Source organism: Podarcis gaigeae, assembly GCF_964106915.1.
Source record: "Podarcis gaigeae genome assembly, chromosome: 8".
Lineage (NCBI taxonomy): Eukaryota > Metazoa > Chordata > Lepidosauria > Squamata > Lacertidae > Podarcis > Podarcis gaigeae.
Genome location: NC_139684.1, coordinates 33,102,344 through 33,246,522, shown reverse-complemented (window position 1 = coordinate 33,246,522; position 144,179 = coordinate 33,102,344).

The window sequence follows — 144,179 nt, the reverse complement described above, 5'->3', positions numbered from 1 at the left end:
CATCATCCCTGACCACTGGTCATGTTAGCTAGGGATGGTGGGAGTTGTAGTCCCAAAATAGCTGGAGGGCCGAGTTTGCCTATGCCTGATCTAAACCTAAGTGGTGTACAAAACAACAAAAAAGTACAAAAATGCTTAACAAAAGACAAGAGGTACCCAATAATTATAATTATGCACAATAGGCTGGACTTTAAGTGCACACTGAATTCAATGTCTCTTCCATCCTTAGTCCTGGCTTATCTCAGACTGCTACTTAGGGCTCAGTCCTGACACTAGGCCGCATCCCAGCTTTGGGCAACATGGCTCCTCGTTCTCCCTCTGGAGCAACTAACAGGGAATAAGATCATCTGGGATGACAATACTGCAACTCAGTGTTCTAACAATTTTTATGGCTGCGAATGTCACTTCCACTTGGTTCCACTGAAACCCCACCTAGTGGCATCACCTGACATATTTATGGAAACAGATTGCTTATTATTGCATAATAGCCCTACAAATCATGCACAGGCTCCATTAGCGAAATGTGAAAGAGCAGCGGACGTTGTTGGTGTCAATGCGACCACGCTGGGAAGATTTCACCGCATGAAAGATGGTCTAATTAGCAAGGTGGTGGGCGATTTTAAGATAGGCTCAAGAGGGTAAGGGACGTTTTGGATGTTTTGCACAAGTCTGATGACCAACCTCAGTGGGGGTGTGAGTGTGTGGAAATGATCAAGCAGCCACATGTCCTCAGATATCTGGCCATGAAGTCACAGTGCAAAATTATAAGAATGTAAGCATGCGTGGTGTGGTGGTTAAGAGCAGTAGTCTCATAATCTGGTGAACCGGGTTCGATTCCCTGCTCCTCCACATGCAGCTGCTGGGTGACCTTGGGCTAGTCACACTTCTCTGAAGTGTTCAGCCTCACTCACCTCACAGAGTGTTTGTTGTGTGGAAGGAAGGGAAAGCCACTTTGAGACTCCTTAAAGGGAGTGAAAGGTGGGATATCAAGTCCAAACTCCTCTTCTTCTTCTTCTTCTTCTTCTTCTTCTTCTTCTTCTTCTTCTTCTTCTTCTTAGCAGAGCCCTGCTGGATCAGGCCAATGACCCATCCCACCCAGCATCCTGTTCTCACAGTGGCCAGCCACATTTGGATTCTGGGCCAGGGATTCCCCATCCCTTGGACAGCAGAATGATTACTCACTTTGCAAGAGCATCCCAAAGCCTTTTGGATTTGTATTAACCAAGACCATCTGGTGCACGGGTTCCAAGAGGAAGACGCATTTCCATTATTATCAGCATCAACATTCTCTCTTCAGAAGTCAGGCCTGAGTAATTATTCTGCTCATTTCAACTTCCACTTTGATTTTCTCTGTCACTTAACCGATTCCGTTTTGTCATTTCGCAGCTGCTACAGCCCATCTAATCTCAATCAATTAAGCTCCCCTTTAGAAGCGCCCGATTCCTCCAGCACAGGCAAAGCGAGGCAAATTGATAATATTATTGTTCAGATAATGCAGACAAATGGGCCTCGCCACACACAAAAATGAGGCATGTCGTTATCAGAGTGGCTTGTATTAATAATCATAATCCCAGTCATTTGTTGCTTATCGAAACAGAAGGCGTGGATCACTTAAAGGCTTGCGTAGGGAGAAAGCTCTGGGTCTTAAGGAGACACAAGCAATTGTTCTGCTCAATATGAAAGTGAGAAGTGTCACCAAATGCTTCCAGCTTGAGTGAGACATCAGAGGAATGCAAGGAAAGCACACACGCATGCACAAGGAGAGCTTTGAGAAAGCCATTCCTGATCTAAGAACATACAAAGAGCCCACTGACTTAGGCCAATGGCCCATCTAGTCCAGCATCCTGTTCCCACAGTGGCTGACCAGATTCCTGTGGGAAACCTGCAAGCAGGATTCGAGCACAATAGCTCTCTCCTTTCCTGTGGCTTCCAGCTACTGGGTGTCAGAAGCATTGCTGCCTCCAAGCATGAAGGCAGAGCATAGCCGTAGTCACAAATTTGCACAATTCTCTTTTTAAAGCCTTCATATCCATGCTTTCCCCTGATCTGCCTTGGCGCACCCCAGTTTCTCCCATACCAATGTCAGAGGAGCTCCAATGTCTGTTGGGCAAAAGTCAGAGAGATTTCTGTGGCAGCAAGAAAGGGGCGAGCAAATATTGGATCTCCCTCTCTGAGGTCAGACTTCCTATGGGCCTTTGGGACATCAGCTCAAGGACCATAGGATTGCAGAGTTAACATTCTAAGAATGTAAGAAGAGCCCATTTAGTCCAGCATCCTGTTCTCACAGTTGGCCAACCAGACGCCTGTGGGGATGTTGCAAGGGGGACACTGCTCTTTCCTTCTTCAAAGGACTTGCTCAAAGTGGCTTAGAAATATGAAAGCAAGCAATAACCCCCACCCCACTGAGAGATCCCACTATACAGTGGTACCTCAGGTTACAGACGCTTCAGGTTACAGACTCCGCTAACCCAGAAATAGTACCTCGGGTTAAGAACTTTGCTTCAGGATGAGAACAGAAATTGCACAGCAGAAGCGCAGCGGCAGTGGGAGGCCCCATTAGCTAAAGTGGTGCTTCAGGTTAAGAACAGTTTCAGTTTAAGAATGGACCTCCAGAGCAAATTAAGTTCTTAACCCAAGGTACCACTGTAATAAAAACTAAAATACCTGTTATCAAATGAAAATAAATGGCACCAAGTAAAGGAAGAACAGCATTAATCAATACATGATTGTATCATAGCCTCATAGTGCTTTAATATGATATAACATATTCATAGTGTGAATATTATATATAAACACACACACACACACAGGGTATGCATTTCTGAGCAGAATTGCTAGGGAGATTTTTGGTTCCTGGTGGAGCATCTCAAGAGGCCTAAAAAAGTAAGAGTAATAAGGTCTTGCAAGTCCAACACCCACCCACACAGGGAGAGAGAGAGAGAGAGAGAGAGAGAGAGAGAGAGAGTGAGTCAAGGAGTTTGGTAGGTGCAGAGCCTAGCTCTGTGTACTTTAATAATAGTGGCACTCTTACCCGAGGGTCTGTATTTATTAGTTCTTTAATACAACACAGCTCTGTCAATCCATAACCCAGTGTCAGATAGCACTTTCTCAAACTGCAGGCACAGGAGGAAATCTACCCCTAATAAAGAAAACTCTTTCACCCCCCCACCCACACCACTTGTGTCTTCTTTTCTCTATCTTGTCTCCAAGGTATTGCAATGCCACCTGCGATCAAAGATCAACAAGGAACTTTTCTTTTTACCAGTGTCATTTTCTAGATGAGTAGTCAAAACCAACCTGGTTCCTTCAGGAAAGCCTTCTTCGTATCACCCTTAGCTTTGACTTCATCACCACCGTTGGTCCTGCCCCACCACCCATGAAGAAGTTGTGCAGCATCGGGGGGCTTTTTAAGTTGAGAGAAAAGGAAAGTCAGGGGTGACATGATAGAAGTCTATAAAATTTTGCATGGTGTGGAGAAAGTAGGTAGAGAAACCGTTGTTTTCCTCTTTCTCACAGCACTAGAACTCATGGACATCAAGTGAAGTATAGAGTTAAACTATGGAATTTGCTCACCCCAGCTTCAAAGTAGTGATGGCCACCAACTTGGGTGGCTTTAAAGGAGGATTATGCTATCCTAGCCACAGTGGCTATCTTCTATCTCAACTGTTGGAGGCAGTATGCCTATCAATCCCATTTGCTGAGAATCCCAAATAGGGAGAGCTGTTGTTGCACTCACATCCTGCTTTTGAGCTTCCCCTAGGCATCTGATGGGCAATCATGAGAACAAGATGCTGGACTAGATGGGTCATTGGCCTGATCCAGCAGGCTCTTCTTGTGTTCTTCCACCAGTCTTAGAACTGCCAAGATTTATTTCCAACCTAGTGAGTGCAATGGAAGAGGATTTTTTTAAAAGACAACCAGCCACAAAAAGCTATATAAAAATGCAGAAAGCTACACACACACACACACACACACACACACACACACAGCTGGACTGGAAGGGCCATTGGTCTGATCCAGCAGGGCTCTTCTCATATGCTTATGTTATTATTGGCCACACTGGCTGAGACTGATAGGAGTTGTAGTCCATCAATATCTGGAGATCCACAGGTTCCCCAACCCTGATGTGGTTCCTTGCTTGCCCTCTGGAAATTAAAACTCCCAAATTCTAGATGCACTGAGCTATCTTAGCAGCAGAATCAATCGCCACTTTCTTCAGCAGAGATAACCACACCCAGACACCACTTCCACGCATCTCTGCTTGCAGAAAACAGCAAGGGAATCCAATGCCTTCAAGCTTGAACAAATAGCTTTGCTATGCTGCAAAAGCTTGAATCCCTTGCCACTTAATGCAAAGCCACAAGGTATGTGAAACCCAAATAATAAGGGCATGAAGACATGAGATGTTGCTGCTGTAGTCAGATTTTACTCACTTGATACACTGTGCAGAAGCAAAAGCAGGTCATGGGGTACCATGCTAAGGCCATTACACGTAATGTTATGTGCACCAGCAGTGGTTGTCGTTTTTCATGCACATATATGGTATTTTGCATTGAATACATAAGAGCCCTGCTGGGTTACGTCCCCAAATCCATCAAGCCCTGCATCCAGGTTCCAACTGTGGCAAGCCAGATGCAACCAGCAAGTTTGGAAGCAGAGTGTGGCGGCAATAGCTCTTCCCTGCTGTTGTTTCATAACAATTGGAATTCCTGCCCATACATTAAGATCTTCTACTGAGGCCTCTCTCCAACAACCATCACTTGCCGAAGTGCATTTTGCTTGCATGAAGAAAAGGGCATTTTCTGTGGTGGTACACAAACATTCGCATATCCTTCGTAGCATGTCAGACTAGGATATGGGAAACTAGGGTTCAAATCTCCACGAAAGCATGAAACTCACAGGGTGATCTTGGCCCAGTCAATAATTCTTCACCTAACCTACCTCACAGGGTTGTTGTGGAGATAATATTTATTCATTCATGTATTTATTCATTCATTCATTCATTCATTCATTTCATGAAAATTATACATGGTTGTGTGTGTTTTTTTAAAAAAACCCTCAAAATCTTTTACAAAAAGATAAAAACAAATAAACAAGAAAAAAATACAATATTTACAAGTAGTTAAAATACTAAAACAGATTAAAACTCACACCAGCATTTCTAAGCATATGAGTATGCTTGTCTAAACAAGAACTTATAGCAATAAGCAGGGAGTTCCAAAGGCTAGGTGCTGCCACACTAAATGATTGAGTTCTTATCAATGTGGAACCAATATGAGAGCCATCTAAACCAACTTGAGCTTCTTGGGAGAAAGGTGAGACATAAATGAATAAGGCCTTGGTCAGTCCCATACTGTCCTGGCTTTTCTCCAAATCATCCCTGCTTCCCCCTTCTAAAGCAGCTAAAGATCAGGTGGAAGGAGGACATCCCCATTCTCCAACCCAGATTTCCACAGTTCAGCCCCCCCTTTATTCTTCCCCTCCTCCCCCTCTTCCATCTGAGCATGCCAATCCAAGTGTGATCCCAACATTGCTGCATGCTCATGATACTCACTTTAGACTATGCAAGTTGCTTGTTTGGAGCTCTCCAAGGTGCTGAAATCCCAGTCTGACTTGCCTGGTCACCACACTGTGTGTCATGAGCTTCTGCCTGAGCTTGGCACTCACCAGAGACACTGTTCCTGCCTCAACTGGGACCAAGCTGCTGTTGAAATCTTGATGCCCCCTTCCACTAGCACGTAGAACGTAGACTCAGATAATTAGAGCACATCTGTCAGGGTGCAACCCCTGCCCATACCTTGATCGTGAAGTCTCCTCTGATAAAGAACAAGGGGAGGAAAACCTCCAACAGATAGTGGTTCTGATCCAGAGGACCCATCAGATCAAATCATCTCTGCCTCAGGACTGGTCATCCCCACATTTACATTTCAGATCCCTTCCCCCCATTACCTCCCCCAGGGCAACTGAAACAGAGGATACAATGAACATAAGACCATAAGAAGAGCTCTACTGGATTGGGCTGATGGCCCATCTAGTCCTGCATCCTCTTCTCACAGTGGCCAACCACATGCCTGAGGGAAACCTGCAAATAGGATTTGAGCACAAGAGCCCTCTCCCCACCTGTGGTTTCCAGCAGCTGGTATTCAGAAGCATTGCTGTCTTCAACTGTGTAGGCAGAGCATAGCCATCAGGACTAGTAGCCATCAATAGGCTACTATTGTCTAATTCTAATTTGTCTAATTCTCTTTTAAAAGCCAGCTAAGTTGGTGGCCATCACTGCCTCCTGTGGGTGTGAGGTCTGTGGTTTAACTCTGTGAAGGATTTTTTTATCTGAATTGAGTCTTCAACCATTTCATGTCATTGGGTGTCCATGAAGATTAAGAGAACTGGAGAAAAGCTTTTCTCTAAACCACTTTTTCCATGTGGTTCATAATTTTATTTTATTTTTAATTGTGCCAAAGTTTACTCACCTTTTTGTCTGAACTAAAAAGGTAAAGGGACCCCTGACCATTAGGTCCAGTCGTGGCCGACTCTGGGGTTGCGACGCTCATCTCACTTTATTGGCCGAGGGAGCCGGCGTACAGCTTCTGGGTCATGTGGCCAGCATGACTAAGCCGCTTCTGGTGAACCAGAGCAGCGCATGGAAATGCCGTTTACCTTCCCGTTGTAGCGGTACCTATTTATCTACTTGCACTTTGACGTGCTTTTGAACTGCTAGGTTGGCAGGAGCAGGGACTGAGCAACGGGAGCTCACCCTGACACGGGGATTCGAACCACCGACCTTCTGATCGGCAAGTCCTAGGCTCTGTGGTTTAACCCACAGCGCCACCAGCGTCCCTTTGTCTGAACTAGAAAGTCCCAAACTTTGCAACTTTTCCTATAAGGAAGATGCTCCACTCCCTTGATCATTCTGTATGCCTTTTTTTGGAGCATGAGGGAACTTTAGCACCACCACTGAAGTGCCATGCTAGCTTCCCAAGAAGCTAGCATGTGGGAGGGGAGGGAGATGTATAGAAACACCTGCTTGTATCCAGTATGTTGTGGAGAGCCAGAAAGCACTTGTGTCCCAACCTCCTATATAATTTCCCAGCCTCAGCTGCTTCATCAAGGTCACCTTTTTTATATATATCATCTCATTTAGCTGCTAGAGTCATACCTGAAAGTTCTTCTTGTTGCTGTTGTTGTTTAAAAAAAAGAATCCTAAGAGATGAGAAGAGTATTTTCAACCTCCCTCCCTAAAATTATATTCAGAAGGAGAAAAATGGTGAGCCTTTTTTTAAAAAAAAAAAAAAGAAAAATTATTGGCAATTTTTGGTGTTGACCTGAAATCTGTAGATGAAGAGAAGATCAAAGTCTTTGAAAGATCAAACATTTTGAACACGGCATTTGTGATAATTTTGCAAAAAATAAAATAAATCTCTCCACCTTTTAAAAATTATGCCTTTGTTTCTGTTCAGGAGGTATTACAGAACGGGGAGCATCAGACAGTTTAGAAGAAGGCATATCAAAGGGATTTATATAGAAACAAGCAGATTTAATGTAGACACAAAGGGGAGCTTACAAAGCAAAGGGGGGGTGGGGAAACCATGGGTGATCTATGATATACGTAACTCATCGCTTCCTCTGTGCCACTGAAATTATCCTTAGATTTCTGTGCAGCGGTAGCTTCCTATATGCTATCAAAGCTGTTGCCTAGCTATTTATACAGTGGTACCTCAGGTTAAGAACTTAATTCGTTCTGGAGGTCTGTTCTTAACCTGAAACTGTTCTTAACCTGAAGCACCACTTTAGCTAATGGGGCCTCCTGCTGCCGCCGCGCTGCTGGAGCACGACTTCTGTTCTCATCCTGAAGCAAAGTTCTTAACCCGAGGTACTAATTCTGGGTTAGCAGAGTCTGTAACCTGAAGCGTATGTAACCCGAGGTACCACTGTACATTACTGTGGGAAACACTCGTGGTCCAGAAGGGGAAAGGGATGTTAGACTCGATAGGCCTCTGGGCTGATCCAATAGGGCTCTTATGTTCTCCCACCCACTTGGAGTGCTGTGGTTGGTTGGTACTAGTGCTAGGGTTACAGGAGGGCAGCCCCCTAACCTTTGTGATGCTGCTCCTGAGCTTATGTTTTCAGAAGTCTATGGGAGGTCATGGTTCAGCTTAAATAGAGGGAGGGAGAATCAGGAACAGGGTCAAAATTTGATTCCCCCCCCCCCCCGTCCTCATGCTACCTTCCCATAGTTAGCTAAATGAGGCACTGGACTTTGGGGGGGGCACTAGGGCCCTGGCAGAGTCCTACAGCCCTCCTGTCTCCTTCCCAAAGCTGGGCAGGTGGTAACTAGACTCTAGGACCCTGTCAGAGAAGAAGAAGAAGGAGGAGGAGGAGGAGGAAGAGGAGGAGGAGGAGGAGAAGGAGGAGGAGGAGGAGGAGTTTGGATTTGATATCCCGCTTTATCACTACCCGAAAGAGTCTCAAAGCGGCTAACATTCTCCTTTCCCTCCCCCCCCCAACAAACACTCTGTGAGGTGAGTGGGGCTGAGAGACTCCAGAGAAGTGTGACTAGCCCAAGGTCACCCAGCAGCTGCATGCAGAGGAGCGGGGAATCGAACCCGGTTCACCAAATTACGAGTCTACCACTCTTAACCACTACACCACACTGGCTCTCATGCCTCCTTTCCAAAGCCCAGCACTTACTAGGTTTTGGGAAGGAGACAGGAAGGCGCCTCTTGACTCGGCACCCTGTGTGGGGGAACCGGTCACACCACCCTAAATCTACCTTTGTCAGGAGATAAGTAGGATGTAGGATTAAGAAGTGAAGATTCTGAATTTAGGAATGAGGGCTCCTTACACCACCATTGCAATCTGAGCACTGATTGATAACCATTGCCAGGTTGATCACAAACCAAATGTTACTCATGCTAGGCTTTTTTGTTTTCTGGTATGTTTATTACATCTAGGTCAGCTCTACCAGACAAACAGCAGCCTGTTCTTCACTAGGATAGACCAAGGATGTCTGTGGGAAATGATTCCACCTGTGCTGTGTTGCTGAGCCTCTGGCTCACGAGCCTAAACAGGCCCTCCAGGCTTCCCATTGGGCCTGTGTCAGGATTTCGCCTAGAACACAGCCAGATGTTCATCACCTGACATCATATGTTGCCTCCTGCAGCTCCGCAGCTTCTCCTTTCACCCCCTGCCCCCAATGTGCCTCATTTTTTTGTCATCTCTGACAGAGCTGGCATAAGTCACTTTGGTGCCTGAGGCAGAGAACAAGAAGGCTCCTATAGAGAAGCCGATTGGTTTGTTAGATTTGCTATTCCTAAAAGCAGAACAAAAGGCCCAAAGAGCTTGAGGCCCAGTCTTTAAATATTCAAAATGGCACCAATGCCAATATTGATCCGTTTGGTCTAATTATATGTTTGCTTGTCTATTTACTCCCTTGTTTTTGCTGATAGCATTTCAGTGGACTATGGCTGACCCAGTTATAAATGCATCATCTCTTATTAGGTTTGGCTCAGTCCTGCTGAAATCAATAGGGCTTAAACACATTGAATGCTTGTTGGATCGTGCCCACGACGGAAAGGCAATTTATCAGAGTCTGGTACCTGAAAATTGGGGCAGTACCTAGCAAGGCCAGGGCTGATGTCAAGGGCTGGCTTTATTGGGTACCTGGCAAGGCCCATATCCAACTAGGGGGCTCACTGCCAACCCTTTGAACCCCTTGGTTCTTGCTGTTTCTCCACCTCCTTGCAGCTGCAGATGCCTTCTCAGAGTGAGTAAACAGTGAGGGTGAATGGGATACTGCTCTACCAACCCCAGTCGGCTCCTACTAGGCTGAGGGTGGCAGCACTACCTGCCACCTTCCACCTTCTTAGTCTCACGGTTGCCCTGGTAGAACTCAGCAGGAAGCGAGTGGGGTGAAACTCAAATGACTCTGGCTCTGCCTGTCATTGGCTCTGGCTCCACCTACTGTTTGGGCAACCTGCCTTCTGACATACCAGTCCAAATGGGCACCAGTCATCACTGGTGAAAAAGAGTAGCTGTTTTTGTACGCCTTGCCCTCTTTCTCTAAGAGATTGTGCTAATTGGGTCCAGAAGCAGTAGCAAACAGATGGGCGTCAGCCGCCACAGTGTGAGCAGGAGCAAGTGTCTCTGAAGGTATCTGGCCAAAAGCTTTCCAAAGCCTGGAACCAGCACTGGATGTCAGAAATGCAACAGCAGATGTCATGCAGTGTGCCATTTAAGGGTTAATTCTGTTGGTGTTAAAGTCAACCATCCAGGAGGGGGACAGGTAGAAGTGTTGCTTAGCAACCAGGCAGAGTTGCATGATGTTTGCTGAGGTAACATGTGCCCTGATTGACTGCGTAGTTCTGAAGGAAGTTTTCCTCCATACGTTTTGGTTGAACGTCTCTGCTATGTATAAGGCCTGAAGTAAGAAAAACAAAATGGGAAACTTATCCCTCAATGCAAGAGGGCTTGGGTCCCCACCTCCATCCTCTCTGTTTGCCTGTGAAGCCCCTTTGTCTCTCCCCACACAACAATAAAAATATTAGGGACTGATTTGCTCTCTTGGATTGCAGGGCAGGATGCTGAAGGCAGACGGACAAGGGAAGGTACCCCCATCCTCACCCCCAGAACATCCTGGGCCATCTCCAATTTAATTTAAAAAGTGAGTTTCCTACAGCTCTCCCATCTCTAATTTCAGCTGGTGCTCTCTTTCAAAAAGAATTTGGTTTTTAAACAGGATACAAAGGCCATGTCCGAAGAACCCCAGCTGTTTCACAATGGAATAGATTTATAACTTCCCAGCAATAAGCTGGGAAGCTGGTGTAGCGGACCGACTGCTGAAATAAAACATCTTTCATTTTCATATGGCAGAAGAAGGAGAACAGATCAATAGCCCAAAAGGAATTTACTTTGGGTTGGTTTAATAAGGAAAATCATTTCGTGGATGTTCAGATATTATCTGCCGTTTTATTTTTAACTGGGGGGTGTGTGTGTGTGTGTGTGTGTGTGTGTGTGTGTGTGTATCTGTGTGTGTGTGCAGTTCAATCACATAAGAAGGAAAGTGCCTGGGTGTTTGATTTGATACAAATCAATATTTAAAGTTCTAGTTATTCTGTGGAAAAGTAAACTTATTGGCTTAAGATGTACACTTCTCTATGTACTGCAGAGCTGGTCCATCTACCTCTGTATTGTCAACAGCAGCTGTGGGCCCCTTTGGCTCTAACCTCAACACCCATCAGCTCCAGTAAACTTGGCCAATGGCCAGGGATGGTGGGAACATAACATAAGAACTTAAGAAGAGCCTGCTGGATCAGGCCAATGGTCCATCTAATCCAGCATCCCATTCTTACAGTGGCCAATCAGATGCCTGTGGGAAACCCACAAGCAGGACTTGAATACAATAGCTCTCCCCGCCCTCTTGTGATTTCCAGCAACTAGTATTCACACACATTACTGCTTCTGATGATGGAGGCAAGAGTATAGCCATCATGGCTAGTAACTATTGATAACCTTGTCCACCATGGATTTGCCCAATCCTCTTTTAAAGCCATCCAAGTTTGTGACCATCACTGCCTCCTCAGAGAGTGAGTACTATATTTAACTGTGTTCTGCATGAAGAAGTCTTTCTTTTATCTATCCTGAAAAAGTTGTAGGGAGTTGTAGTTCCCCAGATGTGGTAATAGTGTCTAAGGTTGCTCACACATGGTCTCCACTGAGTGGCAATTCCCAGAGAAACAGAAGCAGTCTGAGCAGAAGAACATTGGTGTCTTTTTAATGTCCGTGAAAGTCCCTTTTGGTTCAAAAGCGTACACTCTGAGCCTTCACCGTTTCCCAGTTTAGTTGCAGATGGTGGCCCACTTCAAGGCAGCATAAACTGGCTTGGAAGTACACAACAGGACTTTTTACTGAGTTTACCAAACTAAGCCACACATATGAATGTGCAAACATGCGCTGTCATGGCATGCAGCACCAGAAGTTTGTGCTGTTGCTGTCATCTTAGAAAAGTTTTAACATCCCCTTTTGACCTTGCTTGGGAATTTCAGCTCAGGAAACAGAATAAAAATCCCAGACATGTGGTGTCCAATTCTCTATCTCTATCTCTATCTCTATCTCTATCTCTATCTCTATCTCTATCTCTGTGTCTGTCTCTATCTCTATCTCTGTAGTCCATCTAGTTCTGCACTCTGTGATTTCACAGCAGCCAGTCAGATGCCTATGGAGAGCCTGCAAACGGCAGAGCTCTCTCCGTTTGCAGTTCCCAGCAATTTGTGTTCAGAGACATATTGACTTTTCATACTGTTCAGATACATACTGCCTCCAACAGTGGAAACAAAACTTAGCCATCATGGTGGCCTCCAAGCAAGATGCTAACATTGTCCTATGACACTGTAGAAAGAAACTCAGTTTTGTGTGCTCCTGCCCCATGTGGTGAAGCACAAGAACTACAGTTTGTGTCTTCCATCCTAGCTACCGAAGGATCCTTGGGCTCTGAACTGGACCTGCTCATCCAGGCAACCTACTTGGACCTTCTTAGACAGAGCTATAAAGGGTTTCCTGTGTGGGCTGGGATTCTGCCTAGAGGACACTGGCCTCCCTGGCTCTGACATGTTTTGCTTTGCCCCTTGATACTGGCTCCTGGCTTTGTCCCCTCGGCTGTCTCTTGGCTTGACCTTGTAGCTTGGCTCTCCAGCTCTGGCCCCCCAAGGCAGAACTCCTGGCTCCCTTCTGACAGCTCTCTATAGCTCAGCCCTGATGAAAAAGACAGGAAGAGAGCCTTCCTTTAGTTAGTCCCCATGATACAAAGTGGCTTAAGAGTCTAAGGATTGCAGGGCTTAAGGATAGCAATTGGATGTGACACGCTGGGACTGAACATCCGATCTTCCTCAGATTTGCCTTCAGTAACTCTGTGGCTCTTGCCAGCCCTCCCTGGATTTATAAACACTGTGAGCAAAAACCTGCTTCTCCATTGACAATTGCATCACTCAGGTGTAATGCGTATTTTAATTCTAGCTAATCTTCTGTACTTCTGACTGAAGAGGAGGTAGTGCAATAAATCAAAACATGACAAAAGCAGCCGGTAGCAACCAAGGCTTGTCACAGTAATCAGCTTTATTAACAGTGACTCATATTGTAAAACCTCTACTCGTTTGATGGAGTCCCTGGATTTCTGCTTTTCTCCCTTGAAATTGCTACGCTCAGGGACAGAGAACTTGAGGATCCTTATTTCTAAATGATGTCATGATGGTGCTTTTATTTAAATTAATTGTTTCAGTGTGGCCTATTTCCAGGTTTACATTATCATTATTATTATCAGGGTTTCTTTTCGGCCAGAACTCACCGGAACTCAGTTCCGGTAGCTCTCAGATGGGTGTCATTGCCATTATAAGAGAACAAGGGTGAGATTATGGTGAGTTCCAGCACCTCTCCTTTTTTAGAAAAAGAGTGTTGTTGTTGTTGTTGTTGTTGCTGCTCTTCTTCTTCTTCTTCTTCTTCTTTTTCTATTATTATATAGGTAAAGGTAAAGGGACCCCTGACCATTAGGTCCAGTTGTGACTGACTCTGGTTGCAGCGCTCATCTCGCTTTATTGGCCGAGGGAGCCAGCATACAGCTTCCAGGTCATGTGGCCAGCATGACTAAGCCACTTCTGGTGAACCAGAGAAGCACAGAAAAGCCATTTACCTTCCTGCCGGAGCAGTACCTATTTATCTACTTGTACTTTCACATGCTTTCGAATTGCTAGGTTGGCAGGAGCAGGGACTGAGCAACGGGAGCTCACCCCATCGTGGGGATTCGAACCGCCGAGCTTCTGATCAGCAAGCCCTAGGCTCTGTGGTTTAACCCACAGGGCCACCCGCGTCCCCTTCTATTATATACCACCCATCAACTGAGGATCACAGGGTGGTTTACAATATAAAAACACAGAAATGCAAAACATAATAACTTGCAAAGCAATACTTCCCAACCCCACCCCATTTAAAGGGCCATAGATTGTTTAATAGGCCAAAGGCCTGGAAGAAGATAAATGTTTTCACCTGGCACCTAAAGATATGTAATTAAGGCATAAATAAAACCAACACTATGTATTGAGGCAGCAGTCTTCGTTGATGTTGAGATACCATGTGGCATTTTGAATCAAGGTGGTATACCAAAATATGACTTTCACATGACTTCATCCAGTTCTTGGCATGATGGTCCAAACTCACACATTACAGTAGCCATTTTTTTAAAAATCACATTTTGAGAGGGGCGGTTTCTAAAAGTTCCTGGGCAGTGCCAGGCACTGTCAACTAGCAATTGTATATTTCATTGTGACTTGCCCTGATGCCTTTTGATGAAGGGTGAGTAAGAAATCTTATAGGATAAAAATAAAACCACCCCCACTGTTGTCATCATCATCTATGTATACTGCCCTGATTTCCGTGAAGGAAGGAGAGGATAAAAATGTAATACATAAATATTTCTGTCACCCTCTACAAGACAACCAACAGAACTCCCAGTATTTCCCTTCAGTTATCTATTGATCATTTGCCTGATGCTTCATTTATTTTTTAATGTTGAGGAGAACAACCCCTACTAGTGCTGAGGGTTTGAGGTTTACAACGATTTTAAAAGACATGGAATCAAATGTTATTAGCTTTCCACATCTCCACAGCTACAGATTCAGAAACATATTCCAGTTGCTGGAGGGAATAATTCACAATGAATAATTTATCTGCACCACCTCGCCTGTGATTATTATTATTATTATTTCCTTCTTTGAGAAATCTGTAAATAAAGCAAGGTCTCTGTAAATTTTATCCCTTGTTTTATGTTCATTAATTTCTTTGCTGTTTTTGTTTTATAAACCATTGGTGAGATTTTTAAATCGCTTTCTTTTGCATAGACAGACCCAAAGCAGGATGCAGTATAAAGCCACCAAAAGGGATTCAGAAAATCAACAAGAAAAGGAAAGAAAAATAAATAAATAAAAGCCAATAAATAAATGAAACAACGGATCGGAAACAAGCACGTTGGCAGAATTGGCTTTAGAAAACACACACGAGACACAAAATGAATGTCTTCTAACGTACTTCCTATTTAATGTGTTTTCTATGTTTATATGGGTATGTGTCAAGTGCTGGGGCTTGTGTTGCATTCCTCAAGACTCATTGTCCAAGCCATGCTGGCTAAGTGGGATGCCTTGAATGAATAACATTTCACTGTCCCTGCAGTTTCACCCAAAGCTTTTCAAAAGCTGCCCACCCTTCAAAAAGTATGCCTTATACAACTGATAACTGGCCCTGAAAATGCAGCAAGGTGAACAGCTCATTACCGTATTACGATGCTGTTTTCTGATTGCTCCCATCTCGGTGCAAGCTGCCTTATACTGAGTTGGACCACTGGTCCATCTAGTTCAGAAATGCCAATCAGTGGAGGACTTTGGGCTCTCAGATTTCAATGGTGTCCTGTGCGACACTAAAATTCAGGGGACCACCCCACACCATTATACAGCATTGCTTTGGTGCCCCCTGCAGGACAGTGCCCTGTGCAAGCACACTGGTTGTGCTACCCTAAAACCGCCTCTGTGCCAACTCTGACTGGCAGCAGCACCTGAGGCTTTCAGGTTATTGTAGTTAAGCCGTATATAAATGCTTTGTTTCAGTTAAAATGGTAAATAAACATAGTGCAGGGTGCCCACACTTAGGAAGCTGTCTTGTATCGAGTCAGACCGCCAGTCCATTTAGCTCAATACTGTCTGCACTGACTGGCAGCCGTTTCAGACAGAGGACATTCCCAGCCCTAACTAGTGGAGTCCTTGTCGCCAAAAACAGGGAGAGAAATCATTTTAAGCCAACAGAAGCATGTGATGAAGCACTTTATTTTTCCAATAATTGACTAGATTATTAAGCCACAGAGATGGTTATCATTATGTGAAGCACTGTTACTTATTCAAGGGATCGTGACCTGCTTCCTTCTTGGTAGATGTGAGGTAAGAACTCCTGCAAATGACTGTAATACCACCTGAAATGTCACCAGTGTGGTGAGGGCAATTAAGCATTCCACCCCCTTCTCCCCCCCCCCCCACTGTTCATCTGAAGTCTGACAGCTCAGCCAACAGGGCAGCTGGGTGCGGAGAATTCGCTCTGCACTCTCTGACAGTTTTCCCTCCGTGGCGTTCTCTTTCCCTGGCTCCCTTCGTCAGGTAAGAGCCTTTGAATCCAATGTCAGATAACACTTTTGAGAATGAGGAGGAGCTGGCCCTTGGTACAAGCAGCTTATGAAGTCTCATTAAAGGAGGAGGGAGAAAAGTGTCTTTTGCGTGCTGTTCTGTTTGGCCGGCACTATAGTGATGCTTTTGCCACAAAGTGCAGAGAAATGTTATTCTAATGAACGCCAGGGAGCCACTTGGCACTCGCCGGTGGGATTAATGAGGCGAAGGTGTTCGTGAAGGCATCGGGACACATTGCGTGGTTCTGGGTGACCTTTGTGTTTGAAGGTTTCTACTGTATGAGAGGCTTAATGGGGAGGGGGAATCACACGGCTTATGCTCACACAGACTTGCACACATATAGAGTTTAACATAAGGAGCTCATCCTGTTGGTTTAGCTTCTGTGATGTCACAGATCTACCAGATATCCTGGGTGTGATTTCTTCCCAGATGGATCTCATCTATGTAGCATGAAAATGACATTGTTACACACACACACACACGTACGTTTGTGTGTGTGTGTGTGTGTGTGTGTGTGTGTGTGTGACACTTTTTCTCCAGACATCCCTTCCAGTTCAAATCCTTCATCAATTTTATTGAAGAAAATCTCCAGTTAAATTGGATTAAAAACTAGCTGGGAATTCTGGCCTGAATTTTCAGTTACCACTTGCCGGTCCTTGCAGGTCTACTGGTCTCAGGCCAGGACATGGCTTTTGAACTGGCTAAAAATGATACAGAGCTGTCATGTCATCACCTCTGCTGCATAGGTCAGCAGCTCATTATCCCTGACTGCCATTGGTTTGGCTTCTCTGATGTCACAGAGAACAAATCTTTGTTTTCCCCATAATGTGGCATATAAAAATAGCAAGAGCCTTTCCCCCTTGGGGCCAAAGTGGATAAAAATCATAGGCACAGGAGGCTTTCCAGAATGGATTAAGCCTGCCAATTTGCAGACAAATAGATCTAGGGTTTTGCAGGGGGATGAAGTCAAAGGAATTCACTTTACTCCATGATCATTGATGAGGAGGACAGTGGTGGTTTGCCTCCTGAACTTTCTTACTTTAAAGTAATTAAGAGGTAACCAAGTGGTGTGCAATATTGGTTTGTTTTTTGAAAGCTTCTCATTGGCATTTCTTTGTGTCCCCTGATAGGACTTATAATACGAGGCTGTCTAGAATGCTGCCTGTGGAATTCGGAAGAGCTCTGAGATGGTGGTTGCTGTTGTTGTTTTGCTGTTGTTAAAGAATTGCAATGTCTTTAAAAATAACTTAAAGCTTCTAATATTTGTTTATAAACCTCCATTGTTGTGCTGTAAGGGAAAAAAACCCAATGCAGAGCTTTGACATACTCTGCAGGCAACATTTTGGACAGCCTCACTTCTTGCAGCGCCCATGGACCTAGGGAATTATAGAGGTAAAGGGAAACAAAGAGCTGTAATGTATAGAAAAGAGCAGAAGCAACAGAATGATAGAAGACTTTGTGGTTGGGATCCTATCTGACATGGGAGAATATTGTTACTGCACTTTGACTGAGGAAGGAGGGAAAGCCCCCCAAATTATTGTGATTTGCCTCATTATTCAGTCCCCAAAAATACACCCCTTTCAGATAGCTCTCGACTGCATGGCATGTCACTGTCTTCTCTCCTTCCAAGATGAATGTCCACCCACTATATATATCAGAGTGTTTAATATTATGTGTTAAGATTTTAAGACCAAAAGGGAAGGGAAGAAGAGTGAGTGAAAGGAGAGCAGAAACCTCTGCATAGGGTCCCAGGCAATGTTTGAAAGACAAAATGAGAGAGGATTGATTAGTTACTTTCTTCACACTAGGTAGTGATCAAAATGATGAACGATCAAAGGAGCTAACTGCAGCGGGGCAGGATGCTGTAAAGGCAAGACTTCATAGACACACAGCTGTTTTTTCTATGAGCTAAGCGGGTGGGAGGGGGGGGTTAACACCTCAACACATTAGTCTGGCATCTGAGAACGAGCGGAATGGGACAGATGTTAAGAAAAGCACTGATTCCGTCCTGTAACTCCGAAATGCCACCCAAAATTTCAAGCTGAGAAAGACAGAACTGTACTTTTCTCCTGAATGATTCTGGGACCTATGGCACGCAAAGTGGATGCTCTGCCATTGAGCTATGGTCCCTACCCTGAAAATAAAACAAGAGTCCATCCCTCACATTTCTGAGCAAAAGTCTGCTTCAAATACGGGCATAGGAAGTTGCCCATCGGACCTATTGGTTCATCTGCCTCAGGCTTGCCTGCACTGGCTGGCAGTGGCTCTCCAGAATCTCAGGCAGGCTTATCTCCCAGCCCTACTAAGGGTTGGACCTGAGTCCTTCTGCATGCAAAGCATGTGTTCTCCCACAGAGCCATGGCCCTTCCCCATGGGGACATTGGGTGCGAGTTCAATACTATTTTCATTTTAAAGAGCAACTGTAAACCAGTCCTGGGAGCTGAGTGTTTAAGTTGACCTCAATCACAATTCCTTAACAAGTGTTTCTAACCAGTCTAACTGGTTTCTTGGACTAGATGTAATTTCACAATGCAATCCACAACCATTTGGTTCCTCTCCTTTTTTATTATTATTTTTGGACTAAAAGGAGAATCTTAATGGTGATGACGCTTTCCAGAAAATCATTGCTACTTTCTACTGTTGTTGCTGGTGTGGTGTTTTTTTTTTTAAAAGGATGACAACTGTCCCTGTTTTCCAGTGAGAACAATCTCACCTTGAACTCCTGGATTTGTTTGGACCTGAAGCACATAAGGAAACCTTGAAAGAAGGCGAATTACAGAAACACTGAGACTCGATAAAAGGTGACCTCCACTCTTTGAGCTCTACGCAATTCTTCCAAGGGTACAGCAAGAGAGAAACAGAGAGGTTTGTCTCCTTCAATAAGGCTCCAAAGAAAGATCACTAATTCATTGGTGGAGAGAGAGAGAAAGCTACAGACAGCAGAATATGTAAAGACAGAATAAATGTGTAGGACCAGCGAAAACATCCTTCCATTAAAGAAATGGTTCCTAAACTTTTTCAGGCCACCCCCCTCTTGGTTGCATAAACTCATCCCCAGTGCCCCCCACCCTATGAAAAGGATTATTGAGAATAGTGGTCTAAATGACCCAATAGGGAAGATAATAACACAATAAAATTCAGAACAATTAATTGCACATTTATTCAAAATCCAATTAAAACTATTTTGTTTCATGAGCTCCACAAAGTTGATGAATTTGATCCAGTGATGCCAGCTTTTCAAAGTCTGATAGTTATTTACACTATCCAGCGCCCCTCCCCCCACCAACATATATATTCTGCCTTTAAGGAGCTGAACATAACATACACAGATTTGCTGTACTTGACGCTGGCTTCATTTATGCCGGATAACCTTCCTTATTGATTTATTCCATAAAATTTATACACCAGTTGATTGTTAAAAAACAAAACAAAACCTGACAGCGGTTCATAAAAAGATAAAACAATAGAATTATCAGTAAGAAAAATCAGCAAGAATAATTCAAGACTTTCAAAAAGTTAAGATAGCAATAGACTAAAACCAGATTACAACTCGCATCAGCTTGTCAAAAGAAAAATGTTTTTTAGTAGGCGCTGAAAAGAGTACAAGGAAGGCAACTGCCTCATGTCAACAGGCAGGAAGTTCCAAAGTGTAGGCTCTGCCACACTAAAAGATCAATTTCTTGCAAATGCAGAATGGGCATTGTGTGGCATCTGTAGCAGCACTAGTTCCTCTGATCAAAGTAATCAAGTGGTTGTACATGGGCTAAGGTAACCTCACCATCTAATTGTGTATAGCATTGTTTTGCATTGCTGCTATTATATTATTATTATTATTATTATTATTATTATTATTATTATTATTATTTCAATGTTTCTTGTAAGCCACCTTTGCCTCCTGGCAGATGGTATATAAATCATGGCGATACATAAATTTTATTTTATTTTTATCCTGCTGTTCGGTTAAAAAGTTGCTCACAGACATTAAAATTCAACGCACAGCACTGCTGGCAGTCATCCGCTGCACATAAATAAAACGAAGACACGAGCCCTGCCCTGAGGCGTACAGATTTCCTCTAAAACAAAAACAAAAACAACTCCCAAACAAGACACACTGGAGTAGTAGAGTAAAAAGGTAAAGGGAGGGATTTGGTTTGATAGGGCAGAACAAAGAGATGAGTTACTAACAGCATTAGCAGCCCCCGCTTCCATAGGTACATAGGATTTTAGTACTTGTGTACAAATCAGGTATGAATGAATGCACACGGACAGAAGCCCTATCAAGGCTTTGGGTAAAGCAGGAAGGGCCAGGAGTGCACGCATCCTGACTGAAGGGAGGCTTCTGAACACATTAAAGACGAATGCACTTTGAACCTCCCTTTACACCTCTGTGTTCACAGCATGGGGGAGGGTGTGGCGTGTTTTGAACCCCATCTGCACTCTACATTTAAACCAGTATCAGACCCCTTTAAGCTACCATGGCTTCCTGTAAAGACTCCTGGAAATTGTTTGTTAAAGGTGCTGGGAGTTGTTAGGAGATGGCTGTTGCCCTAACACAGTTGCAGTTCCTAGAGTTATGTGGGGAAGGAGGGCTGTTTGTCCAAAAACCACTTTGGGAATGGTAGCTCTGGGAGGGAAAGTTGTTGTTTAGTCATTTAGTCGTGTCCAACTCTTCATGACCCCATGGACCAGAGCATGCCAGGCACTGCTGTCTTCCACTGCCTCCCGCAGTTTGGTCAGACTCATGCTGGTAGCTTCGTGAACACTGTCCAACCATCTCGTCCTCTGCCATCCCCTTCTCCTTGTGCCCTCCATCTTTCCCAACATCAGGGTCTTTTCCAGGGAGTCTTCTCTTCTCATGAGGTGGCCAAAGTATTGGAGCTTCAGCTTCATGATCTGTCCTTCCAGTGAGCACTCAGGGCTGATTTCCTTCAGAATGGATTGGTTTGATCTTCTTGCAGTCCATGGGACTCTCAAGAGTCTCCTCCAGCACCATAATTCAAAAGCATCAATTCTTCGGCAATCAGCCTTCTTGATGGTCCAGCTCTCACTTCCATACATCACTACTGGGAAAACCATAGCTTTAACTATACGGACCTTTGTTGGCAAGGTGATGTCTCTGCTTTTTAAGATGCTGTCTAGGTTTGTCATTGCATTCCTCCCAAGAAGCAGGCATCTTTTAATTTCGCAGCTGCTGTCACCATCTGCAGTGATCATGGAGCCCAAGAAAGTAAAATCTCTCACTGCCTCCATTTCTTCCCCTTCTATTTGCCAGGAGGTGATGGGACGAGTGGCCATGATCATGATCATGGGAGGGAAATAGGGGTCTCCTAACAACTCCCAGCACCCTTAACAAGTTACAGTTCCCAGGATTCTTTAGGGGAAGCCATGATTGTTTAGAATGGTATGAGAGCACTTTCAGCATATGGTGTAAGGAATTCTGTTTCCCCAGCATTTCCTTCCCTGACTCAATAGAAGGCAAATTCCTATGCCCTTATTTAAAGCAGCACTTTGTTCAGAATCATGAGGACTAGAATATTATTTTATTTTTAGGAGAAGGACCGTAGCTCAGTGGCAGAGTATCTGCTTTGCATGCATGGTGAATTACTCAGTTAGAGAGATGAGTGAAGGTCCCTGTGCTTAGATGGGACTTCATCATTCATTCCACACTGAGAGATGACGTGCAAATACAAAGCCTTGGGCTTTTTAACATTCTGATGTTAAACACACACGCGCATGCACCTTGCACCAGCATTACGGGGTGCGAGTGCTTGCACCATCTTGGCTTGCAAGTTTACAGCCCTCACAAGCATCCATCTGCCATCCTCACTCTTTCCCCCTCGCACGATATCCCTCTTATTTTTGTTCAAAGGCTGCCGATGAATTTTCACAGAACTGCACAATAATTAACAGGGTGTCTCTGAGTTGCTCTGTGAAGCATAGGACCTCCAGGGAAGGGAAGAAAATTACAGTAAGGAAATTAAAATAACTTTGCAGCGCTGAGTTGGTGGGAGCTTAAGGGAAGCCTGCTGTGGCATTTGCTCCCCTCTTGCCTCTGGAGATCCTGAGGGGCTAAGTGACCAAGGGGCAAATGCGGGAGAGGAAAGCTGGAGAAAAGGGTAAAGGGGGGGGGGAAGCCACCATAAAATAAAATCACATAGCTGAATGCTTTACTAGAAGCTGGCATTTCAGCTCTAAATATATACAAGGGGTGGGGGGAAGGATTTAGGAACTCAGGGCAATTCAAAGACAGAATGTGATGCATGTTTGAGGCTTCTTTTCACGCAGTTTCCACGTTACAAGGAAGTGCTTCTTCACACAGTGCACAGTTAAAATTTGGAACTCCCTGCCTCAGTGATGGCCACCAAATTGGATAGCTTCAAAAGGTGATTGGGCAAATTCATGGAGGAGAAGGCTATCAATGGTTGGTAGCCAGAGGCACCAGCTTCTCCAGAGAGTGGGGGGACGACATGATGTTGCGCGGAACCAGGGGGCAGAGCTGAATGCCTTCTGAAATTTGAGGAGCCAATTAAAATTGGGATGTGCGTCTTTCAGTGCTGCATTCCTGTGTGAGCCAGCTGGGGCTTCCCCCTCCCCAGCTCCTTGTCTCTGTTACCAGCAGCAGTTCCCTCCGCGAGTGCCAGACCAGCACCAGCAGCTCCCTCCCTTCCCCTCCATGTTCTCTGGCACCCTTTTTTCACACGATATACACATCTTTGGTACCGAGCTCTCACAGGAGCAAGCTGACATGTGAGAGAGCTCAGCACCTAATAATAATAATAATAATAATAATAATAATAATAATAATAATAATTTATTATTTATACCCCACTCATCTGGCTGGGTTTCCCCAGCCACTCTGGGCGGCTTCCAACAGAACACTAAAATACAATAACCTATTAAACGTTGAAAGCTTCCCTAAACAGGGCTGCCTTCAGATGTCTTCTAAAAGTTTGATAGTTATTTTTCTCTTTGACGTCTGGTGGGAGGACGTTCCACAGGGCGGGCGCCATTACTGAGAAGGCCCTCTGCCTGGTTCCCTGTAACTTGGCTTCTCACAGTGAGGGAACCGCCAGAAGGCCCTCGGCGCTGGACCTCAGTGTCTGGGCAGAACGATGGGGGTGGAGACACTCCTTCAGGTATACTGGACCAAGGCCGTTTAGGGCTTTAAAGGTCAGCACCAACACTTTGAATTGTGCTCGGAAACATACTGAGAGCCAATGCAGATCTCTCTGGACTGGTGTTATGTGGTCCCAGTGGCCACTCCAAGTCACCAGTCTAGCTGCCGCATTCTGGATTAGTTGTAGTTTCCAGGTCACCTTCAAAGGTAGCCCCACATAGAGCGCATTGCAGTAGTCCAAGTGAGAGTTAACAGGAGATCTAATCAGAAGCCAGTACAGCTTCTGCAGTTCTGGGATATCCCAGTCAGATTGGAACCGTTAACAGGTATGATCTTGTTGGCCGTTGTGATAACAGGATGCTGAACAAAATGGACCTGATCCAGCAGGCTTTTTTTCAATCAGACCAACTGAGTTCAGCAGGCTTACTTCTGAGAAAACATTCTTAGGATTGCTACTAGAAGCCTTGTTAAAAAAAAGTTATGGAAGGGTATATTGCGGCAATCTGTGTCCTGCCAGGAAAATAAAGAATGAAGAGACAGCAATAACACATCTTATTCATAGTGAAGACAGAGCTCTGTCTCCTGTTCTCACCCTGCCCAAGACCCATCTAAGAACCCAAGAACGTTAGGAGAATCTCCTGGATCAGGCTGATTGCCCATCTAGTCCAGCATCCTGTTCTCACAGTGGCCATGCAGATGCCTGAGCTTTCCAGACTGCCTTGGACTGTGGAGGGCAGAGCAGAGCTGTCATGGCTGGAAGCCGTCAAGAACCCTCTCCTCCATGAATTTGTCTAATCCTCTTTTAAAGCCATGCAAGTATGTGGACAGCATCTTAAAAAGTAGAGACATCACCTTGCCAACAAAGGTCGTATAGTAAAAGGTATGATTTTCCCAGTACTGATGTATGGAAGTGAGAGCTGGACCATAAAGAAGGCTGATCGCCAAAGAATTGATGCTTTTGAATTATGGTGCTGGAGGAGACTCTTGAGAGTCCCATGGACTGCAAGAAGATCAAACCAATCCATTCTGAAGGAAATCAGCCCTGAGTGCTCACTGGAAGGACAGATCGTGAAGCTGAGGCTCCAATACTTTGGGCCACCTCATGAGAAGAGAAGACTCCCTGGAAAAGACCCTGATGTTGGGAAACATGGAGGGCACAAAGAGAAGGGGACGACAGAGGACGAGATGGTTGGATAGTGTTCTCGAAGCTACCAGCATGAGTCTGACCAAACTGCGGGAGGCAGTGGAAGACAGGAGTGCCTGGCATGCTCTGGTCCATGGGGTCATGAAGAGTCGGACACGACTAAACGACTAAACAACAACAACAAGTATGTGGCCATTTTTATGACAGTGAGTTCCACAGTTTAACAATGTGCTGCGTGAAGAATTGCCTTCTGTTATCTGTCCTGAATCCTCTGGCATTCACCTTCATCGGACATCCATGAGTACTAGTGTGGACTCTCGACTTCAGACCTAAATGGAGAGAGCTTAACTCTCCATCAGAAAACTTATGAGGAAATTGACAGAAATCCACACCGTGGAAGGGGCTTCAGCGCAGCAGTGCAATAAAAGGGAATCGCCAGATACAGAAGCTTTGGAACAAAAACACCTCGTAGCTATTATTTTCATCACTCTCTGGCTTATTCCCCCCCCCCCACTTCTCACCCACACTTCAGAGAAATGTCTCCCGTCTCTGGGATATGAGGAATGGGTTAATCAAAATCAATTAACGAAATCCTATTTCTCAAACCTTTCCCTGTGTGGTTTCAAGGTTCTGTGTTTATTGGAGATTTTCTGGCTTTCTTTTCTTCCTTGGTACAGACGCAAACTGAAGTAAGGACTTAAAGGACAAGACAGGGAGAGCACACAAGAAGGGAGGGGGAATTAACTATCTCAGTAGAAGAGGGGAGGACAGAGAGGAGATGGAGCAATCCCTTCTTCAGGCAATTTATGTATGTAAATAAGGCATTTTAATACTGTGTTTCAGGCAAAAAAAGAAAAAAATCTCACAAAGCCGTTTACAGAAAATCAGTAAAACGATGATAATGCTCACTGGTCCAAGATTCCTCCAAACAATTCTTCCATCCCAGGGATAGCAAAAGTGGTACCCTCCAGATATCACTGGAGTACAATTCTCATCAGCCTCAACCAGCATGACCAATGGTTAGAGATGAGAGGAACTGAAGTCCAGCAGCTTCTGGATGGCACGACATGGACTACTTCTCCTCACAGAGCTACAGCTGCAGGGTTCTTTAACAGCCAATCCATCTGGGAAGGGGAATAGGAGTCTCCTAACAACTCTCAGCCTCCTTAATAAACTAATAAACTTAATAAACTACAGCTCCCAGAATTCTTTAGGGGAAGCCATGACTGTTTAAAGTAGTACCAAAGTGCTCTATATGTATAAATTAGGCCTAGGAATGTTGAGAATGGCGGAATCTTCACACATATAAAAACCGTTTTGAAAATGCTGGTTGTTTTTTTAAAATCATTTTTAAAAATACATTGAATTTTCCATAAGGCTCACCATCAGCATCTAGTGTCACATTGTATAATTGCACTTAAAACAAGCTGGATGCAGCTGTAAAGCTGAGACCAAAGTCCTGTAGAGATCAGTCACAAAATGGTTGCCACATCTGAAATACTACAGAGAGGAACAGGACCAAGAAACAGAAGAAAATGTTTAGGGGTACTCTCATTTTCCGACTCATATTGAAATACTGCCCCTCAATGAGGCCAAGCTTAGATTCACAAAATGTTTAGGGGTATGCGTACCCCTGCGTACCCCCAGAAAAAAGTGCACGCTCTCTCTCTCTCTCTCTCTATATATATATATATAAAACATGGCTGGGGGGGGGGACCAAACATGCTGCAGGACCCTCATCTTTCAAGAAAAACCATCCTGCTATTATCAAGTCTGTGTTGGCACAGAACAATACCACACACACCTCACCTTGCCTCAAGGAAGACTGGCATCGCTTTTTCTCCCCTTGTTTATGTGGTATCCTCAGTGCATGGGGAGGCCACCAATCTAGATGAATTTAAAAGAGGGTTAGACACATTCACAGAGGGGGATAAGGCTACCAGAGGCCACTGCCTACAATGGCTGTATTCTACCTTCATGGCCAGAAATCACAGGATTCACAAGACAGAGAAACCAGTAGGAGAACACTTCAATCTCCCAGGACATTCTATACAAGATCTCAAAGTAGTTGTCTCATTACGAAAGAATTTCAGAATTAGACTGGAAAGAGAAGTTGCTGAATTGCAACTTATTACCAAACTTAAAACCGTGGAGAGACCTGGTCTGAATAGAGACATTGGATTCTTATCTCATTATACATGACAAAGCTATTTTTAGCCATCTCACCCCTTGCTTTTTCCTGTAAGACCAATTGTAGTCGTTAACAGTCGTTAACAGGTTTACCACACCTATCAGCCAATCACCCATTCCTACCACCCTTCTGAGAAATACCCCTCCCCACCTGAAATATACTCGGAGTCGAGTGTGGATTTCATGCTCTTTATTCAGCTCATAGTGGCGAGGAATGTAAGTTCCCCCACAATATCTGCTTTATATACATTGTTTACAAAATGGGCCGCACGTGATTGACTAATTCTGGGATTCTCCTGTAGGCCAATCAGGTTGCAGATTCACTTCCACCTGGAGCTGGATTGGGTGGCTCCTGTGGACCAATCAGACTGCTGCATTGTTTTAGGACCAATCAGACTGCTGCATGCTGAATCCTATTGTTCTAGGACCAATCAGACTGCTGCATTTTGGATCCTATTCAACTCAGTACATAACACCACCCTCTCACTATATATCAGGGTCTGGTGACTTCTGTTTCAGTGTATCTGAAGAAGTGTGCATGCACACAAAAGCTCATACCAATAACAAACTTAGCTGGTCTCTAAGCTGCTACTGGAAGGATTTTTTTTGTTTTACTGCCAGAGGCACTATGCCTCTGAACAACAATTGCTGGAAATCACAGGTGAGGGAGAGGGCTCAGGGCCTGATTGTGGGCTTCCTATCATAGGCATCTGGTTGGCCAATATGAGAACAGAATGCTGGACTAGATGCACCTTTAGTTTGATGTAATAGGACTTGCAGGGCTTCTTACATTCTTTTCCAATATCTTTGTCACCAACCCAGAACTGAGCAACTGTTTAGCCTAGATGCCTAGTCAGAATCAGCATGGAATTTTCCATGGAGCTTGTGGACTCTCCTTCACTGGAGGTTTTTAAGCAGAGATCGGATGGCCATCTGTGATGGAGTCTTCATTTGCATTGCAGGGCATTGGACTAGAAGGTCTCTTCCAACTCTACAATTCTATGATTCTATGAAAGCCTCTGTATAAAGGTACATAGTACTGGAGACTTAGCATGGGTAGAAAAACAGGTATTTGTGGGCACACTGGAACCCACAGACAGAACTCTGGCAAGAACAGTACAGTGTGATGCAGTGGTTAGAGTGTCAGACTAGGACCTAGGAGACCCAGATTCACATCTCCATTTGGCCATGAGGCTTGCTGGGAGACCTTGGAGTCAGTTTTTGCCTCTCAGCCTAACCTAGCTGAGAAAAAGACAGGATACAAATACGATAAATAAAACAAAATTAATGCTGGAACAAGCTGGGAGTTGGGAGGCAGCATGTTGGAGAGCTGACCAGCATCACAGGGTCCTGAACTGAAGAAGGCTTGATGAAATAATTGTACTATTCACTTTGTAGATAAGATTAGGAAAACAGAACTTATTCTGAATTTTAAACATTTAAATATCAGATAAAACAACTCAGGCTTAAGCAATGAAGATATAGCCAGCTCTGTCATTGTGGGGGTCTCTGCAGCATTTGAAATTGGAAATCCTAATACCGCTTTGTAGAAAATGTCAAGTGCTAAAGTGGAGGCCAACCACAGACAGAGGTTTGGACCCTTTGTGACACAGAGGGAATACTAATAGTTTACATGCCTGCAGAATGTGCTCTTTGAAATGGCAGCCCCTCTCCCTTTTCAATCACAAATATTGTGTGTGTCAATATTGTGTGTGTGTTTGTGTGTGTGTGCACTCTCTCTCTCTCTCTCTCTCTCTCTCTCTCTCACACACACACACACACACACACACACACACACATCCTAGGACATTCCCAGCCAAATAGAAGGACAAACTTCCTAAGAAGCAAATGTGTTGTTGTTTAGTCGTGTCCGACTCTCTGTGACCCCATGAACCAGAGCACACCGGGCACTCCTGTCTTTCACTAGCTTGCATAAATATAAAGTAGGACTAAACTGAACTGCAGAAGGGGAGCTGGTTGTAATTGTACTTTGAATGCTTTGAAATGCCATGTGTGCATTTGATATATTAGGCAGACTGAGCCCATGCCCTTCAAAATTCCATATGTGAAAACAGGGTCTGCATTCACACCAAACATTTTCATACAGACCTCGGGTAGCCTTTGTAATGTTCTCCGAATGTTATTGGACTTGCATCAGTCCCAGTCAGCATGGTCAATGGTTGAGAATAATAGGAGGTGGAGTCCAGCAGCACTTTTAAGGTACCACATCGGCTACCCTGATACGTTACCCAAAATCTAATGGCACAGGCAGAATGGGAAGTTGACTCCCTTCCTCAGATGAGTCTGAACCTGCTACTAGACTGATATACACAGTTTGTACTTCTCCCTAATTTTACAAGTGATGGATTAAAAGCCTACTTAATCTGGCTTCTAAATGCTTGCATGTTAGAACACCTGCCTTTTCTCCATCCCGCAAATTGCTTTCTTTTGGTAATGAATCCTAATGATCGGTTTGCATCCCGCTTGTAATACAAAGCCATCCCGATCTATCTTTATTCTCCCTGCTTTGATATATTAGAACTGCTTCCTCCCAGAAGCAATCAAGGTTGATAAAACGCCGCCGCTCAATTCACAAACATAAAGCACACTTGCGTGCAAGCCAGAGAGGTCCCGTTTTCCTATCGTATCAGCAAACCCGAATCAATTGCTGCAACATCACCATGAATTGACATTGTCAGGAAATCCATGTTGGCATTCAAGGGTTTTTTTAGAATGAACTCCCTGATTTAACAGCATTCAGAGCCAAATGGAGACATCCGTACCGTCAGTAGCTGTGGAGTTCAAAACAGGAGTGATGGAGGCCATGGGCTGGAGTACTCATTGTCCTGGCCCTCACTGCTGGATGAAAAACTCAAACTCTCAGTTCTGTTAATTCCTATAAGGCTATGGTGCATAAATCAGATTGGCACATAGGCAAGACATGGGTTACAAGGGCAGCAGGTACATAAGAGCTAAGTGCAAGCTAAGACATTGATCCAACAAGTGACATGCCCCCTGGACACTCAGTTTGCTTGGTCCCTCCGCTGAATCCAGTTATCCATTCCCCAGACAACTGGTCTTCTTCCCTGGTCTCAGACACTCCTTGGAAACCCAATTTTACCTAGGACACTCCCTTGAGTCATCCAGCTCCAATTCCCCAAGCTCCCCCCATTCCTTCTTGGGAGAATGACCATCCCCTCCATGTGACATCTCTATGGGACTTATGACCCTAGTGGCCCTTTAGATATTTCTGGACCACATCGCCCACAAACCCTGACTCTCTGCCATGCTGGCAGGGCCAGGTGTGAGTTAATCATTTATTGTTTATTTATTGCCTAAGGTCCCAGGGAGGACTACAACATTAAAGCACAAAGTAAAGAACATTTGAACACAACTTACAATCATAAAAGTAAGGTGGGTCCTCAAAACATGCACCTCAAGTGTCAAAAGTCAAAGAAGATCATCTTCAGCATCCTCCAGCAGCTCTATAATGAATGTGCCAGACACACCACTGTGGGGAAGGAGTTCCACAGCTTAGGTGATCCTGCATCCTTGACAGATGCAACTTGCCAAGTGGGGCAGAACCACGACACTAGCTTCCCAGCAGGTGGATTGCTGCTGGTTACCATCAGGGAAAGGGGCAAGGTGGTGTAAAGGCTAATGTGGTGCAAGTGCACTGGCAGGAACACAGGGTTAGCCATGCTCGTGTGTTTGCACTGCAACAACCTCCCTGTCATCTCTCCCTCCCAAGAAGCAACTGCAACCCATCTGCTGGGAAGGTGGCATAGCAACTCTGCTCCACCCAGCGAGCCATTCTGATCCCTGGTTGTTCTTTGTTTGTGACCTCTGGCTTGTTCTTTAGCTAGGATTTATTCTTCAGTGCTGCTTACCAGTTTGCTCCCAAGTCCTGCTTCCTGGTTCATCCTATGATTCTCACAAGGGATGTCTAAAATCTGTCCATTTCAGTTTCTCATCCTCCTCACCACCCCTTTTAGGTTCAGTTCTCTACATTTCCATGTCGGTGTGCAATTTTTTTAAAAGAAGTCCTCATGAAAACTCAGCAACCTTTTAGTGTTAATTTATCCTTATGTTCACATCTTTCTGCACAATTTTACCTAATATACACATTTTTGCAAAGTTATTTCCCCTTATACAATGCATTTCCCTATGCCATTTCCACTAAGGGGTGTGTGGGTGTGGGTGTGTGGGTGTGTTTATGCATGCCACATTACTTGGCTGGAGAGGTACATTGCAAAATTCAGGAAAATGTGAATTTCAAAGGATGACTTTTTTTTTGTCCGCGTATTGTTTCAGAAAGTGTGAATAAGTTCACCTGTCAATGTGACCTGGATCATACTTCTGACTTATTCTCTCATCCTGACCACTAGCTTGTTTTAGTGGCTCCTGCTTTTACTTGCTTGTTTGTTTATTATTCCATTGTATCCTGCCTTTTTGCCAAAGTAGTGTAAATGCTTCTCCTCCTCCCCATTTTATCCTCACAACCTGTGAGATAGGTCAGGCTGAGAAACTGTGACTGGCCCAAGGTGACCCAACCAGCTTAGTGGCTTGGGGATTTGAACCCTGGTCTCCCCGGTCCTAATCCAACACTCTGACCACAGCACCTTAGACCACAGCCTACAACCCATCCCTGGCACTAGATCATTGCTACTGCCTGTCCTAAAAACTCCTGAATGCTCTATTCTGGTCAATTTGCTGCTGAGGGAGGCCACCAGGCTTATTCTCTGCATTGCCAGGCTATCATTTTCTGCAGCCAATGGGCCCTTGCCATTCATCGATCCATTATTAATTTGCTTACACAAAGAGCAGTGAATTTTTTTTTTATTTTTTGGGCAAAAAGAACAGGCTATCACATTACCCTCGCACAGCGATATGCTATATAAGTGCATCTCAGTGGGGATTTGAACCAGAGAAACACAAAATGTAAAATCAATGGCTTCTAGCAAAGAATTACCATCATACGCTGGAGCTAAATTGCCACATTTTAAGAACACTATAGTAGATGAACTGCACAGATGAGTATAGCCACGAGGCATTGGAGGTTTTCCCCTTCTCCTAGTTTCCCTTCTCCTTCAAAGGCTGATGAGCCCTATGTGCCTCTCACTTCCCTCTACAGCACGTGCAGAAACAGCCTTCTTGATAATTGTACCCACTATTGCTCTCGTCTGCTCAATCCACCAGAGTGTCTTCACATGCAGGGGAAGTCCCTAACTCACTGAGGGTTTTAGGCCCATTGGCTACTCTTACCTGGTTTAGCTGGCCAGCGAAAGCCATTTCCCAGGGTGTAGCTGCTGCTGTGTACTGGCCACTTCTCGGAGCCACAGGTGAGAACTGAGTGCGGGGTGAAAACCAAAGGTGGACAAACTATCCCAGAACAACATGCCCCCCCCCCCGAGGTACTACAAAGGGAAGATATGAAGTTGAACAGAGGGTGATTGATGGGTTGAGATGAGACATTTTGTGTGTGTGTGTGTGTGTGTGTGTGTGTGTGTGTGTGTGCTACTGTGATTGTGTTTCTAACTGTTTCTAACATTGCATTTTAATTGCTGTAATCCATCTTTGGAATTTAGGATGAAGGGAAAGTGAAGAAGAAGGAGGAGGAGGAGGAGGAGGAGGAGGAGACCCAAATCACCACTGAGAACAGAGCTTGGGTTGGGTTTTGAGCTGAGAGTTATTACAATCTTCCAGAAGGCAGAATCAATTTTATCTTTACAGAGGTACTATTGAAAACTATTTTGGAGATGCATGCCATGTATGTATGTAAGGATCATGGAACCATCCAAGGCCTACATTGATTTTGTTCCAGAGCCTTAAAACACGCACACAGCCATGAAAGAAGTGTGTGACTTTCAAGGGAATTTGCTAATGATATGCATCCTAAACCTTGGGGAATCAGGATGAAGGTCAGCACAGCATAACTGTCTGATTGACATTTTCAGTAGGTACCGGCAAACTGGAGGATGAATTAAATTACATATTATGCAAGTGTAGCAAAACACCTTCATTGCCAGCCTTTTGATTGAATTGTAGAAGACCGTCCTTTCAGCCTTAAGGAGAGCCATTGTGTTCAGAGCCTCCATGAAATGTTCGTCATGGAGGAGGTGTCAAAATGTTCGGGTTGGTCATTCCACCAGAGGCATGAAAAACAGGGATGCCAATAAATTAAATCAATAAATATTGGTGGATCAGGATCTAGTCCACCATCATCTTCTCACAGAGGCCAACCTGATGGCTTTGGGAAGCCCACAAGACGGACTCATTTGACTCTGGTTCCTTATGTGTCTCTAATTTCATATCCTTTTGTTGATATTATTCATTTTATCTGGAATTTTATTTTTGTGTGTTGCGAAAGAAGGGCAGGATGTGCAAATGATCACAATCCAGAAGGAAATGAAAACTAATAAGGGCTGCATCCAATGCAGCACTAAGTTAATACGTCCCATCAGTTGAAGGATTTTCATCTGCGCTGTGTCACTTCCTTCCTCTCTCCTCCCTGCTTTGTGCCTCTTAAACTAGTTCTAGTGGTCCCCCCTATTGTTTCAGAGGTTTCCCAACCTGTAGTAGATTTTGGGAGGATGCAGTGCAAACATGGAGAGAAGAAAGGAAGGGTGAGCCATTGCACAAGTGTAAATTCTTGTGCTGACAGGATGCGTGAGTTGAATACCACCCTAAAGCTTTTATTTTTAGAGTAAACGAAAAAGAGAGTATCTGATGTTCAATCACAATAACTATTTTGGTGTTGCCAACACAGGACATTTTTGATGTAAAGATAGATAATTTTGCATGCATATAATATAGCAACTCATTTCATTGTTTAAAGAAGGTGTGGCCAAAATGGTGCACCCTGGATGTTGTTGGGCTCCCATTAGTCTTAACTAGTATGGTCAATGGGAAGGAAATATGGGATATGGAGTCCGACAATTTCTGAATGCCACCAGGTTGGGTATCCCTGGTTTATAGCATTAGTCGCCCACTGTATCTACTCACTGAGCTGAACAGAAATGTAGATTTAAAATATGAAGTAGGGCAGATGCCCCGTGTGTTGCCATCAATCACCTTTTATGATGGCTTTTCTCCTGTGCAAAGCAAGCAACTTAAAGGAAGCAAGGCATTTCTTTATAAGCTGTTCCTTTGAACAACAACCAGAATAATCACGAGGAACATGAGGACATGGATGGCTGGGTGAGCCAACTATAAATCTAGCAGTGAAATGTTGCAAAACGATGCATTAACTGATGTCTTCATCGTTAAAGTGCTTAAAATTCTGCTGCAATAGGTAGTGAAAATCATCTGCTCTTCACCATCTGGCACTTGCTCTAGGATCTAAAAAATGCATCCTAACAGGAAGTGATATACAGTTGCTAGACAATGGCAGTGATCCCTGTTTGAGGGTGAGATATTTGGTAGCGTAACTGTTATGGCTTTGGTGGAAATTAGAGAGGGAGGAGAAATTCAATTCAGTTCTTATTTAAAGGCAAACTTATCTAGAGTGGTGTTCAGCTAAGCTTTACTCAAAGAGGACCCATTGAAATGAACAAACCTGACTGAGATACAGCCACTCATTTCAGCTGGCAAACTAAGTCAGGGGCATCCAATGAAATTTGCACTTCTCTGAGTTTTGTGGTGCAGTTCTCTGGCCAAGTAATGTGTACAAAAACGGTGGATCAATGTTTCTCTGCTTGTATGTATTGCTTCCCTTCCACTGGGACTACTGATCATGTAGAGTTCACAATTTTGTGAAAGCCTACTGTTGTGTAGGCTTCTTCGTGTGCAGGTACCCCTACTAACATGCAGATATGTGTGGGCAGGGCCAATGGCATGCCTGACAACAGGCCGACAGCATACCCAACCCCACCCCTGGGTAATTGTGTGAATAATTCACATCTTAAAGCTACCTAAGAAGGACACCGGTGGTGCTGTGGGTTAAACCACAGAGCCTAGGACTTGCCAATCAAAAGGTTGGCAGTTCGAATCCCCGCGATGGGGTGAGCTCCCATTGCTCGGTCCCGGCTCCTGCCAACCTAGCAGTTCAGAAAAGCACGTCAAAGTGCAAGTAGATAAATAGGTACCGCTCCAGCGGGAAGGTAAACCAGTGCACTGCTCTGGTTCGCCAGATGCGGCTTAGTCATGCTGGCCACATGACCCGGAAGCTGTACGCCGGCTCCCTCGGCCACTAAAGCGAGATGAGCGCCGCAACCCCAGAGTCGCCCACAACTAGACCTAATGGTCAGGGGTCCTCTTTACCCTTTACCTTTAATGCTACCTAAAGGACCAGTGAAGTCCATTCAGAAACAATAAAAGAGGGCAATGCAAACAAATAAAGAAACCACCCTTGCCCTCAGTGGCAAAAAGGAAGTTTTTGATGCTGCTGAAAATGTTCCCAAGAAACAGGGTCCACTTTGAGCACCATCTCCCAAAATTTTGAGGGGGTCTCAGATAGGCCCCATGAACTATGAAATCTAGTCTTCCTTTAGTCTTCTCCTAAGCACCATACAGTGCTGAGAAGGCAAGTGAGCCCATTCTTCAGCTCAGAGGCCCAGCAACCTTCTGACCTTGCCACACTATAATCCCAAATCTAAATCAATCTCATTCCACCTGCAAAAGGAACCTTTTATTTACTTTTCTTCCTCCTTCTTTATCATTATCATACCACGTGTGCCCAACTCCAGTGTTTTATCTCCAGTGGTTTCCCAAAAGCAACTCTACATTTCTTTCTTGCTGATTAGATTTGTTGCACTTCTCTCCCAATCCTTTTTTCTTTTAACTACTTTAGTTCTCTGCAGTGAAATAAAATCTATAAATTCCATCTTCCAGGCAGGGGGGGGAGGTAGGGAATCCATTCCCAACTGCTATCCTCCAGCGTTATTCTCACATTTTGTATTCTTGCAAAAAAAGGAAGAAAAGAAAGAAAGAAACCACGCTCTGCTCTGACCTCCTTCCCTCTCTCTGGATGCCAGCACGAGTTATGTGTGGCGTGCCTTTCTCTTTAAAGAAGATATATCAAACTCCCAGCTTCCCCAGTGTCCCTTCCTTGGCCACTGGTAACCAAGGAAACCAGATACTATGGTAACTAAGGGATGAAAAACAAGACATTCAATATTCCTTAATCTCCACCCTGGGTTGAAAGTCCTCATCTCTTACTTTCCCCAGGTGCTAAAGCATCAACAATAAAATTTGTAGCTTCGAGGGCCTCATCTTGATTCATGCAGGGTACTTAACTAGGTAAATGTTGGGCTTCTATTTTTCTAAATCTCCAAGGGATCCGCTCTCTGCCTGGCCATTTGGGGCTTAAGATGTGCAGACTTTCAGAACAAAAGAGAAAGAAGGGAGTGGACCGGGAGTTGCTTATAGCTTGCAGTAGGGCACTGGAGTTGAGTTTAGATGCTCAGGAGGGCAATATGGTCTATGAATCTCTTCATGGGGGTGGTTTGATGGGGATAGCATGGAGGAAACTGATAAACTTTTCTCCTTTAACACAAGAACTCCTGGACCTCCAATGAAGCTGGATGTTGGAAAATTCAGGACAAATGAAGCCTATGTGCTTCTTCACATAGAACATAATTAAACTATAGAACTCATTCCCACAGGAGGCAGTGATGGCCACCAACTTGGATGGCTTTCAGAGATTATTGGAAAAGGTCTTGGAGGAAAAAGCTAGCCACAATGGGGCTACTGGCCACAATGACTATGCTCTGCTTCCACAGCTGGAGGCAGTATGCTTCTGAATACAGCAGTACTGAAGGCCTATCTCAAGAGTGGGGAACATGTGGCCCTTCAGATGTGGTTAGACTGGAACTCCCATCAGTCCCAGCCAACTGTCAGGGGCTGGACTGAGGAGGAATGGTGGGAACCACACACACCCTCGCCTCCCAAGGGCAGGAGGACAGTATTGATTTAGAACAGTGGTTTGCAGAGGGGCATAATCCAGAGGGGAGAAGCTAGGAAATACTGGGCGAGGAACAGCTAGAAGAGGACACAGGAGGGTACAGGAGAGAGAGACGGCTGGCAGATTCAGTGTCCTTGGACAGCACTCCTGACCCCACCCCCTCACCTAGGACTAGGCGGGCTCTGAGAGTGATAGAATAGAAAGCGCATAGGCAACAAGTTCAGGTTACCTGACGCAGAAGTGACGCAGATTAAGGGGGACGGAGGGGGTGAACATTAACTGGGAGCAACACCATTTTTTGAGGGACACACATTCCTTTGTCTCTTGCTGTGATTATTAAAAAAAACTCTGGTAAGAGCGCTCCTTTTGTTTGATCTTCTTAATCACTGCCACTGGGGGAGGAATCCAATTCCCCGAAGCCTGACACCAACATGGCCAATGCTCAGGAATGATGGGAATTGTAGTCCAGCAACATTGGAGAATCAGAGGTTCCCCACCCTTGATCTACCTAATCCAACATCCTGTTCCCCACAATGGCCAACCAGAGGCCAATTGGAAGCCTATAAACAGGACATAAGGGGAAGTGAACTTCTCTCACTTCTATTCCCCAGCAATTGTTGTTCAGAAGCATGTCAGAGGTAACAATGAGCCATTCTAACTAGTAGCCGTTGATAGTGAATTGCATAGTTTAACAAAGGGTGCCAGCAATCATCTGGAGATTCTTGTATTGAAAACATATTTCTTTTCTTTTCTATGAGGCTGAGATTAGCCAAAGTGGATACAATTTAGCAGCAATTGAGAGGATAAAGTTTCTGATTTGGCAGTCAGCAAACATAACACTCCCCCGCCACCGCCACCGCCCCCCCCAATACATACACATAATCCAAGTTTAAAATGAACATTGTGAGACCTCACTGGTGAAGACTTAGCAAGAGCCCACGGAAGAAGTTAATCAAAAATAAAATGTCAATGAACACAGCATAAAACCTCCTTTGTCTGTAGCTTAAGAGATTTTGCAGAGGTGGTCCTGCTTAAAAATAATAATAACCACAAAGAATTTGAAGATTCTGATAAGAAAATACATTAGCAGGCACTTTGTTTTCTGAAGTGAAAAGGAAGCTTTGAGTTTGCACCACTCGGTTGGCGTCACTCTTCCAGGGAAGGATGCAGAAGTTCAACCGTAATATTTCCAAACAATGGAAGGCAAAAAAAGGAGCACTTATTAGACTAAGGAGCTGCTCTGTCATTACCTAAGAGAAGGAAATCACACCATCCGCTGCATTCTGTGTTTGACAGCATGCCTCCATCAGACAATGAAGAGTCCTAGGAAAGGAGCTACGTCAGTGGTTTACAAGGGGGAAATCGGCGACTTATTTTACAAGGAGAGACGGGCTTGAGTCATGGATGAAATAAAAGGTATCCCAGTCGGAACTTAAAACAGGTTGTTCTTTCATGCGTCCGTTTGAAAGCTGTATCATATTCTATAGGCCTATTTTGGTATATCATGTAGACATCATGATTACTCTGTTTAGAGATAAAATGTCAGACATTATTTGCCACCACTCCAAACATCTAAATCTGACTATTATTAATATTATTATTTCACAACATTTATACACAACTTGATTGCAATGAAACCTCAAAAACAATAAAATTACAAGTAAAAACTTTAACACATTCAAAAAAATTTAACACATTCAAAAGCAATTGAAATCAACAATAAGCAAAAAGCAGATTAAAACTCAACATGTCTAGATAGGCTCGCCTAACCAAAAATGTTTTTAGCGGGTGCCAGAAAGAGTATTGTGAAGGCGCTCATCTGATGTCAACAGGCAGGGAGTTCCAAAGTGTGGGTGATTGAATTCTTAGAAGAGCAGTTCCGCAGAGCTAATCGGTTGGCCATATGAGGTATCAAACCGCTGGTTCATATATGGAATTTGCCCCAGTAATGTCCATCTGGCAGTGGATATCTAGGGCTATCCTTTCTTAGCCCTGGAAATGCATGGGATTGGATCAATGACCCTCAGTATGCAGAACATTTGCTTTACCACAATGGGCTCATCTGCACATCCACTTGTTCTGAGTCCAGAAAGCATGTGATTTTGAGCAGTATTCCACTTAACCTGTAGTGAGACCCCTATTCCCCTCATAGAGCTACCATTTCCAGAGTTCCCTGTGAGGAAGAATTGAATGTTAAACTACCCCTGGAAATTAAAGCTCTGTGGGAGGAATCCCCTGACAAAACATCAAGAATTTTCTGGGTGGTAAGAGCAGTTTGACAGTGGAATGGATTTCCTCAGAAGGTGGTGAACTCTCCTTCAGTGGAGGTTTTTAAAACAAAGGTTGGATGGCCATCTGCCATTGATTCCTTCTCTGTGATTCCTGCCTTGGTGACCCTCGGGTCCCTTCCAACTCTACAATTCTATGATTCTAACATCTGGAGGGGTCACAGGTGCCTTCTTCCTGCTTTAGCCAATTCCCCATCTCTTGGCCTCAGTTGCTCAAGTCTGTGATATGGGGATAAGGACAAACAGTCTGTTAAAAGCACTGTGAAAATCAGCAAGGTGAAAGCCTAAAGAGCATTTTGTGCTCAGACAGGGCTGTATAAATGATAAACAATGGCTCTCAAGAGTTCTTCACAACAGGACAGATCTGTACTAAGCTTTCTGGTAAAACAGAGAAAGAGAGCAGACTCCAGCTACTTTAATTGGCTTTCCAAAGTCCTACCTGCATATCAAACATCCGTGGACAGGCCTTAGGGAGTTGAGGCTGGATTTATTCCTTAAGTGAATTTACGGGTCACCTTTGTAATCATAGATGCCTTTATAGACTTACAAGAAGCAAAGAAAAAAAGAGAGACAAACACATATTATTTCCTCTTTATTGCCTATTGATGATGATCTTCAGGTTACAGTGAATTTACCTGCTTTATGTCTGCCCCAAAGCTCTTTTTATTGCAAATTCTAAATAAAGCCTTTCCTTGATTCCCAGAAATCTGTGGCAAGGTAGGCTAGCAGCAAGAAACAGGCGATGTAACAACTTGCGTTCAGATAAGAGAGAAATGAGAGTTGTTCCATGGTGCTGCTGAATATTATGTCATCGGTATTGTTTAATTATAGCCCCAGAGGCATGGAAACGTTCTTTTGAACCCTGCCCTTGCCGCTTGTTTAATTAAGGGTTGTATGTGCCTCCCAGTGTATGCGAAGTGCCATACTCTTTAGTCTTCACCCTCGATAAAGACGCCTCAACTAATGTGCTTTGAATGCGGTGCAGCACTTAGCTCTGTTAATTCTCGAGAAATGGGATCATTAATGGTCAGAGATGTGTGCTTCGCTAGCTAGCTAGCTTTCTCAAAATCAACATATGTGAGGCTTCCCCCATGATGCTTTTGTCGAAGAGCCATGCTTGGGATGCGAAAGGTCCTTGCTTCAGTCTGCCCAGGTACACCTGCACAAGGACTCTACCTGAAACCCTGGAGAGAACCCTGCCAGCCAGTGTTCACAAGAAAATGAGAAGAGCTTGCTGGACCCTAATATTATTGTTCAGATAACGCAGACAAATGGGCCCCACCACCAAAAAAAAAATGAGGCTTGTCATTATCAGAGTGGCTTGCATTAATAATCATAATCCCAGTCCTTTGTAGCTTATTGAAACAGAAGGCGTGGATCACTCAAAGGCTTGCGTGGGGAGAAAGCTCTGGGTCTTACGGAGACACAAGCAATTGCTCTGCTCAGTATGAAAGTGAGAAGTGCCACCAAACACTTCCAGATTGAGTGAGACATCAGAGGAATGCAGGGGAAAAGCACACACACACAAGGAGAGCTTTGAGAAGGCCATTCCTGATCTAAGAACATACAAAGAGCCCACTGAATCAGGCCAATGGCCCATCTAGTCCAGCATCCTGATCCCATGGTGGCTGACCAGATAGATGCCTACGGGAAGCCTGCAAGCTCTTATGGCTCCCATCTACTGGGTTTCAGAAGCATTGCTGCCTCCAATCATGGCAGCAGAGCATAGCCATCAACCCTCCATAAGCAAAGCAGCTGTTTTGTTGCACTCCTAAACTTTCTTTGAAAACTTAGACCAAGATCCATCCAAATCAGTCTCATAACTGATTTTGGCAGTTGTTAGACCAGTCTCTGGCTGCTCTGTTTCTCAATTCAGCGTCCATCCTTGATACCTTAGATACCATTTCTCCAGCAATTCATCATATCTCCTGTAAACGGCTTTATACAAGAGCAGGTAAGGGAATGATGACTTATGACCACCACTGTCCCCAAGGGTCACTGTGTGACAGGTGGATGCATTGTGTGGCTGGCAATAAACGCACTGGGTCTTCTTCTTTTTAATCTCCTCCGTAAATTTCCAAGCCAATTTGTAAAGCAAGAAGACGATGACTTATAAATAATGACAGAAAACAGTTTTCATGATTTTCATAGATTGCAGGATAAGTAAAAACGTCTGGCAGAGAAGAAAGAGTATTGGCAACTTCATTGGAGCCATACAGCAAGAGAATAAATTGAAGCCATAAAGGACTTTAGCAAAGTTCAGCCATTGATCACTGGAAAAAGTCATTATGAAGAAAGCGGTGTGTGTTTTAAACACACACAAAAACCCTGTCACCTTTCTTTTCCTTTATCTGAACTTTCCCCTTGCTCTCCACCCTTTTGACAAAAAGTATTTTTGCCCATCCCTATTAAACATCCTAATACTTTCAAATCAGGAGCTGTTAATAAAAGCGGACACACGCACACATCCTTCCTCCTTTCCTGCTATTTAATTCTCTGTCACTTTTCAGCTAGCAAGTTCCCAGAGTCTTCATAAATAACCCAATTTAAAATACGATAGAATGGTAACTTAATCTATCATTAAAAGACCTCTAAAATCAACAATTGGCTAATCAAATTGCAGAAGGTCAAAAATTCCCACTACACTCATTACAACCACATAGAATAACCGTTTGGTGTTGTGTTGTGTCTAGCCCTGACCTGGTAGCAGCCATGGAGTTCTCAGAGGACAAGTCAGATTAATTCAAAAACAGGGCAGAACGGACTTATGAATGAAGAGCTAGGCAAGGGCCAACAAAGTTGATGGGCTTTGCCATTAGAACGGTGTGTACACACCACATCATGTGATTGATTATGTGGGGTGGGGCTTACCTACCCCCTCCCCAATATTTTATTCATGTTGGCACACCTGTCTCCACATCATACAGTTAAAGTGCATGGCTTTCTCCCCAAAATCCTGGGAACTGCAGTTTGTTAAGGAACTGTAGTTCCTTGAACTAATGTTCCCAGGATTCCTTGGGGGAAGCAATGGGCCTTAACTGAGCCTTAAATATATGGTGTGGATATGACTCAGTTGCTGACTGATCAAGACTTAATCCATCCATCAGTTAAGAATAAAGCAGAACACACACCATCTATATCTGTCTCTAGGCAGCAGACAGTCCTAGTTATAAAGTTCAAGGTTTCTCCATTAGCAAAGTAAGCTTTGGAGATGTTTCTAGAAGGTGATGCATCAAAATAATTATTCTCAGGCTGTGGCATTTAAGCGGCATTGCTGGACCTCTGAAGGTTTTTAATTGCATGCTTATTTGGGGGTTCCTCAATGAGAAGAGCAATTGTGATGGACAAGCTTACCTGAAAAAGAGAAAGAAAATGATCCACCAGTCTCAATCTTCCTCTACGATATACAGCCACTGGAAAAGGTTGGGTGAATTAGGGTTGTGTGTCAGTTCACATAGGATGGTTATATGAGGCTCATCCAGCCTGCACAATCTGAGCAGGTACACAGGAACGTAAGAACAGGAGAGCATAAGGAGAGCCGTGCTGGATCAGGCTAATGGCACATCTAGTCCAGCATCCTGTTCTCACAGGCTAAATGCCTGTGGGAAAGCCGCAAGCAGGATTTGAGCACAAACGACTCTCCTCTCCTGTAGTTTCCAGTAACTAGTATTCAGAAGTATTGCTGCCTCCAGCTGTGGAGGGCAGAGCATAGCCATTGTGACTCGTAGCCACCAATAGCCTTATCCCCCATGAATTTGTCCAGTTGTCTTTTAAAGCCATCCAAATTGGTGGCAGTTGAAAAAGAGACAAAAGCTTAATACGGTTACAAACCTAGAGATCGAAGGGAGAATGGTTCAGAAACCCGAGGAAATCAGAAAATGCTTCCAGAGGTACTTCAAAGAACTTTATACACAAGGGCCGCAAAAAGCCTCAGAGGTGGATCAATTTCTTAAAATCAATGGATTACAAAAAATACCCCTGGAAATGAGAACAAACCTGAATTGTAACATTACACAGCAAGAAATTGAAAGTGCCATTCAAAATCTCCAACTTGGCAAGTCCCCAGGCCCGGACGGCCTAACCTCCAAATACTATAAAGTTTTAAAGGACTATTTGACACAACCTTTGATGGAGGTTTGCAACCAGATAATGGAGGGAAGGAAGGCACCGGAAACGTGGAAAGAAGCTTTCATCACATTGATACCTAAATCAGAGACTGAAAAGACCCAACTTAAGAACTACCGCCCCATTTCACTCCTAAATGTGGATTACAAAATTTTTGCTGATATTTTGGCAAATAGACTTAAAAAAGTACTAAATGAAGTGATTCACAAGGACCAGGCTGGCTTTCTCCCTGGTAGGCATTTGTTTGACAATACAAGAAACATTATTGACATTATGGAACTTCTACAAACAAATCTGAATACCAGAGCGGTTTTGATTTTTGTTGACGCAGAGAAGGCCTTTGATAATGTTTCTTGGATGTTTATGAAGAAAAATTTGGAAGGGATGGGAGTGGGGCGGGGGTTCGAAAATGGTATAGAAGCAATCTATACAGAACAAAAAGCTAAATTAATTGTAAATAATGTGGTGACAGAGGAGTTTAAAATTGAAAAAGGGACACGCCAGGGGTGCCCTCTATCCCCCCTATTGTTCATTTCAGTTCTGGAGGTATTGCTAAATATGATTAGAAAGGACCGGTTGGTTCAGGGAATCGAGGTCGGAGTGAAACAATACAAATTGAAAGCATTTGCAGATGACTTGGTATTAACACTTCAGGAACCAGTCTCTAGCACTAAAAGAGTGTTAGAATTAATTTCTGATTTTGGTCGGGTGGCGGGGTTTAAGTTAAATAAGCAAAAAACTAAGGTTTTAGCAAAAAATTTGACAGTTACAGAAACAGATGAGTTTTCTAAAGAAATGGAGCTGAATGTGGTTAAAAAAGTAAAATACCTAGGGGTGTACTTGACCTCCAAAAATTTGAATTTGTTTAAAGATAATTATGAGAAATGTTGGTCAGAAATCAAAAGAGACTTGGAAATATGGTCAAGATTGAAACTTTCCTTGTTAGGCCGAATAGCTGCTGTAAAGATGAATGTATTGCCGAAAATGTTATTTTTGTTTCAGGCCCTACAGATCGTGGACAAGGTGGAATGTTTTGGAAAGTGGCAGAAGGATATTTCTAAGTTTGTTTGGCAGGGCAAAAAGCCCCGAATAAAGTTTAAAATATTAACTGATGTGAAAGAAAGAGGGGGATTTGCCCTGCCGGACTTGAGGTTATATTATGAATCTGCAGCCTTCTGCTGGTTGAAAGATTGGATTTTATTGGAGAACACTGACGTCCTGGATCTGGAAGGGTTTGACAATGCGTTTGGTTGGCATGCATATTTGTGGTATGACAAGGTTAAAGTGCACAAATTGTTTAAAAACCATATTGTCAGAAGAGCAATTTGGAGGGTCTGGATAAAATACAAAGACTTATTAGAGAGTAAAACTCCGAGGTGGCTCTCACCGGTGGAGGCCAAGGCACGTAAGAGACCCAACATGGAGGCCCATTGGCCTAAATATTGGGAAATAATTGAAAAAATTGGAGACAATTGGAGGCTGCTAAGTTTGGAGAAATTGAAAACTAAGGTACGAGATTGGCTGCACTATGCGCAAATTCAAGAGGTATTCAAAATAGACAAAAAAGTTGGATTCCAGGTGGAAAAATCGAAACTGGAGATTGAATTGTTAGAGCCAAAAAGTAAACTACTTTCGAGAATGTATAACTTGCTGCTTAAGTGGAATACACAGGATGAGACAGTCAAATCCGCCATGATAAAATGGGCTCAGGATGTGGGGCATAACATTATGTTTGCAGACTGGGAAAGGTTATGGAACACCGGTTTGAAATTCACGGCTTGCACTGCCTTGAAGGAAAATATTATGAAAATGGTATACCGGTGGTACATGACCCCAGTCAAGTTAGCTAAGATATATCATCTGTCTGACAACAAATGTTGGAAATGTGGAGAGGCGGAAGGGACATTCTTTCATCTCTGGTGGACCTGCCCGAAAGTGAAGGCCTTCTGGGAAATGATCCATAATGAACTAAAAAAGGTACTGAGATTTACCTTACCTAAAAAACCAGAGGCCTTCCTTCTGGGCATGGTGGACCAGAGAGTGTTTAAGAAGGATAGAATCTTTTTTATGTATGCTACCACAGCAGCAAGGATCCTGATTGCAAAATATTGGAAGACACAAGATTTACCCACGCTGGAGGAATGGCAATCGCAGTTGATGGACTATATGGAACTGGCTGAAATGACTGGCAGAATCCGAGACGCGGGAGAAGAAACAACTGAGGAGGACTGGGAAAAGTTTAAGGACTATTTGAAAAAACATTATAAGCTGTATGAATGTTAAAAAATGCACCTTTCAGGAAATTCTAGCTTCAGCAAATGTAAGTTAATGATATGAAAATTAAGACACAAGAATTCAGAGGTAAAATAATGAAACAACTTTATTGTGTTTAATATAAAATATATAAGAATTGAGCTACAGTAAAATTGAAAATAGGGAACATGATAAAATGGAAGTTACAATAAGTTTTGAAATAAGTTAACAAATTGCTGATGCTTTATAAGACAGAGAACGCAGGGTTCGGAGGGTGTGGGGAAGTCCTATAGAATAGATGGAAAAAGAATATGGAAACTTGTTACTTATACCCTATCTTCTTATAACCACTCTTTATTCTTTTTTCTGTATTTTTAAAAAGCAATAAAAAATGTTTATAAAAAAAAAAAAAAATAAAGCCATCCAAATTGGTGACCATCACTGCCTCCTGCAGAAGCAAGTTCTGTAGTTCAGCGAGGCTCTTTGTGAAGATGTCCCCTAGCAGATATGCAAGGGGGCCTCGGCACAGATGTTTACATGGAAAGAGTAGCAAATTTCAAGGTAAGCTGTTCTAAGGCTCTCCCAGTGGGGAGCCCACTGTCAATGACAAGTGGTTATTTACCGGACCTGTTATTCTTGACTTAATCAGGGAAATTAATATCCAGGTGGATAAATGAGTACAGGAAGACCATTTTTGTTTGTTTCCACCTTCCATTTGCAAACCGTTCAGCACAGCATTCAGATTTAAATGCCACGCTTCCCTGGGCTAAACCCACACATCTAGCTAGCGTTGATCATCGGTGCTCTCTAGCAGAGAGCAAACTCCTCGTCTTCCCCGCTGACAGACAGGGGTTGCAAAAAGCAACCGTTTCTTTTCTGTGCATGTAAGTACTGTTTTAAATGCTCATAATGCCCTTTGCCGTTTTAAATGCTCATAACGGCCTTTGGCAGCTTCAAGTATAATCTTCTTGTCAGACCGACTGGAGAGGCAATAATGGTGATTAGGAGGTGAGACGCCAAAGCTACCCGTCTGTTATTTAAAGCGTCTCACCAAAAGGAATCTGACGAAAGGAAAGGAGAAGCTGCTCAACCGAGCCAGTTGCAGTCTGCCAAACCATAAGTGCTGTGGAGAAATCAGAAGGACCACCACAATGATGAAAGGGCTGGAGGAACTTCCCTTACAAAGGCAGGGTCTGAGGTGCAGTGATCGGGAGTCATAGATTGCTTCCTTTTTCTGCAGCAGGGTCCCAGCAGTGCCCCTGTCCCTGCCATGCTGGAGCTACCCAATCAGCACAGAACGGGAGCTTTTTAGACACTGTGCTGATCAGAGGCAATCAGACCAGAAGGAGTTGAGTCAGCCATTAAGGATGGGCTCCTAGGGTAACTCTGGAGAAGGTACATGGAAAGAACACAGAAGAGTTGTTCCTCTGTATGCACCAAAGCTGAGTATTTAGGAACACTGTAAACACAAGCTTTAGGAGAATTGGGTCCAAGTTTCATAACGTACAATGGAACTTCTCAAAGAAAAGACAATGAACGTGGCTCCAATAGAAGAAGAGGAGGAGGAGGAGGAGGAGGAGGAGGAGGAGGAGGAGGAGGAGGAGTTTGGATTTGATATCCCGCTTTATCACTACCCTAAGGAGTCTCAAAGCGGCTAACATTCTCCTTTCCCTTCCTCCCCCACAACAAACACTCTGTGAGGTGAGTGAGGCTGAGAAACTTCAAAGAAATGTGACTGGCCCAAGGTCACTCAGCAGCTGTATGTGGAGGAGCGGGGAAGCGAACCCAGTTCACCAGATTACGAGACTACCGCTCTTAACCACGACACCACACTGCAAGGTAGTCAAAATGATTTGCCCGTGTACATGAACAGAAAATAATAGATCTAACTGAAAGGCAACACGTGGAGATTTGCACTGATTGTTGCAATGCAACCCCAATTCATGGAAGAATGGCTGCCAGTGGGCCCTGCAACAAAATGGTGCAGCATGGAGGGTTGCTGTTCAAGTTTCCATCCATTCCATTTTGTTAGAGGGGGTTTTTCACTGGTGGCAGATGACAGACGCTGACACCACAAGACCGGTGTGAAACCAAATCAAATAAAGGTTTTATTACAAAACAACAAGCAGCAAAGCTTGTGGGTGTTTTTTTTCTGCAGGCAAAGTTCAAACTGCAGCTTTTCTCCTTTTGTAGTCATGACCAGCTGCAACCAATCTGCCCAAAGCTCCCATAAACAGTTCTTAAAGGTACAAACATCTTTACTGTTTCTATGCAGAATGATTCCCAACACATTTCTCCTCCCACTCAGTTTCATACAAACACAGCAGACAGACGGCATTGTGTGACCCACTGCATAAAATGAGTCCTCATTAGACAGTTTCGGGGGGAGTCCCTCTCCTTGTTAGAACACCCCCCCTAAAGATTTTTTTTACTTCGCTGGGGTTCCCCCAATCCTATTAATCCCATTTTTTGCTGCATAAGGAACAGCAGGCTGCCTGAACCCTAGAAATAGAAGGAACAACTGTAAGAATGGCTGTGAGCAACCTCCAGCTTCAGATACAATGTGCTACTGAATACCATCAGCTGGGAGAAACAATGGGAGTTAGCTTTTTTTTTTTACAAAACCTCAAATAAAAAAATGAAGTTTTTGAGCTATTTTAAAGGAAATTTGGCAAAATCTAGACTTCTGACATGGGTTTTCCAGACAGTCCAGTGATTTCCGCCCAGGTGCTGCTCCTGACTACCATATTCCAGCTATGTCTGGGAAATTCCGGACATTTGGCAACCCCAAAAAAGGCTGCTCTTAGGCGCTTTCGAATTTGGGGAAATGATGATGTAAGAAAAATGCATTTGCTGCTTGGTATTTGGCCAAAGTTTCTTCCACTGCAGCACCTGCAGATAGAGCATGTTGAGCAAATGCTTAAACCAGTCCCATAAAAATCAATAGGTTTATTTCTTTCTTTATTTTTAAACAAACTTAACTTTGGCTGGATGGTGCCCTGTGTGTTTAAACTTTCACCATTTCGCTTGACCAACTAATAAGACCCTAAAGGTTCTCTCTTGAAGGTCAGATGTAATAACCAGCCTGTCAATCATCCTAGCATTTTTAAACAAATAATATCGATTTGAGACACTGGTGTGATGCTGTATAACGTGCAGACATGGCTGTCGACGTTATTGGGGGGGTTGATATGTTTGATTAGAGAAAAACTATTAGAGGAAAACAAAGAAACAGTGGGGTCACTCAGAGGAGAAGATGGTGAAATGCAAACAGGGGACACAGAAAGGACTGAACTCCTCAATGCCTTCTTTGCCTCAATCTTCTCCGATAAAGAAAACAAATCCTGAAGAATTTGGAGCAAATGATTCAGCAGAGGAAACACAGCCCAGAATAACTAAGGAGATAGTACAAGAATACTTGGCTAGTTTAGATGTATTCCAGTCTCCAGGGCCAGATGAACTGCATCCAAGAGTATTAAAAGAACTGGCAGGTGTGATCTCAGAACCACTGGCAGTCATCTTTGAGAATTCCTGGAGAACAGACGAAGTCCCGGCAGACTGGAGGAGGGCAAATGTTGTCCCTATTTTCAAAAAGGGGGAAAGAGAGGACCCAAATAATTACCGCCCAGTCAGTCTGACATCAATACCAGGGAAGATTCTGGAGCAGATCATTAAGCAAACAGTCTGTGAGCACCTAGAAAGGAATGCTGTGATCACCAATAGTCAGCATGGATTTCTGAAAAATAAGTCATGTCAGACTAACCTGATCTTGTTTTTTTGACAGAATTACAAGCCTGGTCGATGAAGGGAATGCAGTGGATGTAGCCTACCTTGATTTCAGCAAGGCATTCGACAAGGTTCCCCATGATATTCTTGTAAAGAAGCTGGTAAAATGCGGTCTTGACTATGCTACCACTCAGTGGATTTGTAACTGGCTGACTGACCGAACCCAAAGGGTGCTCATCAATGGTTCCTCTTCATCCTGGAGAAGAGTGACTAGTGGGGTGCCACAGGGTTCTGTCTTGGGCCCAGTCTTATTCAACATCTTTATCAACGACTTGGATGATGGACTCAAGGGCATCCTGATCAAATTTGCAGATGACACCAAACTGGGAGGGGTGGCTAACACCCCAGAGGACAGGATCACACTTCAAAACTACCTTGACAGATTAGAGAACTGGGCCAAAACAAACAAGATGAACTTTAACAGGGAGAAATGTAAAGTATTGCACTTGGGCAAAAAAAATGAGAGGCACAAATACAAGATGGGTGACACCTGGCTTGAGAGCAGTACATGTGAAAAGGATCTAGGAGTCTTGGTTGACCACAAACTTGACATGAGCCAACAGTGTGACGTGGCAGCTAAAAAAGCCAATGCAATTCTGGGCTGCATCAATAGGAGTATAGCATCTAGATCAAGGGAAGTAATAGCGCCACTGTATTCTGCTCTGATCAGACCTCACCTGGAGTACTGTGTCCAGTTCTGGGCACCACAGTTCAATAAGGACACTGCCAAACTGGAACATGTCCAGAGGAGGGCAACCAAAATGGTCAAAGGCCTGGAAACGATGCCTTATGAGGAACGGCTAAGGGAGCTGGGCATGTTTAGCCTGGAGAAGAGGAGGTTAAGGGGTGATATGATAGCCATGTTCAAATATATAAAAGGATATCTCTTGGAGTTTTATGAAGAAGAATCTCCATGGGATGGGGGTAGGCCAAAGGTTTGAAAATGGTATAGGTGCAATATATTCTGAACAAAAAGCAAAATTAATTGTAAACAATGTGGTTACTGAAGAACTTCCTATAGAAAAAGGGACAGGACAGGGGTGCCCAATATCCCCACTACTTTTTATATCTGTCTTGGAGGTTTTGTTAAATATGATTAGGGGGGACCAGCTGGTTAAAGGAATCCAGGTCGGAACTAAACAATACAAATTGAGGGCCTTTGCAGACGACTTAGTATTAACTTTACAACAGCCAGACACTAGTACGAAAAGAGTTTTAGAACTAATTCAAGTTTTTGGTCACGTAGCAGGATTTAAGTTGAATAAGCAAAAAACTAAAGTTTTGGAGAAAAACTTAACAAATGCCGAAAAAGAGAGATTTCAAAGTGAAACTGGATTAATGGTGGCAAAGAAAGTGAAATATTTGGGGATTAATATGACATCTAAGAATGTGAACCTATTTAAAGATAACTATGATAAATGTTGGACAGAGATAAAGAAAGATCTAGAAATATGGTCAAATTTGAGACTTTCCTTGTTAGGCCGAATTGCTGTAATTAAGATGAATGTATTGCCTAGAATGTTATTTTTGTTTCAAACATTACAGATTGTGGATAGAATGGACTGTTTCAAGAAGTGGCAGAAAGATATATCTAAATTTGTCTGGCAGGGCAAAAAGCCCAGAATAAAATTTAAGATATTAACTGATGCAAAAGACAGAGGGGGGTTTGCCCTGCCGGATTTAAAACTGTACTATGAATCGGCAGCTTTCTGCTGGTTGAAAGACTGGCTACTTCTTGAGAATACAGACATTTTGGATTTGGAAGGGTTTGACAATAGATTCGGTTGGCATGCATATATATGGTATGACAAGGCATGCATATATATGGTATGACTCATAAAGGATTTAAAAACCATATTGTCAGGAAAGCACTATATAATGTTTGGATCCGATATAAAGATTTGTTAGAGAATAAAACCCCTAGGTGGTTGTCACCAATGGAAGCTAAGGAGGTGAAAAAACTTAATATGGAATCCAAATGGCCAAAATATTGTGAAATTTTGGAGCAAGAGAGTGGAAAAATTAAATTACAGAACAATGAGAAAATGAAGTCTAAAGTATGAGATTGGCTTCATTACCATCAAATAATGGAAGTGTTCAAACAAGACAGGAAAATTGGCTTCCAGGTGGAGAGATCAAAACTAGAAACAGAACTGTTAGAACCCAATACTAAGAATTTGTCAAGAATGTATAACCTGCTGTTGAAATGGAATACATTAGATGAGACAGTTAAATCAGCTATGATTAAGTGGGCACAAGACATTGGTCATGATATTATGTTTGCTGACTGGGAAAAGTTATGGACCACCGGTATAAAATTCACGGCATGTAATGCCTTAAGAGAAAATATTATGAAAATGATTTACAGGTGGTACATGACCCCAGTCAAGCTTGCAAAAATTTACCATTTGCCCAATAATAAATGTTGGAAATGTAATGAGACTGAAGGTACCTTCTACCACCTTTGGTGGACTTGCCCGAAGATTAAGGCCTTCTGGGAAATGATTTATAACGAAATTAAGAAGGTACTTAAATGTACTTTTCATAAGAAACCAGAGGCATTTCTCCTGGGCATAGTCGGCCAAGTGGTGTCTAAGAAGGATAGGACGCTTTTTATGTACGCCACCACAGCAGCAAGGATTCTTTTAGCAAAGTATTGGAAGACACAAGAACTACCCACACTGGAAGAATGGCAGACGAAGGTGATTGACTATATGGGACTTGCGGAGATGACCGGCAGAATCCGTGACCAAGAAAAAGAGACGGTGGAAGAAGATTGGAAGAAATTTAAAGTATATCTTAAGAACTGTTGTAAACTTAAAGAGTGCTAAAATGTCAAGGGAAAGGAAAATACAGAATTATAGCTGTAATTGATTAAGTATGAGAAGAAGCTAAAAAAGAAAATAAGTAACTAGACAATTGGTGTGAGGAGTTGTTGAAAAAATCTCAAAATAGGGATGCAGAAAAGGAGAGGTAAGGGGAAGTCTGGGAAGTAAGGTTTATGAAAAAGAGGTCTGGAATTATACATGTTTATATGTTTTGTTTGTTTATGTATTGTGTGTTGTTTTGTTTTTAATTTGTGTTGGAAAACCAATAAAATTATATATACATATAAAAAATCAAATATATAAAAGGATGTCATATAGAGGAGGGAGAAAGGTTGTTTTCTACTGCTCCAGAGAAGCGGACACGGAGCAATGGATCCAAACTACAAGAAAGAAGATTCCACCTAAACATTAGGAAGAACTTCCTGACAGTAAGAGCTGTTCGACAGTGGAATTTGCTGCCAAGGAGTGTGGTGGAATCTCCTTCTTTGGAGGTCTTTAAGCAGAGGCTTGACAACCATATGTCAGGAGTGCTCTGATGGTGTTTCCTGCTTGGCAGGGGGTTGGACTCGATGGCCCTTGTGGTCTCTTCCAACCCTATGATTCTATGATTCAAAGTGTTGGTGCTGACCTTTAAAGCCCTAAACGGCCTTGGTCCAGTATACCTGAAGGAGCATCTCCACCCCCATCGTTCTGCCCAGACACTGAGGTCCGGCACCAAGGGCCTTCTGGCGGTTCCCTCACTGCGAGAAGCCAAGTTACAGGGAACTAACCAGAGGACCTTCTCGGTAGCGGCACCCACCCTGTCAAGCTCCCTCCCACTAGATGTCAAAGAGAAAAACAACTACCAGACTTTTAGAGGACATCTGAAGGCAGCCCTGTTTAGGGAAGCTTTTAATATTTAATAGGTTATTGTATTTTAATATTCTGTTGGAAATTGCCCAGAGTGGCTGGGGAAACCCAGCCAGATGGGCGGGGTATAAATAATTAATAATAATTATTATTTAAATAAGCCTTGAATGTACAGTGTGTTGGCAGCCATTTTTTTTTTAAGAGGTTACAGAAGTGGAACCATAAACATTCCCATTGCCTGTTTCCTTGTCCCCTTTCTGTCCTTTTATGTATTTATGAGTTGCTTCTAAACAAATATTCTAAGCAATGTAGAAAAGGGGAAAAGTTTATATATATTTTTTTAAGTAACAAATTATTACAGGCTTGTAAACAATAAAAGCAAAAGGTAATAAAACACAGATTAAAAATTAAATACATGGAAACGACAATATAGACAGAACAGGGGGAAGACAGATATTTTTAAAAAACCCAGCTCACAATAAGTATTTGTTCATCAGAATATGTCATTCACCTGGCAAAGGCAGATGAAATTAAAAGATGTCTTAATATGATTGTTGTTGTTGTCGTTGTTTAGTCGTTTAGTCGTATCCGACTCTTCGTGACCCCATGGACCAGAGCACGCCAGGCACTCCTGTCTTCCACTGCCTCCCGCAGTTTGGTCAAACTCATACTGGTAGCTTCGAGAACACTGTCCAACCATCTCGTCCTCTGTCGTCCCCTTCTCCTTGTGCCCTCAATCTTTCCCAGCATCAGGGTCTTTTCCAGGGAGCCTTCTCTTCTCATGATGTGGCCAAAGTATTGGAGCCTCAGCTTCAGGATCTGTCCTTCCAGTGAGCACTCAGGGCTGGGTGGTCACAATACAGGGAGACTAACTTACCGTATATCCCATAAAACAGATACCAGCCACAACTAAATTTCTGTAAGCTCTTCGTTTAAATGGGAGGGGAAGATTGGGGCTGTGGCCAAATGTCACCCCCCAGGCCTGTCTACCCAGCACTCAGAACTCTACTTAGATTGCTCACCAAGCCACACCCCCTCTCCCTAGGCCACTCCCATAAGCTGCCCTGCTCTGAACCCTTTTCTAGTGTTTCTGTTTGGTTGGAACTATGACAGTGCCTTTTGCTTGCCTGTATGGAAAGGGGTGTGTGTGTGCATTGAAACCTCTTGTACATGGCTGGAATATAGCTACTATACAAAGTAAGAATTGCATTATCTGGTCTACCCTCTTTTGGCTATGATTCCACCTGCCTTTGACATCTGGTTCTTGGAAGGCTAGCTACAAGGGAATGTGACCCTTGGGCTGAAAAAGGTTCCCCACTAGAGATTTAAACACTGGTGCATGAATTATGCATCCTGTTTAGAACTGGTCTTATTTCAGCCTGTGCGTCTCCCCCAATACATATTTCCCTAAGGATGTCACCACGCTCCAGTTCATGTGGCTGCCAGCAGGTGGCACTGTGAGCTACAGTGTGGTGACGAACTGGGTTTTCAGAGCTTCTGGGCCATCTCAGCAGTGCCAGAAGGCAAGGAGGTGGGAATCAAAGACGCAGATAGGCATGCGGATGGCCAAGGCCAGTCAGTGTGGGGTTTGAAAGGTGGCCTGGTTGAGCTCAAGGTGGAAGCGAGCATTGGCAAGCAAAGCAAGCAGGGGTGCAGCTGTGTGTGTGTGTGTGAGAGAGAGAGAGAGAGAGCGCATGCACGCGAAACCTTAATTCTCTACAAGCTCCAAAGTCCTCTTATTTAGTAGAGGAAATTCCTGGCACGATAATGAGCCAAAATGTGACAAAGCATCAATCAAAGAAGCTGATGGCTTCTGACCCCTTTCTAGGTTTGGTTTCATAACTTTCATATCTTTGAAGTTATGAAAAGAAGACAAGATGTGACAGGTGCTGTGCTTGGAGAAACCACTTAGTCAATTTAATTCAAGCCACCTGTGAGTAACTGCTGAACTACTTCAGCACATTTGAAAGTTTTTCACCCCTCTAGTAACTCCATCCTTACAATGCGCCTGCCATCAGTGCTCACTCATTGAATGCTTCATCAAGTGAAACGTTTTAGGTTTTGAAATCTCCAGCATTTAAATGGCTGGGAGATTCCTTAATTCTTAAGCCTACCATGGAGTAAACTGAGGTTTAATTGTATTTATTTATTGTTGCGTGCAGGGCATTCCCCCCCCCCAAGCTGGAACTCAGTTCTGCCACCTCTCAGGTGGGCACCATTGTCATTCAAAAAGGATTAAGGAGGTGTTCATGGAGAGTTCCAGCATCTCTTTTTCTAGAAAAACAGCACTGGTTTGCATGAATATGATACTTTTCCCAGAAGGAGCTCAAGATGGCATACATGTGTCTCCCTGCTCCCATTTCCTTCTCACAACATTCGCTGTGGTTGTCAGACACAGCTCTTCTCCAGATGTTCCCTCCACGGGAGGTCCAGAGGGTGACAACACAAGAAAAGGCATTTTCAGTGGTGGCTCCTTGCTTCTGGAATGCTCTTCCCTGAGAGGCTTGCTTGGCACCATCTTTACTTTTAGGCACCAGGCAGAGCCTTTCCTTAGAATGAAGGGATTCAGAAATCTGTGTGGGTCAGGATCTGTGTAGCTGAGTTTTGCTGGTGGTTTGCTATACTTGTTTTTAGTGTGCTTTTGTTTCCGTAAGCTGCTGTGGGTTACTTTTCTTTGGAAAACGACGAAAAAATATTAACAACTATCTTGCGATGCAGGTTAGGCTGGGATGAGGCAACTGGCCCAAGGTGCATGGCCAAATGAGGATTTGAATTCAGGTCTCTTACCACTACACCACACTGAAAAGTCCCATTGACTTGTACCTTGCTGTAGCTTGTTCGTTCGTTCCTTCCTTCCTTCGTTTCTTCCTTCCTTCAAGGCCTCCATTACATCTATTTGTAGCATGTAATTAGTCCCCAGTAGATTTATTTGCATGGCTTTAGAAAGAAAGTGTCCTCTTTCATTTAAAAACCAACAAAGAAGCTTCAAGCTTTCCTTGTCTGAGGGGATATTTCAAACACCTGTTCTTCAGAAAGTTTTAATTGCATGCACTGCTTTGGGCAATTTATCGGGAAAGCAGCCTATCGAGTCTCAGGTTTGCGGAACCAGGTGAAGGGAAGCGACGCCCTCACCTCTCACCCAATGTGTTTCCCTCCGCTGCACATGGCTCAAGATAAAGTTTATTGTGTACAATTTTTCACCGTATCTTCCCCTTCCTTTAATATGAGGCCTTGGAAACCAAAGTTATTACCGTAGCACCAGCCTGAGGCAGTGAAGAAAAATTGGCATACACACTTTCAAACAGTGAACTTTTGAAAGCCCTGGATTTATTTATTTTTGTTCAAAGGTAGAAATGGTGGGGGCTCGTTCCTGTCTATGTTGAGAACAAAGGTGAACACAGGGGTTGCCGTTAACTGTACGGCATGTCCACAAACATTACCCATCAGCGGGCCTGCGTTCAGATCTCACAACATAATTTTAAAAACGCACAGACAACTGTTAAAATGGTAACGGTACACATCTGCAAATTCTCAGGGCACTGGAGGGACTCCCTTATGAGGGAAAGTTACCATGTTCACAAGATATTACTATGTATTTTTGTTTTTTAAAAAAATGTTTATTTAAGATAATTGTTACAAAATATAAGCAAAATATTGCAAATACATACATATATATATCAAATGAGCACATATACATGGAAAAAGAACAAAAGAGAAAAGAAGAAGGAAAGAAAAAAGAAGAAAAAATAAAGAGAAAAGAAGAAGAAAAGTTGGAAGAATTTCTCCCAAGTTTATTCTACAAATATCTCAATATGAAAATAATAATAAAAAAAAAATCATTGACTGACTTCCATCACTTACACTGCACTTCCTATATACATTTTAAGCAAGATTGCATCTGTTATTCCGTATTTTTCCCATACAATCTCATACAAATATTCTAATCAATAAATTGTCTAAATCTCTCATAAATCTATTCTAAACACAACCAATACCTTATATTTAATCCTTGTCTACATAAATACTCATTTAAGCATTTCCATTGTTTCTGGATTATATTTTTTGGTTTTTGTCTTATCAAATCAGTCAACTTTGCTAATTCCAAGGATTTGCATAATTTATTCAACCATTCTTCCTTTCCCCTATTGGCTATGAATATTCTCGTTGCTGTTGTCGCATGTAAGAAAATATTAATTTTGTCATTCGGGATGTCTCCATTCAAAATTCCTAATAAATGTAATTCTGCTCTTTTATTATGTGATGTTTTTATTAGCCTTTTAATTTCCTCATGTATCATAGTCCAATATTTCTTAATTTCCAGACAGGACCACCACATATGGTATAAGGTTCTAATCATTCTATTACACCTCCAGCACTTGTTCTCACCTGATTTTTTCATTTTTGCCAACCTGTCTGGTGACATATACCATCTGTGAGGCATCTTCATGAAGTTTTCTTTCAATTGATAGGAAGCCATAAAAATTATATTTTTTGTCCAAAATTTAACCCAATCTTTGTATTCAATTTTGTAACCTAATTTTTGTTCCCACCTTAACATATTCTTACTTTTGATTTCTTGATTATTTGTACATTACTTGATAATTTATACATTTTTGTAAATATTTTTTGTTTACTCTGTAAGACTTCTTTATCTAACTTCGATATTTTATTTTCAAACCCTCTGCTTTTTATATCTTTTTCAAAAGTCGCTTTCAATTGAAAATATTCCAACCAATTCCCATCTTTTTTTTAATTCTTCATAGTCTTTTAATTTTGGTTTTTCATTCATTTCTTCCACTAAGTCTTTGTAGGTTGGCCACAGTTTTCTTGCATTATTCTTGAGTGTGGAAGTTGCCTCTACTGGGGAGGTCCACCACTGAGTTTTTTCTATGCTTTTCTCCTTTGTTCTCTCCCAAACTTCAACTAGAGCCTTTCTCACTAAATGATTCATAAATCTTTTATGCACCTGTATTTTCCCATACATTAGATAGCCATGCCATCCATAAATTCTATCCCAACTTTCTAATTCCAAAATCTCCATATTTTTAAGTAACACCCACTCTTTCAACCAGCTCCAACATGCAGCTTCATAATATCTTCTTAAAACTGGAGCTGCAAATCCTCCTATTTCTTTAGCCCCCATCATGATTTCAGATTTAATTCTAGCCTTTTTCCGGGGGGGGGGGGAGATATTACTATGTATTTGATATGTGCAAGGAGATTGCTACTTACAGCATTAACTCGTGCAGTCACAGGTTTCTGCGGATCACAAAAGAAAAAGAAAAAATAAAGAGGGTGGGGGATCCTTACTTACTGGGCTGTGGAGGCTCTCACAAGATCTCACAGGAACCTCCAGATGCTCACGTGACCTTCTCAGAACCTGGTCAACAAAGCAGAGGACTTAGAAAGGCATTTCCGCAAAGGGAAAACCCTTCGCGGAAAAAGCTTTTAAGCCCTCTGCCTTGCTCACCAAGCTTTGTGACGGTTGCACAAGGCTTTCTCGGAGGCTATGACATCTCTTGGGGCCGTCTCAGATCTCACAAGATCTCAGACTGCCCCAATTTGCGAGATCTCAGATGGTGGTTCCGAGGGTCATTCTCACTTCGCACGATTTTGCCCTTACAAGCAACCCCCAGGAATGTAACCCTTGCATAAATGGCTATCGCCCTGTATAATAAAGCACCATATTGCTATTATTTTTACGATACGATAATCTTTACTGTCATTGTCCCCTACAGAACAATGAAATTGAAAAATCTACATAAGACATTCAAAAATTATTATTTTTGTTACTACTACTATTACTTTTATTACTGTTATTGATTTATTACCCCTCAGCTTGCATGTCTTTCTTTGGCCTGAGCACTGCTCCCACTCGTAGGGCTGTGTAGCACAATGGCCTTCTCATCTTCAGACCAGCCTCTGGACATAGCTGCCAACTTTTCCCTTTTCTTGCGAGGAATCCTATTCGGAATAAGGGAACTTCCCTTTAAAAAAGGGAAATGTTGACAGCTATGCCTCTGGAGAAGAGTGTGGTCCTATGGGCCAAGGTACTGGCTTCCTGTAGGGTATCCCAGTGTTGCTGTCTAGTTTCCTGATACCTTAGGAAAATGCAGAAGTGGTACAGGGCTGTGTCATTCAACATAGCAGCATCAGAATCAAGGAGAGATGGGTGAGAGCCAGTACAAATTACTGGGGCCCGGCAGTCTGGAAGGGGGCCTGGGACTTAGCTATGCTGCACATTTTCTTCTGTCCTTATCATTATTTGTTGATGTTTCATTCATATGCCAGGCAGGGCATATTTGTTAACGGGTGTTTTTCCCTCCATTATTTTGCACATCAATACAAATCCCATGTAAAGATTTTTAGCCTGTCCTTGCTGGGGGCCCTGAAAAACATTTTTTTCCCCCACCCAGGCCCAAACCCATTTTCAGCAGTTCTGAGCAGTTATGCTTTGGGGAAAGAGCTGATTAATTACTTTCCCAGCCACAGGAGAGAGAGAAAACAACAACCAGGGATATTATTGTGGGTAGAGAGAAGTACGCTCTGTGAGCCCCTTGACTACACTTTCGCACAGTACAGCACACCACTACCAAAGGAAGTACAGTGGTACCTCAGGTTAAGTACTTAATTTATTCTGGAGGTCTGTACTTAACCTGAAACTGTTCTTAACCTGAAGCACCACTTTAGCTAATGGTGCTTCATGCTGCCGCCGCGCCGCTGGAGCATGCTTTCTGTTCTCATCCTGAAGCAAAGTTCTTAACCTGAAGCACTATTTCTGGGTTAGTGGAGTCTGTAACCTGAAGCGTATGTAACCTGAAGCGTATGTAACTCGAGGTACCACTATCTAGCTAGAGCTGCAGCAAAGTTGAATTTGTAAAGGGGAAAGAAGGATGGTTGCAATTTGGGGAGGTGGTGGTGAATTGGGAGTGGGGAAAGAAGCCAAAAATTCTTATTTGGCTTGAATTAAACTAAGTGTCACACAAAGGCCTGGGAGACAAGGGGTCAAATCCCCACCTGCTCATGAAGCTCACTGGGTAACCTTGGGCCAGCCACTCACTCTGAGCCTAACTTACCTCACAGGGTTGTTGTGGGGGTTAAATGAGGATTGGGAGAACCATCTACGTCACCTTAAGCTCCTTGGAGGGAAATGTGAGGTATAAATGCAGTAAAAGGAGAAAATGAAATAAATAAAATCTGACCTGGAAGAGAACTTGGGGGAAGGGGTTTGAAAAACTCCCTTCCTGTTTTTTGAGATATGTTTTGTGAGGTTCATTTCTGTGCCTGGAGATATTCACACATAAGCTCGAGTTTGGTACCCTCGCTGCTGGCTTGATGTTGGTTTCTCCTCTTAAGAAATTTCAGATGGGCATATGAGGACACAAAAGTAATGATTCATCTACTCAGCCTGGAGTCAGCTATCTCTAATTTCTTTCTAGGTCAACTTAAACTAATGTCACACGTCCACAACAACAACAACCACCAAAAAAGTGTAAAGCTACTGAAGGAACTTGGCAGAAGAATATGTGGCTGTCAAATCTCCTATGCATAACAGGAAAGAAAAATGAGAGAGGAGGGGAGGGGAGGAAAAAGATATTTATTAGCAACTTTCCGCCTATTAGAAAGCACCTTGAGTTGTCTTGGCACAATAAGTTACCATATGGAGCGAAGTGTGACCTGTGTTAATTTTGTACGTATCAAGAGAGTTTGGGCAATATCAACCTCTGTGCTGTGATGGGAGTTTTGGGCCCCATATGGCTGCAGGGATACAAGGAAAATATACAGCTTTTCTTTTCTTGCTTTTCTTTTCTCTCCCCCCCCCCCCATTTTTTATTGGAAGAAACAGATTATCCTCCACATCAAACTGAAGAGTCCTCAGAAGGCTTTATTGCTACAAACTAAGCTGAAGGTTGCTCTGTGGAAGCAGCAGATCATGTGGTTAAATAGCTCCTAGACTGTTCCACTTTGGACTGCAGGTGGACGACTTTGGAGGTGGACAGTTCAACCTATCTTTGAACCATGTGAGTTCCATCTATCTATCTATCTATCTATCTATCTATCTATCTATCTATCTATCTATCTATCATCTATCTATCATCTATCTATCTATCTATCTATCTATCTATCTATCTATCAATCATCTATCTATCTATCATCTATCATCACCTATCTATCATCTATCTATCTAGATGTGAAGTCATATGGCTTCAACCAAAATCCTATGCTCCTTGAACTCATTGGGGATTACTTCCATGTTGACATGCACAGAATTGCAGTAACAATGGCCTAGACATTCATCTATTTTTGAGGCAGAAGAGAGAGAGAGTGCTTATGTGTTTCTTTGGGGGTATAGGTTTAGCTAAGAGAAGTCCAAACTAATATCAGTCTCAGACATGTTTCTTCAAATTTTACCCTATCTGTCCCACTGTAAAACATTCAATGTATGTCAGCCTTCAATAGCATGGTACCTTCCAGATGTTTTGAACCACCACTCCTATCATGCCCAGCTAGCACAGCCATACTGGTTGGTGATGATGGGAGCTGTAATCCAAAAGAGCAGGGCAATACTGTATGGTGGGAGTTGTAGTATGAACCAGCAGGACAATACTGGCGGAGGAGGATAGGAGTTGTGATCTAGTGGCGTAGCGTGGGTAGCCAGCACCCGGGGCCCGAGGGAGGGAAATGGACAGAATACTCATGTGCATTCAACTGCCTAACGCTATTGGCATCACCCAGAAGGTTGCAGCCACAGAGATAAGAAAAGAAGAGTCATTCCATTGTCTGGAGAGGTCCTTCCTGGTTCACATGAAGAAGCCATTTTCAACAGAGCCCAGTGATGGAAGCGTGCAGCTGTATTAAGGCAGCACCAGGTGTTGAAATTTTGCATCCCTAACAATATTGTGGCCAAGGCAACCCCCCCGTCGTCGTCCCCCCATGCTACACCACTGTTGTGATTCAAAACAACTGGAGGACGCTCAGTTGGCAAAGATTAATGAATGTCACCCATGGCACTGTTGATCTATATTGCAGGTTATTTTGAAGAGGGAACGCAACTCATTCAGGGAGGGGTTATCTCAAGAAGCCAGCATGCCATTCCCTCCCAGAAGAGTTCTAATCAATATCAAGTAATCACAGATCACTTCACATAGATCTCTTTGTCAATGCCTTGACAGAATAATGAGTTATAGCCGCTGCCAATCTTTTTGGTCTTCACAGGAGCCTGATTTCAAATACTGACCAAGATTATCAAGTCTCTGAGACTTCAGTGACATGTGGCAAGCCCTTTCCTGAACTCCAAAGGGATACTTATTAAAGGAGCAACATGAAACAGAAGACATCAAATAAGCAAAATATAGCTGTTGGTCAAAAGGTAACTATATTCATCACCCCCCACCACCACCTCCAGTAAATCCAAGGAGACTTGATATCACCAGCTCAAAACATTAGTCATTTGTACTTTCATGGCAGAGTAAAAAGAAAGGTGTTATCTGGATCTACTTTTGGTGTCTTTCCAGACTAGCGTGAAATGGGAACTTGGGAACAATGTATAGCATATTTATTAAATTGATATCCCACCCTTCTTCACAGAGAAGCCCAAGGCAGCAAACACCAAAAGATGGGGGGGGGGAAATCCTCTTAAAAGCAATGCAACGTGAGAGAATGTTGTGCTGATATAATAGGTGATGTAACTGCTGTTAGCCAGTCTGTCACTCTCAAGGCATTCCGGGCAATGTAGTCAGCATGAAACCATGTTAGGTTTTCTTTGTGGGATGTATTATTACTAGAGCAGTCAAATACATTTTCCTGTTGCCTAGAATGGACACACAGGGGAATGTGGTTCCAGGCAGGGAGAACTTCCTGTCATACCTGGTCTGGAGCTTCCTCCTCCCGTATGTGACCAGGTAGATGGGTGTGACCCTAGATGACCAGATAAAAGGGCTGGCCACGCAACCATCTCTCTCTTGGATTCTTATTCTCTTACTCTTACTCTTGGACTCTCGCTCTCCTGGCTCTTACCAGCTCATGGCTCAAACTTCACATAGGATGGAGTCCACGAGCAGAAAGTATGAGATGTAGCTCAGACTTCTTTTCACTGTAACCACAAGATAAAGCCTGCCTTCAGATTACTGCTGTGAGCTGAAGGTGAGTAAAACTTTATTCTTACTTTTACAGACAACTAAGTTATGTTACTATTATTTTAAGAGGGAAATAAATGGGAAACTTACCAGGAACAATCCAGACTGGACAAGCCAGACTGGATTGCTTCATTAAAAGATTCTAATGAATCATCAACTTGCTTCCAATAAGTTGCAAAGGGAATGTGTTCTGCTGCTTCCTCACTAGTGTGAGTGAGGAGGGATAATATCAAAACAATATACCCTCTCCTACCTTCCTTAATATTCCCACATTCTTTGCAGCATATCATCAGCCATACTTCTCAGTGAAATCTGATAAAGTAAATGGCCACCCCACCTTAAAATTGGAGAAATGTATTTCTTCCCCACTTCCAAGAAAGCAGCAGAAAATTGGCCTCCATTTTTGCAGGGAGAATGTTTTCAGGAAACAGGGAGGGCTGAGGCAGGATTTCATCCCAGCCTTAGATAGGAGAAAGCCAGTGGCAATCTAGAGAAGGCACAGAACAGGATAGGAAGGCAGGGACCAAGACAGAATAAAGTGGCCTTCCTTAACCCAAAGCCATCCAGCTGTTCAGTGACTACAACTTCCATCACCCCTGACCATTGGCCATGCAGACTGAAATAGATGGAAGCTGTGGTCCAACAACATCTAGAGGGCATCAGGTGGGGGAGGTTTTGTCTAAGAAGTAACACACACACATCACAGAGACAGAGGCTATAGAGAATAAAACTGAATTTGCAAGGGGGCAGATCAGCAAACCAAGCTTTAAGAATGAAATCTGGGAGAGAGTTATGAAATTTATATGACCCAAGAACTTCCCTATTGTTGAAATAGCTGTTCCTACTTGGCTGGAGATCTATGGCCAACCATCTAGGAGATCCTGGATGCAAGTTCAGCATCCACTGGATTGATTGGGCTGGTCATAGAGACTTGGCTCTTAGTCTACAGTTTAGATGCGTCATGTGACCATCTCTGGCTATTGTGTGTGTGAGAGAGTAAAGCTACACTTGGTCAGAAGTTCACAAGATACATCCCTCCCCCATGAAAAGCTAGGAGGAGAATCTCCTTTAGAGGTGACCTCAGTGCTCTTAAGTGCCATCAGGGATCACAGCCTGTTTGCATCAATGAAGTATATCCACAACCATGAACAAAGAGAGAGGTTTGGTGCCAAGTCTTCAGGCACCTTGTTGCCATGATTACAAATCAAGGGAAAGTAATATCCTTTATTGGCAATCAAGGGTAGGAAGCACATCACCAACCTCCATTGATTTCTCCATTTATCTTGAAAAGAAGCCAGGAACAGTTGAGTCTCAACAAGGCAGAAGAGAAGCAGAGGAAATGGGACAGAAGGGTGACCCCCCACCACCATGAATCACATATGTATCCCACTGGCTACCTTTGCCTGGCATCCATGAGGTTACCACCTTTGACCAGGTGTGGGATACCTGGATGCTGAATGTGGCTTTCCGGATCTCTCAGAGTCATGTCCCTTAAAGGGTCCTTAAAGTGTGGTGATGCCTCTGGATGAAGAGAGAAGTGTTTGCATAGAACCCTCTGCCCTCCATGTGGTTTAAATGTAGCCTGATGTGGAAAGGTAAGTGTCACATCCATTGCACCACCCATCTTTTCCTCCACCTCTGCTCACCACTAGAATGTGCCACCTAGAAGGCTGACCATGAGGGAATGTGGTCCTTCGGTAGAAAGAGACCCCCTATCCCTTCCTAGGACCTTTGCACAGCCTTGTGTGTTTGGTAAGGGTGAGAAATAGTGGTGGGTTCATGATCACGCAGTGAACTTCATAAGCACCTAAGGAGAGCCTACTGGGTCAGGCCAATGACCCAACTAGTCCAGCTTCCTATTCTCACACTGATGCTTGTGGGAAACCTACAAGCAGGGTCTCAACAAAAGGACACTCTCCCCTCTTGCTGCTTTCAGCAACTGCTACTCAGAAGCATTACTACCATAGCAATCATGGCTGGTAGCCACTGAAAATCTTATCCTCCATGAATTTGTCCAGTCTTCTTTTAAAGCCATCAAGCATGGTGGCCATCAATGCCTCCTGGGGGAGCAAGTTCTATAGTTTAACTATGCACTGCATGAAGAAGGGCTTTCTTTTATCTATCCTGAATCTTCCAACATTCAGCATCATTGGATTCATTGGACTTCATTTTCCTGGACCCAGAACCACCTTTTCCCCCCTTCTTCTTACAGCACCATAAATCCCACTTCACCATTTTTTAGTCTCCTTCAGGTATACAACTGTATTAATAGTTTTATGTATTGGGTAAAACAGTTTTGTAGCTCCCTCAGGATACCGAGGAGTGAAAATGAGATGAGTCTGCGGTCCTCTTTTGCACTCATCAACTTTACTGAAAGCAGTTTCAGGATAAACATTGAATAAATCACCAGCACAATCCAAAAACAGCAGGACAGTGAATTTGTCCTAGACTTTATTGGGCAAGGCTGAAGAGAACCTTCCTTGCATAACAGCCACGGCCTTCAAAGAAAGTCAAGATGGTGATTTGCACCATCGAGAAATGTGACCCAAGTCTCCAGCAGAGACCAAATATTAGGGACAAAAAGAACTCCATAACCTCAATTTGTCAACACCTGCAATTGCAGTTTCTCATGGAATGAAGCGGGGATGCTCTTCCGCCTGGGTTAATTCATTTAAATGCATGCAAAGTTGAACTGGCCCATTGCCACACAATGAAGTTAAAGAAGCAAGTGCAAAATTCATCGGGTCTGCAATCTGCACTTCTTTGATAGAGGTCTTGATAAGTCATTTACCTATCTCTGATTGGCTGGGGTCACAATCCCAAATGCACATGCTTGATGCTTTGGAATCTGCCTCATGCCAAGTCAGAACACCAAGCTCAGTATTTTCAACACTGGCTGGCAATGGCTCTTCAAGGTTTCCGGCAGGAGTCTTCTGCAGCCCTACCTAAGAATGCCAGGGATTGGACCTTGGGACCTTCTACATGCAAATCAGATGTTCTACCACACAGCTATGGCCTATGGCTACATTTCCCACAGAGGTCTCTGATTCAGACCAGACCAGACCAGACCAGACCAGCACTTGAGGCTGAAGGCTTTGAGTGGGAGGACAGAAGGAAGAGACCATGAAGCAGACACCACTTGATGAAGCACCACTCTGCCCTCAGATGTGCTGGGACCTCATGAGATGGGAGATTCAAGGGCTATCCCTTCTCTGCCTGTGAAGCATGAGGTGGAATCAGGGGCCCAACCTACCATGACACAGTAGGAAAATTCAGAGAAGGTGCGCCCATCTGCCAGAGGGAGGTGATGCCTCAAGAGAAGAGGACCCCCCCCCCCCCGGAGAAGTCTCCTGTCTTCAGGCCAGGAATTCTTGCAGGAGGAAGGATTCTTGTTACTGAGGTTTCTCCATGCTTACTTTAAGACTTGGTGAGTAGGCGAGGAAGCTTGTTGGAACAGCTTTGATGCTCCCATGCATTTCTGGACCTCTTGCTACTGATCTTGGACTCTTGAACATTTATTGCTATCAAGGTTCAGATTTATTGCCATTACTCCATTTCCTTGTCTCCGCTCTTTCCTATCTACTGGATTTGTACTTTTAGACTGCTACCACAAAAGTTTACTTCTTTACTTATGAGTAAAGAACACCTCTGTGCTTTGGTTTTGGGAGAGAGCCAGGACAGAGGCCTTTTGCTGAAAAGGTTTCCCTAGCTGTGCTTTAAGGTGTAATGTTCTGTAACCCCTTGCTAGACCAAGCTAAATGGGGGCTTTTCCTGTGTGACATCAATTCACCAGCCACTGAACTAAAGAGGATCCTGCCCCGCTTTTTTGGTAAAGTCCAACATGTATTATATCATAACCCTAAGCAGGCTGTCTATGTTCAAAACTTGCTGTGTTTAAAAACACTTCTATCCTTCCATTTATAGCCACTCTCAAAGCCAAGAGACATCAGTGAACAAAACACCATAACTGTTCCTTTACAAATCTAATGATGTTAGACAAGGAGTATGTGTGTGTGAATAAATACCACAGCTTGATCCTTAAGGGGTGGGGGGAACCAGAAATGAAGAAACTTTATTTGAAACTTCAGGGTGGAAGTGTGATGGGTCAATCTCACCTAAATTAAATTACCCTACTCTATTAGCAATACAAATTCAGTGTAACGAAAGCGCCATGAATCTCTGTGACAAGGTAAAGGCGGGGCTCTCGCCTGAGATGAACAGAGCGCTTGATCGAGACCGAAGTGAACACAGCTCACTCATATTTAAAACATTCTTTCATATATTTTTAATAAAACAACTGATACCAATTCAAAACTGCCTTCATAAATCAAACATTATTCAATGTACCGGCGCTCCAAGGTTTTCTCCCACTGAAGCATGCCTGTCTCGGAGACAAGGGTGGGGTGGGGTGTTGTGTGTGGTTTTTTTCCCCCTTCTTCTTCCTCACATGAGTGCTTGAGGTTTTATGAAAGGTTTATTGGATTTCATAGTCCCTTAAGGGGAAACCCTTTAAATGTCTCCGCAATTATAAGACTAATAACACTTTCAGCTCTTGGACACAGCCTTGACTTGACAAAGATAAGGAACTGGAAGTTACTCAGTCAATACAAAGCTATTAATCTCTGTCACCCTGCTGTCAATGCGGCTCAGGGAAACAATGTCGTCTCTTGACCTACGCGGAGTCATGTAGTGATTTTATTCAGGATGTCAGCATTCATTGGGACAGGTTTTGTCACACCCCGACTCCCTCCAAGAACTCCCGGTTCTTTATCTTGACTGCAGTGACACCCTTCAGATAGCAGGAGTTTGTTTCCGTCTCGGCTTATTGTTGTCATTTAGCAGTTATTCATGGGTGGAACCTTTTCTGGGAGAGAAAATTGGCATCCTCTGCAACAGAGAAAGAAAGACAGAGAAAAGGAGCAGGGACTGATGCATACGCCTGCTCACTACTCAATTAGTCTATACTAAGGCTCTCCTTAGTACCCCATGCATTTAAAGCTCATGGCTTCCCCTAAATAATCCTGGGAACTGTAATTTCCCCCTTGCAGGGCAGCCATTCTCCAGCACTGTGAAGAAACTACAGCCCCCAGGATTCTTTGGGAGAAGTCATGTGCTTCAAATGTGCTCTCAGTTGTATGGTGTGTAGGGAGCTTTAGGCATACATGTTTTATCACCAGCCTCTGGTGGTGACCTGCAGTTGTGAGTGTGCCAATGACAGATATTCTGTGGATCAGCATCCCAGTTGAGATGAGACAGGCACGCCCGATCTGCTGAAGACATTTTTGGGCTGCCAGCTGGATAAATGGGTCTTTGTCACAAACATCCATTTATCAGGGTTTTAGCCTTGCTTTAAATGTTTGTGTGTTTGTAAATTAGGTGTATATTGCCTTGAGATGGTGGAAGTTAATAGATTAATTGCAATAATAGTAATTGATTGGCCACTGTGAGAACAGAATGCTGGACTGGAGAAGCCATTGGCCTGATCCTGCAGGCTCTTCTCAAGTTCTTATGCTCTTAATTTGTTGTTGGTTTTGCAAATCAGTCTATAGCAAGGAAAGGAAATAAGTGGCCTTCCAGATGTTGTATTTGGGCAACCATCAGCCCCAGCCAGCATGGCTAAAGGTCAAGGGCGATGGGAGCTGTAGTTCAGCAGCATCTGGAGGACCACAGCTTCCCCATCCTTGATTTAGGGTATGGGTGGAGAGATTCTTTCATTCAGCCTGAAGGCCTGTCTCTACCTCCATCACAGATCAAATCACACCAACAGAGCCTTCGTCAAGTGGTTAAATGGTGAACTTCCATTTGTGAAGCAGACATGAATGCATGATCATATTCCTCTGCATATCACCTTGAGGAAATATGAAAGGTCTGTCTGTTTTGCTTGATCAGCAACGCCCCTTTCCCGCATGCAAAACATCACCTGATGTTGAGGTCTTCAAGAGGCAGAAATGCATGTGTGAATCAGACCTGCCATTTACTTGCCTGTTCCAACACAGGTTGATTCTAATCTTTGGTAAAACTGTTCCCCCTCCCTCCCACCCACCCCATCCTCATTGCTGAAGTTTAATTTGTTTGTTTGTTTGTTTGTTTGTTTGTTTGTTTGTTTTTCTACACATATCACATTTGGGTTGAATTTATCTGGGATAATCTATGCTTCAGGGGCCTCTGGCACAGTGCATTGAAGACTGCTTTTGAACTAGGGATTAGTATCACAGCCTGTTGTCAGTGCAGCAACTCAGTATTGGAAATGCGGAATAAGAAAATTCAAACAGGCCATGAAAGAATGGGAAATAGAACCCAAACGAGCACACTGAAATGCAATGGAGAGAATTGAAGGTTCCGCATTTTGGGGGAGCAGGCTTTGGGGGATCAAATACTCTGGGACAATGAAAACTTGGCTGGACATTAGTAAATGTGAAAAGGATGTGTGGATTATATACCAATCGTCATCGTTTAGTCGTTTAGTCGTGTCCGACTCTTTGTGACCCCATGGACCAGAGCATGCCAGGCACTTCTGTCTTCCACTGCCTCCCGCAGTTTGGTCAGACTCATGTTTGTAGCTTCGAGAACACTGTCCAACCATCTCGTCCTCTGTCGTCCCCTTCTCCTTGTGCCCTCCATCTTTCCCAACATCAGGGTCTTTTCCAGGGAGTCTTCTCTTCTCATGAGGTGGCCAAAGTATTGGAGCCTCAGCTTCACGATCTGTCCTTCCAGCGAGCACTCAGGGCTGATTTCCTTCAGAATGGAGAGGTTTGATCTTCTTGCAGTCCATGGGACTCTCAAGAGTCACCTCCAGCACCGTAATTCAAAAGCATCAATTCTTTGGCGATCAGCCTTCTTTATGGTCCAGCTCTCACTTCCATACATCACTATATAGACCAACAATACAAGCTAAAAGCTCAGCCAGGTGTGTGATGCAGCTTCCTAAAAGGCTAATGTGATTCTAGGCTCCATTAATAGAAGCATAGTTTTCAAGTCAAAGGAAATAACAGTTCCATTTTAGCAAGGCCTCGTCTGTGGTCAATGCCAGTTGCCACACTTTAAAGCAGGATATATCAACAATAGAATGCATTCAGAGAAGGGCAACAAAGATGGTCAGCAGTAGAGGGCAAGGCCCCATCTGCACTATAAAGCAGTATCATACCACTTTAAACAATCACGGCTCCTCCCAACGAATCCTGGGAACTGTAGTTTGTTAAGGGTGCTGACAGTTGCAAGGAGGCCCCTAATCCTCTCAGAGCAACAGTTCCCAGGGTGGTTTATCCATCCATCCTCTTTCCCTGGGAATTCTGGGAATGATACTTTTGTGAGATGAGTAGGAATAGCTGTCTTACCAGCCAAATTCTGTAGGAGGAATTCCTAGCCACTGAGGTCATGTTGTCCTCTAGCAACAAAGATGGATCCAGGAGCAACCTCAGGCTATGAACAACCCCCTACGAAGGTGGATGGATAAGCAGTTGGTGATATGGTGTGGGTCTGATGTATAATCCCACAGATCACGCAATCCCAAACCCTCAAATTGGCCTAAAGTAGTTCATTGGTTTCCTGCCAATACGCACCTTGAGATGCAATTAAACAAAGCATGTAAATAGGCAGCTGATCTAAAACAAATTAACTACAAATATTCCAAAAGCATACTTTTCAGTTTTAGATTTTTTTTTATTATGAAATTTGAATAAAGGAATTAATGAATAAAAATATGCAGCAAGATGAAATTTCATTAAATGATTGATTATTAATAACTTATGAATAATGATGATCCCTGTCTGGCTGCATTTCATAAGATTGTCATTTTGCCCCAGCCTTCATTTGGGTACCACTGAAAATGAGGACTTGGACTGAAAATGATGTAGCCGGTCTCCTAAACATATACGTTTAGTGGGTGTTTATTTTGCTATCCCTTATACAGTTGGATGGCCATCTGTCATATATAATCTAGTTGAGATTCCTGCATTGCAGGGGGTTGGACTAGACGACCCTCAGGGTCCCTTCCATATTTACAGTTCTATGCTTCTATGATTTTATTATTTGTTTTGGACCCTCTAGACATCCCAGGCACTCTGGGATCAGACCTGAGGATCTGTGAGGAGGAACAGCAGCAGGTAACCAACTCAGCCCAGACTCCCTAGGTTGTCTCCAGCCAAATTCTACTCAAGGGTAAATCCACTGAAATTAGTAAACCTATGTTATTCATACCCATTAATTTCAATGGGTCTAATACTCTGAGTATGACTGATGCTGGATGCAACTTCCTGTTTAGTTAGAAATATCTGCCACCATTTCAGCATTACAGCAGAGATGGGCAGATCACTTTATCCAGATCTTTCCCCCATTTGTTCACTCTTAAGTCTGCTCCATTCTGTTGCCACGCTCATCATCTATTTAAATCCACCCCACCACGAATCTCTCTCTCTCTCTCTCTCTCTCTCTCTCTCTCTCTCTCTCTCTCACACACACACACACACACACACACACACACGTATATTTTTTAATTATCTGGTTGGCCTTGGAAGAAGAAAAAGAAACTTAACCCTTGGTGAGTTATGTAATGTACAGTATAAAATGTAATGTACTACATCTCCGATTTGGCCTCTTCTGCATATGCAAAAACCCTTCCTTTACTGGCTTATTAGAAAATCCATCAGCCAAATATGTTAGTAGAAATAGTTTAGAATCTAAGCTAGGTAAAATTATGCCTAACCAGTGGGTTGGGGTTTTTTGTTTTTGTTTTTTAATCCCCACAGGAAGTTGTCCTTTAATGGTCAGATTTGATTTAATTATACCAAAAGGCAAGTTTACAATCCTTCATCTGTTCACTTGGAACTCTCCATGGTGCTGAAACAACCAGGCTGCCTTGACCCCATGGGTACCAGATACAGACAAGACAGAGAGCTATTGTGAAGATAAAACGGGCGGGGTGGTGGAGAGGACTGTATGCAGCACCCTGGGGTCCTTGGAGGAAGAGTGTATCATAAATATGAATATGCACATAATTATTCACTGTGGCTGTTCCTTAGTTCCTGACTACTTTTGGCGGGCATCTAATGGTCCAGCTTCAATATATCTTAAAGCTGGGTATCATTGTGAAGGTAGGGCCAAACAGACTTACTTAGGAAGATAGGAAGCTGCCTTATGCTGAGTTAGACCATTGCTCCATATAGCTCAGTATTGCCTACATGGCTACTAGCCATGATGGTGATCCTCTGCCTCCATGATAGGAGGCAGCAATACTTCTGAATTCCTGTTGCTGAAAACCACAAGAGAGGAGATGGCTCATGCTCTGGTCCTGCTTTCCAGTTTCCCACAGGCACCTGGTTGTCCACTTTGAGAAGAGGATGCTGAACTAAATGGGCCATTGGCCTGATCCAGCAGGGCACTTCTTATATTCTTATGCACATTGACTCTAGGGCTTCAGGAAGGATTCTCACCCAGCCCTACCTGGAAATTCCAAGAATCAAAGTGCTCCACCACCCAAAAACCACCATGAAGGAAAGCCATGACACCTAAGCCAATTTAAGTCCACACTATGGGCCTTACCTACTAGGGGCAAGTCATCCAGTCTTGGCTTATATTGTTCCAGGTGGTGACTGTGGTTGGCCATGAGAGGGTCTCTCATTTGGAATTCACAGTCAGTTCTGGAGACATCCCTCATCTTACTTTAAGCTGCACACTCTGATCCTCTCTGATCATTATATCTTGCACCTCTGGACTTCTGCCAGCGCCACATTGCAACCTGACAGGATGCACTGTAAAGTCTCTCCTTTGCCGATACACTGCATGCAGCTGTCACCTCTGCTTAGCCTCCCATCATGCAAATTAAATGTGACTGACAGGAGAGGATGGGACAGAGAGTTTCAGACACTTGAAGTTCTGGGACAAGGTGTGCTTTCACTTTCAAAAGACATTCCCTTTGAAGAGCCCTCTCCTCCCACTCACCTTAATGCTACTCCTTTGGAAGCTGCTGCGACTAAGTGTTTCTTTCTTTTGTCACTCCTTGTTTGTTTGTTTGTTTGTTTGTTTGTTTGTTTGTTGACCACATTTCTATCCTGCCTTTCCTCCAAGGAGCTCAAGATGGTGTGCATCTCCATTTTATTCTCACAACAACCCTGCGAGGTAAGTTAGGAACTGGCCCAAGGTTACCCAGTGATCTTCATGGCTAAGTGGGGGTTTGGGCCCAGGTTTACCAAGTCCTAGGCCCTCTTCTGCACTAGACATTTAAACAGTCATGGCTTCCTCCCCCAAATCCTAGAAATGGTAGTATGACAAGGGTTCTGGTAGGAAACCCCTATTTGCCCTACAGAGCTACAATTTCCAGAGTTTCTTTCCAAAGGGATTGGTTGCTAAGCCACTCTGAGAATTTTAGATTTTGTTTTTAAAACGCACACACCAGTGCATGGATTCTAAGTCAGCTTCTACTGGTGTGAGAATCCCCAGACTGAAATCCACTCACAGGATGCTTTCACCAGCAGAAGGAGGGGAGTAACTTTCTCCTTAGTGAAATCTGCTCTGGGAGGGTTGGAAGGGCTCTGGAGGAGTATGAAAAGCAGTACAGGGGAAACTCGTATAAATTGCTTTTCCTCTCTCCCATCCATCAGCAGATTCCTCCATTGGATATCTGTTCCACCCACGAAGGAAAAGAAGGAGCCCTTCTCTAAACAGATGCCTAGTTAGGATCCGAGCCATTATATATTTTAAACATTTTATAGCACTGGACACATAAAGTTTATGCATTGGTTTTGGACCATTAACCCGTTGTTTCTGAAGCAAGGACCTAAACGTTTTGTCATCCTAGATGAAAACAGTCCAGTAAAGTGGGACTTCCGGAGGCGGCGCGAAACAGCAATGGCGGTCCTCTTCGCGCTGTGAAGAGGGGCTCCGCGAAAAAGGGTCGTCTGCTGCGGCAAAGCGGAGACCCATCAAGAAAAACCGCAGGCAGAGCGAGCCTGCGGCCGTGGGACTCGGCGGGCGCCTTGAGCCCCCCCAGAAGCGGAAAAGGAGCCTCGTAAGAGGCTCCGGAACGTGAAAGGGGGAGCGGCGCTGTGAGTTCATCGCTCTTTTCGTGGAAGCAAAGCCGCGCTGCTGCTGCTGATGAGCGCTGACCTTTCTTCTTGAAAATATCGGAATTGGAGCAACATACCCGTGAGTAAGGGGTTTAAATTTTTAATCTAAATTGAAGAAATTCGGCTGAAAACGGGAGGCGAGTAACAGGAAGTCCGCCTCCCAACTCTACTAATTAGATCAAAGCAAGGGCTCTGAAGCGAGCTGAAGTATTTAAAAGGGACTGTAAAAGTGGAAGAAAGAGTGCATTGATAGACTTTGCATTTTGAGGATAAAAGGGAAAGAATTGTGAAACTTATGGACTTTTACTTCTTGGATCTGTCCCCCTATCTTTGAGTTAAACGGAGTTGAAAGGGATAACCCCGTCATCGGGCTGCCAGTGTATAGAAGAGAACTGTCAAACTGCTGTCAAATTGGAGACATTGTTGCAGAAATTTAAACTGTTGCATAGACTGAGACATTAATGTTTAACATTGTTGCTTGGACCTATCTTGACACCTTGTGACTGGATTTTAAGAGATTGGAAGCTTTGGAAACCTTCCTTTTGTGTTTGGGAACTACAAAAATTTAACATGGGGAATATAGGAACTTCAATGGCGGAAAATAGTTCCTTTCTTCTTTGAAACTTTGAAATACTCCCCCTATAGGACTGTGGAAGTATAGTGGCCTGGGAACTGAACTTTATTGAAATTCTTTGTGGTTTAATTTGTTTATACTTTGGACTTGTCTTTCCCATGGGACAAAAGATCATTTGACCTTGAACAGAGGCAGGTGTGGAATGAGCGGCTCAGGGAGAACAAGAGCAGCTAAAGCCAAAGATAAAGAAAAAGAGAAAAAATCTGGGCAACTCTTGCAAACAACTTTAACTCATCACCGCAGATCATCCGTCCCAACTGTGCTGACAGCACAGGAGGTGGAACTTGCACAGCCTGCTGCAGAAGATATGGCAACTGGAGGATCTGAAACAGTTTTGAAACAAATTTTGGAACAACTGGCAGTTTTAAATCAAAAAGTGGACAATCAAACATCAAAAATTGACCAAGCTACATCCTCTATTGGCAAATTAACTGAACAGGTTTTGCAGCACACTCAGGCAATTGAGAAACTGCAAGGAGCTACGGCAGAAAACTACAAATTAGCTGTGGAAGCCAACCAAAAAGCAGAACAGGCGAATATAAAGGTTGATGAAATTAAAGGAGAAGTAAGGCCTCTGAAAAGACAGGTAGGGGAACAACAAGCCTACCTGTCATTGGTTGAACTGAAAAGTAAAGAAAGCAACCTCAGGATAAGGGCTATCCCGGAACTGGAGCAAAACAACTTAGAGGGATTTTTGACACTTTTGTTCTCCAAATTCTGGGGAATTGAGGAAGAAAAGGACTTTAAAATTGTGACAGCCTTTAGACTGGGAAAATCTGTAAAGAAAGACAAGTCCAGAGACTGCTTAGTTGTTCTGAGATCAAGAGAAGAGAGGGATAAGATATTAGGCCTACATTTTAAGAAATCTTTGGAGATAGAAGGCAAAAGGGCCGAAATTTACAGAGATATACCCAAATATCTCTTGGAACTTAGGACTACCTATATAGACCTGACTAAATTGTTGAGACACAACGGAATTCCTTATAGGTGGGAGTTTCCACAAGGACTTTCATTTACTTACAAAGGAAGGAAAATAAAAATTAAATCACCTGAAGACCAGCAGAAGTTCCTACACGACCACGAGGAGGACCTGCAAAAAGGAGCTGCAGCTTCTTGGCCTCCACCACCACCGGGACCACCTTCAAGAGTTATACCACCTGGATCTGGACCAGCACTACTTCCTCCGGGACCGGAGGGAAGCTTAGACACCCCATTGTAGAACCCGTTAATTGATTCAGGATGTCTCTGCAGCTTCTTAGTTGGAACATAAATGGCGGAAATTCCCCGGAAAAAAGAAGGAAAGTTTTTCACATTTTGAAAAAGGAACAATTGGATGTTATCTGCCTACAAGAAACACATGTGACAAGGCTCCACAGAAAAGTGTTAATTAATAAAAGACTAGGCCAAGAATTTATTTCTTCGGACAAAGTTAAGAAAAGAGGAGTGGTGATATATGCAAAGGAGAGCCTGTCACCGAAATTCTTATTTAAAGATGAACATGGCCGAATTTTGGCGATTTAAATACAAACACAAGGAGAAAAATTTTTGATATTAGGAAAATATGCTCCAAATGAGGGAAAGTCGGAATTTTTCAGGAAGCTGCATGAGACTATGCTGGATTACTTGGACTATAATAACATCATTATGTTGGGGGATATGAATGGGGTTGTGTCTGTAAATATGGATAAGTCACAAAGTGCCAACATATCGAAAGATGGCAGACTACCTAAAACCTTTTTTGAAATGACAGACAATATGGACTTAGTTGACATATGGAGGGTTAAGAACCCTCTAGGGAAAGAAGGGACTTTCTTTTCTGAAGCTCATCTGACATGGACACGAATCGACCAAATATGGACAACTAGAGGACTGGCACCTAAGACTAGAAAAGTGGAAATCTGTCCAAAAACCTGCTCCGACCATAATGCTTTGAAAGTGGAATTGAGACTTAATACAACCGGATCCTTTAGATGGAAAATGAATGACACTATATTAAGAGATCAGGAGATTGTGAAGAAGGCCCAAAAAAACTTTAAAGGACTATTTTGAGATAAATTTGAATACCACCGTGGAAAAAAGAATAATCTGGGACGCAAGTAAGGCAGTTATGAGAGGGTTTCTAATACAACAAAACACGATTAAGAAAAGGCTCTGGAATGAAAAGAAGGAGAAGATATTGGAGAAAATAAGAGAAGGAGAGAAAAAATTAAGATCTAGGCCTAAGTCGAAGGATGTGCTAAGAGAAGTGAAATTTTTCCAGGCGCAATATTCAAAATTGATAAATCAAGAGGTGGAATGGAAAATTAAACAAATGAAACAAAGATCCTTCGAATCGGCGAATAAGTGTGGGAAACTGCTAGCCTGGCAGTTGAAAAAGAGACAAAAGCTTAATACAGTTACAAATCTAGAGATTGAAGGGAGAATGGTTCAGAAACCCGAGGAAATCAGAAAGCGCTTCCAGAGGTACTTCAAAGAACTTTATACACAAGGGCCGCAAAAAGCCTCAGAGGTGGATCAATTTCTAAAAACTAATGGATTACAAAAAATACCCCTGGAAATGAGAACAAACCTGAACTGCAACATCACACAGCAAGAAATTGAAAGTGCCATTCAAAATCTTCAATTGGGCAAGTCTCCAGGCCCTGATGGCCTAACCTCCAAATATTATAAAGTTTTAAAGGACTATTTGATACAACCCTTGATGGAGGTTTGTAACCAGATTATGGAGGGAAGGAAGGCACCGGAAAAGTGGAAAGAAGCTTTCATCACATTGATACCTAAACTAGAAACTGAAAAGACTCAACTTAAGAATTACCGCCCCATCTCACTCCTAAATGTGGATTATAAAATTTTTGCAGATATTTTGGCAAGTAGACTTAAAAAAGTATTAAATGAAGTGATCCATAAGGACCAGGCTGGCTTTCTCCCTGGTAGGCATTTGTTTGACAACACAAGAAACATTATTGACATTTTGGAACTTCTACAAACAAACCTTAACACTAGAGCGGCTTTAATCTTTATTGATGCAGAGAAGGCCTTTGACAATATTTCTTGGATGTTCATGAAGAAAAATTTGGAAGGGATGGGAGTGGGGCGGGGGTTTGAAAATGGTATAGAAGCAATCTACACAGAACAAAAAGCTAAATTGATAGTAAACAATGTGGTGACAGAGGAGTTTAAAATTGAAAAAGGGACACGTCAGGGGTGCCCCCTATCCCCCCTATTGTTCATCTCAGTTCTGGAGGCGTTGCTAAACATGATTAGAAAGGACCGGTTGGTTCAGGGAATTGAGGTCGGAGTGAAACAATATAAATTGAAAGCATTTGCAGATGATTTGGTATTAACACTTCAGGAACCAGTCTCCAGTACTAAAAGAGTGTTAGAATTAATTTCTGACTTTGGTCGGGTGGCGGGGTTTAAGTTAAATAAGCAAAAAACCAAGGTTTTAGCAAAAAACTTGACAGTTACAGAAACAGATGAGTTCTCTAAAGAAACGGAGTTGAATGTGGTTAAAAAAGTAAAATACCTAGGGGTGTATCTGACCTCCAAAAATTTGAATTTGTTTAAAGATAACTATGAGAAATGTTGGTCAGAAATCAAAAGAGATTTGGAAATATGGTCAAGATTGAAACTTTCCTTGTTAGGCCGAATAGCTGCTGTAAAGATGAATGTATTGCCGAAAATGTTATTTTTGTTTCAGGCCCTACAGATCGTGGACAAGGTGGAATGTTTTGGAAAGTGGCAGAAGGATATTTCTAAGTTTGTTTGGCAGGGCAAAAAGCCCCGAATAAAGTTTAAAATATTAACTGATGCGAAAGAAAGAGGGGGATTTGCCCTGCCAGACTTGAGGTTATATTATGAATCTGCAGCCTTCTGCTGGTTGAAAGATTGGATTTTATTGGAGAACACTGACGTCCTAGATCTGGAAGGGTTTGACAATGCGTTTGGGTGGCATGCATATTTGTGGTATGACAAGGTCAAAGTGCACAAATTGTTTAAAAATCATATTGTCAGAAGAGCAATTCTGATGGTCTGGACAAAATACAAAGACTTATTGGAGAGTAAGACTCCGAGGTGGCTCTCACCGGTGGAGGCCAAGGCACGTAAGAGACTTAACATGGAGGCCCATTGGCCTAAATATTGGGAAATAATTGAAAAAATTGGAGACAATTGGAGGTTGCTGAGCCTGGAAAAACTGAAAACTAAGGTACGAGAATGGCTGCACTATGCGCAAATTCAGGAGGTCTTTAAAATAGATAAAAAGGTTGGATTCCAGGTGGAAAAATCGAAACTAGAGACTGAATTGTTAGAGCCAAAAAGTAAACTACTTTCGAGAATGTATAACTTGCTGCTTAAGTGGAATACACAGGATGAGACAGTCAAATCCGCCATGATAAAATGGGCGCAGGATGTGGGGCACAACATTATGTTTGTAGACTGGGAAAGGTTATGGAACACCGGTTTGAAATTTACGGCATGCACTGCCTTGAAGGAAAATATTATGAAAATGGTATACCGGTGGTACATGACCCCAGTCAAGCTAGCTAAGATATACCATCTGTCTGACAATAAATGTTGGAAATGCGGAGAGGCGGAAGGGACATTCTTTCATCTCTGGTGGACCTGCCCGAAAGTGAAGGCCTTCTGGGAAATGATCCATAATGAACTAAAAAAGGTACTGAGATTTACCTTACCTAAGAAACCAGAGGCCTTCCTTCTGGGCATGGTAGACCGGAGAGTGCTTAAGAAGGACAGAACTTTTTTCATGTACGCTACCACAGCAGCAAGGATTCTGATTGCAAAATACTGGAAGACACAAGATTTACCCACGCTGGAGGAATGGCAATCACAGTTGATGGACTATATGGAATTGGCTGAAATGACTGGCAGAATCCGAGACTTGGGAGAAGAAACAATTGAGGAGGACTGGAAAAAGTTTAAGGATTATTTGAAAAAACACTATAAGCTGTATGAATGTTAAAAAAAATGCACCTTTCAGGAAACTCTAGCTTCAGCAAATGTAAGTTAATGAAATGAAAATTAAGACACAAGAATTTAGAGGTAAAATAATGAAATAACTTTATTGTGTTTAATACAAAGCATACAAGAATTGGGTTATAGTAAAATTGAAATAAGGGAACATGATAAAATGGAAGATACAATGAGTTTTGAAATAAGTTAACAAATTGCTGAGGTTTTATATGACAGGGAACGCAGGGTTTGGAGGATGTGGGGAAGTCCTTTAGATTGGATGGAAAAAGAACATGGAAATTTGTTATTCTTCTATTCTATTTTCTTATAACTATCCTTTATTCTTTTTTCTGTATTTCTTAAAATTAATAAAAATATTAAAAAAAAAAAGAAAACAGTCCAGTAAAGTGACTTCTAAAGGACAATGTTTTGAAACTATTCATAGGTGCATATGCTTAAAGACAGAGTACTGGCACTAGGAAACTGCACCTGTTTACATGTATCCCTCATCTGCCCACAAGAGAGATCATTTTTAAGGTGCACTGTGAGATTCTTAAATTCATCACCTCTGGAAACAGGCCCTTAAAATATCGGAGCATTTAAATTTTTGTGTGTGTTAATGGTTTGGCCACAAGAATATTTCACTGCGTAATGAGTTAATTTGGAAGTTGAGTCGTAAAAGTGAGAACCGAACGAAACCATTTTCAGTTTTTAATTGGGTGGAACAACAGAGGCAGGTCCAGGATGTTTCGCCTGCTGTGGAAACTATAAATCAGTGCAGGAGCCAGTATGTAGAAAAGTAATGTGTCCCTTTCAAATTGCTGCAAGGAAAAACGGCTCCATCTGCTTGCCACTCCGTAATAAATAATGCCATATAAATGGATTTTAGGATCACTGGGAATGTGCCTTTTAAAAGGAGAGCGTAAGCTGTCAGGAGGAGACAGAAAGAGAAGAAGGGACACAACTGTTGTAGTGGCTTAACCTGCCCAATCACAACACCTCTCTCCATTATTATCTGATGCTACAGTCAGCTACACAATGAAGGGACATAGTTGCTGAAAAACCTTATTGCAGGCTAGATCCATTTTAAAAAGAAAAAAGCACAGAAGTTGTTTAAGACCTCTTTCTTTCTTTTAAAAAGAAATCCTATGAACAGGAAAACATAAGGAGCCCTGCTGGATCAGGCCAATGGCCAATCTAGTCCAGCATCCTGCTTTCACAGTAGCCACCCAGATGCCTGTGCAAAACAGGGATTCAGGATTTGAGCACAGCAACATTCTCCTCTTCTGCAGCTTCCAGCAACTGCTATTCAGAAGCATTACTGCCTCCAGCTGCGGAAGCAGAGCATAGATGGAGGAGGGTGGAGGAGGTAGGTTCCTGGTGGAGAATACAGGTGCATAGGGAAGAATTGAAGGAGAAAGGCTGTAGCTCAATAGCAGAGCATCTGCCTTGCATGCAGAAGGTCCTAGGTTCAATCCCCGGCACTTCCAAATAGGGCTAGAAAAGACTCATTTTCTGAAAACTGAAGAGGCAGTGCCAGTACTGAGCTAGATGGACCAAAGGTCTGGCTCAGCAGAAGGCAACTCCTATGTTCCCTTGAGAATTCATGGTGGAAGGACCACCACCTCCAAACCACATGACAGACTTGGGTTGGCCAGGGTTGAAGGCAGGGTGGGAGTAGCTGGAGAATACATAAGTACAGCAGCTCCAGGGGAATTAGAGGGCCTTGGATCCTGTAAATTTAAAGGAAAACAGGGAGCTGCCTTATATCTACTGCTCTATCTATTATTCTAAGGTGGTCCAGAAGCTGCAGCTAGTGCATAATGCAGTGGCTGGGTTGGTGAGTGCAGCATCTTGATGGGACCATGTGTAACCAGTCCTACAAGTGCTGCACTGACTGCCAGTGAGCCACTAGGTCCACGCCAAGGTGTCAGTTTTAGCTTGCAGAGCTGTAAATGGCTCGGGAGCCCAAAACCTAAGAGAACCCCAGTTATCAATCAACTCAGGTCTTTCAATTGGCAGGAGATGCCCTATTGGTGTTGCTGCTGGGGGTTGCCTGGATGGTCCTGACTCATGACAGGGCCTTCTTGGTAGTGGCTCCCTGTTTGCCCTCCCTGGTGAGGTGTGCTGCCTGTCAGGAGCTCATCCTACACTCAAGTAGGACCTTGGCAGAGACACATGCCTGACTGGCATGTTCCCTCCCTCCTGGGTGATTGTTCAGGAGCTTCAAAAGCTTCCTTCAGCCCGAACATCACAGCAACCAATGCCAACAGACATCAGCAGATGCCAACAGGGATCTGCTGAGTCTTCCATTTCTCTCTAGCATCAGACAGCAAGAGGAAAAGAACAAAGGACAATAGTCCCACTTCACGGAACACAGTAACACAAACATCCTGTCTCCATCAATTCCCACTCTGTGGAGTGAAAACATACACCATCATGTGATAGACAGCAATCCCATGACTGCAATCACAGAGCAGGAATTCTAACACTGCTTGCCTCCTTCATTATTAACATTCAGGTAGAATTTAAAGACACTGGTGTCCCCCCCAGGCATTGGGTGGCTTTCACAAACTGTTGCAAGCAGCCTTGAAATGATTATCTGTGAAGATATTTGGTCGCTTTTAAAATGTTTTTTATTGGTTTGTTGTTTGACTGTTTGCTCCCCCAGGATCCACCCGAGGAACTAGCCCAGGCTTCCTCAACCTCGGCCCTCCAGATGTTTTGAGACTACAGTTCCCATCATCCCTGACCACTGGTCCTGCTAGCTAGGGATCATGGGAGTTGTAGGCCAAAAACATCTGGAGGGCCGAGGTTGAGGAAGCCTGAACTAGCCTATCATAGAAAGGTACCATTTATGTTCAGTGCTCTAACCACTTTTGCCTCCATCTCTGCCCACTACTGCCCTATAGCCTCCCAAAAAAATTACTAAGGAGGGAGCTTGGTTTTCATGCTAAACAATGTTCCTTCACCCATGGCTTATAATGGAAACATCCATTGTGCTTCACTAAACAGCTTCATGTGTTTTGTCACCATCATCATCATCATCATCATTATTAAAATAATTTATATACCACCTTCCATTTCAAGAAGAAATACCTTTTATGTAATGGAAAAGCAAGAGTACCGCTACATCCATTTCTTGTGTAACAAAGACCTGCTGTGTTGCAGTTGCTGTCTTCACACTGTGAATAATTTGACTCTGCTGCTCATGATGTATTGCTTTTTAAGGTATTATTATGTGTTATTATGTGTTTATTAAATTGAATTGCATTTATAGAGCTTTTAATTTTCAGCATTTTTATGGATATTACAGTATGTGTGTTCATTCTGTGGTTTATTACAGTACTATGTTGTAAACCACCCTGTTGTCTTTTGACAAAGGACAGTCAATAAATTTCTCATAAATAAATGACCATTTGTGCCCACAGGTTTCAGGCTCCAGTACAGGCTTGGGTCTGAAGAATAGTTGTTTTCTGTATGCAATGCCCCTAAACTGTTTCCTGGATTGGAGCTTTGCTTGTCTTACAAAAATCTTCATGCATGATCCAATAGAATTTTAAAGGGCTTACGAATGAGGAACGCTGGCCAGGTGTAAAAATAGAGGTTCTTCCACTTCTATTGCATGATCTGCGTGGTGCCTGGTTTTCTTCCATCTGTGCACGTTTCAGACGGTGTAATTAAAGCCACACGCTGACAAAACTGGTGCCTGGATTATGTTTGGGTCAAAGGAACCTGTGAACGGCTTGGGAAATCTTTGAAGCGGGCCAGGCTGTGAGGTGAAACAAAAGGGATGGATTGTGTTAACTTCAAAAGAAAATAAGGAATTCAGGAGCACAAGCCATCTTTGGCTGTCTGGCTGCACGACAGTGCGTGGATTTTTCCGCTCTAGACTGGTGGATGCCTTTCGTTATTCTCCTTTTGTTTACCCCTAGAGCTTACGCACAGGTACAGTACAATGACCTCCCGCCAGGAGGTATGATAGATTCATCTCTTTTCTCCTCTCTCTTATCACCTTGTTATTACCTTTGACCTCTGGGTAAATTGGATTTGGGTTTAAATTACACAGATGCTGCGTCTCCATATTTATTCCGAAAAGGCAAAGAGTTCAGAACCTTGATACTTGGCACACGGTGTAGAATGGACTCTTGGAAAATATGTGCAACTCACTCTTCAATATTTGCATTTATAGATTTTTCCCCAACCCCACTTAAAGCTAAAATGAATTGGGAAGAGGACATTCACAGGCAAATTCACTCAACTTCAGTGCTCTCGTAAAAGCATCACATTCATATTTTCACCTGACCGTTTTGACACAGCATTTTCTATTCTTTTGGATTTAACTACCTGATCTGCCCAGCTCCTCCCCCATAGACTTCATGACATCACAGTAACTCAAAGGATAGATGGATAACAGACAGTCAGCTGAATTCTTGCAATGCTGCTGTTGTCATTATCAAAACTAATCTCACACAGCATCATTCCTGGTGGCTGCCAGGAAAGAAAAATTGTGGCCACCAGTGAGTAGCCTCAAGAAGAAACTCTGGTTTAGGATGCTAACATCATTCCCAAGCTTGTCCACCCCCTGCAATGCAGGAATCACAGCTAAAGAATCCCTGACAGATGGCCTTCCAACCCCTGTTTAAAAACCTCCAGTGAAGAAGAGTCCACAACCTTCTGAGATAGTCCATTCCACTGTCAAGCAACTCTTACCATCAGAAAAATCTTCCTAATATTTAGTTGGAATCTCCTTTATTGTAATTTGAATCCAATGGTTAAGGTCCTACACTCTAAAGCAGCAGAAAGCAAGCTTTCTCCATCCTCCATGTGACAACCCTTTAGATATTTGAAGACAGATATCATGTATCCTCTCAGTCTCCTCTTTACCAGGCTAAATATACCCATCTTCGTCAACTGTTCCTCATAAGGCTTGGTCTTCAGACCCTTTATCATCTTTCCCCCTCCTCTGAACATATGTCAGCTTGTCAATATCCTTCTAAACCTATGGTGCTCAGAACTGGACACAGGACTCCAGGTGGGCTCTGACTTAGACACCTTACCTCTGTTGATGCAGCCTAGAAACGCATTCACTTTTTTGCTGCTACATCACACTGTTGACTCATGTTGACTTTCTCTTGAGGAGAGGGAACATTTGTTTTGGTGACCTATGTGACCTGTTTTGGCCAATAGGCTCGGGGAAGGGGGTTGCCTGTAATAGGCTTCCGACGCGTCCTCTATTTACAAAAGAGGTCTTGGAGGAGGGACAGCCTGTTCCACAACACACACACACACCAGTCCTTTATTTTCCTGGCTGGAAAAATATTGCAACATTGAAAAATATGCATACAATTTAGAGTGTGTCGGATATGAGCAACAGACTGAGGTCAGCAAGGAACCATGTGATAAAGTCTTAGACTTAAGGCAGAACCAGAAAGCAAATCAGGAAGCAGGACTGAGCACTCACCACCCAGATTTAGGAGTGTGGTGTGGGAAGGGGTATGATCTGGGAAGAGGCCCAGAAGCCTGATAGAGATGAATGAAGGGTTACATTTGACCTCTAGACCTGCGGTTCTCCACCCCTGCTCTAAGCATAGTCTGGGAGCTTTGGGGTGAAAGTACTCATCTTATTTATTTATCTTTTCCCAGCTGCATTGTAATTTAAAGGATGGAGCACCCTAGTTATTTTCCTTTAACTTGGTTTTCTCTTCTGACAATTGCACTAACAGACCTGGTTCTATTTATGCCATGAAATTTATGTATCTTTACTAAGGGAGAAGCTCATCTATCTGCCATCCCGTGTCAGCAGAATTATAAACCTGTCAATGGCACAGTATTTCAGAAGTGACCTATGCTGGCAGTAAACACCAATGCAAATGCTCCGATAATGTATCATGCGCAATGAAACAATTCCTGGCAAATAATAACCATGCTATGAAATAAAACAGTGGCATACTTCTGTGTCTTTAAAATAATGAAGAGCTTATACATCAACTCCCTTGAATCATTTAGAGGTTGTCTTGTTGTTGTTGCTTGAACGTTTTGTGTTTAAGAGCTCAGCATATATTTGCCTTCCTTTTTAATTCACCAACAAATGAAACTTTTACTGCCATTAAAGAGGAATCACTAATATGGGCCAGTCAAGCACAACACACTAGCTATAGACATGAGCTGAGGAAAGCCATGTTTATGGCCTTCCTGACACTGAGCTTCCTGGGATTCTGTGGTTGTTCTTTTCCCTTGAGAACCTAGCAGACCACAAAGCAGGGCTGGTGCATTGTATTTGACTGTGAGAATTTAAGGTGGCTTTGCATGATCTCCAGGATCAAAGGGAGCATGTGTCTGAATTAGGGATGGGCAAATCGGTCGATTTCAGTTTTTCTGCATTTTTCATTTTCCCCACACCACTCTTAAGTTCTGTCCTCCACATTTCCACATCTGTTTGCAATTAAAAATAACAACAAATCAAGTTTGCATGAAAATTCAACAGCATATTTGCACGAAACTCTCTGAACAGGTATGCCATTTTGTCCACAATCTTTCTATGCAATTTTGCCTAATATGTGCATTTTTGCACAGCGATTTCGCCTTGTAAAATGTATTTCCATATGCTATTTTCACAAACATGTGCATTTCTATACAAACTTTATACTAACATACTCATTTTTGTGTGCATTACTTGGCAGGAAAAGCACATTGTAAAATTCAGAGAAGTGGGCCTTTTTAATAATGGCTCTGTTTCATGTCACATATTGTTTCAGAAAGTATTACTTTGGTGCTGTTTAGGACTAATCAAGCACTAAATGGCTTGGGCCTAGGCTACCTGAAAGGCCTTATCTCCCTATATGAACCTTTCCCGGTGCTAGGATCCTTGGGTGAGCACCTTCTCTCGGCCCATCATTATCAGAAGGATGGTTGGTGATGACATCAGAGCGAGCCTCTGCTGTGGTCACTCCCAGATTATGGGATTCCCTCCCAAAAGAAGTTAGACCAGCTCCTTCTTTGCCATCCTTCCACCAGCAGCCTAAGACCTTCCTATTCAGACAGACCTTTGAAAACTAAAGTGCAGATGATGTTGAACACTGGGTTGCTGTCAGGGCAAACTGTGTTTTAATTGCTGGTTCTAAATGTCTTTTGTTCTAATTTAACTATTGTTTCTAACTAGTTGTTTTTTTTTTAATCTGGTTTTATAATGTTGTTTTTAAATGCTGGAAGTTGCCTCAAAACCCAGCTTGGGAGAAAGGAGGGATATAAATAGATTAAGTAATAATAATACAAGCTTAACTGAATTTCTACTCTATATGTCAGCTGCAGTGGAGAATAGCAAGAATTTACTATTGCGCTCATGTCCTGCATGTGTCATTCCCATAGGCATCTGGTTGGTGGATGAAATGGATCCTTGTTCTGGTTCTATTTTCTTATTTGATGGACAGAGCCATCCTGAATCAAGGGTGGTACTCAATACTAGTCCTACCCAGAGTAGACTCATTGAAATTAATGGGCATGGTTAACTTAGGGTCATGAATTTCAATGGGTCTACTCTGAGTAGGACTTAGTTGGCAGCAACCCAAATATTTCTAATGAGTAATGAGTTATTTTCTTCTTTACTTCTGCGTTTGCCGCACAGCATTGTCCTCTTACTTTTAGCCGATTTATAAATATTCTCCTCCCATTAAGATTTTGTTCCCTGGAGTCTTTTTTCCAATCCACCACACTCTTCCCCATGTTGATAATCAATTTGTTGCTTCAACATGCTCAAGCTGAAAATTAATCAGGGCCCTTTGAAAGTCTACAAACGGCACTCACATGTTGTAGGAATGTCTTACAAGGATAAGTCAAATTAGTGTAACCAGCACAAATTAGCTCCGTTTCAGAAGGCGTGTAACCCAGCAAATCCCATCTTTCACTCACTGCATGCCATAGGATTATGAAGGATTTGTCTTATAACAGAACAGCTAATTACATCTACACATTTAGAGCATTGCTGTTTTTGCCATCAACATTCAAAGACTGAGACATTCCATTAAATGATTAAGTGTATTGAATCATTGGACTTCATTCTGCTCAGTATTACATGGAAACTAACCCAGTCAGGGCATACAATGAAATGCAAATGTTAAATACTTAATCCTTTGACTTATGTATTTATCCAGAACTGGTCTTCTGGGGATCAAACATCTTCCCTCCTGCTGCAGCATTCCTTTGGAAAGCAATAGGTTCAAGCACAGTAGGTCACCTGTAGGGATGAGTGAATCTGCCAGATTCGTTTTCTGACAGTTTCTCATTTTTCCACTCTTAACTGGAGTTCTCCATCTACAGCTTGTGGTTTCTTCTTCAAAGTCCTCATGAAAATCCAGCATTTAGTGCAAACTTCTCCTGATGTTGCCTAAGATACACATTTTTGCAATACAATTTCTCCTCATATAATGCATTTTAACGTTGTTTTTACTAATATATGCATTCCTATGGACACTTAAGTATATAGATTTTTGATCACGTTACATGGCCAGAAAGCTGTACTACAAAATTCAGAGAAGAGCAAAGTTTGAAGGATGGCTGGGTTTCACTTTGGGTAAAACTAAGAAACTCAAAATTACAGAAGAAAATCTGGCAGTGCTCAGAACTTTCCCTCAAAAGCAGTACACTTATACCTCGCTGCAAAAAAAGACATAGAGGGGCAGAAAAATGCAGAGAGTTAGACTGAATTGTGAGTCTTTTCCCTGTGTGCTTTCCTACAGTCTCCAGTGTCCCATAATTAAACCAGGAATTCTCAAATTAATTACAGATTCCCATTTCATCAGAACTGGTAAACTACAGTTACCAGTTTTAGAACAAGCCAGGATATTTAACAAACTTCAGACCATGTTTTCATATCTTGGCTTGTTCTAAAACCCTAGTTTCCTGGACATGCATCACACAGGAAACAATGGTTAGCTGAAGACTGCTGGGTTTCATTGCTGGCTCAAGCAAAAGGAGGGAGAAGCAAAGGGGCTACATGCACCACTCAAAGGCTTGCGCATATTTCACCTTATTAAGCTGAGATGTGATCATCTGAATTTGGCCAGTAAAAGGATGTCAAAACGTGGGTTAGATTGAACTGGATGTTGTGGAAGGGGCAACGGTAAATAACACAAGCCTGCCATTTTCAGCAACGGTCCGACTGTCAGACTTGGGTCTCTCTCACACACGAGACAGCTCTAGAAGTTAATTATTTCAGATTTATTGGCGCTTTTAAAAGCCCTGGTTGGAGCTCAGCTAATTTCAATCTTCTTCCAATGACACAGTTGCCGGGACTAAGCTCCGCCCCCTTTTCCCCCAGCAGGAAAAACACCACCTTCTCTTCCGATTAGTTTCGTGCTTCTTGTTTAATCTCATGATTCTACGAGATCTTGGAGATTGCATTCCCACTACAGTGGTGCCTCGCAAGACGAAATTAATTCGTTCCGTGAGTTGTGTCGTCTTGCGATTTTTTCGTCTTGCGGAGCGCGGATTCGCTGGGTATTAACGGCTTTCAGAAAAAAGAAGCAAACTCGCAATACGTTTTCGTCTTGCGAAGCAAGCCCATAGGGAAAATCGTCTTGCGAAGCAACGCAAAAAACGAAAAACCCTTTCGTCTTGTGCGTTTTTCGTCTTGCGAGGCATTTGTCTTGCGAGGTACCACTGTATTTCTGTGTCTGCATCACTATCTGAGCTCTGCAGCTGTATTCCTGCTCTGTGTCTCTCCACTTTCCTCTGTGTGTATAGTGGTACCTCGGGATGCGAACAGGATCCGTTCTGGAGCCCCGTTCGCATCCTGAATGGAATGCAAGACGTGACGGCACATTTACGCGTGTGTGAGTCGCGTTTTGCCGCTTCCGCGCATGCGTGTGATGTCATTTTGAGCATCTGTGCATGCGCAAGCGACGAAACCCAGAAGTAACGCGCTCCATTACTTCCAGGTTGCCGCAGAGCACAACTCAAATGTGCTCAACCCGAAGCACATTCAGTTCTAGGTATGACTGTACGAAGGTTGGATTCCTTCCTGCTCCCCACCCCACCCACTAAGGAATTCTCTCTGTTCTTCCACTGTCTCTGTCCCTGTCCTGCCTGTCAGATAGTCTCATTCTCTGACACTGACTTTCTTGCAGTGTTGTCTTCCCTGCTATGCAGAATCCTCAAGGAGCCTGAATCAGTGCATGAGAGCCAGTGTGGCGTAGTGGTCAGCATGTCAGACTAGGCCTTGGGAGGCCAGGGTTCGAATCCCCACTCAGCCATGAAGCCCACGGGATGAGCATGCCTCTCAGCCTAACCAGAGAGTTGTTGTGAGGATAAAATGGAGAAGAGGGAGAATGATATACACCACTTTGAGCTCCTTGGAGAATAAGCTGGGGCATAAATGTAATAAACAAATAAATGATTATGCCTGTGTCTGTCCCAGCTGCATGCATGCATGTGTGTGTGTGTTTTCAGAAATGCCTTGAAAAGGCTAATATGCAACTGAGGGGGGCGGGGCGGGGAGCCTTGACAAACTAGGTATCTGAGGGACTCTAAAGTGATTGTCGGCTGTCGCTTTTGACTGATGCATCTGCCAAGAATCAGAGGCTCGTGGAAGGCTGACCTTGTGCTGGGGGTGATCTGTCTTCATGGGAACTGTCATGTGCACAAGTCTCAATTTCACAGAGGAAGAGCCCGGAGTGTGAAATGAAAGAGCCTTGGACATTGCTAAGGAGGAAAAATGTGGAAAAGCGTCAGGGTCTCACCAGTGGTTAAGAAACCATCTGCAAAGGCTCTGCTCTCTTCAGCACCACCACACATACATACAAACACACACACTGATCTGATAAAGATAGGCACAAACTATTCACTATGTAGACGCCATGATTCCTTGACACTCTGCAGTTTTTTTAATCAAAAGCAGCCCAAGGCAACTTGCATATGAGCAGAAGTTGACAGCTGGTTGCAGGGTAAATGGGGAAACATTGCTTAAACCTCCCGCCCCACATGTAAATCTCTGTGTAGAGGGATCGATTGTTTAACTGCTCTGGGAATTATAGCTCTGAGAGTGGAACAGAGGTCTCCTCATAACTCTCAGCACCCTTAACAAACCACAGCTCCCAGAATTCTTTGGGGGAAGCCATGTCTGTTTAAAATGGTATATCGTAGCACTTTAAATATGCAGTGTGGGTGTGGCCTAAGACTCCAACTCCCCTACTTTATGTGTGACCGTGGTAGACACAGGAAAATACACCTTTGCCTCTTGTCCCCAGGTCATCTTGTTTGGCCTTTATTGCAGAAAAGGCGATTGAGATAATTCTATAAGGTTTTCCTTCATGCTAAGCAGTTCTTATTTTTTAAACCGCCCTACGTCCGTGCAGCAGTAGAGAGAAAAGGGTCTAAAATAAGTGGGATGTTGTAATTGTGCTGCCTTTTAGAGTGTTGGGTAAGCTGCTTTTGTTCTTTTTTGTGTGTGCGGGGAGTGGGCATTCACATACTGACAGTTCAAACAGAGATTTCTCTCTGGGTTCTGAAACAGCATTAAAAACAGCAGACAAACGGATCTGACAGGAAGCACTGACTGATGTCCAATATTCACTTATTAAAGAATATAAATGAAGCAAGGAAAGGCTGGGAGCTGATTTGATATGTCCATCTGGGATCATTTTGGAATGACAGGAATAGCAGAGTATTATTAGGTGACAGAATTCTGTTGTTCTGAGAGGTGCCAAGTGAGTGAATGTAATTTTGTGCAAAAAGAGTGGGGAGCAAAGATTAAGCATTGCACTTACTCTGGAATTTAAAAAGGCTGAAAGCCATTCTTAGTGATCTTTGCTGATTCTTTAAGATGGGTGGAGAATGGTGTTTTTTGTTGTTGTTTTGGCAAGGAAGCAAACAAACAAAAATATGAATAGATTGCAATTTAAGTTTCCCCCCTCTAGTCCAGAAGACTGTCAAAACATTTAACATAAATTTCAAAAGTTCAGATAACTGACAGCGCTTTTAAAAAAGAAAAGTATTGCACAGAGATGAAGTTGCATGCATATGAATAGGAGCAGGGAACAGAGGAAATAATAAGTTTAAAAGTTTCACAATGGTGAGAAATGAGTGGTGGTGATCTCCAAAGTTCTGTATTGTGGATTTCACATAGGCCCAATCACCACTTTACATTCAAAGCAGTATCACTCCACTTTAAATGGCCATGGCTTCCCCTGAAGGATCATGTCATGTGTCATGTTACACACTCCTCTACCTAGGCAAGCAAAAGGCAGTATCAGTCATCAAGGACATAGTCCAGCCAGGCATAAACACCCAAGGAGGGTGCAAAGCACTGCTGATGAGAGGTGTGTCTTGGGAGGGTGTGTGGCCTTGCACTCATCGCTGCTCATCCCAACCAAGGTTTGCATCTCGTCAAAAATGCTTGGTGCTTTTCTTCGAAGAACCTCCCATTTGCAGAGAGTAAACTGGGAACATCCAAGATGGAATTGCTGGCAGTGGAATGAATGGAACACCAACCACCACAAAAGAAAGAGGGGAGGGGGAACCCGGGAGAGTGTAGGAAAAGTAGACAAATCAGGAGAAATAATGTCAACAAACTCCTGCAGATACACGAGGAAATCCAAAATCCAGCAGTGCAAGCAGATGGCTGTAAAAGCTGTGCGATGAAACAGATTACTGGGGGCTCACCCAAACAGAGCTCGCAAATGAAAACAAGGCCCTTTTTTTTTTTTACCATGTTGGAGAACAGGATGTAAGAAAGCTGTTCGGATATTAAGCAGAGAGAGTTAAACGAGGGGAGATGTGCAAGGATTTAGAAATCCGCAAGGGTCAATTGTCAGACTCCTGACTGAAATCTCAGCCTGTTCACATCCACAAAGCAAAGCCTCCTTTGCTTCCTCCAGGGCTCTCATAACTTCTGAGAAAAACCTGCTCTGAGTGCTCCTGTTGTCTGAAGGATGGTAGGCTTGCCTCACTGTTGATCTATACAAATGATTTACCCACAAAAACCCATGTGTTTCAGTGGATAGACTTGGCATCCACTGTGAATTACTATGCAGGGTTCAAACACAAGCACTCTCCCCTCCTGTGGTTCCCAGCAACTGGTATTCAGAAGCATTTACTGCCTCCAGCTGTGGCAACAGAGCAGTCATCATAGAGAGTAGCCATTGATAGCCTTCTCCTCCATGAATTTGTCTAATCCTCTTTTAAAGCCATCCAAGTTGGTGGCCACCAGTGCCTCCTGTGGGAGGGAGTTCCATAGTCTAACCATGCACAAAGAAATCCTTTCCCTCCCCCCCTCCCCTCTGTCCCGAATCTTCCAACATTCAGTTTCATGGGATGTCTAGTGTTATGAGAGCGGGAGAAATACTTTCTCTATTCACACGGAGACTGAAGTCAGGGAAACGGTGTCAAGATACAGGCCGGGATGAACAATTGTAAGACAAGTGTGTATCAATAGCTAAACCAATACTTACACAGACGAATGAGATTTCTCCAAATACCTGGCTATTAGCTTGCATCGCAGGGGAAATTTGGAACCACTGACTGTCATGAAAATTGTCAAGTGGTGGGAAATATGTGTGCACTTCACGCTTCTGGTTCGCTCCACCACTAACCTTATCAGGGGCGCTTGCAAAGCAAGTCTCTGGAAAAGAAATTCTAAACAAATAGGCTATAAGTTAGCAAATAGCAAAAGGGATTCCCAGCAATCATCTGATATACAGAACGCCCCTCAAGCAATTTGCACTTGATGGTTCAGCAGGATGGGAAGGAAACATAACTGGGGCTTTGGAAGCTACAAAGCTGTAAAAGAAACTGGGAATTTGTGGAAAGGAATTCAGATCAGCGAAGAGTGGCTAAGAACGACAGGGTGATTTTGGAGCAGAAATAGCCTTTTAAGAGAGAACAAATATGCTCATCTAATGTTTACATATTTAAACGGAGGCCTCAGCCACAGGATGCATTTATCCTGATTTTGTGCCACTTTTAAGTCATGGTTCTCTCCCCCGCCCTGCCCCTACTGCATGCTGGGAACTGTAGTTTGCTGTGAGTGCTGGGGATTGTTTGAAGACTGCTATCCTCTCAAAGAACTACAATTCCCAGGGTTATTTGGGAAGAGGGATTGTTTGTTAAACCAGTCTGTTTAACATTAAATTAAACTTAAATTATTATTTAAAAATAGAAAATGCTTCACAGCATAATTTATAGACTGCTTTGCAGCATACAGCCATCAAAGCAGTATACAAGAGAAAAACAGAGTATCCAAGGCTGCAAGGACAAACTGGTTTGAGCAGGGGTTGAAGCCACTTAAGAGAGACGCCATCACACAGACTTGTTTGTGAGCATCTCTGTTGTCCAAATGATGGTGAGTGACTCTCCCCACCCAGACTGGTCATTGGATCCTGCTGGACAGGAAGGAACGTGAGCACTTCCTGTTGCAACTGAGCCTTCAGGTACTTCCGAGGTTTTGGTGTGTTCCTGCAGGGATTTTGTAATAATGTTTGTGGAAAAGTGTAAATTTCAGGAGGGACTAGAATTAAGAAAGATGGCACCATGCAAATATTGATGGAGGCAGTGGAGGCACAAAGAGCAGGCAGGGTAGAGGTGCTTGAAGAAGGAGAAGACTCCCATATTGTGGAATTCCCTCCCAAGAGAGGTTAGACTGGCTCCCTCTTTGCTATCCTTCCACCATCAGGCTAAGAGCTTCCTAATCAGGTCCTATTCAGACAGCATGTGCTCAGAATGGCTTCAATAACCTGACTTTAATAAACCTGAGTTATCTTACATCCTTTCAACAATGAGTCTTACTAGGCTATTTATTCCTGCACCCTGATGCAATATTTACCAAACTCCAACAAGACTGAGTTGGGTTTCAGGCAGAGTTCTCTCTCCCAATCCTTACCTGGAGATGTCAGGGATTGAACCTGGGACCTTCTGCATACAAAGCAGATGCTCTACCACTGAGCTAAGGGCCTTTCTGCTGAATAGTCCATCAAAGGCTCTGAAGGTAAGGACAAGGGTTTCCTTAAAGCAGGCAGGAAGCCACTGCATTGATAACTAAGAACACATACAATGAAAAGCAACTTCTAAGAGACTGGTATGCAAGGTCAGAGACAACCAAAGGGCTGTTGGGGGTGGGGGGAATAATTAGCCCAGTTAAAAGAGAGATGGGGGGAATCACTGAAGTGAAACCAGCTATGACTAAGGGCCATAAAGCAAACTGTGAGATGCAATGGTCTGATTATGCTTTTTTGACCTCTGTGGACCATCAAGACCAGAGCTGCCATTTACAATGTCAAGCAAACCGGGACGAACAAGCACAAATTTGCATAAGATGTCCAATCGGCAATTTATCCATGGAAGTTGCTTACCCAGGGAGCAGTGTTGAGAGGGTCAGATCTGCAGGCACTCATCAATATCTTCTTTTCGTTTCCTTTACAAAAGGGAAAAAGACCTCTCAGACCTATGAACAGCAGCCTAAGGCTGCATGCACATTCGAAACACATTATTTCCCTCAAAGAATTCTGGGCATTGTAGTTTATCTCTGACACGGTTACAATTCCCAGTAGCCCTTAACAAACTACAGTGCCCAGAATTCTTTGGGGGAAAGCATGTGCTTTATAGTGTGTCTTCAGCCTCAGTTAGCTCCATCTCCTCCAAAATATGAAGCTGCTTGAGGCCAGTGTTGAGTCCTTGTTGCTTGGAGTCTACAGGAGAAGATGGTTCCACACAACTGAGAATTCTTATTCTCCTGTTACTTCAAATGCCCCTCACCAATGAACAAGTGAATCAATGGTACAAGAAGGGTAGAGAATGGCAACTCTGGAAGCCACAAGAAGCCCAGCCAGTGGGCAGAAACAAATGCAAGTGTTACTTCAGGAAGGCATCTGAGTTAAGTTCAGGACAGAAGTCAAGAAGGCAGCGATGGAAGCCAAGGGAGACCTGTAAAAAAGGCAGCTCAGGACTTAGCACCACCCTGAGATAGGCGGATGAAAATTCTAGCCAATCAGAAACTGGGGAAGCTCAGTTGTCACATGAAGGCACCTGAGATTAAAGAAGGTTCCATGATAAGAGCCCGGAATCTTTTTCAGCCTGGAGGATGTATTCTGCATGAAGGCAGCCTTCTGAGGACCACAAATCAGTAGTGCGACCGTCCAAAATGGGCAGGTCAATGGGTGTGCCTCTTAACTTTGTTTATTGGGGAATATTTCAGCCATGCAGACATCACAAACCCAATTACTTATGTCTCTCTGTTCTCCATCCAGACAAGCTAGAGACATGATAACAGTCCAAGGACACATTCCAGTTAGACAGAAGCACTCTAGGTGAGGGTGGAGCAAGGCAAGTGAGGGGTGTGGCCTGAAGAGCATTGTGGGGGGTACAGAGACTGGGGGTGTTGCCTTCAGCCCCTGTGCTTGAGCTTCCCCACCCTTGTTCTCCAGCTTCTTCTTCTCTGTCATCCACTTATCCCTAAGTGAGAGTCAGCATGGTGTAGTGGTTAGACTGTTGGACTAGGCCCTGGGAGACCAGGGTTCAAATCTCCACTGTGCTATGAAGCTCACTGGGTGACCTTGGGCCAGTCACTGCCTCTCAGCCCAACCTACCTCACAGTGTTGTTGTGGGGATTGATGGAGGAGCGTGGGAAACACATACGCCGCCTTGAGCTCCTTGGCCCCCCCAAAAAGAGGTCATTATAAATGAAATGAATCAGTCGAAAAGAACTAGATACACTTCTCAACTGACCCCCCAACACACACCAGGAGATAGCTTGGGCAGACACATAATATATAGGGATTAATCAGGGAATAGTAGTACTCCGTATTGGTAGGCAATACGAAGGAATTTGTAGTCCAATGCTGTTTCACTTTTAAAAATTCATTTAACTAGGGTCCACATTCTATGGACAGTGTTGGAGTCCTTCTTAAAAAAATGACTGCTCATCTCTTTTCAACCAGTCATTCAGTTTGGCTGACAAGCATGAAGGATGCTGAATACAGTGATCTCCCAAATATCCAACTGAAGAATTAATCAGCCATGACTTCTTAATATTCTACATTTTCTGGGAGGTTCTGCAGATGTGCGTGAAACACACAACAACCAGCTTTACTTCCGTTCCTCTTTGCTGTATGCTTTGATTGAATAATGGACCCAGGAACCCTCTCTCTTGAGTAGTGGTTGCTAATATTTAAATAACAGGAATAATAATAATAGTCAGTGTTTATAGAAGGGGTCGGCAACGTTTTTTGAGGCCGGTCTGGTCCACTCCCTGGCAGACCTCTCAGTGGGCTGGAATGTGTGCACCCATGCATGCCCTCAAGCTATTTCCGGCGCTCTTCCGGAGCGGAAGAGCGCCAGAAATAGCTTGTGCGCATGCACATGGGTGCTCCTCTTTCCCAGAAGTGTGCCACAAATAGCGTGTACGCACGCGTACGGGTGCTCCTCCAGGTGAGGAGTGCCCGTACGCATGCACACATGCTATTTCCAGTGCTCTTCTGACCAGGAAGTCAGTCCCTGTGGCAAGAAAAAAAATGGCGCCACAAAAAAAAGCATGGAATCCCCACACCAATCCACGGAATGGCCATGGGCCAGTTCCAGGGAGCTCATGGGCCAGAACCAGCCCATGGGCCTTAGGTTGCTGACCTCTGGTTTATAGACACTTTAGGCTGCATGCACACTCACATTTGAGTAAGTTCCAGATGTTGTTGGCGTCCCAACTCCCATCAGCCCCAGGCAGTGTGGCCAATGTCCAAGGATGATGGGAGTTGTGGTTCAGCAGCACCTGGAGAAGCCACTGGTTCTGCATTCTGGCTGTAAAGAGAATGATGAATATACCTTTCTTTATGCAAGATAGGAATGAGTTAAATTATTTCAAGATTGAAGCATGAGTATGAATCCCACTGTTTTGACAACTCATACCCAAATGTATGCTTTTTCTTCCTAGGTTTAGGAACCTAAGGAGAGCCTAGCTGGATCAGGCCAATGACCCCTTCTAGTCCAGCATCCTGTTCTCAAATTGACCAACAACGGCTTGTGTGAAACCCACAAGCAGGGCCTGAGTGCAAGATGTGCTTTCCCCACTTGTGATTCTCATCAAGGATCCAGGTATTCAGATACATACTATCTCCAACACTGGAGGTGGAACACAGCCATTGTGGCCTTATCCTCCATAGTGGATGTGCTAGGTGAGTATCTGGGGGAACATATTCAGAGCTGGGACACCACCACTGAAAAGGCCCTGTTCCTTGTAACATCCTCCACACCTCAGATGCAAGGAACCTGCTTTCTTCCTCCTGGAAATTCCACTTTGCTTAGCTACATCCTGGTTGTAGCCCTCTGCCAAAGGCCACATCCACACCATACATTTAAAAGCACAAATAATCCTGGGAACTGTAGTTAGTTAAGGGTGCTAGGAGTTGTAGTTCTGTGAGGGATCCTCTAGCAACTCTCTGGAATTGAACCTGAGGCTGCCTGCATCCAAAAACAGATGCTTACTACTCAGTTACACCCCTTTCTCATCACTGTAGAATATTTAAATCTTCTGGGCCTGTTTTCCATTCTGTGCTGTTGGTTTTGTATTCCTTTCAAGGGATTGTTTTATTCTTGTAAGCTGTACTGAGTGTTGCAAATGCGTTTGAAAGGTGGGACAGGCACATTCCAAACAAACAAACACTCAGATTGGAAATGCCAACACTGAGGACAGGATAAGAATCTAACAAGACCACATAATAAGTGTTCTCTAGCTTAGGGATGCAGGTGGCACTGTGAGTTAAACCACAGAGCCTAGGGCTCGCCGATCAGAAGGTCGGCGGTTCAAATCCCCGTGACCGGGTGAGCTCCCATTGCTTGGTCCCTGCTCCTGCCAACCTAGCAGTTTGAAAGCACGTCAAAGTGCAAGTAGATAAATAGGTACTGCTCTGGTGGGAAGGTAAACGCCGTTTCTGTGTGCTGCTCTGGTTCACCAGAGGTGGCTTAGTCATGCTGGCCACATGACCCGGAAGCTGTACGCCGGCTCCCTCGGCCAATAAAGCGAGATGAGCACCGCAACCCCAGAGTCGGCCACGACTGGACCTAATGGTCAGGGGTCCCTTTACCTTTAGCTTAGGGTCAGCCCTACCATTAGGCAGAGCAAGACCAGTGCCTCAGGTGACATATGCTGGGAGCTGCTGGTGACCCTGAGCTCCCTGACCATACTCTTCTGTGGGAAAAGAGAGCTGTGTGTCATGCATCTTGTTTTCTGCCCTTATAAGTATTCAACTAACCCCTTTTAGGGGCAGTGTGGTGCCCCATTGCTAGCACTGGAGTAGAATTCACTACTGTGTGTTTGCATGTGTGCGTGCCTGTCTCCATGTGCCATTTTGTCCTTTGCCTCAGGCAGCAAAATGTATTGGACTGACCCTGTTCTGGCTCTCAGACTTTTGTTACCATTTCCCCGTTCCTCACCGAGGACTGGAAACTTGTTCCCTCTCCTTGCCCTTCTCCTCTGCACTAGCCGCACTGTCTGAGCAGCTGCAGCATAATGATACAAAGGAGGAAGCCCTTAACACTTTTCATTCTCCCCCTCTGTTTGCGTTTTTGGAGACAGTCCTTGACTTCTGTCCTCTGGGTGTTTTCTCTAATTAGTTATGATGGAGAATTAGGAGGTGCAAGGGCAAGAGATTGCGGGAGGAGAGTGACTCCTTAATAAGCATGAGTCATTGGCCATCCCTCCCCACCTCCCATTCCGGCCCTCGCCCAGCCTTCTCCATCACAAGCTGCTTGCTGCTTGTTATGAAATAAGAGGAGGCGGAGGGGGCGAAACCATCCTAAAAGGGAATGAGATAGAAGGGGCTTTGTGCCAGCCTGACACCCGGTGGGCCTTCTGTCTTGCCAAAACCACTCATTAGATCCGCTCGAGCAAAGTGTGAGGAGCATGCTGATTCTGCAGCTGCCGCCGAATTTGTCATGTCCTGCAATGGTGGAACCGCAATCAGGATCCCTTCCCACACGATGCTGCTTAGCTCACCATGCAAGCACAACAAAACGCCCACTTCAGGACAGGTTTCCAAAAATTGATGGCCGTCTCATCGTAAAAACAAACGGGCAGGAACACTGGAACTGCCTTGTACCAAGGTCTCGTTTGCACCGTGCACTGAAAGCACAACACTACCGCTTTGAAAAGTCATGGCTTCCCCCCAAGAATCTTGGGCACCGTAGTCCGTTAAAAGCGCCACTGACCTTGCAGAGCTACAGTTCCCAGCATCCTTAATAAACTACAGTTTCCAGGCCTCTCCATGGCCACATTCACACCACGTATTTAAAGCACTGTGATACAGCTTTAAACAGTCTCACCTCCCTGCACCAAGGATTTGGGGAACTGTAGTTTTGTAAGGGTGCTGAGAGCGGTTAGGAAGAGACCCCTGTTTCAGAGATTTACAATCCCCAGAGGTTCCTGAGAAGATAAATTGATGGTTAAATCCCTCCGCAGACTAGCTTTGTGAAGGCAATTCTTCTAACAACTCTAAGCACCCTTAATATACTACAGCTCCCAGAATACTTTGGGGGGGACCATAGCTGTGGCCCTCAGAAGACTGCCTAGGTGGGAAAATGGCCCTTGGGCTTAAAGAAGTGTCCCCCCCCCACCTCTGGTACAAATGACCACCTATGTAGTCTTACACGGTTTCGTCAATTTTGTTTAGACGAGAATCCAAAAATTCTATTATCACTTTGGTCACTGACAGAATTACAAGGTAATATTGTAAGAACTTAAAAGATAAGAAGAGCTCTGCTGGACCAAGCCAATGGCCCATCTAGTCCAGCATCCTGTTCTCACAGGGGCCACCTAGTTGCCTGCAGGAAACAGGCAAGCACGACCTACTACAAGAGCTTTCTGCTTCCCTGTGGTTTACCCCAAGTGGTATTCAGAAGCAATGCTGCCTCTCTTTGGAGGGAAAGGACAGCCATCGTGGCTAGTGGCCATTGATAGCCTTATCTGCCATGAATTTGTCCAAACCTCTTTTAAAGGTTTCCAAGTTGGTGGCTATCAGTGCCTCCTTTGGGAGTAAGTTCCATAGTCTAACCATGACTGGATCTATGCTGATCTGTAAAAACGCTTTTTTTAAAAAACCGTGATATAGCTCTCAATTCAATTTTCCATTAATGGCAGATCATTGCTCTATAGCACCCTCTGGTGTCACATTTTAATAACGTATTTTTAACATTATAACTGACCAGTGTAGATTAGCCCTATGTGCTGTAAAATCTATCAAGATGTACAAGTGATTGTTTTATTACTGGACTTGGACCTGGGCAACCAGGGTTTGAATCCCCATTCAGCCATAAAGCTTACTGGGTGACCTTGGGCCTGTCACCGTTTCTCAGCCTAACCTTCCTACCTACCTACCAGGGTTGTTGTGAGTCTAGAATGGGGGAGGAGGAAAACCATTTATACCATGATTCCTGTATTGCAGGGGGTTGGGTTAAATGTCTGTTTGGGCCCCTTCCAGCTTCTTCAATTCTTCATGGAGGTAAATGTGGCATATAAATGTTACAAATAAACAGAACAAAAAATGAGTAAACCTGCCAATTAGAACCTTGCTCTGTTCACTGCCTCCCATAAACAAAGATTCATTTCTTAAGAGTTCTCCTCACTTTGGATTTTACAGCTGCAGCACTTTTCTCAGCTCCAGCCCAGACAAGAGTGGGTTTTGCTTTGCGAAATCAAATCAAGCAAAACAGGCAGCTCTTTCTCTAAATTCATTCATGCAGCTGCTGATCCCTGATCTGTGGCGTAGCTTGGAGTTTGGTATGGTAAGAAGAGGGTGTAACTCATTTAGGGTGAATAATTTATGCGTATTTAGAGTGCTCAGAAGCCAGAAATAGGCCCCCCGGCAAAACTACCGGTGGTTAATAAAAATTGCTTTCCTTGTGCAGATCTCCAATTTGCCAATTAACCATTAACATGTTGGCGGGGGGTAGGGTTAGATGTCGTGTTTTTTACACCCCTAAATTATTGTTGTAGCTGCACAGTGCTCTTAGATTTACTCTTTTCCTGAGCATGAAAATGGAACAGAGTCAAAAATTGTAACTTGGTGTAGTTGTGGGAGAAGCTTTTTCATGTGAGCCTTTCCAAATTTCTTCTAACACTGTGAGAGAAGGAGACTTTGTAGGGTGTTGCAGGGAACGAATGAATGGAAGAAGCTGGTAAAAGCCACATTTATTGCTCTGTCCAGTTTTGCTGCTGGCCCCTCCCACCTCTGGCATGTGGCCCCCAGAAGGGAATGTAGCCCTCAGCTGATAAAGCCCACCCCCAGCCCTGTTCTGAAGAATTGCAGCATCCTTAAGCATCTGCAATCAGTGCCGTGCACTGGAACCATCATCTACCAAGAAATGACTGGATGGGGATGAACCTCCGCATTGGCTTTGTGTAAGCAAATCAGGGCAAATGCTCATCAAAATGGGTCGGTTGGAGTGGCCCTGATTATGCTAGCAGCATATTGGATTGCATCATCCAGATAGCTCCCACCAGAGGACGCAATTCAGGACACTGAACGAAGCAGCATAGGACATGTCCTGTGGTGCCCAGAATCGGAAGCCTACACAATGGGGGAGAAATTGCAACTCTAACTCACATTCTGGCTCCATCTCACATCATGAAGCCCACCTGAAGGGCCTGTACTCAGGAGTTGCATCCAAGATCTCACTAGCATCCCTTGGCACAAACCCATCTCTGAAAAACAGCCTTTCCTCCCAAGCTGGTTCCTTACTTTCTTCTTCTGTTCCTTTTTCTTTCCCTTGTAAGCAAGCATTACCTCACTCACTCCTGATCCAGGAAACATGGGAAGCTGCCTTTTACCCTTGAGTGTTTGTGTCTGGTTTCAATATGGCCTTGAACTCAGATAATGCCTTTTGTTCTCTGGGTGGATAGAGGGTGGCTATGAGCAGCTATAGAAGCCAGTCTACAAAGGTAAAAGTCACACTTGTTGCTCCACCCCCTTTTGCCTCTGGCCCCACCCAACATTACCATGAAGCCCCAGAAGGCTGTCCCAAAGGGAATGGCACCCTGGAGATGAAAAACATTCTCACAGCCCTGCATTTGAAACTCTTCTCCCTTATACAGTGGTACTTTGGGTTACATACGCTTCAGGTTACAGACTCCGCTAACCCAGAAATAATACCTTGGGTTAAGAACTTTGCTTCAGGATGAGAACAGAAATCGTGCTCCAGCGGCGTGGCGGCAGCAGAAGGCCCCATTAGCTAAAGTGGTGCTTCAGGTTAAGAACAGTTTCAGGTTAAGAATGGACCTCCGAAACTAATTAAGTACTTAACCCGAGGTACCACTGTACATACATACACATCCCAAACCACACAACCCATTGGTTCCTCCTGCTTCTGAACCTCTGACACCTTGGCTTTGCTCTAGGTGCCTCTTCTGATCAGTCAGAACTTCCCCGACTCTTCTAGCTTCCCTATTCACTCTCATATGATTCTGCCTGTTCCTCCCTCTGCTGACACCCAGCCCTGCCAGCAAGGCATTGGTTCCTTCTGACCTAGCCCTAGGTGTCTTTGGGTCAGTCCAACTTTTCCCCTGGGTAGCATTCAGACTCTGTCCCTGCCAACCTTTCTCTGGGCTGTTTAAAAACAATAATTAAAATAAATCAAAAACACAATGGGAACCAGCAATCAAAATGCAGTTTGTCCTGACAACAGCCCAGCGGGCAGCATTCTCCGCACCTTATTTTTCAAGGGCCTGTTTGAACAGAAAGGTCTTGACTTGCTGACAGAAGGAAAATAAGGAGAGAGCCAGTCCAACTCGCTTGGGAGGGAATTCCGCAATATGAGAGCAGTCACTGAAAAGGTTTGGTCTGTGTCACCTCCAACCATGCCTCTGATGTTGGTGGGACCAAAAGAAGGTGCTCACCTGAGGATCTTAGCACCTGAGCGGGTTCATAGGTGGAGCTATAATCTTCCCAGTAGCCTGGGCCCAAGGCATATCATTCTGCCCTTTGATTGCTGACATCTTCATTCCAGTTCTACTCTGGATAGATTTCTCAGCTCAGACTCTGGAGGACATTCTCTCTCTCTCTCTCTCTCTCTCTCTCTCTCTCTCTCTCTCTCCTCTCTCTCTCTCTCTCGTCCTGTTCATGCCAGGATTCTCACATCAGCCCAGTGCTAACTAGCAGACAACAGAAAAACCAAAACAAAGTGTCTTCTTAAATCCAGGAGCACATAAGGTGCTTAAAAAAATGCCTCTATCGATCCTCCTGCTGCTGTCCACGGTTCTAATCAGTGCTTCCATCTTATATCTTCTCTCGTTGCTCCCTGACAATTAGTGAAGTCTAAGAAAGAAATATGCAAGCACAGTGCCGTTAATTGCAAGGTGTAAATTCAGCAGTGAAAACTCACCAAGGATCCTTCTCCAGGTGTGATGTGCATCTTGATCACATGCCTTCATGGTTCATTACCATGCAGCCAATAATTCCAAGGAGGCTGCAACAATGTATTATATACCTTGGGCTCATCCATGAACAGCATACACAGAAAGGTGCAAGGAGTTTGATGGGGGGGGCAATAAGGAGGGCCTTGCAGGTAAACCCAAAGGATTAAAGAACAATAAATTGTTTCACGTGATGAAAAACACTTGTGCACATACAGTGGTACCTCGGGTTAAGTACTTACCGTACTTTTCACCCCATAGGACGCACCGGCCCATAGGACGCACCTAGTTTTTTTGGGGGAAAATAAATAAATAAAAAATTTCCCCCCCAGGTGCGGGGGGGGGGGGAAGCCCGAGCTTCCCCCGACCCCAGCCCCCAAAACAGGCTGCTATCTGCAAGCCGTGGGAGAGCTGCTTGAAGTCGCGCAGCTGTCCCACAGCTAGCGTAGAGCTGCGCGAAGCCCGAAGCTTGAGGCGTGCTGAGCTCAGCGCGCCCCAAGCTTCTGGGTGCCAGCAAGCTCTCCGCTAGCCCCCCCCCCTCGCTCTCCAGGCTTCAGCGAAAGCCTGCATTTGCCCCATATGACACACACACATTTCCCCTTCATTTTTGGAGGGGGGAAAGTGCATCCTATAGGGCGAAAAATACGGTAATTCGTTCTGGAGGTCTGTTCTTAACCTGAAGCACCACTTTAGCTAATGGGGCCTCCTGCTGCTGCTGCACGATTTCTGTTCTCATCCTGAAGCAAAGTTCTTAACCCGAGATACTAATTCTGGGTTAGCAGAGTCTGTAACTTGAAGCGTATGTAACCTGAAGCGTATGTAACCCGAGGTACCACTGTACTATATAGCTAATCTGTCAGGCACACCATGTAATGTTCCCTGCAGGTGAGTCCAAGTGTTCCCTTGAAGATGATTCATATTTGGACAAATGACAGATGACCCCACTTGGCGGGGCAGGAAAGCCCTCAGCACTCTCCTCTGTACACTCCCATCAGCCTCACACTACAGGAATTACTCCTTTGTAGCTTTTTCTGCTCCACAGTCACAAAGCAGCATGGCTTTACATCATAGCTCTACGCCCATCAAGGTTTGCAAACACCTTCACTGGAAGATGGAGGTCACTTAAAAGAAGGCTCTAGTCTACCAGCATTTTTAAGCCTCCAGATGACTCTGACCCTTTCCCGAGACATTTCTCATAGCTCAGTCAGTAGGACTCGCTGAGAGCTGTCCAGGGTCCTGACCTGTATTGCCTGGACCTACCTGAAAAAAGACTATGTCTTTCCACTTTCCTTGTGAACCCCAAGCCCCAGCAGAACAGGGTGCGACCTATGTTTGTATGCAGGCACCCTGTTTCTACACATTGCATTGGGGGCTGTTGTACTAATTGACAGAGAAAGGTAGGGCAAAAGTGAGTGGAAATTTCGGCGCAGAGCTAATCATATATTTCAAATTATAATAAAAACCCAACATGCCAATAAATCAAAATACCTGTTTTAAAACCAATGGTTTTTTTGTATATAAAAGAGTAAAATTTCAGATGGAAAACTAAGCTTTCATCTGGAACCCTTACAGCTGCATTTCACTTCTTTATCAAGAGTAACAGTTTGGAAGCTAATGAGGACATGTATTGCGTTAGTGCATCTGTTGTTTACAGCGGGGGCAACTTTCATGTGATGGACAAAGCCTGACAAGTTGAACTGCACATTCCAATAAAGAAAGGTATTAAGGAGATCCAACTGATGTGCCTTACATGAAGCTTTTCTGGGCTTTTATGTACTTGAGTGGGTGTCACTTTCGGTGTTGGTGGTCTTTTATTTCTCTCTGTGCAGTTAGAATGGAACATTCCCAATGCAATTTCAGCTGAATGTCTTGAGAGAACATTTAGTCCATAATGGATAGGTGTCCAAAAGAGAGAAAGACATAAAGTATATGATGGTACAATTGCACAAAGGCATGTAGAGATGTGTCAGAATACAATGCACCCAGTGTGCCATATTAGCAACACAGGTTGTGAGTATAAGCACATTTTAGGAAGGTGGGGGGGATGTCCTCCTCAATGAATTTCATCAGCCTCCCTCATCATTAACTTCCAAAAAGAATTTAAAAACATTCTTGTTTGCCCAAGCAACCTTGAAATTACAACCTGTGGAGGTTTGTAACTTCTTTTACATCCTTTACATGTTATTAGATTACCTTAATGCTTTTAAATCTTTTGATTGTTTTAGATATATTTAATATATATTTAATTGTTAAATACATTTAATTGTTTTTAATAATATATCTATTTTATTTTCAATAGTATTATTTCACCACTTCTGTGTTTGACACTCTGGACTCCTTTGGGAGGCGGGTGAAGTAGAATAATGTTGTTGTTGTTGTTATTAAACATCATCAGTGGATAGACTAGACAGAGAAAAGTCACACACACACACACACACACTTTTATAACACTAGAACTCATGGACATCCAGTGAAGCAGAATGTTGGAAGATTCAGGACCAATAAAAGAAAGTGCATCTTCACACAGCACATAGTTTAAACTATGGAAATCACCCTCACAGGAAACAGTGATGGCCACAACCTGGGTGGCTTTAAAAGAGGATAGCACAAATTATTGGAGGTGGGTAAAAAAACCCTTCATATAGGAGGGGCCATGATGGCTACACTCTGCCTCCATGGTTGAAGGCAGCAATGCTTCTGAATATCAGTTGCTGGAAACCACAGGAGGGGAGAGGGCTCTTGTGCTTAAATCCTTCTTGTCAGGTTCCTCCAGGCATCTGGTTGGCCACTGTGAGAAGAGGATGTTGAACTAGATGGACCATTGACCTGATCCAGCAGGCCCTTCTTATGTTTGTATGTTGTTATCATGATCATCATCATAGAGGCACCTATAATGTTAGCCAAGCATGGTCTGGAGATAGATGATGCAGCTACTTTGCTGAAGCTAAGCAGGTCCAGGTCTGGTCAGTGCCTAGATGAGAGACCTCATGGAAACCTCCCAAAGTGCATGATGGAAGAAAGGCAAGGTATGAATATAGTAAATGTGATATAGATATACTGTATATACACATAAAAATACTGAAGGGGAAGATCAGTTTCAGAATGCCAGAGTGAAGAATTTTAAATTGCCATTTGAACTCACCAACACAGTCTCCCACAACCCGGTGCCCTCCAGATGTTTTGGACTAAAACTCCCATCAGCCCGAGCCAAGATGACCGAGATTCAGAAACAGTGGGAGTTAAAGATGGGGAGGATTCATGATAGATTGAAGATGCCACTGCCATAAGAGATCACTGCTGCTTCACCACTGCAATTTTCAGTACTATTAAGTGGAAGCGCACAACCTCATCAGAGACACTGAGCAATCCGCTCTCCGTCTTAACAAGCCTTGAGAATGCACTGGGTTTTACACAGTGGAACAAAATGATTGGTTTCACTGGGCTAATTCCAGTCTGACAAGCTGAGCTGCAGTTACACACTGGAAGAGGGAGGGAAACTTATCATGTCTTCCGGAATGACATAGTCTATTAACTTTATGTCTTTCACCATAATGAAAGACTGCAGAGAAATTTAGGAAGAGTTTCTCTGGAATTCAAAACACAATCAATGTTAATTTGATCTTGATGATTAATTTGTGCAAAACTCATCATTCTACAAGAGTTAGAGCTGGAAATTAAATAATGTAAGGTGATCAAAACAGCAATGTGTAATGAGTGCCAAATCAATACAAATTTCTTTATAAGCAATTCTGAATTCCGATCCATTGATTGTCATCATAATTCCACTGCTCGCTGCTATTCATGGCAAGAAAGGAAAAGGAGATGACTCTTAATCAGTGCCGCTTTCCTCTGAAATCTTTTTTTAACTAAGAACATGCTGCTTCTAATGTGACTTTGGTGGAGAATAGGTGTAAATACTTATGCTGGTTTGATATTTCAGTCAACTTATTTCTGGCCATTCATGGAGAAACGAAAAGAAACTGTACCCCAAAATTGTGGAGTGTCATGAAAAGCATGACCAGCTTAAGAACTTTAGTTCTGGAAAAATTATGGTCCCCCCATAGTGGATGAGGCAGCTGAGCTATGTTCCCCCTTTAAACTTTTTTTTTTAAATGAAAGTGCCATTCCACTCTCTAGCATCAGCCAGATGCTTTACTTCAGGGGTAGGAAACCTCTGGTCCACAGGCCAGGTTTGGCTCAGCAGACCTATTCATTTGGCCGGTGAGGTTGTTTGCCCCAGACCATGTCCACCTGCCTTATGCCTAGCCATAGGACCAGGCAAAGAATAGGTCTCATTCCCAGCACCCTTCCAGCCTTGCTAGGTGGTCACTACCATCCCTCCTGAACAGCTGCTAAGAGCATTAGCACAGGACTGGAATTCCCATAAGCTGTGGGCTTTGTTCCTCCAGAAGAGAAGGAAATATTCCTGTTCCTTCATGCCCTGTGTTCCTCCCCCACTGATCCTCCAGGATTCCTTCCTCTTTCCAAATGAATCTGATCTAATAGTGTCCACTGATGCTGACTTCACTGCTGAGAGTCATGCTCTCCCACATAGTTGAGGGTAGCACTTGATTGGGCCAGAACCAGGGGATAGGGCAGGGCAGATACCAGCCCTGGCCTAATAGCTCTTCAACTAACATTTGGCTCCTGGACAACAGCTATATGAGAAATATGTAAAATAACTAAGCACGTATTAGAAATCACAGAAGCATGATAGCTAGACACTGGAGAGACTTGTCAGGAGTAAGCATGGACCAATGGTACCAAATAGTATGGGAAACAACCTTACTAGAAAAATTAACCAATAAACTAAAACTGACACGGGGACAAATAGAAGAAGACGCCTTCACCCTGGTATGGCTCTCCTTCTTCACATACACAGCCCAACAAGACAATGACAAAAATCCACCAACAGCATACAAATCAATATGGCTCATCTGACCCAAACATGAAAACTCACACATGAAAACAAAGATCACCACAGCCAATCACAAATGAAAAACCACACCCTAGACCAACCCCAACCTCTCTCACTACCAAAGGAACACAAGTGAATAGCAAAGAATCTGTACAAGCGACGCTGACACAAAACCCCACATATATTAAGTAAAATAGAAACATCGCCACCTGACCCCACCCCACCCCACCCCACTCCACTCACCTCTCCCCCCTCCACCTCTCTCTCCCTTTTCTTCCTAATGTCTCAACAAACAAAACTGATCTGTAAAAAATGTTACTTGAAAAAAGAGAGAGAGAGTTTGCACATACTTTTGTAGACCAAAAAAATCTTTAATATAAATACATTAAACTAACTAACTAACATTTGGCTTCTCTCTCAACATCCTTTACAGAGTTGTCATAAAGATAAAACAGAATGCCCCTAGGGATGCTCCTCTAAACCAGCCTGCTCTCAACCTGGGTCCCCTAGACCAGGCATAGGCAAACTCAGCCCTCCAAATGTTTTGGGACTACAATTCCCATCATCCCTAGCTAACCGGACCAGTGGTCAGGGATGATGGAAATTGTAGTCTCAGAACATCTGGAGGGCCGAGTTTGCCTATGCCTGCTCTAGATGTTGGACTGCAACTCCCATCCACCTTGACCGTTGGCAATGCTGGCTGGAGCTGAGGTCCAGAACCTCTGGAAGGCCCTGCAGAGGCAATGGTTTGAAAAGGACCAGAGTGTGTTCTTCCTGCTTAGTCTCTTCTTTACCGTTTACCAAATGCCCAGCCCTCCTTGCAGCACCTTGAGCTTCCACGTCCTTCCAGCACTTCCACTTTTTCTTTCTTCCTGGTAGCTGCAGAAGTTAGTGAAGGACAACAAGCAAGACTTATCATATAGCCAAGAAGAAGACACAGTGCATTTAGATGCCCCCCTCCCCAGCCTCCTTCCCAGTCTCTCCCTAGCATACTCATTAGGGCTAAGAATGCACGATCAGACCAGCAACCTGAGCAAAGCTTCTTTAATTGTGCATCCTATTTGCCCCTGATCTGTGCATTCAACCTGCAGAGAAGAAAGACATTTAAAGATTACTGAGGCAAGTTTGTAATGAAGCGGATACCTCTTTGTCTGTCCCTGTGCCAACAGTGGCAGAAGGGATACTAATTAGACGGTGAATTATTAGTTTCCCATGGTGCACTGCAGGGGCATTAAAAAATGAGCATAGTTTGTGGCTTGCCTTTTTTCCGATGGTAGTCCCAGTTTAATATATTCCTGTTTCTAGGTGAGCAGCAGGGAAGAGAGGTTTTTTATGATTATAATTGTTGCATAATTACTGGCCTAAGGTTGCCTATTGTTAAATAAAAATGCTGAGATACTAATGTTTTATTGAACAGTACAAGTAGATAAAACTGTAATATTTTTTTTAATTTTTCCTGAACAATATATGCTTGTTATCTGGGAGCTCAGTGACAAGCTAAGTCGTCTTGCAGAGAGAGGCTCATCTTTCTCTTGGCCTTTTTATTATTTTTTTAAAAAGGAAAACAAAAGGTATCATTATAATGCAAAATATTGTTCTTGGAATTAAATACATGTGTTTTTCGGTAAAGGTTAGACATCCGTCTGATCAGAGTGTTGCCAGGTTGTTGTTGTTTTTACTAAGAACATAAGAAATGTCTTGCAGGATCAGGCCAGTGGTCCATCTAGTCCAGCATCCTGTTCTCACAGTGGCCAACCAGGTGCCTCAATGAGAAGCCCCCAAGTAGGACACAAGCACAACACCAACTCTCCCAATTAGCATTTCGTGGTCTGTATCAGTGGAGGTAGAATATAGCCATCCTGGCTAGCAGCTTTTGATAGCCTTGACCTCCGTGGATTTGTCTAATCTTCTTTTAAAGCCATCCAAGTTGGTGGCAATAGCTACATCTCGCAGGAGCAGATTCCATAATTAGACTATGCTATGTGCAATAACAAAACTAGACAGCATCTTAAAAAACAGAGACATCACCTTGCCAACAAAGGTCCTTATAGTTAAAGCTATGGTTTTCCCAGTAGTGATGTTTGGAAGTGAGAGCTGGACCATAAAGAAAACTGATTGCCAAAGAATTGATGCTTTTGAATTATGGTGCTGGATGAGACTCTTGAGAGTCCCATGGACTGCAAGAAGATCAAACCTATCCATTCTGAAGGAAATCAGCTCTGAGTGCTCACTGGAAGGACAGATCCTGAAGCTGAGGCTCTAATACTTTGAGCACCTCATGAGAAGAGAAGACTCCCTGGAAAAGATCCTGATGTTGGGAAAGATGGAGGGCACAAGGAGAAGGGGATGACAGAGGATGAGATGGTTGGACAGTGTTTTCGAAGCTACTAACATGAGTTTGACTAAACTGTGGGAGGCAGTGAAAGACAGGAGTGCTTGGCGTGCTCTGGTCCATGGGGTCACGAAGAGTCGGACACGCCTAAACGACTAAACAACAACAATGTGCGAAGCAGCTTCTTTTGTCTCTCTTGAAACGCAAAGTGAAAGTCTCTGATTGTAAGCAGATCTTTCTCCTGCTATCCAGTAGAAAGCCAGGGGGAAAGCCGGGGTGGTTAGCATAATGGGGAGATCAAGGGTTCAAATTCCACTTGTCCATAAAGCTCACTTGGTAAGCTTGGGGGGCAATCACTCTGTCTCTGCCTCTCTTTTTGAGACCTTTCAAACACATTTGAAACATATTATTTCTCTCAAAGAATTCTGGGCAATGTAGTTTACCCCTCGTAGAGTTACAATTCCCAGCTGAATGTTGAAAGATTCGGGACAGATAAAAGAAAGTACTTCTCCCTGTGGTGCATAAACGATGGAACTGGCTGGTTTATGCGGCAGTAATGGCCACCAACCTACATGGCTTTCAACAAGGATAAGACAAATTCATGGAGGATAAGGCTATCTCTCAACAGCTACTAGTCATGATGGCTCCACAGTTGGAGCCAGCAATGCTTCGGAATGCTTTGCTGGAAACTGCAGGAGGGGAGAGGGCTCTTGTGCCTGCAGGTTTCCCACAAGCTTCTGCTCAGCCACTGTAAGAACAGGGTGCTGGACTAGATGGGCTGTGGGCCCATCCAGCAACGCTCTTCTTATGTTCCTATGCAAAACAGCCCAAAGTGAAACAAAGGTGAATCTTCCCAAGTTGCTTCCATCTGCACCAGGCTTGACAGTCAGTCATCCTCATTGCTCTCTGCTTCCTTCCCCTCCCAAACTCATCAGCATCCTTATCTGCCAAGCTCCTTCCACCTTGACCTGAAAAAGCTAGGTAATAAGATCAGAGTCATTTGCTATTTTTGTAATGAAATGCTGATCTATGCAAGCCGATCCGTCCAGGCTGGCACGTCTCCCCCCCCCCCCCCCCGCAAGATGCTGCCAGTTGCCAATCTCAGGAAATCCATGTTATTGTCAGACAATGGGAGACTGCTGACCTTTCCTTCCTTTCCAGTGAATAGGCATTTTCAAGCGGAAGGTGGCTGGAGATAGATGGTGGCAGGTGTCACACATTAAAAAGCGGAGATGCCACTTTGTGCTTTGAGAGCCCCACTATGCAAATGGCACTAGCACATTTCAACTTATTTGTCTGCTGGGATATTGGGCTGGAGTGTGTGTGTGTGTGTGTGTGTGTGTGTTTGTGTGTGCACACACACAGACACTTGGTGATAGTTCTACTGAATCAGGGATGGGAAAACTCAGGCCTATAGGTCAGATGCAGCCCCCTAAGCCTCTCTGTCTGCCTCACTTGGGATTCTTCTGAGGTCACGCCCTTTGCTGGCCAGGATTCACACACCTCCTTGGGTGTTTTTGCCTGGCTGGAATGTGTCCTGGAACTCTGATCATGATTCTGGCATATCTGGATGGAGGATGGAGAGGAACACATATAGAAACAACCCTACTGTACAAAGGTAAAATTTATTGCCAACTTGGTTCCCCGTGAGTCTGATAGCGGGGGGGGGGGGGATATATGCACACACTCCCAAATTTCTCCGATGAAAATAGGGACATCCTATTCCATGATGGTGATGATTGTGATGATTATTATTGTGATGATTACTATTGCCCCACCCATCTGACTGGGTTGCCCCAGCCACTCTGGCTGGCGTCCAACATATATAGAAAAACAACAAAACTATACAGGGCTTCCTTCAGATGTCCTCTAGAGGCTGTATAGTTCCTTATCTCCTTGGTTCAGGGGTCACATAACTCCATACCCTCCAACATTTCTCTGGTGAAAATAGGGACACCCTAAGGAAAAGTGGGACATTCTGGAATCAAATCATAAAGCAGGATAGCTTCTATGAATCCAGGACTGTCCCTGGAAAATAGGAATACTTGGAGGGTCTGTACGTGTAAGCACCTGCCTAGATCTGGGTAGGGCTAAGAGCCAGGAATGGGCAGAGACCCAATCTAAGCTTCTTCACTGCTGCAGCAAGAGCTCCCTTTCGAATTCCATGCTCTAGGCTTTGTGAACTGGCGAAATAGACAAAAACAGAGTAGGCTTCATATGCTCCATTCATCCCTGGAAACCCTTTGCAGAAGGCAAAAACTCAAACCACTGGTTGCAAAAAGACATCATTTTGTAGCAAGCAGATGTTCAGTGTGCTTTAATTCAGGCTGTAATGTTTAGTCCTAATGGGCTTAGATTTTCATAGGAAAAATAGGAGGCTGCCTTGTACTGCGTCAGCTCATTGGTCCACCTTACTCGGTATTGCCCACACTGTCTGGCAACACCGCAGGTCTCTCGGGTTTTAGACTGGGGTATTTCGCAGCCTTACTTGGAGATGCCAGGGATTAAACCAGGGACTTCTTGCATGCAAAGCAGAGGCTCTACCTCTAGGCATGCAGGAAAAAGTTGATTCCGTTTACATTTAAATGCAAACTTACTTAATCTGACTTTCTGAAACAACATGCAAACAACATGCACACATTGCAAAAACGTGTTTATTAGGCAAAATTGCATATCAAAATGTATTTCACTGGACAAATCCACACAAAAATGCTGACACATTTTCAGAAGAACCTTTAAAAATAAAAACGCAAACTTGGTGTTGAAATGTAAAGAACTGAAGATAGGAAAAATGAGATATTGAAACTGATGAATTTGCCTGTCCCCATCTACCACTGATCCAAGGCCTCTCCCCCAACGTGTTTCAAGCATGAGAATCACCCAGAATAGTGTCCCTGATTTATTTTCCAGAGTGTACCTATAACAACAGCTCACAAAGGCTGTATTAAAAGAGGGATTCCCTCCCATACGAGAGAGATGAAAGAATGTCCCTTCTATGGTGGTGTCTGCTGTAGCATATGCAAGTGTAATCGTAAAAAATTCCAAAGTGAGATTTTACTCTTTGAAACATTTCCATATGCAAATATAGTAGGTTTAATCAATCGACTCAAACTCACTTGATTAATCTGCTAAAACTAATTTCTTTAATTGGGTGACAGCCCTAATTTCCACATACAAATACTTCTTCAGGGCACGTCAGTGAGTTCGAGCTGCAGCAATTAAAACAGCAAAAATAGAAAATCTCTAAGCATCATGATCCCAATCCAAGCTACTTGTTAGGAGACTTTTCCCTGCTGACCACAAAGCTACAATTTTCAAAGTGGATTAACAATCAGTCAACCCAAAAGGGAACTCAGGGAGGGGAATAGCAGTTGTCTAACAACTCTCAGGACCCTTAACAACCTACAGGTCCCAGAATTCTTTGGAAGAAGCCATGACTGTTTACAGTGGTATGATATTGCTATAAAAGTAGAGTGCAGATAGAGCCCAATACATAAACTGAAACAGCTCTCTTTTGAAATTGGCACGCCTTTTAATTTTGAGATGTTCTCCAAGCAAAACATGTGTATAAAAATGAGTGTATCAGTTTTGAAGACATCACTACAGTATATTTGGGGAAGCTGCTTTCAAAAATGTGTGCATCAGGTAAAAAAATACATGAAAATGTGTAAGAATTTTTGTTCAGGCTTTAAAAGTGCAGACTGATGCAGAAATGAGAATGAACTGAATATGGTAAAATGAGGCGCAGAGAAAGAAACAGTATCCTTCGTCTCTACCGCACATCTGCATTTACTTATGAAGAAAATAAGAACATAAGAGCCTGCTGGACCAGGCCAATGATCCAGCTAGTCCAGCGTTGGGTGTTTTCACAGTGGCCAACCAGATGTGTATGGGAAGAAGCACTCCAGCACTTCCCATCCTGCGATTTCCAGCAACTGGTATTCAGAAGCATCCCTGCTTCCAACAGTGGAAGAAGCACATAACCATCAGGAGTAGTAGCCATGGGTAGCCTTCTCCTCCATGAATCTGTCTAATCATCATTTAAAGTCATCCATGCTGGTGGTCATCACTGCTTATTGTGGGAGCAAATTTCACAGTTTTAACTGTGTGCTGTGTGTTGAAGTACTTTCTTTTGTCTGTCCTTCTTGCAGACCCTCCCCCATGCCATCTTTAGCTCAGCCTTGGAGCAGCTTAATATCACATCTTTTGTTACCCATTAATAGGGAAGGTGGGGGGGAAATCAATTCCGTTCACATTGAAAGGCAAGCCTCCCCAAGCTGCGCTTTTCTAAACAATATGTGGACCAAAACACAGCCGCTCTTCAAGGGTTGCACTGCTCTGAATTTTGCGGTGCAGTTCTCCAGTGAATGCCTACCAAAATGCATATACTAGGATAAAGTGTGCAGGTATCTAACTAGCTAGAAATAGGTATAGGTATAGATGATACAGATATGTGAATAGATGGATGATAATAGCATACAAATGCATTATACTAGGCAAAATTATGTAAATTAGGGGAAATTGCTTTGCAGAAATGTGCATATTTTTGAAACGTGCATAAAAATGGTGTGTATATTTTGGCACACTAAATTTTTCTGAGTTTCCATGAGGACTTTTTTTTTTTTAAGAATTGTAAACTGATGCAGAAGTGTGGAGAACCAAACTGAAAGAAAATGTGAAAGGAAGAGAAACTGAAATTGACAGATTAACCCATCCTACCCATCATTCCCAAGCTACCTTCAAGGAGACAGCCATTTTTCCCCACTTTGCATCTGAGAACAGCACAGCTCAGGTGGAACAATATATCTTTGCCCTCTACCACTCATGCACTCACACCCACAATCCTGAAAACACAGTCCATTTTCTGCCGTAAAGAATGAGAAGCCTTTCAATATCTCACAGCCATGCCTTTTCTATAGCCTAGTAAAACAAAATAATCTGAATTGTGCTATCCACCATCATGCATCAATATGGTTAATCATTCTTTAATGGCATGCAGTCTCTGGCAAATATTATGACAACCCAGGCTGGTGATCATTGCTTCCGCAAAGGGAAAAACCAATATCTGCCTCAACTAGACTAAGTAAGATTGAGCAGCAGCCTGAAAGGTCTTGTTGTGCAAGCCTGACTGCTTCTGCTTTTCCTCGTACTATCCAAAAGCGATGGGTTTGCCCAAAGCAAGGCTAATCAAGGCCTAAAGAACGATCGCTTAAGCAGAATGACAGATGAAAGCAACCGTTGAGATACTGTCCAGTGCTCTAAAATAGCCCATTAAAACAGGGAAGGGAACTCCTCAGTGCGCGATTTGTAGTGTCCTTTTCACTACCATCCCCTTTCAACAAACAGTCTTATGAAGGCAACCCATGGAGAGTGTAACTGAGAAGTGTATTTGTGGAAAGGGGGGAAAAAGCAATTGAAGAAAATGTAGAACAAAACTGTGGAGCTTATTTCCAAATACCATTCCTCACTTGGGTTATTTCACTGTAACTTTTGAAAGGGTCTTGTTTTCTGCTGCCCCAGAGGGTAGGGCCCAAGCCAATAGAATCAAATGACAAGAAAGGAGATTCTGACTTACAATTATGAAGAATTTTCTGGGGGTAAGAGCTGTTCAACAGTAGAACAAGTTGACCTCAGAACATGGCAGGCTCTCCTTCATTGTAGGTGTTTAAACAGAGGTTGGGTGGCCATCTGACGGGGATTCTTTCGCTTTGATTCCAGCATTGCAGGGGGTAGGACTAAATGACTCTTTGGGTCCCTTCTGACATTACATTTCTATGATTCTATGCAGAGCCAGAGTAATCCACAAATAGATACTAGGGTTAAGAGATCAATGGAGTTCGAACAGATGCTCAACCAAGAGATCTCCTTGGCATGAAAAGTGTTTTGTTTGTTTTTTACTTTTGCTTTAGCATGAGGTTAATCTGGTCTTTGAAAATAACAAATGCAGTTTACAAACCCAGTCAGATTAAGAGTTAGATCATTGTAACACACACACACAAATAATAACAAATACCACCTTCCGCAATTGCATGTAAGTTCAACACTGTCAATAAAGGGGCAGTTGCCCCCCCCCAAAAAAAAAGATAGCCTTGCTGGACAGCAACTGCTCTGGATGTGGGTCTAAACTATGGTCTAAACTACTGATCCTCTTGGGCTTGCTGATCAGAAGGTCAGCAGTTCGAATCCCTGCAACAGTATGAGCTCCCGTTGCTCTGTCCCAGCTCCTGCCAACCTAGCAGTTCGAAAGCACGTCAAAGTGCAAATAGATAAATTGGTACTGCTGTGGCGGGAAGGTAAACGGTGTTTCCATGCACTCTGGATTCCGTCACGGTGTCGTGTTGCACCAAAACTGGTTTAGTCATGCTGGCCACATGACCCAGAAAGCTGTTTGTGGACAAACGCCGGCTCCCTCAGCCTGAAGCAAGATGAGCGCCACAACCCCATAGTCACCTTTGACTGGACTTAACCAACCAGGGGTCCTTTACCTTTTACTGCTCTGTGTTACTAGTGTACCCAAGTCAAACGCTGCAAAAAAATCCATGCTAGTGAAGCTTATGTATGATTATTTTTCTAGCCATGATGACTATGCTCTGCCTCCATGTTCAGAAGTAGCAGTGCTTCTGAACACCAGTTGCTGAAAACTGCAGGTGAGGAGAGGGCTCTTGTGCTCGAGCTCTGCTTGCTGGTTTCCCACAGGCATCTGGGTGGTCACTGTGATAACAGGATGCTGGATTAGATTGGCCATTGGGCTGATCAAGCAAGTTATTCTTTTTTTATATATATAAATAATTTTTATTATTTTCCAATACAAAACACAACAAGAAAAATACAATTATGTCAAATTTTCACAAATTTTCATAAATTTGTTGCTTTTTGGACTTCCTTCGGATTCTCTGAGAATCATCCATGTTTACTTCTCAGTTTACGCATTTCTCTGTTTATATTGCCATTCAACTTCTCTCCCACTCCTATTTGTGTTTTTAACAATATATCTCTGTTTTTACAGTGCTTCTTGAAACCCCACCAGTGTTGTTTGCACATCACATGTTCTTTTCAGATATTCAACAAACTTCCCCCAGTCCTCGATGAACTTTTGGTCTTGGAGATATCTAATTTTTCCGGTTAGTCTGTCCAACTCTGCATAGTCCATCAGCTTCATTCTCCATTCTTCTATTGTCGGTAGCTCCTATTGTTTCCATTTCGATCAAGCAGGTTATTCTATGCTTCTGCTTTCATGTTTCTGCTTGTTGAATTTCTTTTTTTTTTCCTGTTCTATTTTTTTTCCCTGTTGAACTGAAAACATTTCAGATATTAATAATATTCTTGGCCTCCTTTCCTCTTCTCTCCTGACTCCCAACCCAACTTATGGATCAGTAATGATGGCATTTTCATCAAATGGAAATGACAAGTTACATTAGCCCATCGCCTTTTGGCAAAATATTTTAATTTTTTTTAAGTGAGTATTAACTCTGGAAGGAGACAATGCAATTGATAAGAGGGGTATGTCCCAAAGTGGGGGGTGGTGGTGGTGGGGAATAATAAGCTGAAGAAGAAGGAAATTAGTACTGACTTTGTAAGAAAAAATAAAATCCAAAATACTTTCAATGGAAGCTGCTAAAACATGACAAAGATAAAGAAAAGATGCAGAAATATAAAAGGCAAACAGAAAATAACCATTTCTCACTACATGCAGAAAATGTCAGGGAGTTTTAATGCTTAATGAGCCCATCATGCTTCAAATACATCCACTGTAACATTTTCACTAATTGGCTACAATATTTACCCTCTTTGAATTTCCCCCCCTCCTCTAAAAGCAGGGAGTGGAAGACTATGGAAGGACAAGGACACTGAAGATTGTCATTGAATTAGATAGCTACTCTTCAATTTTACTGGTTATCTAGGGCAAAGGAAGGGGGTCTTTGACCCTCTCACATGCTGCTGGCCATGTCTCCTATCATTCCAGACCATTGGCCATGACAGTTGGGGATATTGGGAGTTGGAAGCCCAAGAACCCCTGAAAAGCCATCTATGGTCCACAGTGTTTTGAAAACTAGCTCCTCACATTATATCAGGAGGGCAGGAGCCAAGTGAGTGGGGGCACATGGGAAACTGACATGGGAAAACGACCCCTTAGGAAACAAATGTCAAAAGGTTGTGAAGACAATTGCATTTAATTTTACACATGATTTCACTTATTATTAATTATTATTTGTAATAAATGTTGGCTGATCTTCAAAGATGGCTTTTAATAAACTGAAATGCCACATCCCTATATAGGCACATATACCCACACAACCCAACACTGTTAAGGGAGGGGCAGTATGTCTTCCCCCTGCCCACATCGGCTCTCACCTGTGGCTCCCAGAAGCTGTCAGCTTGCAACAGCAGCCACATGCCAGGAACAGCTTTGACTGGTAGGCTAAACCAGGTGAGGGTAGCCAATGGATCCCTAAGGCAGTTGGATGGTGTCTTGTACGCCTCCTTCCAGAAACTCCCGCAGCCCAGCAAGTGCCAAATGTATTGCTTTGCTTTGCTTTGCACCACATCAGCGAGGCTGAGAGGAGTTTTTTGTCATCTGAGCAGCCCTGGACCTCCATACACACTGCCCAGGCTTGATGGTACACTGTCTATACCAGGCATGACCAAACTTGGCCCTCCAGCTGTTTTGGGACTACAACTCCCATCATCCCTAGCTAACAGGACCAGTGGTCAGGGATGATCGGAACTGTAGTCCCAAAACAGCTGGAGGGCCAAGTTTGGCCATGCCTGGTCTACACCGACCAGCAGTGGCTTTCCAGGGATTCAGGAAGGTGCCTTTTCTGGCTCTACCTGGAGATGCCATTGGTGATTGAACCTGGGACCTCCTGCAAGGAAGGCAGATGTTCCACCACTGAGCTTCCCCACTTCCCTGTACAGGCAGAGGCCAGAGTGTGTTGTCTTTTGACTCTGCAGTCAAGGAGTTCAAGGTGGCATACATAGTTCTCCCCTTCCTCATTTAATCCCCCACAGCAACCCTGTGAGGTAGGTCAGACTGAGCAACCATGCCTGGCCCAAAGTCACCAAGTGTGCTTCATGACTGAGCAGGGATTTGAGCCCTGGTCTCCCAGGTCCTAATCTGACACTCTAACCAACTGCATCACAGAGGCTCCCCCATTTAAATGTTAAAGGTGAGGCATAATCACCTGTCTGACTGGAGCCAGGAATTAAAAGCCAAAGCCCAGATTCAGAGCATAGCTGTCAACTTTTCCCTTTTTTAAAGGGAAATTCCCTTTTTCCGAATAGGATTCCTTGCAAAAAAAGGGAAGCGTTGACAGCTATGATTCAGAGCCAAGCACGAATCAAAACACATCAGAAAGAAAATTATTGTTGCTCAAGTCTTGTATTCCTTCTCCTCTCCCTTTCTGCCTTCTAGCTCAGTCCGGACTTGCTTTTTGGTCCTGGATTCCTGGTTTCTCCCCCAGTTCTCAACTTCCTGGATCACTCCAGACTGATGCCCTGCAGCCCAGGCTTGACATCACTCCTCAGTTTGAAATAATACAGCCTAGCTGCCCTGTCTTATTCGGTCGAACGTGCTGGTTGGTCCGCAGACATTAATATCCGAAAGAATCCCACTTGCCACTACAAGACTGACACTCCTCTTGACAGACAGCAGCAGAACCAAAGAAAAAAGGGAACAAGCAACGGTACTTTGGGGATGCTTGATTTCTGCCCACCGAACCATTTTGCTGCCCTGAAAACACAGAAACACATACATACAACCAGCCAGTCAGCAAAGATGGCAATAGAGCTCCAGCCCTCGCCTGAGACGGAAGTCAGATTGGTTATCCCTGACAAACCACTAGAGCACTATTATAAATAACTACATAAGTACAGTTCAATTGCTTAATGCAACAAAGGCATGGCTGCTGTCACAGCGGTTTCCGATTCAGAGGAACCACAAGGCTTGTATTGTTTTTCTGTCACATTCTGATATGGCGAGTCTGCCTCATGCCATTTCAGGGGTGGGGGGGGGGGAATAGTATGTTCAGTGTGAATATTTGAAGGCTGTCACATGCAGGACAGAGCAAACCCAATTTCCATTCCTCTAGATGATAGGACCAGAGTAAACAAGGTCAAATTGTGAAGAAAGGGGGTTCAGGTGTTCCCAAGTGTGGCAGGGGACTCTTTTGGGTGGGGGGAATGACTGAAAAGAGAAGGCTAAAAAGTGAGGAAAGACGCATTTGGTCCTGCTATTGGTTTGTTTTGTTCTTGTTCTAATTATGTACCGTATTTTGTGTTTTTATTCTGTATTTTTATGCTGTGAAACACCCTGAGACCTGCAGATGAAGGGGCAGTATACAAATTTAATAATTAATAATAATACTTTTATTAAGTATACAAGTCAAAGTCAGAAGGCTAGATCTGTATCCTCAGCTTATGCTCAGATCCGGTTGGTATGACTGTAGGAAAATTCTACTGATTTGGTTTCAGTAGAAGGGGGACATTTTCCCACTCATGGCAGGAATGCCCTCTGGCACCCAAATATTGAACTGATGTTTTTGAATAAATATCAAAAAGTGTTAAATGCCCCCATCCAAACATCCCCGCAACTGGCCCTTTTGTATTTGTGGGGTGATCAAACAGCAATTTTATGAACTTCTTTTGTGAGTGCTGGATGCAATGAGAACTTCTTTGGCCCAGAAATGGAAATGGACACTACAGGGCTTAAAACCTCTCATTGTGCTACAAGAATGTGTGGACTCTGACTACTGCAGGGAAAATAACTCATAAATTACACACTTCTAAGGGTAAGGAAAACCCAGAGCATTTCAATGCCATTTGGTAGGATTTCATTTCTTATGTGTTAAATTCAGATAAACAAAAACCTTTTCCTCCAACAAATTGTGAAATTTGGCTTCCATGATGTGATTTGCTGGTTTTATTCATCTATATTATCTGTTTTCTGCCTGTTTGGAAAATTCAACCTCTGTACTGCTCCTATGTTTTGTAACTTTGATTGTGGGTGGGTTTTTTTGTCTGTGCTTTTGATTTTACATTAATTTTTACATTAATAAAAAACCATAGAAACACATGATGAGCCAGAACAATGGCACTGTGGTCTAAACCACTGAGCCCCTTGGGCTTGCCAGTTGTAAGTTCGGCGGTTCAAATCTGCACAACGGGGTGAGCTCCCATTGCTCTATCCCAGCTCCTGCCAACCTAGCAGTTCAAAAGCATACCAGCAGGAGTAGATAAATAGGTACTGCTGTTGTGGGAAAGTAAATGGTGTTTCCGTGCACTCTGGAATTCTGCACAGTGTCCTGTTGTGGTTTAGTCATGCTGGCCATATGACTCGGAAAGCTGTGGACAAATGGAGGTTCCCCTGGCCTGAAGTGAGATGAGCGCCATACCCCATGGTCACCTTTGACTGGACTCAACCACCCAGGGGTCCCTTACCTTTTTACCTTTACCTTGATGGCCACCTATCAGGGATGCTTTGGATTTCCTGCATCAGTAGAGGGGTTGACTAGATGATCGTCGAGATCCCTTCCAACTCTGTCGTTCTACATTTGACTGCATAATTAAAAGAGGCTGCAGCTCATCACATCAATTTGCGCTGCTTTCCAAGTACGGTTCATATCGTTCCCAAGTCTAAAATCTCCACTAAGGAAACACTGAACCACTTTTCAGCTTAGTGAAAAACACATCCACCAAAGTAAATCCTATATTAGGAACATGTCAGTGATATTAAGAATTAGCAGGCTGAAATCCCATTCTTGTTCCCTCTTGAGGCACCTAAGAATTGCAAATGTCTCCTAGGAGTGGCTGATCCAAGTCTCTCTCTCTGGTAATACCTAGCACATTACATATGAGATACTAAGAATGGAATTTCAATTTTTCACTCACATTTGCTGCTTTTGAAGGTCAGACCCTGGCTGTCATTTGAGCACACACAGATCCTATAAAGACTATGGAATAGCCCTGGAGAGGTCACCACTGGCTGGGTGGGCTGTCCATCTAAAACCTGTAGATCTTGAAAACGCATCTCTTAACCCTGGGTTTGACACCTGAAATGTGCTCTAAGGAGCCACCCAGTCCCTGTGATTGTGATTTGCTTTACTACTCTTTTCAATACTGAGTTTTAAATTGTTATATCCCACCCAGGGACCTGCAGATGAAGGGTGGGTAATAATTATTACCTGCCTCCAATGAGGCAGTAGCACCTCCTCCATCACTGAGGTCATTGAGACACCAACGCAGGCTTCAACAACTGAGGTTGGTTCAGCCTTCTTGGAGAAGTACTAGTGTCAGGTGGCTATAAATAACTCCCACGGCTGGTTGCCAGGAACGTTCAACGACAAGGCAAAGTTTCTTACCACCGCTTTTTATTCAATATTTACAGAGAGAGGCTTAGAACACAGCCTCTTGGATAATGGCATTGTCCTGGGTGCAGCTTCGTGCTCTCTGTCTCCAAGTTCTTTGCTCTCCTACTTTCAAGGCTCGGCAGGTTCTGGGAAAGGAGGAGGGGTCTGGAATACTTTCTAGAGACACTGTGTCCATCAGCTGTCACCCCCCCATGCTTCCCCTTCCGCTTCCTCCTCCTCTTCCTCCTCTCCCATTATTTCCCAGCTTTCCCCCTCATCTGCCTCTGAGCTTTGACTTCCCTCAAGCCCCTGTTGTAATTCTGAATTGTCCTCCTCTTCTCTGGAGGGGTCAGGCTGGGGAGGTGGTCTCCACCATTCCTCCTCTGCCCAGTCCCTGACAACTAGGTTGTGTGCCCAGTTAGAGGGTCAGAACCACTTGCCGTGCTAAGCTCTGCCTTTTCTTTATGACAGCATTGCAGGGGGCATGTCGTTGTTGGATCAGCGCCTTCACTTGAGTAGCCATATCACCTGCCATGTCTGTGTGTAGCTGTGCCTGTGTGTAGCCGTGCGCATCACCTTCTGTGCCTTTGAACAGTGGTTGCATATGTATCACACTGATCTGAGCATTGTCTGGGAGAAACCATCACCTGAGTTTGAGTTGGCCAACAGGCAGGAACCAGGACAAACTGCAGCCCCCAGAATTCTTTAGGGGAAGCCATGACTGATTCAAGTGATATCATAGCACTTTAAATGGATGTGGCCCAGATCCAATCAGGTGAGTTCACACTGAAATCGGAGTTGAGCAGACCGTACATCCATTAAAACAAGCATGGCCGAAGCCTCTCTGAATAAGCCCCTTTTGTTTCTGTTGGTTGTGATGATGCACCTCTTTTTCCTGGTGTTTGACACTTGAGAGATATATATTTTCAGGACCTGCCTTATTTCTGTGAATGCAAGTTGTTTTGAACTGTTTTTAATATTGTGTTTTAATGTCGTAAACTGTCCTGGGAACCTTGGTATGAAGGGCGGGAAAGTAAAAACAAAATCCTAATTATGGTAACGGCTTTCTTCGCCCTTCAGTACTGCTTTAATAAACCTTCAGGAACATCATTTTCTTCCTTTTCTTCCACAAGGTTTTTTTTTAAAGGGCTGCCTCTTTAAAACACACTGAACCTGCTTTTATTGGATGGAAGCATTAGATACATACACACACCTCACACCCAAAAGTCCCATGCCGAGTGATTGATACACATTATTGCAGTTAGAGGCAGCTGATACCAGCTGGCCTCCTCTTCATCCAACTTGCCCATTAAACCCGCCTCACTGCTCCGAATGTGTTTTATACATACCAGGGTCTTTGGCAGAGACCACGGAAGGCCATCAAGCGACAGCATCGTAACCGCGCTCGATATATTGCGCATAATTTGATCAGCGGGGGTGGGGGGGTTTGAGGCCTAATATGGTGATCACATTACTTTCTCCCCCTTCTCCTTCTTTTAATCACTGATTAGCTAAATCGGGCACAGGAGCCTGAGTGTGTTGGTTTTAGTCCTCTGGTTAGATAGAAAGAAAAACTGTGCCTTTCTGAGGCTGGGCAATATTGATCCATCCATCTCCGCAGCTGCTAAATCTCAGCAGATAGCAGAATGACAAGTGTTGAGAGGAAGGTGGGGGAGAACCTGGCGAGAGTGCCACTGTGGTACGTGTGCAATTGATGATTAAGTGGTTGCAGGCTCCATGCGTGTATTATAGATCGATTCTCACACTTGCAATGGCTCCCTCTTCCCCCCTTCCTTTTCCTTTCCTCGTGTGAGTGAGTGTGTTTGTGTGTTTGATTGACGACAGTGGTGTTTCATGTCAGCCAAAGCCGTGATAATATTTTAGAGCCGTGTTTGTGAGGATTTGGTCTAAATGAGAACAATTGGATCGGGAGGCCTTCAGTCACAATTCCTTGATTTAGGGAAGCAGCAGGTCCGCCTTTACTGCAACAGCAGATAAAAGGAGAGGTAATTAACAGAGAGTGTTTAAATCACCCAAAGTTCATCAAAGACCATGCCCAATGTGCTTGTTTGCGGATCAAAGATGTGCTCAGCCAGCCTGGCGAAGACAGTCTTTTGAAGACTGCAGGAGGCGGGCGAGCCTTATTCGGTGGCAATAATGCCAAGGAGGAAAGGGGAGACATGCTTTTCCCCTCCTCCCCTACCCCCCCTTTAAAATGCTAGCCTTCAAAAGCAACGGGTTTATTGGTGTTTTCCTCCTGGGAAGCGATAGCCTGGCTGAAATATCAAGGGTTGCAGGAGAACTTGAATTCAGTCCACCTTGAAAGGTGAACCTACCAAATTTGCCCATCCCGAAACCATACCTCAACCAAAAGCCATGGCTGTTTTTTCCACAATCTGCTGACTTTGACATTTTGAAATGTGTTTCGCCAGCCTAAGATGGAAAAAGCAAAGAAATAAACAAATAATTGATAACTTTGTTGAAATGGTGTGCAAAGAATGCATTACATTAGTTGTTGTTGTTTAGTCGTTTAGTTGTGTCTGACTCTTTGTGACCCCATGGACCAGAACACGCCAGGCACTCCTGTCTTCCACTGCCTCCCTCAGTTTCATCAAATTCATGTTGGTAGTTTCGAGAACACTGTCCAACCATCTTGTCCTCTGCCGTCCCCTTCTCCTTGTGCCCTCCATATTTCCCAGCATCAGGGTCTTTTCCAGGGAGTCTTGTCTTCTCAAGATGTGGCCAAAGTATTGGAGCCTCAGCTTCAGGATCTGTCCTTCCAGTGAGCACACAGGAAGAGGAAATGGCTAATTCATACTCTCATAAATAATGTGCAAGCTGAAACATAGCCGTCTGTTGAAACTGGCGTTTCTCTGCATATTTCAATACTGTTGTCCAGCCAAGTCATGTTTACAGCAATGAATGTACTGAGATATAATGTGCATGAAGGTAAAGGGACCCCTGACAGTTAAGTCCAGTCACGAACGACTCTGGGGTTGCGATGCTCATCTCGCTTTACTGGCTCAGAGAGCCGACGTTTGTCCGCAGACAGTTTTTCCGGGTCATGTGGCCAGCATGACTAAGCCGCTTCTGGCGAAACCAGAGTAGCGCACGGAAACGCCATTTACCTTCCTGCCGGAGCGGTACCTATTTATCTACTTGCACTTTGACATGCTTTTGAACGGCTAGGTTGGCAGGAGCTGGGACAGAGCAACGGGAGCTCACCCCGCCATGGGGATTCGAACCGCCGACCATACGATCGGCAAGTCCTAGACACTGAGGTTTTACCCACAGCGCCACCCGCGTCCCGCTGATCTCACTTAGAAGGGGCTGAATGAGAAATATCTTTTGTGAAACAAATGAAAAGTAGACCAGAGGAACCCTAATCACAATTGGATGGAGCAACGGGAGCTCACCCCGCCATGGGGATTCGAACCACCGACCTTCCGATCAGCAAGCCATAGGCTCTGTGGTTTAGACCATAGCGCCACCCGCGTCCCTTATAATGTGCATACAGGTGCATATATTTGTGGAAATAGCATATACAGAATAGTATTGCAGAAGGGAAGACGGCTTTGCAAAAATTAGCATATTAGGCAAAATTGTATACAGAAATGAGTATATCAGGCAAAATTCCATAGAAACCTGTGTATATTGGCTGAAACCCACAGGTGCATTTCCATGTTGAGCACTTTTCTTGGTGAGGGGACAGGGGGGACATGAACTGAGAATGCAGAGAGTTTAATTGAAGATGGGGGGAGCAGAATGAGAAATGGAGCAAAACAGGAATTGACTAAATTCGCCCATCCCTAATAATGCTGTGTACGGAGTTCATAGTGTGGGAGCCTTTGAATCGAGTCCCTTCCAGATCACACCCTTAGCCAGCTCGAGATATTTCATGTCTTTTCCCAGGCAACTCTCCGTATTACCACATAGAAAGAAATCTCCCTGTAGCACATGAAACGGGTGCCCAGCAATCGTGCAAAAAAGAAATAAGGAAAAGGTATGGACAGGCTAAAGCTGCAGCTGAGCTGCCTTTGTATACAAACAACGCTCCCGGCGGCAACAGAATAACTGCACCGCGCCACAGGGCAGCTGTGCTGGAAGGGAAACAGTATTTTAATAAGTCACTCTTTAAAAAATTATAATTGGATTAACATGAAGTGAACCATCTAAATGGCTACAGTATAATTAACTGTGCGTCTTACAGCTTGAGACAATAAAAACAAGTTTTATCCGCCACATGTTAGTTGAGCATGTTTTCTCTCCCATCCTTTTTAACCAGACCCAAGTCAGTTGTGTTTTTTAAAAAATGCAATTTTTAGACCAGCTGGTGCTTTTCAAGAGTTGGAGGGATCAGATAATGCAAGGGGTAGAGTCCTCCCGACTTTGTTCTCCCTCACCTGTCACAGCCTGTGCAAAAAGACAAAGAAACACACACACACACTCCCTCTCCTGTAACCACTGATGGTTAATTCTGACATAAGGATGAATAAGCGGCCACAGAATTTAGATTTTCAAAACACTACGTACATCTTTCGGTGCAAGGACTCTCTAACAAAGCATTTCCTTTTGCTCTGATATTTCCCCCCCTCTCTCCTGATGACCCCGAAGCTTTATCACTACAAATGGCCCCCACAACAGCTTGCAGAAAAGCATCTCAAGGCCAATGATATATAATAGGAGGCACTCTCCTCCTCCTCCCCCTCCAATATAAAAAGGAGAGTGGGGGGGAGCGAGACAAGACCATTTGCTGAAGAACTGCCAATATGGTGGCAGGGTTAAGCTCTGCTCCACTCCCTCAAAACGTGTAAATTAACTAACTAAAGATGCAACCACAATGCCTTTTCCGAGGGTTCTTTTCACACTTCCCCCTACATCGTATTGTCACGTCACTGATTTCTGAAGCTTCACAGGCAAAAAGCGCCTCTCATTCACCTGTTATTCTTTCTATTTTGCAGATCAGAAAGTGAGGCGGGATAGTGAGGAATTTTTTTTATGTACATAAATTCGCTTTTTCTTCTTTCTTCTTTCTGCATTTTCTTTTCTTTTTTCTTAATTGTTTTTTCTTTAATTTTTTTGTAGAATGAGATTGTAAATTCTTTCTAAATTCTTTGTATAAGTGTGTAATTTAAATTAATAAAGATTAGAATGTTTTATCATTTTATTGTTGTTAGCCGCTCTGAGCCCGGCTTCGGCTGGGGAGGGCAGGATATAAATAAAATTTTTTATTATTATTATTATTATTATTATTATTATTATTATTATTATTACTATTATTATTTTAAAAAAGAAAGAAAGAGAGGCGGGACAAATCTGAAGACTGCCTGGGGATTATTTAAGCATAACAAAAAGGACCTGCAACTCAAAGCTGCAGTGCTGAGTGCTCCTGTTCTGTGCGCCTCACCATCAGCCATGCCTTCTGCAAAACATCCCATACTGTTCCCTCACCCACCCAGTTTTCTTTTATGGCTTTCACCTTTCTCTTCAAGAAGCAACGATCAGTATTCAACAATCCCACCAAACCCACAGAAGCACCAAATATATGTTGAATTACATTTAACTTCTAAACAGTTCTAGTTTTTAAACAAAGGTGTCATTCCATAAATTGTCATGTGGTCTCAGGGGCCTTTAATCCCGTTCTATTGCTGTTGCCTGTGTCATAAAAGTATCCCAGTTTGATTGAAAAGTAGTGATTTTCCTGTCCGTTCAGCTCTCTTGGACGAGGGTTGTCAGTTTACCCATTAATATTAGGACTCAAAGTTGTGAGATTCAGATCCCAGGAAAGTCTGCTTACCCAATTTCCTCTACCACTGCTCCCATCACTCAGCCAGTATTCTGTGATAACAGAGCAAGCGGAACTGCTCCCACTCACTGCTGCTTTCCCCCCCTAATGGTGGGACAGTACTTCTGTAAAATGTGAGATTGCATCGATGCTGAATTGGCTGTGTTTGAATCGGCACTCACCTCTGAACTTCAGAAATAGAAGGGATGCTGGCTGCAACATTATGAAGCCGCACGCAAACCTCCTAGTTCAGCTAAATTCTCAAAGGGATGGAAGACCTCTGGTTTGCGGGAGTCTCATCAGGTATCTGTTTTATTAAAAAATAAAAAGTTTCCCTTGCAGGTACAGGCAGGGACGTAGTTTTTTGGGGGGACACCCCAAGTTGTTGAGCCTCTTTTAGGAAATCAAGTTGTTGAGCTTTCCTATGGAAATACCCCGTAAATAGGACATTGCAGGGAATGGGTTTCTGAGCAGGGGGTGGGGGCGGAGGGGGAGCAAAACCTCAGATAATTGAGTACTTTCCTAGTTTGGAGTGAGTGCCACGCCCCCACCTCTGCTAGGGAAGCGGTGACAGTATAGGTGTCAGGCGTCAAGGAATCCGATCCCCCCCCCCCCGCGGTAGGCTGCCAGGAATAGATAGACAAGGAAAGCTCTTACCAATGTCTTATATTCAATGTTCACAGAGAGAAGCTTAAAAATGTAATCTCTTGGAGTAATGGCATTGCTCTGAGTAATCTCCACCCTGCTTCTCTCCTCAATCGTCAACAGCACCACCCACCTTATGGTGGACGCTTAGGGCCATTTGCTCCCAGTCACCAGTCTAGCTGCCACATTCTAGATTAGTTACAGTTTCTGGGTCACCTTCAAAGGTAGCTCCATGTAGAGCGAGTCGAAGTAGTCCAAGCGGGAGACAGTAAGAGCATGCACCACTCTGGCAAGACAGTCTGCAGAGGGCTCAGAGGCAAGGAAGAAGTGTGAGACATTATGGAGCTAATCTACGTATTTATTTACACACTATGTACAGACAAATCATTATACACACCACCATGCACATCACCTTGAGCTCCTTGGAAGAAAAAGAGGTATATAAATGTAATAAACAGAATACATGCAAAATGCATTCTTCTTCTTCTTCTTTCCATGTAAATCAGGCTGTTGTTTCCTCCCCAATTTTTGTCTTTCTTGGGAGCAAGAGACGTTGACAACATCCTCCCATAGTATCCCCACCCCCCTGCTTTTGGAAATAAACAAATAACTGAAGAACAGACAATTTCATTATTAAGGCTAAAGCTGCAAGTGCGAATGAGAGAGAGAGAGAGAAATCCTTTCTCCTTTCTTTCCCCCCCTAACAAGTGTATAACAGCTGCTAAATCAAGCATTCCTAATTGGTGATTTAGCTAAAGACTGCTGTAGCAGTTCTCTGACCCTGCATTCTTCCTCCCATTATCACTTCTGGAAAAGGTGTCATTTTCCTTTTATAGCGTCTTTGTTTCGCACAGTGTCACAAAACACACCAAATACTTCCATTGCCATAGCAGTGATAAGCTTGGAGCCAGTGAGAAAAAATCCTTCTCCTCTCGTTCTCTTTGTAACTTTCTGGAGGGTGGGAGGAAGGGTGCGGGAGGAGACCTAAAGGCTAAATTAGTTTCATTTAAAAAGCATTTCTTCAATTATCCAATTAAAAATTCCCCATGGAATGCCAATATCAAATTAGTCGCCATTTTTCTAAATAACCATAAGTGTGTGTTCCTTCCTGTCTGCAAAAAGCAAGCTTGCTTGAGAGTGTGTTGGAACAGATCAAGTGCTAGATTTTTCCCAGCAAGACCTGACTTTGTATCTCTGTTCAGCTACAGACCTTAAATCATCACTAATTCTCAGCCAAACCCGCCTTGCAGGCTTGTTGTGAGCATAAAATAACATAGTTTTTTGTGTTTATGCGGGTTCTTTTGTTTAAAGGGGGGGGGACCCAGTTCTGCCATATTTGACATTCAATGGAGCTTAATGGAATATCGAAAACACATCAATATAAACAAACAAACAAACAAACAAACAAACAAACAAACAAGCACATCAGCAGATGAAGTTGGAAAGCATGCCATTATAAAATAAGGACACTAAAGCCACAACTAGATGGCTCAGCAACTGATAGACCACTCTGAGACTAAAGGTAAAAACCCAGCAGAAATATTTGCCCACCTAAAGCTCACTCCTAAATGGAATATTGTGCTCAATTACACATTCAGCCCGTGTGCTGGCTGGTGCCTATTGAAATTGATGGGGTGGAAGGCAGGGAGACCCACAGAGCTAAGACATTCTAGTTCCGCCCCTGTCCTCCTTTGTCTTGAGGTCTACAAGGGCAGCAACATCGAGACTAAGGAGGAGGAAGATGTTTAACTAAGAAGGCAGGTAGGTGCAAGCTGACTGGATGGGGTCAGACTGAGGTGGGTGGGGCATTTGCCCTAATGGACCAGCCACCATTGCATTCATCAGAACCAAGAGAAATCTTCCCTGCAGGGTCAGTTCCAGATGACCGCTGGTAGGACCCCTCCTCTCTTGATAGCCCTCTTAAGGCTTACTTGGAAGATAAAGAAAGCCATCATGCCAGGAATAAGGCTGAGCTGATGCCTTCTGCTTGAGATGCTAACTTTCTGCCCCCGGGGAATTTCCTATTACCCTCCTGCAACCTTGTTGTTGTTGTTTAGTCGTTTAGTCGTGTCCGACTCTTCGTGACCCCATGGACCAGAGCACGCCAGGCACTCCTGTCTTCCACTGCCTCCCGCAGTTTGGTCAAACTCATGCTGGTAGCTTCGAGAACACTGTCCAACCATCTTGTCCTCTGTCGTCCCCTTCACCTTGTGCCCTCCATCTTTCCCAGCATCAGGGTCTTTTCCAGGGAGTCCTCTCTTCTCATGAGGTGGCCAAAATATCTCAGCTTCAGGATCTGTCCTTCCAGTGAGCACTCAGGGCTAATTTCCTTCAGAATGGATAGGTTTGATCTTCTTGCAGTCCATGGGACTCTCAAGAGTCTCCTCCAGCACCATAATTCAAAAGCATCAATTCAGGTGATCAGCCTTCTTTATGGTCCAGCTCTCACTTCCATACATCACTACTGGGAAAACCATAGCTTTACTATACAGACCTTTGTTGGCAAGGTGATGTCTCTGCTTTAGGTGATGTCTCTGCTTTAAAGACTGGCCTCGCGCTGTGAGCAGGATTTGAACCCTATTGGATTTTGAGTCCAATGTCTTAACCACTCGGCCATCACAGCCACCTGCCTGCAACCTTAGGGGGCACAATTCAGGATAGCTTTGATCAAGTGACTCTGCTGATTGCTTTGGATTAAATACGTACACTATGTATGCATATCATATGTAACATGTATGACAAAAGAGTGGAAAGACCTGCCATGTTAGCGGGTTGTCCCACTTTTTTCCACATCTGTTAGCAGATCCAACCATGTTAGCAAAAAGGAAGAATTTCTGGATGTTGACACTGGACATAAACACCGCCTCACCTCAAACTGGAGGGCAGTCCCAGCATCACTCTGCTTCAGCGAATGAAGCCATTCTGAACATCCCAGCCTCAGAGCTCTAGGATCTGCCACCTTGGAAACAGCATCGTTTTTATCAGAGCAACTGATGAAGGCAGAAGATTAAACGTTTTTCTATAGGAATGTAAAATTTCTGTTTTGTCTGTCCCTGTCATAAATATATAACAAAGCACATATATCTCACAGCAAATCTCACAGCTCCTTCTTCTTCTGCACACCAAGTCTTTCATTTCAGGCTCAACATTCTCTAAAACTAATAAACCGTACAAGTGTTAGGCACGAGATTCACTAATTTTGTTCCCCTGTGCTGCAGAAGCAGCACCGAAATAACTACGCTATCAAATGAAACACTTGCTGCGTTGTAAACTAGCCATGGGAAATAATGATTCCAACCTGCCCTCATCTCCCCGCCCCGTTTTCTGTAGTTCCTTCACCAGCTCTGCTGAGGTAGCATAATTAAAATTCAGGGCCATAAAAATTCTAATGCAACCACTAAAATTTCAGTGCGCTGTTTGCGAGTGAGTTCTTGCTTTGAATTCCAAATGCATCCGGTGTAAATCAATTATGGCGGTGGAGTAGATCTTCAGTTCAGGCATGGTGGCCACCTTCCCTGCCACCTTGGCCACAGCAAAAACTGTATGGTTGGAAGGGACTGGTGGAAAACTCCAAAGTCATGTTTACTCAGAAACAAACTACACTAGTGGCCACCACATTCCTCGGTGTGCAAAGAAGTACTTCCTTTTGTCTGTTCTGAACATCTCACTATTCAGTATCATTGCATGACCCCTCGTTCTTATATTATGAGAGAGGAAGTTCTGTATTACCAATACTGCATTTATATTCCATCTTTACTCCAAGGAGCTCTTCCTCATCTCCATTCTTATCCTCACAACCATCCTGGGGAAGAAGGTTAGGCTGAGAGTGGGTGACTGGCCCAAGGTCACCCAGTGAGCTTCGAACCCTGGTTTCCCAGGTCCTAGTCCATCACTCTAACCACTACACCACACTGGCCATCGTACACCTGATGAGAAGATAGCCTCAAATGGACGTGGAAAGGCCATTATTAACAAGGGTTGTAAATTGATTTTAAAATTTAAACGTAACAATAGAATAAATGACGGCCTGTTTATCAATCAAATCCAATACAATAAGAGCAGAAGCAAGATTGTTTTTCATCTCATTCAGGTCCTTGGGGGGGGGGGATATAATCTGTTTAGAATTCAGCACCTTTTAGCCCGACATCAAAACTGCATTTTAAAATATGTACATTTGTTCTAGCCATCAAACCACCAAGCAAAGATGCTTTTGTCTTTAGAGACAGGGAAGGAGAGGCTGTGTGCGTACTCGTTTCTAAAAACATGACACAGAAAAATACAAAGATGTGTTTAAAAACAAGTGGAAATCCCTATCCAAGCAAAATCTTTGCTTCAAAGATTCGCACATAAACACAGCTTGGCACAGTAGTGGCTTCACATCAATTTCTTTATGTCGACTGCTATTTTAGGAAGTGTCAGAAGCTTTCACTACTCTGAAATGAATGTTGGGAGGCGTGTGTGGGTAGAAAAAGATGGGATATCCTGATCTCATTGATATCCCAAGTCATAACAAGTGTACCGTGCAGCAAACTGGCAATGGCAGTCCCTGAAAGTAACACTGGGGATGTTTGTTTAGATGATTGCAGCAGCAATCACCAATCTCGTTCTCCAAAGATTCATCTCCTAACCAACAACTACAGAGAGATGGGGCCAGACACACCTTGTAGAAAGTTCTACCGGTGTTAGAAACTCAGATACATAAGTAGGCACCAAATGGCTCCTTAAATCAGGGTTACAATCATCAAAATAGAATGCCTACTTGCCATTTTGGGGACCCGACGGCTCGAAAGTCGGATTTTTCAATGTGACTTTTTGGTTCTTGAAATCCATTCTGATTGTGCAGATAAAATATAATGGATGAAATTCTACAGGATGTGTTGCTAGTGCGCGAAAACAGTCAAGATCCAAGGATCTCCAGGCATGCACCTCCAGATGGTGGAGACGGCAGGTGCCATCCTGGCACCCAGGCATCTTCACTTGGTTACAAGTGGCTGACAGCCAGTGCAAAATGTACAGGTACCTGGCAAACACTGAATTCTACGTATGAGGAGCCACCACTAAAAAGGCTGTTTCCCAGGCCTCCACACCATGTGCCTCACGCACGGCAATTCTTATGCTCTTAAGAGTGCTATGATGCCCCCTCTCAGTCTCCCCTTCTCAGGCTATATATACCCATAAGAGCACAAGAATAACCTTGGTGGATCAAGCAAATGCCCATCTAGTCAAGCATCCTGCTATCGCAGTGGCCGACCAGGTGAATCTTTGGGGAAGCCCACAAGCAGGTCCTGAGCACAACACCAACTTTCCACACTTTTGAATCCCAGAAACTGGCACTCAGAGGCGTACTACCTCTGACACTGGAGGTAGAATGCAGCCATGGGTAGCCTTCTCCTTCACAAATATCTTCCTTCAGCATTTCCTCTTTGGAAAGAGATGCGCTCCCCATTCGCTGCTCCTCTGTGAGGTGGCACGAGGCTGATAGGATTCTGATTAGAATGGCCCTCTCTCCCTAACACAAATGACTGCCTCCTACCATTTCCAAAGACCTTGAGGGCACTTCTGCAAAGACTACTCCGTGCTCCAAAGGTCACTCTCCACAGAACTTCCATTACTGAGAGATGCAGCTATTATTTATGTCTGGCATTCAGCATTCCATGCAAACAAAACGATGCCAGATTCTCATGTTAATGCTTAAAAAAAGAAAAATAAAAACACTTTGAGAGAGAACTGGAAAGGTTCTTTAAATAAATAAATGGTGCAATCATTCAAGCCATCCTTCCTATGGCTGGGTTCAGATCCTGCGTTTTTTGCAAGCAGTAAAAGATATTCCCATGCTTTTCCATTACAACTGGTGTTCCATTCCAGTTGGACATTCTGCACACAGACCCATTTTGGACATCCGGTGGATACATGTTGGAGGGGCGCAGGCACTGGTCATAGCACATGTTTAAGCAGGGGGTGTGGAACCTCAACCCCAGGAGCCAAATGCAGCCCCCCACAGCTATCTGGCCCTTGAGACACTCCCCCAGGCCCCACCCCTCACTGATTCACATTCTCCTTGAGTGTTTTTGCCTGGCTGGGATTTGTCCTTGAGATTTGATGATGAATTTTTCTTGCCTGGATGGAGGATAGAAAGGGGTGCATGTGTGTGGAATCTAGAATCATAGAGTTGGACGGGACTCCAAGGGTCATCTAGCCCAACCCCCTGCAATGCAGGAATCTCAGCTAAAGCATCCATGACAGATGGCCATCCAACCTCTGCTTTAAAATTTCCAAGGAAGGAGAACCCACCACCTCCCAAGGGAGGTGACCAACTGTACAAAGGTAAAATTTACATACATTGTTCTGCCCACCTGTGACTGGCATGTGGCCCCTGGAAGGTTGCCCAGAAGCAGGGCCGGCCCAGGATGTTTTGCTGCTTGAGGCAAAACAGAAAATGGTGCCCTGCTGCCACTCCCACTGCCACCTGCTCCTCTCCAGCCTCCTTTAGCAACTTCGGGCGGTGGCAGAGAAGGGGGTAGAAGTTGCTCTGAGAAGTCCTGGGGTGCTGATGGAGGCCAGAGTGGAGCAAGTGGCAGTGGAGGGGGGGCAGCAGAGTAAGAGGAGGAGGACAAGTGCAGGAGGTGGCAAGCAGCAAGCTCTTCAGGGTGTGGGTCTGCCGCCCTTCCCAGTGTCCCCAGCTCTGCTACCTGAGGCAATTGCCTCATCGCACCACATGGGTGGGTGGGGTGGTCCTGCCCAGAAGGGGATGTGACCCTTGACCTGGGGAAAAAATCTTTCCTACAGAGGAAATCAGTGTTTGGATCCAACCTAATATCTATCTATCTATCATCTATCATCTATCATCTATCATCTATCTATCTATCTAATATCAAACATTCCGGTGAAATAAAATACGCATTCACATATAAAACAATATACTTTTTTTTAAGGGGGTGTGGAAACCCCTCAAATAGTATGATCTTAGGCTGGCTCCTTTAGCTCCAGGTATTAAACTCCAGCCCTAAAATGTTGTTGGTGACCACATCTACAGATAAATAAGGAAGCCATCAGTTCTATACCAATGGCAATATTAACAGGGATGCAGGAAACGACCCACTTCTATTTTGTGTTCGAAATGTGAAATATGCTGGAGTGATTTGCTCGGTGTGGGTCCAGAGACAATGAGAAGTTGAGTGTGTAGCTGCTGCCGTGCTGGGGGATGTGCTCCCAGTGGAAAGCGAGAGAAGAGGGGTACCTTGGAAACGTCAAGGATTCGAGGGCAGGAGATCCAAGGCAACAGCTTATGGGGTTTGACGCGGTACCGATGAACAATAGCACACCAATAAGCAACATCCGCAGCATGCGAAGCACTTATCTCATACCAACGACATCTCACCATGTTCTTCCCCCTTGCACAAAGCTTTTGTCTTGACAAGGACGTTGTCAGGCTCGGCTTCCATAGCCAAGCTCAGCTGCTTAAAGACATGAGGTTCCTTCAAGACTTGTTTGATCCCTTTGAAACTAAGGCCATTTGTCTAAATGAAGAGTTCATGGATGACACACTCTCTCTCTCTCGTGTGTGTGTGTGTGTGTGTGTGTGTGTTTAATATTGTGGAGAAATTACTATTAAGGACAAACAACAACAAAATTCTCCCTCTCTCCTAACAGGAGAACTATTGGCCATCCGATGAATTTGAGCCTTGGAAGGTTCAGGATGGATTTTTTTAAAAGCTAAACTATAAAAGTCGCTCCCACGGGAGGCAGAGATGGCCACCAACCTAGGTGGCTTTAGAAGAGCAGTGGAAATCAATGGCTACTAGGCATGATGGCTATCCTGCACCTCCACAATGGGAGGCAGCAATGGCTCTGAATACCAGTTGCTGAAAACTGAAGGAGGGGAGAGAGCTCCTATGCTCAAATCCTGCATGCTGCTCTCCAAGAGGCAACCATTCAGCCACTGTGAGAAGAGGATGCTGGACTAGATCGGCCACTGGCTTGATCCAGCAGACTCTTCTTAAGTTCTTATGACTGACAGAGAGAGACGCACGCTCAAAGGCAAGCCAAGATCTTTACATGGGGATCTGAACCTCTCATCTCCAAGCCCAGCATTGTATCTGAATTATACCCCAAAACACCCCTAATAAATAGTCCGTTCAGTTTCCAATGACAGTACAGAAGAAATGGAGCAGAAGGGATTGAACTTATATAAAAAAGAGAGAATTTGACGCCTACATAACATGTGGACGAGGTTCATATAAGACCGGTTGGTTGCCTTTGAAATCATCGCAGAGCAGAGAAGAAAAATGGAATCCTTCTCTAGTTGGCTGGCTGGATGCAAATTAACTTGTTTACTTGTCAAAGTGCTATCAAGATTCTAGAGGAAGGAACAGTCTAATTCTTCCCCCCTCCCCACTTTAAACAAGACAGATAGCTTTGATGCAAAATGTTAAAAACAGACAGCGAGCACCAAAGGATAGGTTTTCATTAAATGGGGGGACCTTGGTATACTTTGTGGTTCAGTTCATGAATTAATCATGGAGAAACCTTAAGTGCAAAAATAAACAGAGCTCTTTTCGGTGCTGACATGACAAAAAGAGGGTCACAAATGGTTATTAATAGTCAGCATTCTGAAAGGTCTTGCATGTGGATCAGAAAGCAGAGATGTTTCATGGCACTGAGGACTAAATGGCTCGCTGCGGTATGAGCTTCCCTTGGACTAAAGAGTCCTTTATACAATGACTGAAGAGAAGTGCAAAGATGTGGTTTCTGTACACACAAAATCTTGCAGTGTGGAGTGCTCCTGTTCATAGTTCCAGTCTTAGGAACATAGGAAGGTGCCTTGTACTTAATCTGATCATTAATCCATCTAGCTCAGCATTGTCTACAATGACAAGCAGAGGCTCTTCAGGATTTCAGCCAGGGGTCTCTCCCAGCCATGGAGGAGTGAGCTATTGATCCTTATGTTCTTATGCCACTGAGGATTGAACCTAGGACCTTCCGCATGTGAAGCAGGTGCTCTACCCCTGAGCTACAGCTCTTCCTATCTTCCATGGCATTGTTCCATTCTCCTCTCTCCCAGTTTTTCCACCACCATCCTGTTCACACTGAGTCTTGCGACTATTGAGCATAAGCAGTCCTCACTGGTGGGGTGGGTCCCCCTCCCCGCAAAAAACTTCTGCAAAACTTGGAGTTCCCTTTAACCTGTTGAGAACCTCCCTCTTTTGCATGCGTGATGCCTTTTGACAATATAAGTGATAGCACTCACAGCCTGAACATTAGAATTAGAAGGAAATAGGATTGAATGGAGAGGGAGCAGGATTGCATGCACTTTCCCCTCTCCTGATAGGTGTTGGCATCCCAGCTGGCTAAACCCCAGCTGGATCATGCCCTTCTAGCCATGACGATCCCCTGACCTGTGGTGCGACGTAAATCAGTGACTCAGGCTTCAAAGCCTGAGCACACTATATCAGCAGAGCATACTGCACAAATAGAAGAGGCATGAGGCTTGTGGAAACATACTAACAAGCTACGGATTTATTAAGCATAAATCAGGACAAAAGAAACATGTCTCTCTTTCCGTCTCCTCAGAGAGAGAGTCAAAAGCAAAAGTTATACACACCGGAAGTTCCCAGCAAACTGTGCTGGAATGTAAACAGACATGTGACATGTAACATGTAACATGTAACAATCTCACACGTCTGCAACTTAAGCTGGAATGGAATTTTCCAACAATAGATCCATTTACATTCTACATAGATTCCTATGACTGCATAATTACATGCATGTTGGACAAGGGATGGAAAAAAGTAGCAATATCCATTCTGACCTGCATTCCTCACAATCAGCGCTGCTTCCGCTCTTCTGCAGTTCGGTTTCCACCAAATACTATGCTATTTGTCTCACCAATTTAATGTGTAAGTTGTAGAACTATTTATGTAACTTACATTCATGTCAACAAAAATGAAACATCAAAGCAATGCAGAAAAGGAATAATCCTACAAAAATTGCAAACCTACAATAAAAACCCAACAATAACGTGAACAAATACCAATTGCATTCCTTTGACTGATTTCCATTCCTGACCACAGACAAACATGCAAACTGCAGCAATTTCCACTTCCTTCCCCAGTTCCATCAGAATTCTCAGACATCCTTAGGTAGGGTTGCCTTTTGGCCACCTGCAGAAAGAATATGGGAAGATCCCTGCTGGATCAGGCCAGTGGCCCATCTAGTCCAGTGGCCAACCAGATGCCCATGGGAAGCCTGCAAGTGGAACCTGAATACAACAACCCTCTTACTGCTTGCAATCCCCACCCACTGTTTTTTAGGGTTATACTGCCTCTGTCAGTGAAGGTAGAGCATAGCCCTCATGGCTAGTAGGCACCACTAGCCCTATTCCCTATGCTGACAGCCTTATCCTTCATCATGCATAGGAGTCTGTGCATGGGGTACAGTGCAGATATGGAAACGAACCCCTGGAACTCAATCGCACAAGCAGTGCAGGTGATGCTGTTCCTCTGCCCTCTTCACACATTGAGCAATATTGGGTTTTCAGCATCACCGGCTAAACATCGCAATATACCTATATAATCACACATAGCTATATTCCTGAATCGTGCTTTTTGCTGGCACCTGCTCTTGTGATTCGCTGCCCCCTGCAGGAGGCGGGGGAGAGCTGAGCTGGCAGAGTTAACAGGGGCTGCAGGAATCAAGAGAAGCATTGGCTGGCTTCACAGTTTTCCCCACATTGTGATTTTTGCATAGCGCACGTGCATCATGATTTGTGATATATTGCCAGGTCAAAAAAATTATAAACCGATATCACAATATGGACTTCTGTTTTGAACAATCTATCAATATATCGCCTATTGAGAGGAGTATCAGCACACTCTGGAGAGGGATGTTCGTCCGTTTTATTGATTCATTGGTCATCATTATTTCATGCTCATGCTTTTCAGTCCCATGGGAGAGCGGGTGGGTGGGGCTTGCTACCAGTGCTGCCACCAATGCAGGACTTTAGGGCAGAAGTCCAGGGCGCCACTCAACAAAGCGAGCAGAGCTGACTCAGCACATTGTGGAATAAGTGAGGTCATATGCATTGGCTGAAGAGAGGGGCCCACAAAAAAACATTTGGAGTAAGTGAAGTAATGCACATTACTGTCTAAAGAGGACGGTTGTGCGGAGGGCATTAAGTCTACAGTCTAAAATTACCTAAAGTGCACTGTCGCATATTATAGCTGAGAGAAACAAGAAACGAGAAAGCAATACGGTAGATTAAACTAGTCAAGCAGCTCAGCCTAAAAATGGGTGAAAGAACAGCGCAGTCCTACACATGTCTACTCAGAAGCAAATCCCATTGAGTTCAATGGGGTTTACACCCAGGAAAGGAGGGTTAAACTGCTTAGAGGTTTGTGTCAATTAAGTTGTATGTAGATCCTGTCGAGTAAAAAAATACAATGCAGGGCTTTAATGATCAAAATGAGCCCTTTGAACTATGTCCAAAATGCACTGCTGACCTGTGTGATAGATATAATAAGCCCTTTGTTGGACTATCTGTGCCCACACCTTAGGATTTCCTTTGGATGCTTGCCTGGTGTGCCCAACTCCTAGTTCATCAAGGTGGGCGACCCTTTGTTATTAATACCCTGGCATCTGAGGATGGAATTGAATGGCAAAGATGGAGCACCATCGGCATACTGTCTCCCACGCTTTCCGGTGAATTATTCCATAGGTTTCATGTAAACGCTGAACACCATAGGGAAGAAAACAGATCCCTGTGGAACCGCACAGCCGATGACAAACATCCCACCAGAACCACTGCAGCAAGACGCCTCCTAAGCCCAGTTCAGAGCTGCATTCACACAACATTGTATTCAGTTTTCCCAACATTTCCCTAAGTGTTAGTTTCCACATTTTATTTGAGCTTTCACGTGACATAAAAGCCACTTCCAGAAAACTAATGGAATACGGTGCATGTTTAGCATCCATTTCCATGTTATTGGATCCCAGGAAAAAATCTGTTTCCCTTTACCTGGAAAATCGTGGGAGTAAGGTAATGAGCTTTGGGGCAGTATGATGGCATACGGTTCTTCCCTGCCGTTTCCATGCAGGAACAGTAGCATCCATGTGCAGAAAGGGAAAGGAAGTAGTAATGCTGTCCAATGACATTGACGCTGTTGTGTCACACCATGCCCACCGGTGTGAATGAAATGTAGCGTGATATGCCAGTATATTGGTCAACGAACCACACTTGCCTTGAGCAACAGGTCCTGCTGTGTGAAAGATTAGAAAATGGGACAGAAGTGCTAGCACTGTAATAAGGAAAACAAACTCAATATCCCCCATGCCCTAACCTGATAAAGTCCCATAGGAGAGGTTACCTAAAGTTATCTTCCCTTGAGCTTTAACTGGAGCACAGGCACCCAGGGAGGCTGCAGAGTACCAGCAACCATTGAGATAATTTTGTTAATGAAAGAAAGGATACCCATAAACACCCCTCTGCTGCCTCAAAAGAAGACTGGGCACAACAATCCAATCCATGAATGTTTCATCCATGTTTTCTCTCTGCTTTAATGATGTTTTACTCCATTTTTGTTCACGTGGCTTGATGGAGAACAATTGAGGGAGAAATGCAGGAATAATCAATATGGCCCTCTCCCGATTTGGTGGCAGTGGTGGCGGTCCTGGGGATGATGAACGTGGCCAGTTGTGAACAGTACATCACCCCGTAACAGGGGCACTTTAGATCCATTAATGAAATGGCAATATGTATAGCAAACAGCAGGAGCTACGGATTGATGTGCAGCTTTTAAATCATTTGCGCTAATTAGCCAGATCAACAACAACAAAAAGACCAGCAAATGTGTTATGGAGGAAGCTAACCGCCTTCATAGCCACATCTTGCTCAGCATTTCCAAACAACCAATTAATACGGACAACCTTTCAGCCCTTTTCCCCCTCCAGCACACGAGGAGTGGGTGAACGCCATTTTACGCGGCGCCCTAATTAAAACGTAAAAGGCTGCCGATTGCTGCATAATTAAACAGTGCATCAGGTGGCTTCATCTGGCTGCCGCAAGAGTAGCTAGTCCTGAGCGTGTTGTTGCCTTCGATGGGGCTTAATTGAGGCCCGAGACAGCAGAACTGCATTCTCTCCAAAAGGGAAAAAGGGCCTTATGGTCATTACGGAGATAATATCCTCCAAAGGGGCTGTTAATGCAGAAAAATATTACAGACCTTCGCTCCCCCCTGCCTCACCCTCCCCATCTTGAAATAGCTGCAGCTTTCTTTATATTCACTTTTCTTCCTAATTAGCCTGAAAGAAAAAGGCAAGTTAAGATAATTAACTCCTAGCTACTGTAATCTAAATATAAAGCAACAGAAGCAAAAAGAGGAGAGATGAGCTTATTCCCCCTTCCTCTCTGTGGTGATTCTTATTTAATATATATATTTTTAACTAACCATAAGCTCTGTGTTTGGCAGAGGCGGGGGGAATGGTTAACTGCCCTTAATGGATGCAAAACCCTGCAACAGAACACATGGTTTGCAAGCATAAAGTTTCCGGTTCAGCCCAAGCACCTCCAGTTAAAAGGATCAGCGGAACTGGGGAAGAGCCACAGCCAGTCAGGCAGTTCTTGGTGACATGGACCAATGGTCTGTTTCAGCAGAAGGCAAGGCGATGTCATAAACATATAACTAAGAAGAATGTATTTAGAATCTCATGCTTATTCAAGCATGGGTACATTCTCACTTGAATAGGTCTTATGAAAGGTTTTTTACTTTCACTTCAACAGTATTCTCTCTGTTCTTTATAGGGAGCTTCTACACAAGTTTCTCCCTATTAACATTTAGGGATCTTCCTCTGTCTGTTTCACTTCAGACAGATCACACTGACACACGCTGTCCACAGCTGTATCCTGAGAAGCCTCTCTCTCTCTCAATCTCTTTAACTGCTTTCTGCTTCTCTCTCTCTCTCTCTCTCTCTCTCTCTCTCTCTCTCACACACACACACACACACACACACACAGAGAGAGAGAGAGAGAGAGAAGCAGAAAGCAGTTAAAAACAACAGTTACTGGAATAACAATCACAACAGAATGAAAGGCCTCTCTTATGTGACTCACAGTCACCCAATCACATGAGAGCTACTGCCAAAGGAAAACCCTCATGTTAAGAAATACACAGTAATTTAACATTAGTAAACATTCCCTTTTCAGGAATTCATTATCCTTAACAACAACTTAGCGCAGGCCACAGTTCCAATCCTTACGACCGGGCAAGCAACTTGGTACTTCTCCAA